At 48.7% G+C, this 117033-nt stretch overlaps 1 protein-coding gene across 1 annotated transcript; it reads left to right on the forward strand.

The window, feature by feature from the left end:
* Positions 1 to 12347: 12347 nt before the first annotated feature.
* Positions 12348 to 99812, forward strand: PPARGC1B (PPARG coactivator 1 beta). The gene is made up of 12 exons (XM_077825017.1): positions 12348 to 12431; positions 74936 to 75109; positions 81140 to 81352; positions 83407 to 83523; positions 87716 to 88898; positions 89892 to 89928; positions 90622 to 90686; positions 91740 to 92532; positions 93940 to 94015; positions 94813 to 94934; positions 95338 to 95489; positions 99709 to 99812. Exons 1-12 carry the CDS (start codon positions 12348 to 12350, stop codon positions 99810 to 99812), a joined length of 3120 nt encoding a protein of 1039 aa, XP_077681143.1.
* Positions 99813 to 117033: the final 17221 nt, after the last annotated feature.

Consider the following 117033-nt stretch of genomic DNA (forward strand, 5'->3'; position numbering starts at 1 on the left):
CAGAATTGGGCCCTTTATTAACAACTTTGCATTGTCCCCTCACATATACATATCATCACCTACAACCCCAAGATGCGTGCATGCCTTGGTATACCAGGCCAATGCTAGCAGAAAGACTCATTAAGAAAGACTAGCCTTGCTTCAGCCATTGTTTGTTTCTTCATACACACATCTGCGAGTCACTCAAATGCCATAAGTTGCCATTGAAAGAAATCAGTGGCCTCAGTGTAATCTCTCAGGCCAGATGAGTGGCTGTTAACATGAGCTGTCACATACGAGCCAACTTCACTAGCCTTCTCCCCTGAAAACTCCATCATCCTGTGAACTTCTGCCTCAGGAACTCCCCATCTATTTTAATAGCTCAATAAAACCCTCTCTTAACTTTCTTGCCTCAGATTCTCCCCATTTCTTTTCTCTGTACATATATTATTTTAATGCTATAAACAACGTGTTGAGATACATTTTTGAGAAAGTCACTATGAAAAATTAGGTGACCTGTACTGTATGGCAGTGCTGTACTGTAGCTTATTGTATTTTTGGCTGCAGGCTCTTCTGCCTTTGTTTTGGTCTTTCGAATCGATGGGTTTTGCCTCAAACCACAACCTCCAAGAGCTAAATTTCTAACATCCCACTAGATCATCCAGATGGAATCAAACACTAGGCCAGGTCTACACTAGGAGCGCTACGCAGATAGTGCTGTGCTGGTGTATTCTACTGGCAAAGCGCTCCTAGGGTGGACATGGTTTATTCTGGCAAAACTGCGCTTTTGCCAATATAATTTATCTCAGGTATACTGAAAACAAAGCTGCTTTGCCAATATGACTGCATCTATACAAGGGACTTTTACTGGCTATGTTGGTCACGGGTCATGCTTCTTCAGACCCCTGTTGGACATAAGTATGCCAGCAGAAGTTTGTGGTGTAGACCTGGCCTAACTGTTAAAGATAAAATGATAGCTTCAAAACAATTCAGCCACTCAAGAATCCCCAATGCAAACAAGTGCTTAGACACAGGGCCTGGAAACAGCTGGCACACACCTATATACCGGACTGGCACCTCTCTGAAGGGACTATCTTGTTCTCCAGATTTTTCATTTGTTTAAAAAAGCTAGTCTCTAGCTAATATGGTTGTGGAGAAAACCTCCAAAATATGAACGTAGGCGATGTCTACACTCCGGATGCTACAGCAGCACAGCTCCAAGTCCTGTCTACATGAGTCTGCAGAGAACTTGGAACAATAGCATTGAGAGGTGTGAGCTGTCCCATTCTTTTCGCTGAGAGGTTAGCTCAGATGCTCCTTGGTGAGCATTTAACTACCAGTATTTTTGACTGCAGTGTTGTTGTAGCTGTGTTGGTCCTAAGATATGAGAGAGACAGGTGGGTGAGGTAAGTAATGTCTTTTACAGGACCAACTTCTGTTGGTGAAAGAGCCAAGCTTTCAAGCTTACATAGAGTTCCTCTTCAGCTCTGAGAAAGGTCCTTAGAGTGTCACACCTAAATACAAGATGGGACAGATTGTTTAGCCTAAGGAGTTAACATGTTGTAAGAGACCATTTAAGGTGAAGTGGGTGAGTAGTTAACACCTTCTGCATTCATACGAAAAAGAGGGTTAGTGGGTTACAGATTGTTGTAATGAGCCATAAATCTAGCTTCTTTATTAAGTCCATGATTTTTAGGGCTTGTCTCCACTTGAAAACCAAAGTGGTACAGCTACACCGCTATAGCATTTCAGAGTAGGTACTCCTTACAGCAACCGAAGGGATTCTTCTGTTGGCGTAGGTAATCCACCTCCAGAGAGGCAGTAGCTAGGTCAACAGAAAAATTCTTCTGTCAATCTAGTGCTGTCTACACTGGGGATTAGGTCGGTTTAACTATGAAGCTCAGTGGTATGGATTTTTAACTCCGCTGAGCAATGTAGCTGAGTTGACCTAACTTTTTAATGTAGACCAGGCCTTAGTGTCTAACAAAGTTGTGAATTTAAGTTCCCAGGCTCATCTTTTGAAGGTGTTGTGCGGGTTTCCGTTGAGAACAAGGACCAAGAGGTCAGATATGGAGTGATTGTTTTGTGAAAAGTGTTTGCCCTGAGTGACACAGTGTTATCATTTTTCAGCATGAGTTCATTCGAGAGGGCAGTGATTGTCTTGTTTCACCCACAAAGTTGTTATTGGGGCATTTAGTGCACTGGATGAGGTACACTACATGTTGTAATAGGCATGTGTAGGACCCATGGATTTTGGAAGGTGTATTGCAAGTTGTATTAAGCATCATACAGGTCAGTGGAGATGTGTCTGCAGATTTTGAATCTATTGTGGCAGGGTCTGGTGGTGCTTTGAATTGGTGGTGTAACACTGGCAGACCAGGTTCCAGCTCAGGCTAAAGGCCCAGGGGGCCTCACTGAACACTGAGCAGGAAACCAGTCTGGCTCACGTGTGGGTTAGTATAGTTAAAATAGATATGAGTGTTGTTAGAATGTGTTTAGACTTTATGGAATGCTCGTAGGATGCTGCATGTATTAATCCTACTTATAATATCTGTATCCATTGGTTGAAAGTTATATTGAGTGTTTGCATTGTAAACCTCCATAATTATGTAACTCAGAAGTTCTCGAACTGTGGTCCGTGGATCACCAGTGGTCCGCGAGCTGCATTCAGGTGGTCCGCGGATAGTTCTCTCTAAGGTGCAGAGCCGTACATGACAGAATGAAGGGCCACCCACCTAATTAATGGAGTTGCGCAGGCATGCCTGGACCCTGGGAAGATGCACATGTAAGGTGAGGTGGTGGCCTTGGGGGAAATAGGGGGTAGGCGAGAGGGGGCAGTGGGGTGAGAAGAGAGGGTGGGGGGAATTTGGGATGTGCAGGGCTGCGGCGGCCAGAGAAAGAGGTGACTTTCCCCAGCTCCAGGACTGTGGCTGCCAGGGAGATATGGCCCTCCTTCCCAGCCTCAGCTCTGTGGCTGCTGTGGTGGGGGAGAGACGCCGCTCCTTCCCAGCCCCAGCTCGGGGGCTGCTGCAGTGGGGGAGACCCCCCCCTTCTTCCCAGCGTCAGCTCGGGGGCTTCCACAGCAGGGGAGAGAAGGAGAGACACCCCTCCTTCCCAGCCCCAGCTTGGGGACTGCTGCAGCAGGGGAGAGGGCACATCCATCGCATTAGAAAGGTAAGACTACTGATATTAAAATATGAGTTGTGTGCTTTTATTTGTAAAACAAAAAAAATTATTATTAATCTTTTTATATATATAGTGCTTTTATCCAAAGTGCTTTACAATAGTTTGCTAATGATACAAACAACATTTGGAAAGATCATTTAGTGGTCTGCTGAGACGCTCAGCAATTTTCAAGTGGTCTGTGGGGAAAAAAAAGTTTGAGAACCACTTATGTAACCCACCACACAGGAAAAGAAGTGTTAATTAAGTGCTCATCCTGCACACAAGATGGTCCATTGAAGGCAAATGAGGCATTGTGTAGCATCAAAGGACAGAGACCTTATTGGCTGCATTCCTAACTCCCTCCAGGAAGGGGAGGCCTGTGCATGAACTCATACCCTCAGCTTGCATTCTGAGGTTGAGGGGATAAAAATCCCTGACAAGGAGAAACTGGAATCTTTATGCTGTCTGGACTCTGAGGGGCAAAGTTTCCTAAACGTAAGCAAGAGGTTATATGCTGCTGGCATGGGTTAGCCATAAAGAACAATAGAGCTGCTTATTAGAGAAGCTTATATTATCTTTTTAAATCTGAAAGTGCAATTCATTTGTGTGTGTGTTTCCTGTTTTAACCTTCTAGATAACTCTCTTATCTCTTTTCCTAGTTAATACATCTTTAGTTAGTTTACTACAGAAGTTGTTACAGGAGTTGTCTTTGGTTTGAGATCTGAGTACAAATGACCTGGGGTATGTGACTGGTCCTTTGGGACTGGGAGTAACCTGAATATTGCTGTGATTTTTGGTGTAAGGTGATCATCTATCACATAGTCCAGCTTGCCTGGGTGGCAAGATAGTCTGGGATGCCCAAGAGAACTGTCTGTGACTCCATGGTAAGACTGTTCTAGTGCTTTAGGAGTTCACACTTGTTTCTGGGTTGGTCAAATCTAATTAAAGAACATACCACCAGCTTGGGGTGTCTGCCCTGCTTTTTGACAGTCTGTCCTGAGGTTGGCACTCTCGGTTGTGAGCCACTCCAGACAGCGCGGCAGGTGGGTCCTGGTCTGTGGGGAGCTTGCTTCTGATGATGAGCTTGGCAAGGCTGGGGGGTTGTTTAAAGGCCAGAAAAGGGTGCTTGGCAAAGATTTCTTTCAGGATGTGTTCCCCATCATGTATGGATTATAATTGTTTAATGCTAACCTCTAAGGGTTCCAATGTGGGGTGGTAGGTGACAACGATGGGTGTGCAGTGGGAGATTTTTTTTTCCTTTATAGAAGCAAGTCATCTCAGGGTATTGAGGGCCTGTTCCATGAAGAGATTTACTTCTCTGGTGGAATGTCTTAGGTGAAAGCGGTTTCAAGTGTGTTAAAATGTATATCCTGGACTTTCTCCTCAGAGCATAGTCTGTGGTATCTGAATGTCTGGCTGTAGATAACAGATTTCTTGGTGTGTTTGGAATGGTTACTGGATCTGTGAAGATAAGTGTGGTGATCTGTGGGTTTCTTGTAAATTGTTGTCTGTAGGGTTCCATTGTTGAAGCTGATTGTGGTACCCAGGAGGTTGATGCTGGTGTGGGAGAGAGGTTGATGAATGGGTGGTGGTTGTTGAAGTTGTAGAAATCTATGAGGGAATATAGGTCATGTGTCCAGATGATGAAAATGTCATTGATATATCTTAGGCATATCACTGGTTTCATGGTATATTTGTTTAGAAATACTTTCTCCAGGTGACTCATGAAGAGGTTGGCATATTGGGGAGACATCCTAGTATCCATGGCTGTTCCCATGGTTTGGGCAAAGTGTTTGTTGTTGAATGTAAAATTGTTTATGGGTGAGGATGAAATGGATGAGTTTGGCAATGTGTTTGGGGTGGATATCTAAGTGTTGTCCATTGTCTTGTAGATATTTGAGGCAGGCAGCTAGGCCGCCATTGTGAGGGATGTTGGTGTATAGGGAGGTGCCATGGTGCCAAGGATGGTGTTCTGAGGAAGGTTGTTAATATTGAAGATTTTCTGGAGGAAGTTGATTGTATCCTGCAGGAAACTGGCCTTTTGTGTGGTAAGTGGTTTGAGGATGGTTTCTATGAGTCCCAGTATTCTTCAGTAAGAGTTCCATGGTCAGATATGATGGTTCTGCCTGGGTTCCCTTTTTTAAGAATCTAGGAAAGTCCCTGAGTGAATTGTGATGTGGTGTCTTTGAGTTCTTTATAGTAGGTGGTGTCAGAGAATTGTCTGTTGGCCTCCTTGACCTAGTCATCAAAGTTGAAGACCACAATGGTGTCCCCTTTATCTGCTGGTTTGATCACTATCTGGTGCTTGGATTGTACAGCAGTCTTCTAAGTGGTGGCAAGATTGTGGTGGATGTGATGTTTGTTAAGGATTTTCACACTCATTTTTTTTCCTGAAGCAATCAATATAACGAGGAGGTGTGTGGTTTTGTCCACTGTGATGTGTCCAGACAGAGGATTGTTTTTTTCTTATGACTACTAGTAAGGCCATGATGGTAGTTGTAGGTGGTGTGTCTCTGTTGTGAAAGAATTCTTTTCAGTGGAGTAGGCAAGATAATTCTTCTATATCTCCACATTAGTATGGTATCAGGTTCTGTGGTGAGGCAGAAGTTCAGTCCCTGGGAGAGTACAGATAATTCAGTTCTGGTTAGTGGTGGTCTTGATAAGTTGATGATGTTGGGGTGCCATTTAGTGTCCGTGTGATGGATCCTGGTGTCATGGTTTCTTCCGGAGGTGGTATTCTGTGGGTTGCAGAGTTGTAGTTGGTTCCACTTCATATTTTTGTGTTAGATGCCTGTCATCAGTTTTTTTTAATAGTTTTTTTGGGTTTCTTGCATGATCTGCAGGTAGGTTTCCTGATTTTTTCCTTCCAGTGTGTGGGAGTACGTAATGATTTCTTGTTTACAGTGGTCCCTTATGGAGTATGTGAGGTGCAGGAGATGGTTCCTCAATTTTTCTGAAGTCCCCACAACACACCTTTCAAGATTTATGGGTCCTACTCCTGCATGTCACAACATGTGGTGTTCCTCATCCAGATCCCTAAATGCCCCAATAACCGCCATGTGCGTGAAACCTGACAATCACTATGTTCTCAAATGAACTCACACAGAAAAATTATAAAAGACAAAACCACCATATCACCCATGGTGAACACTTTTCAGAAAATGATCACTCCATATCTGACCTCTCAGTCCTCCTCCTCAACGGAAACCTGAACAATACTTCAAAAGATGAGCCTGGGAATTTAAATTCATAACTTGTTAGACTCTAAAAATCATGGGCTTCATAAAGACACTGGATTTATGGCTCATTAACAATGATCTATAACCCACTAACCCTCTTTTTTACTACGACTGCAGAGGTGCTAAATGCCCATGTCAGCTTGGATGGTCTCTTACAACATGCTAAACCCTTATGTTATGCAATTTGTTCCAACTTGTATTTAGCTGTGACACTCTGAGGGCCATTTCCAGACCAGAAGAGCTCTGCGCAGCTTGAAAGCTTGTCTCTTCTACCAACAGAAGTTGGCCCAATAAAAGATATTATCTTACCCATCTTGTCTCTATAACTTTGTTGACTGTTTCATTCTTCATCTATAGAGGAGATCGAGGATCACAGACTTGGACAATTTATTGGATCAGCGGGATGGGGAGGGGGACGACAGGAAGGTGGTGGTACTCTTGTTCACCAGTAGGTGGCATTTGAACTAGCTCCATCCCTTTGTTTTTCCGATGCAGGAAGAAAAGCCGGAGCCCAGCTCAAGATGTCTAGCAGAGCCCATGGGCATTAACCCACCAAGGGGGAGCCAAGAGAACATATAGTATTATAATATGGACATCTGCATTTGAATGTCCCTGCATTTCACTGCATGCTGACTCAATGATTACAACATTTTCTATTTTACAAGTATTAGAAGCATCTGAGATATGAAACCAAAGCCAGAGAGTTCACACAGAATTTTGGGTGTTTCCCACTCAACTGATTTCCACTGGCTCTCTTCTTTATGTCGCACATTTGGCCTTCGGTAGGGCAACAGTATATATAAACTCTGTGTCCTCTCCTGACCAGTGGCCTAATGACATTAGTTGCTCTCTGTGTCCTGCTGTTTTGAAAGGGCATTTGCAGCCTTTTCCTGTCACACTTTAGATTGGTAATATTATACCCAGCCTCTCTGGGCCAAGCATCACATTGTAGCAGCTGGCTATAAAGCTGGTTAAACTCTTGGAGATCACACTGGTTATAATCCATGATTCACACAGACACATACAACTGTGAAAGAGGAAGACGCTCTGAATATTTTTTTTACCTTAAAATTCAGTGGGCTCCTGGGTCAGTATGGCCTGCAGGACCACTTGGCATGTTCCAAGTAGAGCAAAGAATATATATATATCACTGAATCTTGAGGTATCAGAAATTCGCATGAGATGGACCCAGAGACATAACAGCTTCTTGCCCCTTTGTTTTGGATAAACTAGGAAATTTCACTGCTTTTCAGGAGAAAAAAATCTCTTTACAATACACTACTTATCCTGTTGCCTCTAGTACTTCTTCTATGTCTGCCAGGCATTCCATTATAACACTTCATTTCTCTGGGGTTTACAACTCATTCATAACAAACTGGTTTTGCCTGAAGCATGGATAAAAGGGAAAAGTTTGTTTTTAATTAACAAAACATTTTGTTTTATACATGAGTTTGGCTGTGCTTTCTTCAGTTACATAAATGCACAAACAAGAGGTCTGACCACTGTCAACTACTTTTCTTTCCTTGTATAACTCAAATGTTTTTATTTAAAAAAGAGACGTGGCAACCAATTAGCTTGTAATGTTGTTGTATAACCACTCAACATACATAATAAGTATATATAATACCACATTATATATGATTAACTCTTTTGCCTCAACATGACATGCAAATGGCAGATTCTAAACCCCAGGAGTTGAGTATTTTTAATGCAGTCATGTGGTTTATTTCTAAGGGGAGGAAAACAACAATCATAACTATAATAACTGGCTCTTCTCTACTGCTCTCCATCTGAAGATCTCAAAGCACTTTGCAAACTTTCGTTAATTAATTCTCATACTGATCCTGTGAGTAGGGAAGTATAATTATTCCCATGTTACAGGTGGAAAAAATGAGGCACAGAACAGTAAATGACTTGTCCAGAATCACAGCTTTAATCACTTGCAGAGCTGGGAATGCAGAAGCTCTGACTCCCAGTCATGTAATCTAATGCATACTTCCTCATTCAGGAATCAATCCAGCTCTCATTCAAATCAATGGAAAGACTTCACGTGGAGAGATTTAACTTAAAAAGAAATCCACTCAGCATATGCTTTATCTAGCTTTCCTTCTATGGATTCTTCTATGCATTTACACCAGAACACTAGTTATGTATTAGATGTCCTTAAGGGCTAGAAGTTTAAAAAATGTAGATATCTGTGTTATAGCTCATGTCTGATCAATCATGCTAACTGTACACTTTCATGTTTAAAAAAAAAAATCACACACACACACACACACATACACACACACACAGTGTTAAATATAAAACTATGGTCTGGCTTTAAATCAACAAATTGAGGGAAATTCAGATGCAAGGTTGAAACTATAATTAACTTATTCTTTGTGTCTAGGTATTGGAGCATACATAGAATATAAAAATCATACTTGGACTCGGTTCCCACTGTTGTGCATCAAATTCCTTCGTAAATCACATGTAACTTGTGAAGGCTTCCAGCACTGCTCTCCTCACTGGCCACGCTTGCCCTGTGCTGTCAGTCTGTATATATAGGATTTAGGGGTAGCACAGTCCAGTTCATAGAGCACAGGACTAGGAGCTGAGAGGCCTGAGTCTGTCAGCAACTCTCCATGTGACCTTGAATTTCAATTTTCCTCTGTGGGTCTCTTCCCATCTTTAAAATGAGGACATCCCTTCCTTTGTGAAACCCTTTGAGATCTATGCATGAAAAGTGCTACAGAAGTGCCAACCATTATTATGCTCTCTCAGACAGAAGTGGCTCCGTCCTGCTCCCTGCCCAGCTGCCAGGGAGAGTGGCCGAATGTGTGTGTGGGGAGGCGCAGGGAGAGAAGGACAGAGTGCTGTGGCCCCAGGCTGGGCACAGGGCGGGAGGGGTCACTGGGCAGGGGAGGCGCATGGGGTGGTCATGTGTCCTCCCCTTTAGCTTGCTTGTGCCCCCCCAGTATGGAGAGTCACCAGTCATCTATGCTACCCACCACCTCTTTATTGGTGTGTTGACATAGTTTTTTGTTTGTAGACCACTCAGACTAACTTGTACTATTTTGTAAAATGACCATTGCCAAATCCTTCTTTTTCTTGATTTTAGTACATGGAATAGTGCCTAAAGCATGTGCTCTACAGAGAGCTAAACAGTGGTGGGAAATAGTCCTTCCTTTGAAACAGCAGTGTGAAGACAAAGTTCAACAGCTACAAATTTTTATTGTTGATGGCCTCAAACAACAATAAATTTATATTAATCCATTTAGAGAAATACAACCATGATGCACTCCACCTAGATCAGTACATATCCCTTATTTGCATAATCAGCTTTATGCACATAAGTATCATATGGTCTCATCTGAGCACTTTGATAGGATTTGGGGATCTGGGCCCAATAGTTTGCATGTGCTGCTATTCTGATCAATTTCACATCGGTTAATTTAGCTGCCTGCACTGCCAGGCAGTGCTTTTCCCCCCTTGTAATCCTTGTGGCTATGTGAAGTTGGAATGTTCATGAGATTTTGGTCCAGTGATAAATTATTTCTGAAAGAGCTTTTAGTATGGGCAGCAAAATGTAAGCCAGAAAACTGTGCCTGCAACATGAAACTATTCACTGACAGAGAGAACACCACACATGCAATGCAGCACTGAGTTAGTGGCGACCTTTCAGTCCTCTTCATTCTTCACTTTGGGTCACTATGTACTCTGGTTATTGAGTGTATTCAGGGGCTAGTCACATGCCTATGAACATTGCTGAGGCCCCGTGCAAGCAATTCTAATGACGATGTGCCTTTATATGCCAACAAGGTGCAACCCTCAGGCTCCTGGCACACTGCCAATGTAGTCTGAGGTGCTGTAAAGTTTGGTCTCTCCAGTTTAAAGGACCAATCCTGCCAACATTTTTACTGTTGGGCATAATGTTTATTACCATGAATAGGCTGACTGAAGTCAGAAGGACTTCTCACAGCAGTCAGTGCTACAGCCAGTAATAAAGGATTTCAAAAGTTAGAGTATGTCATTAAAGCAGCACAATATGCCAGTATAGTTAAAGCAGCACAACCTACCAAGTGCAGATGCAATAAAATCAGTATAAATGTGGTTTATACCAGTAGAGTTTATTCCTGTACAGAAGGAAAATAACCTCTACTTACTGCTATAAGGCACCTTTATACATATAAATTTATCCACACTAGGGTTGTACCTGTATAACTTTTTTGGTAAAAAAAAAATCACATCACAAGCAACACAATTATCTCAGTACAAACACTGTGCATAGAGCAGGCCTTAGTAAATAGCTGGCCTTATCTCTTTGAATTGATTGTATTCTGTTTTCTGACCTGAAGCGGCATGTAACTAATGGACATTTTTATTCTTTTTTCTGCTTTTGTCCTGTTTCTGTCAAACATATCGATTGAGCAAAGGTGAGGGGAGTTGCTTTCTATCTGCTGGAGACCCTCAGGGCTCAGCTCAGCCCAGCCAGCTTTTGCAGTGAACTTTATGGAATAAGATAAACGTAGAAAAGTATGACTGGAGCGTCATCCGTTTGCTGTCGCACCAAAATGCAGCGGTGAGGGGACAGCATTGCCTTATGTCATTGATGTGAGATTCAAATAAGGATTCAAATAAGGGATTTGCGCATCCCTGGAGAGCTCTCTTTAACATTAGTGGGGGTTATCATCAGTGTTATTCACAACCTGGCCAGGGCCCAAAGGTGTGACACAGGCCCCAACGTTAGAGCAGCTCTAGGAAGAGTTGGAAATTACATGAGTTAGGCTGGTGTTGTGCCCAGGTGGTTTGATTTTGGGGCTGCCTTCCTCCCACCCCATGGGAAGTGTTTTGCCCCCTGCCCTGCCTCCCCAGGAAGAGCTGTTCTGGGTGTTCTCCACCTCAGAACCCCAAGGGTTCTCTCAGTGGGAGCTATCCTGCACCCCAGAGGGAAGAGCTCTGCCCCCTGCAATGAGAAATGCTCTGCTGCCTGGCTTCCACACAGGGCTTGGCTTTGGCTCTGGTGGATTGCAGGGCTGTCTCAGCAAGGGAATGGGGAGTGAGGTGAAGCAGAGCCCCTCCTAAGGAAGGTTTCAGTGTAACAGCCGTGTTAGTCTGTATTCGCAAAAAGAAAAGGAGTACTTGTGGCACCTTAGAGACTAACCAATTTATTTGAGCATAAGCTTTTGTGAGCTACAGCTCACTTCACAGTATGCATCCGATGAAGTGAGCTGTAGCTCACGAAAGCTTATGCTCAAATAAATTGGTTAGTCTCTGAGGTGCCACAAGTACTCCTTTTTTTCCTCCTAAGGAAGGGGCTGGTGGGAGGTGCTGTGGGGCTAAGTACCTGAATGGGGGATGCTCTGGGGTGGGGGCAGGACTGGCCCCTTGGGGGAGGCTCTTGAGGAAGGGATGCCCCTTTTGGGGGTGCTCTTGGGGAGGCTGTCGGGGGGGTCCTATCCCTTGGGGGTGGATCTCGAGGGGGGAGTGTCCCTTGGGTGAACAATTACCAACCCTCCAGGATTGTCCTGGAGTCTCTCGGAATTAAAAATTAATCTTTAATTAAAGATGATATCACGTGATGAAACCTCCAGGAATAAGTCCAACCAAAATTGGCACCCCTACTTGGGGGAGGTGCTCTGTGGAGGGCTGCTCCTTGCGGGGGGGGGTCCTGCCCCCCTTGGGGACGCACAGAACAGGGACAGGCCAGGAACCACAGGACCCGGCCCCTCCCCGGGCTCTGAGGCGGCGGGGGGGCCATTCCCACAGGCGGGCCGGCTAAGATCCCCTCCTCCCCGCCCTGCAGCCAGTGCCGGGTCCTCCCCGCCCTGCCGCCAGTGCCGGCTTCTGCAGCCGGCCGGGTCGTGGCTCCTCCCCGCGGTGCGGCCCGGCTCCGCCCCGCCGGCTTCCCGGCTCCGCGCTGCTCTAGGCTCGCCGCATGCTTGGTGCCGCCGCTGCCGGAGCCTGAGCCGGAGCTGGAAGATGGCGGAGCCGGCGCCAGACTGCAGCGCGCTCCTGGACGAGGAGCTCTCCTCCTTCGTGTTCAGCTATCTCACTGACAGCCAGGTACCAGGGCAGGGAGCCCGGCCCAGGCACCGGGGAGCCGCGGAGCAGGGAGCCCTGCACCCCGTGCACTGCGGGCAGGGAGCCCGGATCCCCCATGCACCGGGGAGCCCTGCATCCCATGCGCCGGGATCAGGGGAGCCGCGAGGTGCAGGGAGCCCGGATCCCCCATGCACCGCGGACAGGGAGCCCTACTTTCCATGCACCAGACAGAGGGAAATCCGGGGGTGCAGAAGCCCCGCTCCCCCTCATGGACTGAGGACCGGGGAGTCTGGGGTGCAGAAACACCGGTTTCTCCATGTACCACGGATGGGGCAGTCCTGGTTCCTCGCATACAGCAGAGAGGGCGAGGGAAGTCTGCGGGTGCAGGAAGCCCTGACTCCCACTCTACGCCAGGGAGGGGGAGGTTGGGGGTGCAGGGACTCGTGATCCTTCCGTGCACCAGGCAGGCAGAGGGGGACCCAGGCGGCTGCACGCTGCTGCTGCTGCAGTCCCAGTGGGAGAAGCAGGGAGGCTGTAGCTGGCAGCCCTGACTGACGGGGGTGCGCGTGCAAAGCCCCCCGCGCAGCAGTGGGGGACCTGGCACCGGGGAGGCTGCTACGCTGCGCTCCCGAGGAGGCTCGAGCCCTGGTTCGGGGGAAAGCTCGCGGCGCCCGAGCACTTTCAGCACCACTCACACGTGGACTCCTGGGTGCTGCTGCCAGGCACCTTCCCCATGCACAGCAGCCCGGCCGGGCTGGACACACGGGGGGAGGGGACGATCAAGGCACAAGGGCCCTACCTGGGCTCAATCAGTCCGTCTTTGCAGGGTTATTGTGTGTGACTGGGGGGGTGGGGGCAGTCTGAGGAAGTGCAGTTGTTGGGGGAGGGGGTGACAGCGCCGGGGGGATCCGGTTGTGTGGGAGGAAGTGATAGTGTGTGTGGGGGGGGAATGCTGGGAAGGAACAGTCTAGTCACAGTGGTTCTCAAACTTTTGCATTGGTGGCCCCTTTCACACAGCAAGCCTCTGAGTGCGACCCCCACGTCTTATAAATTAAAAACACAGTTTTTTATATTTGACACTATGATAAATGCTGGAGGCGAAGCGGGGTTTGGGGTGGAGGCTGACCGCCCACCACCACCGCTTAATAACCTCACAACCCCTGGAGTGGTCACGACCCCCAGTTTGAGAACCCCTGTGGGTGCAGAGTTCCTTAAAGTTGTCAGGTTAATGTATCGATTCCTGCTCACCCCCCATCTTCCCAAGTGTGTTTCCTTTCTTCTTCTTCAGACAAGTGGGTGAAAGAAGGTGGGGGAGGAAGGGGTGAGAGGGGAATTGGTTGCCTGGGTTGGCTTCTCCCATCCCAACAAACAGCCTGGCCTGAATGCTAGGGCTGGCATTTGGTAGATGGATTAAACATTGTGGTTGCCCCTGCTCAGTCCTCCAGAGATATGGTGGTGATGGGGTTGTGTGGTGTGGGGGCAGATAAGAATTGGACTGTGTGGATGAGTCATGCCGTGTGTCAGTTACATGTATGCAGGCTGAGATCTGGGGGATGCAGTGAGAGGGGTCTTACTGTTGCAAATAAGCGACTTAAAAACCTGGATCAGCTCCTTTTTGGACGGAGCTGGATATTAAAATCAGATTGAGTCTCCTTGGCAGCTTCTGCATGATCACGAGAGGGTGCGTGCTAGATATATCAGAGGCTGCATGCTTTTCCATTTTGGGGGGTGGTGGAAAGGGGCTAAACAATAAACATTGCAATAGCTGAAACTGTGACTGATCTGGAGCACAACCACGCATTTTGCAGCCAGATTTATGTGCCCAGAGCCTGTTGCAAATCTAAAGAGTTTTGTATAGTTACTTATAACCCTCCCCCCAACACACCCTCAGTCTCATAACCACAGATTACAAAACAGCTTTGATTGTGGATCTGCCACATAAATGCCAGCCCTTCTTCTCTCACTGGTTTATTTGTTTTGACTGCAGGAGATGGGGAAGAATTGCTGTTTGGATTCATAACAAATAATAGTTGAAGACTTAGTAAATCTCATTTGCCCCCGGTGCATGTGCCAGACAGAACTCGGCTGGTCTTGCCACAAGCTAGATTGATGTGGTTTCTGTGCCTCCCGAAGCATACACCAGCACTGGAGATTTCCAGTTTGGCATGGGACATGTGGCAGTGGGGATGTGTGTGTGGCAACTTTCATTATTAACTGCAAGCTGCTGACAGTTTGATTACAGATGAAGGGTCAGAAAAGGTGAGAAGTGGGGGGAGGACATTTTATAAACGGAGTTTGTATTTTCTGGTTGGAAGGATTTATTATTACCAGAGGAATTAGTGATGAGGAACCACTGGAGAATATGAGATTGTATAGATAGATGTCATTCTACAAAAACAAAGTATTTCAGAAAGGTTACAATCTGTAAAAGTCTGGTTTCTCTCTATGCAGGTGAAAGGTCTTGGGTACGAGACCCAGTAATAAAATGCATCTTTTCTGCTTGTTTAACATGAAATAAATAATTATATTATATATGCTGTGCATGCACTTTGACAGCCGAAGGAACTTAAAATGCAAAAACAATCTAAAAACGCTATTCCAATAAGAATCTTTCCCCTCTTCTTTTTTATATCCTGATGCAGACATTTTTGAGAGTTTGTATGTTTGCTGCAACACCACCATATCGTGAATATTTTCTGCAAAGTTTGGAACTGTGAAATGGCTTGTGATGAAATAAGAGTGTTTTTTCCCTGACATTTCTTGACATAATATTTGCTAAGTTTGCATCTCTCTCTCATATATAACATACACAGTAGTTTAGTAGTAGCACTATGTACATACATAGTGTTATAGCTAATCTGTCATCTGTTGTGTGTGTAATGTGAACAGCAGCAAATAGATCTTTGCAGACTGCGCAGGCTTCCTCAGAAGTGTTATGCAGTCTGTGTTGGTTATAGGGTGTGAATGGAAGGTGCTTTTGTTAATTTCATTTCGCTTCTCTCCCCCACATGTATAGAAGGGTTAAAGTCCCAGCATGTGATTTGTTTGAGAAATGATTGAAGTTGTAAGTGTGTGTCCTGCTTGTACCTTAACCTCTGATGAAACTGCAGTGAAGGCTCTGGTCACATGCTTTGCTTATAACTATAAAAGGGAGGCGGTTCCTAGGCTCGCCTCTGACGTCTCTCCCCATTACTACTGTACTAGCCTGTGCTTACAACTGGCTTACTGAGTTCTCAATGAAGCCTGAAAGCTGCTCCTGCAAAGTCCCCAGTGTTCTAGCACATGATCAGATTATCCAAAGAGGCTAAAATGTCAGGAGGCCATGAGATCATGAATATTATCCATTTCCTTCATGGAAATCCTGAAGGACTCCAGCTCTCCTCCATCATCCCCCCTTTTCCTTTCTTTTGCAGCAGTATTGCAGAAATTCACAGCAAGGTGCACAAAAACAGTAGGTGATTAGTGGCCCAGCCCAACTAAACAGACAAAATCCCTGAGAGGCACAGTGCAAGTTTAACATGGTTATTTGCATCAGTCTCTTAATTACTCAGGATTGTACTGAGGGTGCATGCTAACCTCTATTTACATATGGAAGGTAATGATTTTCTCATGATAACTGCATTGCTACGCAAAGAGAATAAAGGGTTTTCTTTTTATGTTTTACTTTTCTTACCAAAATGGGCTTATTTTGAAAGTGACCTGAAATGTATGATTGATAGGCCAATTTAATGTGTTCTGTGCTGCTCATTTAATCTTAAAAGGATAAAGACAATTGCAGCTAATTTGTCGAGGGTATCAGGTGTTGGAAGGGACCAGGCATAGTGGATAAAACCAGTCGGGTTATGGAATCTTTTCTGATTCTGTGGAATAACAAGGCTCAGTCTGACTTTTCCATTTTTGACTTGTTTAAAAATTAGCATCGGAAAAAATAACACAGGCTGCTGCTTGGAGACGTTTAAAGATCACATGAACTGAAATACCTTATTCCCTATTTAGCTTCTCTGCACCTTGTTAACAGCTTAATTCATTAATGGGTGCAAAAGCACTTTGAGGTCCTCAGTTGAAAAGCAGTATAGCAACTTAATTATTATTGTTAATCATTAAGCAGTTTGCTCTTCTCCAGCTATTTCTCATAGCTCGAACCCTTCTTGTGTGCTCCTCTTCTCAGTCTTGCTCAATAGCTGTTTATCAAAACTTTTTGTCTTGAGGCCTGGAGTAATTGGGCCAAGCCAAAGATGACCCTTCTTTGCACTTGTGTCAAGCATACCTTTTGTTGGACTGCATGCGGGTATGTTCCCTTGTAGTGTGAGTCAGTGAAAAGAGGTGGGAAGAAGGGTCTGAGAATAGTAGCCATGTACAAGTCTAGAGAGGTGTTGCGATGATTACTGAATCTCAGTTTATCGAAGAGCAGACTGATACATCCAAAGCAGAACACAGACATTTTGGGAAGGTGGCCACTGCTTGGAGTTGCAGCAACAGCTTATATCTCAGTGCTGAATGTGAAAAATCCAGAGTACAGCTTGCTACTGAATTTGTCATTTTCAATGATGAGGTACTAACTGCTAGGAGCAGAGGCAGAGAATTCCCACTGGCAGCTCGGGTGGGACTGGTCCCTTTTCAGAAGCTATGCACAGGTCAGCCCATTTTCAAGCCTTGCTTTTCTGGCAATTTGTGTTTAGTATTCATAGTAGGAATCCACTGATTGCATCCTGGTGTGGGTTTGGGGTTTTGTCTGTGTCGTACCAGCACATTCCTTTCCTTGTTTCATCCTGTGATTCAAAGGCATCTACCCCACAGGTGAATAATTAAGGTCTTAACCTGCTGTCTCTAGCAAAGGGAACTTTTATCCCACATCATAGGTGCTGGAACTAGGAGTGCTGGGGGTGCTGCCACACCCCCTTGCTTGAGGTGGTTTCCATTACATGCAGAATTTACGGTTTAGTTCAGTGGTTCTCATCAGCACCCCCACTATAAAAATTGTTCCAGCATGCCTGCCCACATTAACCTTTCCAGTGTCAAAAGCCTCTTTATAGTAAGAAATTCTACTTCCTCTAGGGTTTCGTTTGACAACCTGACGGGGTAAAAATGCACTGACATCCCCCCCCCCCCAAACTCCCCAGCTGATTTCCAAAAGAACCTCTTCTTCTTTCCCTTAAGGAGACTGGCTTTAAACCGCTGAGCCTCGAACCTGACACTGCTGTGTTGTTGAGTTGCATGATAGCACTGTATGGCATAGTCTCTGCCATGCACATATTCCCCTTTCCTTGGCCCAATAAGTGACTCCTGCTATTTTGAGCTAATTGGAGGGTTAGGCTGGAAGCGAATTGCTGTGCTTTTTATGCGACTGTTCTACTGTTTAGCAGGCATCCATCTTTTGTGTTTCTCACAGTGGAAGACACGGAGGTTTCATACATTGCCCTTTGGTTTCCTTCAGTTAAATTAGGGACTGGCCCAAGAGTATTCTGTCATGTGGCATTTCGGCATTCATGTTCCAGGCTAGCAGAGACAGAAGGCAGGGAAGGAGCATTCCATGACACTTAACAGTGACCTTCTTCTGGGCAACACACAGACTAGGATTAATGGGCTCACCAGTGGGCAGGATTCACCCCACCTTGGCTGGAGGGAGGGTGGCTCTGACATGAGGGCATTATGACTTGTGTTGGTGAAATGGGGGAATTGCAGAAGACCCTGATCTTTAGCAGGACCTCTAGAGTGTGTTGTTTTTGCTTCACTCAGTAAACCAAGATATATGCTCATTTGGCTTTCCCCTCTGCTCTGGACCAGTCTTCAATGAGTGTAAAGAACTGAAACTAACTCTGAGTCCCATGGTCCTTCGGAAGGCAGGGGGCAGAGTGCAGGAGCTCTGATGGGAGTGTCTGTGTGCAAAGTGCCACTGCAGTGAAACTTGTATTTTCACCGCGTTGCCACTTTCAGGTTGTGAATTTAGTGCCAGATTGACAGCCCGCGAGGCCAAATCCCTCTGTTCCCCACAGAGCTGGTACAGCAGCCGGGCACGTGTTCCCTGGAAGGACTGCCTTTAGGGTAGAGACCACAGCTCATGCAGTTCTTGGCTTCTCTCTGAGACTGCCAACCAAGGAGCCAGACGTGATGAGGTATGGATGCCTGTCTACAGAAATCCACCAGACTCCTTTCATATGCTCCACAGAACAGGCCTCTGTCAGTAAATGCTTTTGGTCAGAGGAATCCCGTTTTCAGCTTCCGCTTCCATGGCGTAGCTGCGCTCCATGGCAACACTGTAGAGGCTTATGTTTCTCGTGATGGTTTGGCAGAATAAAGTGATTTAACAGAGAGAGATGGCTTCTAAACCCTGTGAACTGCAGATTGCCAGGGAGCCAGCCTTGGAGCTGGCTTTTTGAACAGCACAGCTGTCTATGGCACACAGCCTTGGCAACACAACACATTTCTCTTCTCCTTGGCCACAGAGTACGCAGTGGAACATGTGATGCGTGTTCCACAGGGTTGTATTTTGGGTGGTGCGCTGCTGCATGTATTGGGGAGAAGGTCCCTAAAATGGGGTCTGGTGAACTAGGTTCTGTGGTCTCAGCAACCATATCGCAAATGGCATTATAGTCACCACACTTTTCCTTGCAAGTTTAAATGAATAGGAAGGACATTCCCCATCTCCTAGCCCAGGCTGCATGCTAGACAAATACCAGGTTGTAGAGGCTTAGAAGAGGGAGAGAGATTTTAAAAAAATCTTTGAAGTTGTAGTGATAAAGACCGCTAACAGGCTAAAGTTAATGGGCCAAATCATCAACGGGTGTAAATTGGCCTAGTTTCATTGAAGCCGTGCCCATTAGCACCAGCTGCGGGTGTGATGCCAGACATTTCCTGAGTTTGTCACTATGTACTGGTAGGCTGGTTTGCTTTTCCACATTTCTCTCAGCCTGGACTACGAAAAGACACAAATTACTGTTTGTTTATTTTGGGTGAAGTGAGCTGTAGCTCACGAAAGCTTATGCTCAAATAAATTGGTTAGTCTCTAAGGTGCCACAAGTCGTCCTTTTCTATTTGTTTATTGTTCGTGTTGCGGTAGCATCCAGGATGTGGCAGGTATTTTATGCACGCCCACCGCTATGTCTATGTCGCCTTGTCCTGCAAGTGCTTATGGTCTTGTCGGCTCCGCTCTTGCTCCTTGGCCATTTCACTTTGGGGCTCGCATGCACCAGTTTACAATGATTTAAAAACAACAGCTTATTTACCTTAGAGTTGAAAAAGGGAAATCAAACCCTGCAAACATGTCTGCGGACCTTAGTTTCTGTAGAAGCTGAACAGGGTCAGGGCTTCCTCCACACTCCCCCGTGCTTGCTTTGGAATACCAGCATGTGTGCAAGGAGCTGTGGGAGCATGAACTTGGTCATAGCCCCGGGGCCAGGTGTGCTGGGTGGACCGTCACCTTCCACTGTGGCTAGCATTTGGTTAGCATTTACTGGGTGGAAGTGCTAGGGTGCGGCTTGGCAGTGCTTTATTTATCCTCTCCCTGTTCTTTCCCCCTTGTCCCAAGATGGGGCAGAAGTTTGCCGCTAACACTTCTTTTGTGCTTTCCACTTTCAAAATGTTCAGTGTTATAACCCAAGTGGCAGATCACTGCTTTGTGTGTGTGTGTGGGGGGGGGGGGGTTGCAAGTCCACGTCTGAGGTATGGAGCAAATGAAGGAGCAGTGAGAGACAGGGACTGCTGGTGCATCTCTAGCAGCTCTTTGAATCCCTTTCTGTGTCTCCAGATTCCCCTCCCAGGCAGTCAGAGCCAGAATCTTTCCCAGCCTTGGGAAGGGAAGCTAGAATGGTTGAACATGACGCATATTTCCCTTCACACTGGAACAAGAGGCCCCTTGCTATTGTTGTGTGGAGCAGCAGAGAGGTAGAGGAGTCCCAGATGGCTGTGGCTGCTCATCTCCCATCACAATGTAAGTGGGAGAGACTCTGGGGCATTGGGAACACTGATGTGACGCTTCCCCTGTGTTCCTCCTGGGACCAAATGACATATTCTTTACACAGCTGTTTTCCTTTGCTGCTGAGGGGAGCAATAAAATGCAGCTTAGGATGAAAGCAGTGCCTCCAGCTCTTGCAATAAAATCATTGTGGGGAATTATATTTTGATTAGACGGACTTGCTAAATTCTCTCTCTGTCTTGCTCCTAAGCTGTGAACTTGCTCCCAGCAGCAGTACTGAGCATGCTGGAAGAAAAAGCCCCTTTCCGGTGAGAAAGCCTTTGCTGGTCAGGCAGCTCAGTTCTTGTTTCAGTTTGTGGAGTTCATTGCTGCTGCAGCTTCCAAATTTGTTATTCAGAAAGAGCTGCAAGTGACCTATTAATCCCAGGCAGGGTGGCCATGCATTCACCAGGCTAAGAGCCACCTTCACCTCCCCTGAGGAGCCCTAGTTTCCCTGCAGTTCAAGGGCAAGAAAATCCTGAAACTGACAGGACTCTCCAGGGGACCAGAATACCCTTGCCAAGCCACAGGATCGGAGGTCCCTGTGTGTATCAAGCTGGTGTGGTCAGAGCAGTGTGCAGAGGAACACCATTGCTGAGACACATGCACACACCAGGAAGCCTATCACCATCAAATCAGGTTTCTTTTCAATCCCTGTATGGTGGTGTTTGCAAGTTTGCAAGTTGTCTGAGCATAACCTCCTGCTGCCCTGAGTCTGGGCCTGTTTCTGCTTTCACTTCTTCTGGTGTAAATGAGGCATAACTCCACTAAAGTCAGTGGAGCTACACGGGTTAAGTGAGCTCAGGATCAGACCCTCCATGAGGTGCTGTTGGGAAGAGGAAGTGTTGCTTGCTGTCGTTGCATCTGGGCGGTTTTTTAACCTAGTTGAGTGCTTGGTGGTAGAAATTACTTGTCATGTTTGCATTATGAAAGTGAAAATGTAGCACTGAAATGTTGCAATAGGTGTTGCAGAGGCAGGATGCCATAGTGACTGCGCTTTTTGCATGCACAGGAGAGAATATCCAGGGCAGTATAATTGTCCATTACTGGACCAGCTGGATTGGTTTCAAGCAAACAGTGATTACTATTTCATCTAGCCACGTATACAATAAGGTAACAGTAATAATCAGGCTATACGGTATCCAGCTCCCATGACGCCCACTGAAGGCAAATGCTGAGGGAGCCTTGGTTTTACATCTCCTCGGGAAGATAGCGCTTCTGCTGGGATTAAGAAAGAGCATTTCAAGGTGGACCCTGTAGACTCAGTAGGCTGCCTCTTTATTGAAGACAGTACTGCAGTTTGCTTCATGTTATGCAGAGGAGATGTGGTTCTTTGGCTTTGGGCAAGTTGACAGCGCAACCCTAATTTGGGCAGTTTGATTGTCCTAAGTACATGCATTGGCAAAGCAATGGAAAATGTGCCATTTCCTTAAGGCAATGCTGTTACCCTTCAACGAGGAAACCCACTACTGAGAGCAACATCTTTAGCCCTGGTTAATCATTTCGGTCTCTGAGCCCTGCATAGCCATCCTGGTTCCCATCACCACTTCCTCAGGGGACTCTCAGGCCACATCCACAGCAGGGGAGAGGGATTGCGTAGTGACTTGTGCTCTACCAGCTGACAGAGCCCTTTCCTGCTTCATGAATGCTCTTCACCTGGCATCCAGTGAGGCTTCGGTGAACTTTGTTCCAGTCTGTTCTCCATGTTCCCTGAATTCTTGGGAATTGAACAGGCTGGATACTAACAGGCTGGGTTCTCCCTGTTTAAAGAGCTTTGTTTTTGTTAATTAAGAAAGCTTTGCTTTGTTTCTCATGGGGTGTGTGTGTGAATTTAGTGCTGGGGAAAGGTGCTGCATTGATAGACCTGTTGACTGAAGGCACGTCTTTATCGACCAGAGCAGGTATCATACAGACAGTACCGGTGAAAACTCCCTACACTGTCCCACCAATTCGACTGTAAGCTCCCCTGCCCAGAGACCTTAGTTCCCTATTTGTTTGTAAGGCACCTAGCACACAGTGGGTGTTAAATACATAATGTTAATTAAGAAATGATCAACATCACCCTCACCTAATATATGCATGTATTTACTTTTTTGGAGGATACTGTTGGCCATACGTTCAAAAGAGCCCATTTTCCCCATTGGTACCTAAGTGAGCTGGGAAGATGTTCAGAGGTACTCAGCATCCAGAATTGGAGTACTGAGCTCTTTTGAAAATAATAGAAACACAAAATCATAGAATCCTAGGACTGGAAGGGACCTTGAGAAGTCATCTAGTCCAGTCCTCTGCACTCAAGGCAGGACTAAGTATTATCAAGAACATCCCTGACAGATGTTTGTTTAACCTGCTCTTAAAAAAATATCCAATGATGGGGATTCCACAACCTCTCTAGGCAATTTATTCCAGTGCTTCACCACCCTGACAGTTAAGAAATTTTTCCTAATGCCCAACCTAAGCCACCCTTGCTGCAATTTAAGCCCATTGTTTCTTGTCCTATCCTCAGAGATTAAGGAGAATAATTTTTCTCCTACCTCCTTGTAACACATTTTACATACTTGAAAACTATTATCCTGTCCCCTCTCAGTCTTCTCTTCTCCAGACTAAACAAATCCAATTTTTTTCAATCTTTCCTCATAGGTTATGTTTTCTAGACCTTTAATCATTCTTGTTGCTCTTCTCTGGACTTTCTCCAATTTATCCACATCTTTCCTGAAATGTGGCACCCAGAGCTGGATACAATACTCCAGTTTCAGAGTAGCAGCCGTGTTAGTCTGTATTCGCAAAAAGAAAAGGAGTACTTGCGGCACCTTAGAAACTAACCAATTTATTTGAGCATAAGCTTTCGTGAGCTCAGATAAATTGGTTAGTCTCTAAGGTGCCACAAGTACTCCTTTTCTTTTTGCGAATACTCCAGTTGAGGCCTAATCAGTGCGGAGTAGAGCAGAAGAATGCCTTCTCGTGTCTTGCTTACAACACTCCTACTAATACATCCCAGAATGGTGTGTGCTTTTTTTGCAACAGTGTTACACTGTTGACTCATATTTAGCTTGTGATCTACTATGACCCCCAGATCCCTTTCTGCAGTACTCTTTCCTAACCCATTTTGTATGAGTGCAACTGATTGTTCCTTCCTAAGTGGAGTACTTTGCATTTGTCCTCATTGAATTTCATCCTGTTAACTTCAGACCATTTCTCCAGTTTGTCCAGATCATTTTGAATTATAATCCTACCCTCCAAAACACTTGCAACCCCTTGCAATCCCAGCTTGGTATCGTCTGCAAACTTTATGAGAGCACTCTCTATGCCATTATCTAAATCACTGATGAAGATATTGAACAGAACCAGACCCAGAACTGATCCCTGCGGGACCCCACTCGTCATGTCCTTCCAGCATGACTGTGAACCACTCATAACTACGCTCTGGGAACCATTTCCCAACTAGTTATGCACCTACCTTATAGTAGCTCTATTTAAGTTGTATTTCCCTGGTTTGTTTATGAGCAGATCATGCGAGACAGTATCAGAAGCCTTATTAAAGTCAAGATATACCACATCTACTGCTTTCCCCCCATCTAAAAGGCTTGTTACTCTGTCAAAGAAAGCTGTTAGGTTGGTTTGACACGATTTGTTCTTGAGAAATCCATGCTGGCTGTTACTTATCAGCTTATTAGCTTCTAGGTGTTTGCAAATTGATTGCTTAATTATTTGCTCCATTATCTTTCCGGGTACTGAAGTTAAGCTCACTGGTCTGTAATTTCTGGGCAGTTTGTTGAGCTGTGTAAAGGGGAGCGGGGCAATTTTGAAAAATCGGGTCCTGTGTTATTTCCATGCTTCGGGATTATTCTCATTGCTATTACCAGCAACATCCAGCATCCTAAGTGGGGGCAGCAGATAAAAAGCTACCTTAAAGGGGAATTGCGGATTTATTTTTCAAATATCTAAATATAATTTGAGGCAAGAGTGCAAGTTTGGCCAACTGTTTTGTTAATATTTTATAGGCCAATGGGGATGAACTAATCATATTCAGAAATACACAAGGCAAAACTGTGCTTAGGATTAAATAACTTCACTTCCCTGCACCTCTGCAAGTTCTGTGCTTCAGCGGGGCTCTAATGGGAACCGTGGCTGTGACATCTCAGGATGATGAATTCCAGGGCATCAGAGTGGAGCCAGCAGGCGTGACATTTGGGGGTGGAAAGGGAAACAATAGTGAAGGCGAATGCCCTTTGTTGCCCTGGTATTTGTGGCACTGAGCACATTAAAAATACATTTAGCTCATTTAATGAAAAAATGTGCAGTATGCCCTTTAAAACTGTGGGATGGAAAGAGTCTTGATGTGTGTGATTTCTGTTAGTCAGAGATAGCTTCATAACATCTTGTTTGTGGCCCTTGCTTTACTGCACCACTTGGCTGAATTAGTTGAGTGGCCAGTGGAAGGAACTGGAATGCACTGTCAGACATATCAGAAAAGCAGGTCTATGGGAGCATCTGGAGTTCCAGTCCCATCTGAGACACGGTCATCCAGTGGAACATGGGATCGGCCGTTCCTTGAGTCTTGGTCACTCCGTCTGGAAGGAGAGCGTAAAAGTGGACGCAGCCTGAAGAAATAGATTGAACTCTGGTCTTTTCTGCCAGCTGGGCCATTAGGGTGGCCTGCAGGCTCCATTCTTATTTCAGGTTAACAAGTCTATATGCACCCCACATGCAGCTCCTGAGACACATACTTGGGCCAAATTCTGCCCTCAGATACACATGGAGAGCTCCTGTTGTCTTCAGTGGTAGCCACAAACAAGAAAGAACCTGAGCGCAGGATTTGACTGCATGTGTAGGTCAGTGTTGTGCAGTCATCTCTCCAAATTGCACTGCAATATGGAGTTTCTCTCTTACATTATCTGGGGATTCTGCTATAGCAACATGCAGATGTAAAATCCTTTTTGAAGTGTGAACCAAATGTCAGTGGAAAGATAACTCCCCATAGCTGTGTAATGTGGTCTCTGATTTAACCTGTGATCTCTCTGATCTGATTTACAACTGGGCTGGGCATCATGATTATATGGGCTTGACCCTTCCTGTGGTGGGATCCTCCATTTGTGTATATCTGTGTTGCTGTCCTAAGAACATTGGGTATGATGAACAGTGTGTGCTGCATGATGAGTCTCTGTACCCATCTATTTATAACTGTATAGACAGAGACACCCACACGTGCCCCCTCCTTTCCAGGGCTGATATTCAAACCCAGGCATTCCTGCCATAGGCTCTGTCGCTCAGCTGAGCTGTTTGAAGTGCTAACTGATCTGACTTGTGATCCAGTCTCTGACTGGAACATGCATAGGATGTGGCTGCTGTATCTTTTCCACAGGGATGTGGAAGGTCCTTTAGCTACTTGACTTGTTATGCTCAGTGAATTTCTTATTGTTTCCTTTTCAAGGCACGCCTTACTAAAGGAAAAAATACGCCCAGAATTCTGCTGCTGGGTGGCTTGCTGACCCTCTGAGGAGCTGCAGTACATACATGGCATTGCCCACAGCACATGCTTCCCGAGCACTGGGCTTCTGCTGTTTGTATCCAGACTCGTTTTTTATCATTAGCCAATGATTTACATTAGACAGTCCCATGTTTAGTTTTTAGAGTCAGCAGTGCCAGTTAGCCCTATGTTGCTGGACCCAGGAGTGGTGCTGACAGCTGCTGTCATGCATGTGTGTGTACAGAAAGGCTGAAGGCTTAGAGTGAATACTGATCTGGAGCTCTGCCATGGGAAGGGCTGCCTCTGCTGCTTTTGCTCAATCGCCGGGCACCAACCCATTCCCAGTGGACCAGGAACGAAGACCTGCTGTGCCAGTGAGCTTCCTGCCTGTTGAATCCACTGTCCGAGGGAGAGGCCTACCCAGAGCATGAGTTTTGGAGTCAGTGTGATGCCCCACATGATCAGCTTGTGTTGTGACCTGGTCTAAAGTGTACATATGTGTGGCGGATATGCCATACGCCATATAAGAGTTCAGTGTGTTACCTTTTGTTTCAATCCACATCTTTGCTTGTGTGCGCACTCCTTTAGCAATGCAAGATACTGACTGTAATAGACATCTGCCAAGGCTCTGCTGTCTTCGCCACTACCTACCTGTCCATCTGTCTGTCTGTCTTGGCACAGAGGCAGAGAAAGCAACGACTGCAATGCATTAAATGAGGTATTATGCTGTAGTGTTGGGATCCATCATGCGTATAATGTAATAAATAGGGTCATAAGCCTTTTACGAAGTCTATTTCCACTCTTGAATCCAGGATTTAATGCATGGCTGCTTAGAGAGGCTGAGGATTTCAGAGGTCAGCAGGGCTAATTGCAATGCTGTAGTAAAAGGGAAGACTGCAGAATACTGCACATGCGAGTAAACCGCTCTGGCAAAAGAACTTAACGAAGGGTGCTAACTGGCTGCGTGATCGTCCAAACAAAGAGGCACAAGTACACAGTGTTACCAGTGTTTTGGGAAAACAGTGGAGAGGGTTGTATGGGAGAGAAGGGGCCTCTCAAAATTGCCTCTCAGCTGGGTTCAGGTGACTTTGCAGGATCTGTGGGGGCCTGTGCCAATTTCCTGAGTCATGTGCTGAGAGCAGAATGTAGTGCATTTGATTTCCCCTGTCCTCCGGCACACATGTCTCTGAATATCAATTGGATACAGCATTGCTGGGATTCTTGACCTTAGGTTTCCAGGAGAACCTGAATGCCTCCTAAGGAGCTCTTCAGTGGCTGATGATGGCAAAAATTAGGGACTCATGGAGGGACCGTCTGCTCCACTCTGCCATGTACTCTGCATCCTTTGTGTGGAAAAGGTGCTGGTTGGGCAGCCCTGGAGACCAAAGGCCTGCATTGATCTAGGGACGAGGCCCAGCCTGGGCTGTGTAGGTGCCTCATGAATGTCCCTCAGCCCAACCTAGATGGGCTTCTCTAGATCCGCCATGGCCCATCCTGTTCTTGGGCTTCCTGCCAAGCCTGTCTGCATACAGGCCAGTTAGTGCCAGGCATGAAGTGAACTCCTGTCTGAGTGCTCAGACACCATTGTGCAGAACAGGGAACTAGACAGAGAGACAGTAGGAACTGAACTGAAACCCACTGACTCATTGCTCATATATCATCATCATTGTTATTATCTAGGCAGGGTCAACAGGGTGACATGGTCCCTGCCCTGAGGAGCTCATTGTTCAAATGGACATCACACAAATGCAGGAATGAGGTGGATGAGCAGTGCAATGCACCAAGCGGCTGATTAGCTCCATGGTGTTGTCAATGGGGGCATTGCCATTGCTTTCCTGAGAGTCGGGCTGGGGACATGTGGCTTGTTGGAAGAGAAACTGGCCGGAGTTTTTACACAGAACTATGTGAAGCCCTGGAAGTGGCTTAAATCCTTGGAGGTAGGGTGTGGAGCAGTAGAGCCACGTGACTGTGCTGTGTCTACTTAGGGGCCCTTCCCAGGGGGCTGGGGGCAGGGCAGAGAGATGTACCTCCCCCAGCAGGGGCATGGTGCTCACCTTGTTCAGCAGAGAAGCAGAGCTGCCAGTGAGTGTGTTAATTTACACTAGGTGGTGCCCAAACTTCGCCACATCGCGAACTTGCCAGGAGTTGGTGGGCTGTGCCTAGTCAGCATAAATTGGAGCAAATGGTAGCCACTCTCAGACTCACTAAGGAGGTATGGTCCATGCGTGCTGCAGGTCCCAGTGTGCAGTGCAGCAAGGCTGTTTGGAGTGTTGCATGCTGGGGGATCATCTATGCAGGCTACACTTTGGCATCTCCCTTCATTAGAGAGTGATTGAGGTTGGGGGACTGGAGCTGAGGTTGGGGGACTGGAGCAGTGGGGTCCCTCACTCGCAGGGGAGTTGCCTGCCAGCAGAGCTGTCAGGGCATCCTCACCCTTTCTGAGAGTTTTATCCATCTGAGCAGTTCCCTGTGGAGGGTAACTAATGGCAGTGGATAGCTCCGTGGACCTAGCTTAGCATGTGGCCAACTGAGCACAGCCTTGGGTCAGCTCCATCACTTCCCTTCAGGATGAAGGATAATGCCAGCTCCTTTCAGTTACTTTCCTTGCCGATCCTGTCATCTCCATCCTGAGCAGGAGCAGTGATGTAGTCATGGTAACCAGCAGGGTTGCAGTCTCACTGTGCAGCTCCTGTGCATGATAGACCAGTAATCTAGAAATATTGTAATGAAGAACTGCTCGTTGGTGGGGAGCTGATCAGAACCCTCCACCAGTTACAGTGATCAGCCATTTGTAACTGGGGAAGCAGCCTTGTCTAGTGGTTCTACTGGAAATTAGGGCTCTTGGGTTCCACTCCCATCTTTGTCCGTGACTTGTTGTGTAGCCTTGGGGAAGTCATTTCACCTCCCCGTGCCTCAATTTCCCCATCTATGTCACAAGGATAATGCACAGATTCATGGACTAGATTATAATGCCAGAGGGGACCATTGTAACAATCTAACCTGACCTCCTATATAACACCAGCCATTGAACTGCCCTGAATTAATCTCTGTTTAAACTAGAACAGATCTTTTAGAAAAACGTCCAATCTGATCTAAAAATTGCCAGTGATGGAGAATCCACCACAACCCTTGGTAAGTTGTTCCAGTGGTTAATTATCGTCACTTAAAAATGTGTGCCTTATATTTCCTCATTTCCAGTCTGAATTTGTCTAGCTTCAACTTCCAATAATGACACTTACCCCTACCCACCCACAGAGAACTGCAGTGAGGCCTGATCTATTAGCATTTGCCAAGCAGTGCGAGATCCTCATAGAAAGCTGCTATAGAAATGCAAAGTATTACTATTAATAGAGTCCTTTTGCAAAGTTATCTTTAGCAACCCTGTTCCCACCTTCATTCGTAAGAGCAGTGAGACAGGCCTGATTCTTCTGTCCTACACTGGTGTAAATCAGGAGTAACTCCACTGAAGTCACTTGGATTTGCATTGGTGTGGGTGAGATCTTCCATCCCATCCCACTTGCCAGACAGGGTTCACACTTCAATATCTTGCCAGCATATTTTGGTGCTTAAATAAAAGTTCTGACAAATCTTCTTTCCCTGTAGTGGGAACAGACTGTTTTTTTTTCTGGTTGTTTTACCTACTGATGATTAACCTCTTGACTCTCTTTGAGCTCCCCTCCCCTTTCCTCCCATCCCATGCAGCCTCTGCCCTGGCTCAGACCTAGTGGGGAGAAACTACCAAGGACTTTCTCCTCTGAGTGTCTCTGAGGAAGTCCAGCATGTCATCTTGATCAAAGGAAGGAGCAGTGTCTGAACTGCTGGGAAGGATCTGGCAGATTTGATTGGCTGGGCTGGGATATGCCTTCTCCATCTTTATTTCAGTGGGTCTGTGATGTTAGGGTTCAGACCTTGGCTGGCCCTTCCCCAGACTGTCTGCCTTGAGGACCCTCACTGTAGGACAGCCAGAGCATAGGCTGTGCGTGCCTACAATGTGGCCTGGGGGTAGCCTGATGTACACTCCACAGAGAGTGTTTCCAGCCTGCCAGATCAGGACGGAGCATTGTGTGCAGCACTTAGCATCTCCACTGGCTGCACTTCCATTGCAGAAGTGCAGGTGATTGCAGTATGCTCCCTTGTATGCACATGGCCCCTGAATTACTGCTGCAGTTCTCAGCTGGGCAAAGTCTCAAGGCCCCTTCTTGCTTGACTCTGCAGTGAGATCAAAAGAACTGGTGAGGGAATGAAGCTGACCCACAGAGAACATGCCAATTCCCACTCCCACAGCTGAGTAGAACTAGTGCCCGATTTTACAAGCCCCAGCAGACTGAGAGGATGCAGCAGGAGGAGGAGAAAGGCGGGGGTCACAAGGGGAAACTTGCTGAATGGGAAGAGCTGTACGTCCCAGGAGAAGAGTGAACTCTGTGGATAGAACCTTTTTTCAGTTCATAAGCTGCTTCTCAGTCATGCAGGGTCGCAGCCTCTGCCTGGAATTCTCTTAGCAGCTTAATAATCGTTTTGATCTTGCTTTCCTTCTGTATTTTAAGCGTGATAGCATGGGTCAACCTGAGCACAGGCTGAACCTTAGTGGGTGTGTATTGGCAGAGGTGCATGCACCAGTGAGGGTGGGGGGGTGTGTGTGCATCAGTCACTGAATTCGAGTGTCAGATCAGACTGACAAGGTCTGAGCTGTGATGTCCGCTTGTGTTTCCTCCTGTTTGGAACGTCAGTCGGTCAACTGGTTTTAAGAAACAGCAGCGTGTGTTGCACTCTTGCTGTGCATAGGCGTGCACACACACACACACACACACACACACACACACACAGTGACCAGTTTTCAAACATGGAGGCCTCAGGAGAACCCCCGTGTGATGGATTTGGACACTCACACCGGCCCTCCACCCCAGATGTGGATGCTCCCCGGGCAGTGCTGATTTGTAAAGCTCTCAGGGTGAATATTGAGAAAGCCCATTTGTGTGCAGGCCAGTGTAAATTAATTGAAGGAACGCATGCGGTGCAGGCTTGTTTCCTCCTGTCCATTCCTGGCCAGGCCTCTCCCCACCCTGCCCCCACTGTACTGGCCCTTTCAGCCACATGACGGACTGGAGTGTTGCATGTGCCTGTCACAACATATACAGAACAATAGTCTGACTTGATGCCCCATCATTTTCATGATCACATGGTAGATATGGCACAGGCAGGTGGTTGGATGTTGCCCTGATTCTGGGTAGGTGGGTCTGATGTAACAGCACCTCCCGCTACAGGGAGTGGGACAAGAGGTGGTTGGAGCATGTGACATTCTCTATCCCTTTGGCCCTGTGGGCACATAGTGTGCTGCCATCCTCATCCCTTGACCCCCTTTTTCTTGGTTCTGACCTGTGGATCTAACATGGGCACGTGTTAGCAGCAGTACAAACTTTTTAAGGTGGTAGAGGAGGTTTTGGCAGCCAGGGCAGAGGGCTGAGTGCTTACCCTAGAGGGGCACCTTCTTGAAGATACCTCTTCTCCCCATTCCCCCCTTTCCTACAGAAGTCAAGTGTCTTCCAGCCTCCCCTCCGAACACCATTTCTCCTCCTTTCTCCAGCAGTATTTCCTTCCCCTAATTAAAAACTGAACTGGGGGCTCTTCTTCCCCTGTGGCTGCTGGCATTTGAAGAGAACCACCTTAACCATTAAACAGTTAACCGTCTGTGTGAGACGGAGGGTCCATCTAGCTCAGTATCCTGTCTTCCGACAGTGGCCAATGCCAGGTGCCCCAGAGGAAATGAACAGAACAGGTAATCATCAAATGATCCATCCCCTGTCACCCGTTCCCAGCTTCTGGCAAAAGAGACCCCACTGCACACAGCAGTTCAACCCCACTGGAAAGGTGGGAGTTGTGGGTCTGTGCAGTGGGAGTTGTGGGATGGTGGGTCTGTGCAATGGGTTGTGTATCCCAGACCCACTATCAGCATCCCAGACTTCCCTGCTGGGGCCACCCACCTGTAGCTTCTAACACTGAGAGTTGCATTTGCATGTGGAGGTGCTTGTACATCTGTGTGTGTGTGTGTGTGTTTGTGAGTCCCAGTAGGGGTGTGCATTAGGGATGTAAATACCATTTAAAAAGTTAACCGTTTAAATTGTTAAAATATATTTTGTTTAGTCAGTTAACTGTTTAAGTGGCTGGGGCCCATCCGGCCAGCACAGCTAGGGCTGGAGCTGCTCTGGCTGGGCCTGCTCTGGCCGGACGGTGCTGCTTTGGCTGGGCGCCGTGGCTGGGCCCGCTGGCCCAGGGGTTAATGGTTAAGGTGGTTAGCTGGTAAGACTGTGGTCACCAGTTAACCGGTTAACGTTTTACATCCTTAGTGTGCATGGAGGTGCGTATATGTTTGTGAGCGTGTTTGGAGGGGTGCATGAATGTGTTATTGCTTTGCTAGTTGTAGTTTGCAGCCTAATATATTGGACGGCTCAGGGAACTCTCTCTTCCAAGACTGAATGTGCTGCCTGCTTTTCCTCCCACAGAGCTATGCAGCTGCCCTGCCATCCTGTTAGATTTTTAGTCCAGCCTGACAAGCCCTTGATTTGGCTTCCCGATGAGGGTAGCCCAGGCAGATAGCCTGACAGGCACTGAAGCCTCCAGGGTTTTCCCTAGATCCAAGCAAGACGCATGGATTGGAGCACGGGGGTGCACCCAGGTGAGGAAGCGCCATGGAATCAGGTCTCGGCGCAAAGGGCATGCACGTGGGAAGAGCAGAGAACTTGGAGAAGATGTGAATTCTACTCCTCCAGAGCCCACCATCTACCTCTTCCCTGTTCGGCGTGCCGTTGCATGTACTGACTGTGTTGGGATACACCCTCCCCATCCCTGTGGGAGATGACAGCTCCATCAGTTACACACTCAGCTCACTCCTTACACTGAGGTGAGATGCCCCAAGCCCCCATGGTGGGAAGGGCCTTTAGCTAATGTCCCTGTAGTGGAAGGAAAGCACTGTTTGGCCTTGGTGTGGAGGCCTTAGACACAGAACCTGTGGGGTGAACCCAGGGTGTTGTTCCAAGGCAGCATGTGGGTGGGGCAGAGACCACAGTGCTACTGCTACACGAGGTTGGATGCCAGGAGAGCGTAACCATGATAAGCTGATTGCTGGAGGTTCCCTGTAAAGAGAAGCTGGAGCGCTAGGGGAGGGAGAGAGGGAACCGGAGTCTGGGTGTGGTGCAGTAAGCAGAGTCCTCCTCTGGGGATGGGAACCTCACAGAGATGATGCTGCTAGGATGGGAAGGCTCCTGGCATCCTCTCTCTAAGGCTCTGTCTGACTGACTATCTCTTACTCATAAAGCTCCCAGGTTGGTACAGAACCAGCAGCAACGTGGATTCACTTTGAGGTTCCCGGTGCATTAGCACTCAGTGTGGTCTCTCAGCTGCCTTGGGCTTAAACTATCTTCAGTCTTGCGACCTCCTCTCAAACTACCCAAGAAGGTCACTCTGGCTCCCGAGAATGGGGTCGTGAAGCTGATAGTATAGGAGGAATCCAGGCTTCAGCAAGGTAGCTGGTTACTGTGCCTGCTGCTCTTCTTTTCATATGAGAAGTGTGTGTATGCGTGTGTGTGGGGAAAGAATAGGGGGACAAGTACATTAAACTCTGTCCTGGCTGTGTGGAGACTGGCCACCTTACACACAGGTTCTATGCACTGCTGCCCTCGTCCTCCTGAACATGCTGTGACACACAGAACATCCTACCCTGCCCATTTGCAGGTGAAGGATTTTCTTAGAAGTGATGCAGCAGACACTGTCTCTGCTCTGCTGTCCATGCCTTTGTTGAATGCTGGAGCGGTTCCTCTGGTGGTTCCACAGCAGGGAGTCTTGCCCACTATTGAGGAGGTCGGATGTATTGCAGCCTCCCTGTTAATTAAGGCACCTCATTTTTCTCTACGTCACCCTCTTTCAGCCCTAGTTGTGAGTTCTCCGGCTATTGCACTCAGACCCTTGCATGCTGTGCTGCTCAGTGCAGCTCACCTCATCTGTCTCAAGGGCACAGCCCAGGGAAGAGCAGCAGCCCAGACTGGTGGCACCCCGGGTCGGATTCCCACCAGGGGGGATACATTACAAAGATGAGGACTAGCAGAGTAATTGGAGATGGAAGAGTGGCCTGTAATCTAAAAGGTGAGGTGGAGCCAATCCCTGGGGCTCATGTTTACCCTGGGTCATGGAGAGACAGAAATAAGGAAGCAAGACTACACTGATATGTGTAACCCTGTGAGCGCTAGAGACAAATCTGTCCTCTCCACCTTCTCACCCCCCAGCTGTTGCTCCCCCCCCAAGCAGAATGGACCCTTCCAGTCTCCGTCCACCTTGCTGGATCAGTCCCCCCAGGGACTGTGCTCCTTTCCCACCGGCTGCTGGCTCAGCCTCCCCAGCTCTATATCAGTAGCTTCCTGTCTCTGCCTCCCATTGGTTCCCAGCCTGAGGGGAAGGTTGGGAATCGCAGGGAGTTGTGCAGAGAAGGTGAGTCCTATCAGGAGGATAGGCCTTTGGAAACAGCCAGCCTCTTGGTGACATACACCTGGAAGTTAACTGTTTTCCTAGGGTTAAAAAAGGGTGTAAGGAATTGGCTCTGGAACTTACTGTCACAGGACATTTGAGGTTAATAGTTTAGTGAGGTTCAAAAAAAGGTTAGAAACACGTCCAGATAAGAACAGCATTGACAATGACGCTAGCTAGGCTGAAATCACAAGGACTGTCCATTCTCATGCTTCATGATGCTGGTTGCCAGCTTTGGCCCAGAAGGAATACCCCCCTGGCAGAATATTGCACATTTAGACACATAACGTGGGGAGGAGTGTGTTACACTTCCAGCTCTGTAGCATTCAGTCCTGGCCGTTATTGAACAGACATCAGATAGAAGGACCATTGGTCTGTGCTGGTGTGGACTTGATGGACCATTGTCCTGCTTCTGCATGGCAGGAGATGGGATACTGGATGGACAGGGCACTGGTTAGCTCCAATACATATTGGATGGAAAGTTGATCTGCTGTGGTTTGGCAGGAGATAGAAAGGGGGATTGGGCTTCTCCCACTTCCTATGTTCCTAACCTAGGTCACCCCACTGACATCATTGGACCCTGTTTTGATGTACGTTGACCTGCAATCGAACCAGTGACCTTCTGAGATACCGAAAGGAGACGGCCCAGGTCTGTTTGAAAGCTGGGATATTCAGGGATTTCTGGGGTTCCTCCATGCTGTTTGAGTGCTGCCTATTTTCACAGGGCTCTTTGCTGGTCTGTTCAGTGGGGATATCACAGATGTCTTTCCCAGTGCACTGGGCTGAGTACTCAGCACCCACCAGATTTTGTTGGGACAGGGCTGGGATGCCAGGGCCTGCCCTGCATGGAGCGATGGCCCTGCCGCAGCCCAGACTGGCAGTTAGCACGTGCAGTCACTCCCGGCAGTATCGGAGGGAGTGTTGCTGGCATCGTAGCAGGTGATTGCACAATCACATACTTCTTTTTTCTTCCTTTTGGCTGGAAGTGCTGGAGGGTGTGTATATGTGAAGGCAGGCTGGGACAAGGTCAGGCAGGCACTGAACTGCTAGTCATGTGAGGCCACTTGCAATCTTGTTACAACCGACTAACACTTTGGTAATGTTCATTACAACACCAAATGCCTGTACTCTCACCCAGAACTAGTTGCTCCGTTAACCCATGCCAGGACATTAAAGCATAGCAACGGTTGAAAGACAAGGGGAAGGTATGGCTTTTTGGACTATTGGATGGCCTCTTCTGCTGGGCAATAGTCCGTCACTCCACTGAATGGTAGTCCAGGTATCCTAGTCTGATCTTGAGTGGGCAGAGCTCTGCTCCTAAAGTTGTTTTCTCTGGGACTAATGTCTTGCAGTTCCTGTTGATAGTGCCATGTATATAGGGTTTGTTATGTTCAAAGCACTTCCATGGCAATACCCACTAAATGGTCTTAGCTCCCCAGAAGGCAGGTCAGTATTGCCCCAGTGTTGCCGGTGGGGCAGGTGAGTTACACAGAGGAGAAGGCATTTGGCGAAGGCGTGGAGGGTAGTTGGCTTTGATGCTGGAGTGAAGACTTGAGAGCAGAGCTGTGCAAATAATTGATTTTTTGGTTCACTGACAATTCTGAAAAATTGAAAGAAAAAAAAAGGTTTCGGATTGACCTGAAAACAAAATTTTTCAAAAATTCTTTCAGGTTGAACAAACATTTCACTTTGATTTTGAGCATTTTTAAAAAGGTTTTAAAATTATTTTAAATACAATTGAAGGAAATTTCAACATGAAAAGTCATTTTGAATAGGAATATCCAAACATTTAGGCTTTTTAAAAAAAAAAAAAAAGATGAACAATTCAGCAAAAGAAACAGGAATCCGTGAAATGTTTCGGTGTTGCTGAATCTGCATTTTTTCTAAAAAAGATTGTCAGTTGAAAATGTTTGCCCACTCTGTCTGGGAGTTCCTGAACCTCTGCGTTGTACTGAGACTCTGAATTTATCTAGCGCCCCTCATTTGAAGGAGCCAGCCATGCATTGGAGACTGGCACCTAAACAATATATGGGGTTCACCTCAGCCAGCACTGATATGCAGCCACTCCTGGGATCGAATGCAGCAGCCCTGCTGCATGGCAGTTGAGACAGAAATTGAAGAGGAGTCCTGCCTAGCAGGAGAATGTAGGTGAGCAAGATGTAGGCAGCCAGGTTAGAAGTTTGTTGAGGTGGCTCTGCCCCGGCTACACCGGTGTGACCACTGGAACAGGGTTACACATGAGAACTAGAATTATCCCAAGGATATGTGCTGACTTTCCTTTGGAAAGCAGCCCATAAATGCTGGAACTAGGAGTGCTGGGGATGTGGCCGCATCCCCTGGCTTGAAGTGGTTTCCATTATATACAGGGTTCACAGTTTGATTCAGTGGTTCCCAGCCGCCGCCCCATTATACAAATTGTTCCAGCACCCCTGAAGCAACCTGTTGTATGACTGCACTGTTACCCTTTACCCTGTTCATCCTCCTCTGCGTGCCCATCCAGCCTGCCTTTGGGAACTGTCTCTCGCTTCTGAGCGGTCAGATGTGGAGAATGCTCCTGGCTGTTCACTCAGGAAGACTCCAGATGTTGACGCTGACGGAATGAATGTTGTTGGGGGTCCTTGCCGGTATAATTTAAATGGAGCCAGGTGGCTTTTCAGGGTGTAACTGACACCGGCAGTTACAGATGGCAAAAGCCCATGTACACTCTCTCCTGGGTGACCCTGGAGCAGCGTGAACCCTGGAGGGTTAATTCCCCTGCTGCAGCTACACAGCCATCTTAGCACAGCTGGGGCCTTAGCCAGTCCGTCCCTGTTCCCACTCCTTTTACAGTATGGGCTTGCTGGCGAAGGAAGCCCCGTAATCTCCTCTGTCCTGCTTCTTTCCTTCTTTGGTCGTCCTCCCTGCTCTGTGCACCACCACCCGCTCCCTCCCTCGTTCTTTCCAGAGCCCATGTCTATGTCTGTTGCCTCACATTGAAGCAGACAGAAAACTAGCAAGAGCAGAAATGGTCCCTGACATCTGGTTGTCTACAGTGAAGCCTGGCGGGTCCGCTCATGTTGATTGTGGCCAATACGGAGGCAGTTTTGCAGAGGTTTCTCGTGTATCAATCCTCAGTCAGTCTCTGGCAGAATTCAAGATGGATGCCAACCGGCTTTCCAGGCTTATAGTGCTTAGCACTTAGAAAGCCCTTCACAGCTGCAAAGCCCTTTACAGCCATTTACTAATTCATCCTCCTGGTGGGAGGTCAGGATCATTAGCCTCATAGTATGGATAGGGAAACTGAGGCATGACAAATGAAAGTGAAGCATTCAGGGTCATAGAGTGAGTCAGTGGCTGAGCTACTCATGTGGTGTCTCCAACACTTGTGGATCAGGATCAGAACTCGGAGCATTACGGCTCCCACTCCCATTCCTTGTCCACTCTCTCATGCTGGTCTCTTGGCTGGGCATGCTCCCTGCCGGGGATCTTCCTTGAACGGAGAGGAGATATTTCTTGATTGTTAACGGTGGCAATGTCTTTCAGGCCAGCAGCCAATAATACGTGAGACTGATACAGACAGAGATACTCCACTGGAGCAGCATCAGTGAGCCTTAAGCATAGATTCATATATTCCAAGGCCAGATGGGATCACTAGGATCATGTAGTCTGACCTCCTGTATCACACAGGCCATAAAACTTCTCAAAATAATTCCTAGAGCAGATTCTTAGGAAAAAAAAAATCATATCTTGCCAGTGATGGAGAATCCACCATAACCCTTGGTAAATTGCTCCAGTGGTAATTACTCTCACTGTTAAAAATTTACACCGTATTTCCAGTCTGAATTTATCTAGCTTCAGCTTCAAGCCATTGGATCGTGTTATACCTTTGTCAGCTAGATGCAAGAGCCCATTATCAAATATATGTTCCCTATGCAAGTACTTACAGACTGAAATCAAGTCACTCCTTAACCTTTTCTTTGTTAAACTAAATAGATTGAGCTCCTTGAGTCTGTCACTGTAAGGCATGTTTTCTAATAATTAAATGCTTCTCACGACTCTTCTCTGAACCCTCTCCAATTTATCAACATCTGTCTTGAACTGTGGACACCAGAACTGGGCACAGTATTCCAGCAGCCAAATACAGAGGTGAAATATCCTCTCTGCTCCTATTTGAAAGTCCATTTATGCCTCCAAGGAACGCATTAGTCCTTTAGTGTCGCATGGGGAGGTGGAACGGAGCTGACCAGAGCTGTGTACATTGTTTGTCCTTGGACGGACATCTAGAGCCAGTTGAAACTCAGAATTTCTGGTTCATGGGAAATTTCGACATATTGAAATGTGTTTTTGAAATTTATCCAAATTAGACGCTTTATGTCAAAGTATCAAACTATTTCATTACAACACAGAAAGAGACACTTTGATCTAGAAAAGAAGATGAATGTTTCAATAAGTACCAAGTAACAACTGCCTTTAATTATTTTTAAAATAAAAATAATAGAATATTTCAACTAGTATATTGTGTTATATTATGGCAGGAGCCTCACATTATGCACCACAACTACTGGCATATTATAAAGCAATGTACAAATAATTAAAATAATATAAAAATTGAAAAACAATAAAATATTGGAATTTCCCCAAAACTAATGATTTTTATGAATTTCGAAATATTTTTTTGGGCAGGAACGTTTGTAGAAATCAAAAGACATTTTCCTAAATTTTTCAGTGTGTGTGAAAATGGCATATTGCATTAAAAAAAAATCTATTTTGATGAAACATTTCCAGCTGGCTCTGCCTGCAGCACATTGTCCAGCAGCAGGGCTGCAGCCCAGTGAGAGTCGCCCCGGAACGCCTGGCCATGGGCTGGCCCGAGCATGACACTAATGCGGAGGTGAAACCAGTATAAACACTGACGGTGAGCAAAGCCTGAGTCACTTTGCAGGGGGTCAGTCCAAGCCCAGCAGCTCCACAGAGCAGGCCTCTGGGCAGCGGTGGGGGGAGAGACGGAGGGTGTCCTTTCAGCTAGGATGAAGCAGAGCTCAGGCTTCAGCCTGCAGATGTCACTGTCTGAAATAAACAAAGGTCAAGATGAGCTCTCAACATGAAAACAGTTTCTCTGGGTGGGGTTAAGCCCCCCACAGCCCCAGCCTAGGGGAATTAGTGCCAAGGCTTAGAGGTGTCCCAGCACAGGAAGGTCCAAATCACAGACCCTTCCTGGGACTGCACCATGAGCCTGGAGCTGCGTTCTCTCCATTTGCCCCCTCTTTCCCCTTTCCCCCTTCTGCTGCCCTGCTTCTTCCCCAGCACTCCTCCATGTCTCCCCAGACATCTGGATCCCTGAGTGTCCCCAGGATGTTTACTTGCTGACCGACCGTGGGAGAGTTTCTGGAGCATGCGCTGCTGCTGCTTGAGCTGCCGAAGGAGGAGTGGAAATGCCGGACGTCCATGCAGCTGCACTCTGATTCCAGCCCTGTTCCCATCCTGGCCTCGCTGGTCCCAGTGTGCTACCCATTTCTGAGCCTTTTCCTGGACAAACCTGCATGCCCTGAGGGTCAGAAGCAGGAAGGAAGGGAGCCTACGGGTGGGTAGAGGGAGTTAGGACCCCAGGGGGTGGGTGTGGGGAAAGTGGCTGTGGGGTGAGCACAGGAATACAAGCTTATGGCTCAGACCCTGCCTGTCTCTTTTAAGGGAGCCAAATCTCCCTTTCTCATCCCCTCCTGCTCCGAGCGTCTCCCTCAGTCACTGCCAAGGCCGGCTCGGCTTCTGCCAACTCTTATTTTAGTGCATTGTTTCTCAGCTGTCCCTGGCTGGTGTCTCAGTGGACTTACCCAAATACACTGCTTCAAGGGTTTCTCTCCCCGTAAATGAGTGGAAATTGGGGCAAAGGCCTCAGGGGGAGGAGGGGAGGGAATGCTGGCCACATTCCCGGTTGCAGTGCCTGGGTCCTGTGTGCTGATCCTCCCTGTACCCTTATTGCTACCCCAGCACCATTCAGTTGTGGGACCTAGTAGCCACTTGTGAGGCCAGGTGTGTTAGTCTGTGTGTGAGGGGTGCAGGGCCCCTGGCTGCCCTGGCCATGGAGCTGGGCTCAGAGAAGGCTTTTTTGTCCTGGGTTGGCTGTGCTGTTGTGATCACGTGTCCACATGTGTGTGCCTGCTCATGTGTGATTTACTGCATGGGCCATAGATTTAAACACCTCTCTCTGTGTGACAGAGCTTTACAAGAGAAGGCTAGTGAGGGAGGCATTGTCTGGTGGTCTGAGCGTGGGATGGCGAAGGAGTAACTCTCCTGAGATACAGCCCTGTCTGTGTTAGAGATCCTTCTGAACCCATGGGCCCATCACTGCTTTGTGCCTCAGTTATCCCCCTCTAAAACCACAAAGACACTGCCATCCCAGAGCTGGCTGAGGAATGGGGGGAGGAATTTTTGTGCCCCCCCCTTTTTTTTAAATCCACTCCCTTCCTCCCCCTCATATTTTAAAAAAGCAATTTAGTATTTTGAAATGTTGTTAAAATTTGAAAAATGAAGAGCTGGGTGGTAGAAAAGCAGGGAGGAAATTCAGGAAAAAGAAATCATCCTTCAACCTTTTTTCCTTTTTTAAAAAAAGTCTAAAATTAGAAATTTCAGCTGAATTTCAAAACTGGAAAATTGTTGCCCGTCTGTGCAGTCTCTGTGCCATGCAGGGGTGTTCTGAGCATGAAATAGACGTATTGTTTGTCAGTGCTGATGGTATTTTCAGCCTTGTGCAATGCACAGAAGCACAGACAGTCTCCACCTCTAGACACTGACAGTGTAACAGGTGGATGCACAGAAGAAGGGACTTGCTGGGAAACTAGATTGTATATCACTTTGGACACATAAAGGGATCTCTTCCATCACCATTGTAATGTAGCCGCCTCGGCGGTGGAGTGTGGCACCTGTAAAACAGTGAACAGCAACACTACACAACAGTATAGGCTGGAAAGAGAAGCAGAATTCTGCATCCTGTTGACATCCAAGGGGACTGTTGGGAGGTAGAATGGAATCATGTACCTGTGCGATCCTTGGGAGGGGTGAGAGGGTGGGCCAGAGTGGGAGGGGACAGGGCAGATGATCCTTGGCTGGTACAATGGTTCCTATGGTACAACTGCAGCCATTATCCAGTGACCTGAATGTCTCCCATTTGGGCCAGGATCAGTGAAACAGAATGTAGCTTAAGCCATCTTTCCTCCCGCTCGCCTTAGCTTAGCTAGATCAATCAATGTCGCATAGGGGTGTGAAAAATTCACACCCTGGGCACTGCAGTTAAATCCACCAAACCCTGGAGTAGACATGCGGGTGGGTCAGACTTTTAGCAGGTGCAGTTACCTTCTTTTCCCATGGCCATTGTGAACAGTGCGTGGAGTGGAACGTGGCCATTGTGAACATTGTGTGGAGTGGAATGTGGCCCCGGCGTCGGGGCGTTTCAGAGAGAGAACATTCTGGATCAGGTAGCTTCTCTGTCCCACCTATGCTGCAGCACAGACATTGCTACAGACCCCTGGGATTGCGTTTATTGATACAATGCACCACTCGAGCATGCCCAAAATAAAGTTAGGAGAGAGAGACCGCTCTCCCGACATAGGCTCCCAAGCCCTGCTGTGGAGCTGTTTCTCAACACCAGTATCCTTCCACCAGGGAAAGTAATGCTTGCATGGCACTGGGCTACTTCATTAGTAGCTAACCATTACCTCTGAGAGAACAATACCGTGCCCTGACTTTCAGCTCTCAAAGGTACTGTCGTGTGCAGCACTGAGGCCGTTGTTGGCATTTTAGAAACAACAGGGACCTGCCAGCTGGTTTGCAGCTTTAGTGTAGGTGCTGGGATTCAGTGAGTCTCAACAGGGCAGGAATTGCTCTTCCATGCATGTCTCTGGACTCAGATATATTTTCTTTAACTCTTTGTTTATTTACGTAGGAAGTATTAACAGGTTCACAGATTCTTGCCATGTAAATATCAGAAACGAAACAATCACGGCAACAGTGAGCTTTTGTTTAACTAGACATTATCCAGGAATATACTCATCAGACCTTTCTGTTTTAACAGGGTGTTACCATATAGCATCATTCCAACACCTGTAATATTTCATTTCTAGTGGTTTTAATAATCTGAGTGAAATCTCTCTCTGCATGTTTTTAACAGATCTGGCATGTCTATTGAATGTTAATATTCCAAAATATTGGACAGGTGTGCTGTGTTTTTGCAGGTGAATGTGCTTGGGGACTCAGATATTTTTAGCGCAGATGATTAATTGTTTAGCACCTTCTCCTGTGTCCCTTTGGCTTTGACCATTGGTTGGATGCATTGCTTGGGGGCGTTCCTCTTGGCTGGCCCCACAGTCACAAGGCAGGAATATTCTGAGTGGAGATGTTGCCATGGCGTAGCAGCGCTGCTGGAGTCTGCCAGCCAATTGGAGCACAGGGCCACTTGGACCTCCTGTACAGCAGGTGTCCCAAAGTGAACCAACGTTCTGGAAGCACTGGCATTAGGAGGCAGGATGACTGGCGTTTCCATGCTCCTTAGCCCTGAGTCAATGAGACCGCATGCCAAGAACAATGGGATGCTTACTCTAAACATCCAGCAGAGCGTCTTCCCATCCAGGCTTCCAAAGTTGAGCGGCATTGCAGAGGCAGCAGCTAATTTCCAGTGATGTTCCCTGTTTTTACCCACCAGTTGGAATGACCAATGTGGAAAGAGTTCAGCTCACCTGGCCACAGTCCCACATAGCTCAGGAAGAATGTGAACCCAGGGTTCTTTACTTTATAAACACAAAGGCCCAGATCCTCAAAGGTATTTAGGCTCCTAACTTCCACTGATTTCAGTGGGAGTTAGGAACCTCAGTAGCTTTGAGGATCTAGATGTCTGGGCTTCCTTTCTGCGACAGATGGGTTTTCTCTGGGTGTGCTGGGTAGCAGAGAAGGGATTTAGGACATCTTTTTGGCTTCCCCATATTTCTGACCAACCATTTTGAGGACCACTTTCCTCTCTGAGGTCACATGTAGGGTGAAGGCCATTTTTATGAAGGCTCCTCCATGTTGTAGGGCATCTGGCAAAGAGTCCTTATTCAGCCTAAGGGAAACTGTGCGGGACAAACCACGTGTGAGAAGCCAGATTACAGATACTCATAGAGGGCGTGAACCTGGTTAGCGCTAACACAGGGGGCTATAGACAAGAAAGACTTGGAGAATCCAGGTAGAACCATAATGAGATTCAGTCACATTGTGACCAAAATGGAGACTGTTTCCTACCCGCTCTGCACTGTGAAGGGAACAGGCCGAGGGGAGATAGTCCGGCTGCTGAGACTCAGGATGGGGTTCAGAATGTACAGTCACTCTCCGTAGTGCCCAGCCTATGGGGTACAGGGTGCCTCCCTCAAGGTACTGAGCACTGACAACACCCTGTGAGTGGGCTCATAGGGTGCTGAGCACCTGGCATTTCTCTGCATCCTGAGGAGAGGCTGCCTTGCCCTGGTTTTCAGCTCCCTCTCTTTGTCTTGGCCAAGGGTTAGCTGCTTACCCTGGGAACTGGCTGGAAGCAGACGTGGGTGAGGGGAGTTTCATGGCTTGATCTGTAGTTAGTTGTATTTCTCTTGTATTTCTTATGGGCCAGGGGATGCCCATACCCCCATGCTTTGACAGGGCTCTAGATATACAGCTCAAGGTCTCCAATCTAGGTACCATGCCCCCCTGCTCAACAACACCACCCATCACTGCAGCCCACTGTGTTCAGATAGCTTTGGCTCTGCCTGGGCATTGGGCTCACACCGTGCAGCTGCCAGGGGTTCACTCTCTGGCCTTCCCTGTTTTAGAGGCAGGGCGGTATGCCCAGGTTGCTGAGGCCTAGCGGTGGTTGTGTAACTGACAATGGTATGTAAACTGTGCCCTCAGGCCCAGAGCCCCAGGAACCACCACAGCTATCTGAGAAAGGGCAGGGGTCTCTCCTCCCCCAGGATGAGGAAGATCAGTGGGATTTCTTGCTACATGCTGGATCAGACCGCAGGCTGAGAGTCCCAGGGAGTGAGGTGTAAGTGGCCCCAGGTTCACTTCTCCACAGCATCCTCCTTCTCACTCCGGTGACACTGGGGCTCCCTTCCAGCTCAGCCACCCCCAAAAAGACAGTGACACTGAGCTGATAAATCTAGAGGCCGTTCTCCTGTGGCTATAGGAAAGGGCAGGGTTAGAATTACACTTGTGGCTCAGACCTGCCTTTAATTTCCCCCTCAGCAAGAGGCAGAATGGACCCTTCTATTGTTAGAACAGATTTGGTCAGTGATGGCAAGAAAACTCCCTGTCTTTTCCTCCTTCCCTCCCAAACACAGAGAGCTGAGGGACCCTCTGGTAAAGGCCCCATCAGACAATCTGCTCTCACTGACAGGAAGGAATAGACAAGTACAGCTGGGCCCATGTGGGGCAGGGTCACCTGAGAGATGATCCCTAACAGAAATTCAGTGGCCACCTCCCTGTGTTCTCACTGTCCTTTGTCTCCAAAGTGCGTGGTTTCAGTTTGGTCTTCTCTAGAGTGTCAGTGAGTGATGTGTGACCACCCCCTCGTCTGTCCTCCCACAGGGGAGATGTGAACATTCACCTGCAACATGAATTTGTTGCTGCTGCGAGGAAGCCCTGCGCTAGAACCGGAGGAGAGGAGGCTGTGAGTCATGACTAAGGTGCATCAGCAGAGCCGGGGGCTAGGGATTGAACAGCAGGGCATGATGCAGGTTAGGAGTGAGCGGAGTTGGGGCATTCATCTAGGATGTGTTAGCTGGGGTGTCACAGGTCAGGAGTAAGGGGCACTGTCAGAGCTGTGTCAGGGGAGCCCTGGATTGGAATAGCCTTGGGTGCTGCAGATCCGCTCCGAGGAGCTAGCAGAGCTGGGGAGCGGGCTGTGTTTGGGCAGTTTACAGAGTGCCTGCCTCTTGAGCTCAAGCCAGTGATATGCAAATTTCCCCACCCTCCTTCCTCCACAGGCTCATCACTTCTGGAGTCAGACAAGCACATCCCTGGCTTGAGAATTCCCCCAGGTTGCTTTAGGGATCCTTTCCCTCGCAGCCTGCGTTGCTGTAAAGATGATGTTGCCCAGGTACAGAGGCTGGACCCTCCTTCAGTACATTGTGTTTCCTTCCTGGGTTGTTTCTCTGGGGAGGAGGTTGTGCATGAAACAGCCTCGCTCCCTCCCTCCCAGGGTTTGGAACTGGTTGTAGCATGGAGTGTACCTCCAGCAGAGCTGAACAGGTGCCCAGTGCAGCTGAGAAGGATGCTCTGCTGTAGGGAGGATTTGATGGGAAAGGCCTTTATGCAGCACATGTCGAGGATGATGTTTGTTTTAACCCGTTGTGCCCACTTCTGGCAACTCCATCCAGATAGGCTCTGCAGAACCACGCCTGACTTTTGTGTGTTGTTGCAAACTCCTGTAACTTGGCTTTGTGCCATCTCATTTTGTTACTTCCTGGGGAACGGCCAATCCCTGTGTACTTCCTGTTACCCCCAGGGGAGGCAGGCATCACGTCTCTGTGCCTTTGGCTCTCTTGCGGTTGGGTGTGGGACACAGCAGTAACTTGTCTCACCTGCTGCTGCTAAGTTTTAGGTGTCCTGAGTGTCATGGAACTCTGCCACTGCAGCAGGGTAGTGGTTTCTGCCGCTCAGAACTTGCCTGCAGTGAGTCTGATCAGGAATCCGGCTGTTTCCTGATTGGTGCTAGGGTTCTGCCCATTTCCAGCTTCCCCCGCCCTGTTCCCAACCTCCTCCCAGGTGAGAATGGTGTGGGTCAAAGGGTTTGGCACTTTAGGGCATATCTACACGGAAAAAAAACTTGGCTCAAAACAGCAGTGAAGACACGGCAGCTTGGCTTTAACTTGATTTGGTCAGTGATAGCAAGAAAACTCCCTGTCTTTTCCTCCCTTCCCTCCCAAACACAGATTGCTGAGGGATCCTCAGGGTTAGCAGTTTGACTTCAATCCTAGGCTGCTCTATAGGTTGACCTTGAGCTTCTGACCTGAGTTAGAAGCCGAATTACCCTGTCTCCACTGTTACTTTAACCTGAGTTAGCTAAGCCGAGGTAAGAACACACCATTATTTTGCAGCGCAGACGTACCCGTTGATGGCAGGGAGGCAGCTTTGCTCTCTTACCAGGTGCAAATGAGCCACGCGGTTTGCCTCATGGTGACTTATTGAGCCAAATGATTAGTGCAGTTACCCATGCATATTTATTTCTGATCTGTTACGTATTATCTTGGAAATCAATAGCGAAGCTCAGTCCCAACCCAGCGCAGGGGCGTCTCTTTTGTTCCCAGGCCAGGGTCTCCCATACCCTCCAGATCCAGTCTCAGATCTGCATCAAGAACCACTTTGACTTCCCTTTCCCTGCTGCAGCAACACAGATCTCGGCCTGTGGCTGACAGATCATTATGGAGGGTGTAGGATGATGCCAGCGCATCTTCTCAGTCTGTCAAATTTGAGAATTGCCCCCTTCTGCCTCCCACATCAGGACTTGCCCTGGAACTTTGAAGAGGCCTAAGACAGCCAGTGAGCAAAAATTACCCCAGTGATTGCGAGTATCATGATGGAAGAAAACCCAGGAAGGAAGTCCCCTTAAAAATGCAGTTCACATTTTCTCTCTCACTATGGGATCTGAGATGTAGAAACAAAATTATTGCGTGACTTGAGCAATCCTAGGAATTTGGCATAAATGATTCCTAGCTCCACGTCCTGGAGGGACGGCTGATTCCGTCAGATTGACCCCTGGTATCCTGGCTTTTTGGATTGTGAAATGTACCAAGGTGCCAAACCTCATCAGCAGAAAACAACATAAAATGGTTCTCTGGGGGCGCTGGCCCAGGCTGGTTAGCTAGCGTCTCCTGGTCCTTAGCTCCTCTGCTCTCACAAACGGTAAAGGGAATCCCCTTTCCCTTCTACTTCCAATGCCTCTGAGGTAGTAAATGGCCAAGTGCTGTTCTGAGATATGGAGATGGGGTTCATTCTCTTGGAAGATGCCTACAGTGCGAAGCATCAGGGTTAAATCTACAGCTCTGGGGCCTTCTTTAAAATGCTGCAAGTGCCAGGGGGAGACCCCCAAAGAGTTTACACTGTCCAAACAACTATGTTTAGTACCTGGGCTTAAGCAGGACAGTTTAGTGCACTTGTGGTCAAACTGGATCATAACTGCAGTTCTGGGCAGGGCCAAAGCAAGTTGTATCCCAGCGTGAGGTTTTAGGCTGGGCTATGTACCTGGTTCACTCCCATCTACACTGGCAAGACCAAGTTGTATTGTCACTATGTGGGGGAACACTCCTGTCCCCCAGCAGGCTGGTTTTTATAGCCTTGATCTGTGTTTATAAGTGGGACCATATGTAACATTTTGTGCTCTTTGCATCACTGTCCCTCTCTCAGAGCAGTGGGGACCCTAGATGGGGTGCTGAATGCAGAACCAGTAGACAGTGTTTTCCCCCTGTTCAGCTTTGACTAATCCCAGCGCTGCCCACTGTTTATTTTTATACTGATGAATAATGAGGTTTTTCTTGCTGCTGCTACACTTGTTCCTGGCTGTTTCCAGTTAGTTTAGATCACTTAACGATTGTCCGAGTGGCTAACAGACAGAGGGTTCTACATGCGCACAGACATGGGTGGTATTTTAAAGACAGACTAACCAGTGAATCGCAGAATGCCTTGAAGCTTTTATATGGCCTTTCCGATCATTCTGGTGTATTAAATGAAAGTGGGAGACCAATCAGAACTCTCCGTAGCTACACACAGGTTGATTTTTTCTCTTTAGGGACAGATTTTTGATGTGCCGCCAAAAATTCGTACAACTATTCTAAAGGCCCCAGCACAAGTACCTGGTTTTCACACACCAATATGTCCGGCTGATTGCATACTCTGCACCAGAGTATCTGAGCACCCTGCACCCTCCAATCTGAAGAGGTCTATCCTACAATTACATGGGTAGATGAATATTGTTGGCATGTAGTTAGTGGCTCCTTGAGACTTTGGCCTTTGATTTGTGCAGGCAGCACTGTATTGGAAGGCGTGGCCGAAGGGGGATGCTGCGGCCAGACACACACCACTACCTTCCTTCTAGCTCTCCCTTCCTCCCCTGCCCGCCCGTCTTTGGTGGCTTTTGTGTTCCTGGCATAGCAGCTCGCTCCTCAGTGAGACTGCCAGAGAGCAATGCAGCGTCTCAATGCCTGTCCCCATGCACGTGGCTGGTTGCTCCCACTGGCCAAGGGCTGACGGAGGGCAGGGAGGTGTTGTCACAGGCGCCCTGGCTCCGCTTGTACCGAATCCAGTAGGAGGCCCAGTAATAAATGAGGATGCTATATTTAGAGGCGCAGTCTGGAGGAGCATCACATTGTTGCCAGCAGATTTACTACACAACACAAGCAGGTTTCCCTGCCTGGCTGCTGCTACTTCTCTCTCACTCAATATCACCTTTCCAGAAGGATTTTATGGGAGATCCAGCACCAGCTGGAAAAAAACACACCTAGGGTTTAGTGCCCAGTCAAGGATGGTCAGAGCAGGATCCGCTCCAAGGAGCTCTGGGAGGGGTGACGTGGCCAGGAGCCCATTTGCTTTTGCAAATGCCTCATTTACTTGCACGGAAGTTTAGTAGCAAAGAAACATATTCCTGGGACAGATCCATCTTCTGTGTCACAGTCGCCTGGTGGTCATCCTGCTTTCCTGGCACGTTCAGTAACTCAGCCAGGCGGGAATCCTCCTCCCCTCCTTCCACCACGGCCCTCGCTGATTGATTTCTGTTCCTCTTACAAAGGGCCGTGCAAACGCCTGCATTACTGCTGCCCACAGCCTTGTGCAAAGCTCTCAGCATAAGTTCAGCACAGGGGAAATTCTACACTAGGCAAAAATAAAATTTTCCTCCATTGCTACTGTGGGTCCAGCAACTCTGGGAGCTTCTAGTGCAGATGGGCTGCGGGATTCCGCAGCCATTTCTGCATTGTGTCATCTAACCCAGCACAGGCTAGTCTGTAGGGGGCTTACAACGCTGGCAGCAGCCCATGTCCCCAGTGTGGCTCACAATGAACTGGGGTGAGCAACAGGGGGATGTTTTGGCAACATTTCCTTTGTGTAGCCAGGGCCATAGAGGATTCTGCTAACCAGAATGCTAAATGCCCTGCAGTCTGTGGTAACAAGCAGATAAAGCGGGTGGAGAGGAGTAATTCATAGCAGGGAGCGCTCAGCTGCTACCCCGCCCCTGTGTCTCCAACTCACATCCCGCACAGCAGATCTCCAATGAAGTCATTCTGGGGTCCAATTAGGACAATACCACCAAAGGCTTTGGTCATGCTGTAGGATGTCTCCAGAGATCCGCAATGGACGGACACCCCCTTTAATGCTCAGTTACTTGTTTGTTTCACATCCCGACAAGGATCGTTTAGAACAAACACTGTCCAGATATTAGCTTGTTTCTCTCCTCTCCTCCACCACCTTTCTCTTAAGAATCTGCATCAGTTTTTGAAGTTGAAGGTTGAGGCCGGGTGTAAACTACAGTGTTTTGCCAGCCTAGCTCTGTCTGTTAGGAGTGTGATACTATCCTGGCCAAAGAACTTCTTTGGTTGGTATACACTGCGTCTCCTGGAGGGAGCTTTGCTGGCATAGGTGTACCAGCAAAGCCTTCACAATGTAGCCTAGCTCTGAGATTTTCCAGGCACTGGAGATCCTCCAATTGGCCTATGCACTGCTTTGGAAATCTCAACACAACAGCATTGCCTTAATGCAGGCAGGCGTCCTCACCCAGCTCTGCCTGTGGAGCTTAGTCCTGACCTGCAGCATTCATAACTAATCTAGCTCTGTGCTTCCCACACACAGCTCTGGCGAGGACCTCAGTCGTGACCTACAGCACCTCTTGCTATTTGTTTTCTTCCTCACCTCTGCTCTACCAATGCACCTCTGCATCATGTTCCGTTATTCCAGTATTGAAGCTCTCCAGAGCAGCTATCCAGTGGTTCATTTCCCAACAGTTTGGTGATGTACACAAGTGTCCTCTAAGGTCTCTGATTAGATCACTGAACATGTTTTGCTAGGAGTCTAAACATAGATGTGAACCTGGGTCCTCAGCGATGCAGTCAGTGAGGTGAGAGCCCCTGCAGAGCAGGTTGCCTGGAGCTGGTGGTGCATGGACGCTGGTGTCTTGTGTTGTCATGGAGTGAACACCCCAATGCAGCCATCTCTTCTCTCTGAAGCTAAAAGGCCCCTCATGATATTCCCCATCTCTATGGCATAAGAACATAAGAATGGCCATACTGGGTCAGACCAAAGGTCCATCCAGCCCAGTATCCTGTCTACCGACAGTGGCCAGTGCCAGTTGCGCCAGAGGGAGTGAACCTAATGGATAATGATCAAGTGATCTCTCTCCTGCCATCCATCTCCACTGTCTGACAAACAGAGGCGAGAGACACCATTCCTTACCCATCCTGGCTAATAGCCATTAATGGACTTAACCTCCATGAATTTATCCAGTTCTCTTTTAAACCCTGTTATAGTCCTAACCTTCACAACGTCCTCAGGCAAGGAGTTCCACAGGTTGACTGTGTGCTGAGTGAAGAAGAACTTCCTTTTATTTGTTTTAAACCTGCTACCCATTAATTTCATTTGGTGGCCCCTAGTTCTTATATTATGGGAAAAAGTAGATAACTTTTCCTTATCCACACCACTCATGATTTTATATCCCTTTATCATATCCCCCCTTAGTCTCCTCTTTTCCAAGCTGAAAAGTCCTAGCCTCTTTAATCTCTCCTCATATGGGACCCGTTCCAAACCCCTAATCATTTTAGTTGCCCTTTTCTGAACCTTTTCTAATGCCAGTATATCTTTTTTGACATGAGGGGACCCACATCTGTATGCAGTATTCAAAATGTGGGCTTACCATGGATTTATATAAGGGCAATGAGATATTCTCCATCTTATTCTCTATCCCTTTTTTAATGATTCCTAACATCCTGTTTGCTTTTTTGTCTGCCGCTGCACACTGCGTGTATGTCTTCAGAGAACTATCCACAATGACTCCAAGATCTTTCTCCTGATTAGTTGTAGCTAAATTAGCCCCCATCATATTGAATGTATAGTTGGGATTATTTTTTCCAATGTGCATTACTTTACATTTATCCACATTAAATTTCATTTGCCATTTTGTTGCCCCATCACTTAGTTTTATGAGATCTTTTTGAAGTTCTTCACAGTCTGCTTTGGTCTTACTATCTTGATCAGTTTAGTATCATCTGCAAACTTTGCCACCTCGCTGTTTACCCCTTTCTCCAGATCATTTATGAATAAGTTGAAAAGGGTTGGTCCTAGGACTGACCCTTGGGGAACACCATTAGTTACCCCACTCCGTTCTGAAAATTTACCATTTATTCCTACCCTTTTGTTCCCGGTCTTTTAACCGGTTCTCAATCCATGAAAGGATCTTCCCTCTTATCCCGTGACAACTTAATTTACGTAAGAGCCTTTGGTGAGGGACCGTATCAAAGGCTTTCTGGAAATCTAAGTACACTATGACACAAGGATCTGTATCCCCAGCTCAGAGCGGTGGGGCCACTTCACTATCAGCCGTTCGTACACAGCAGCACGGTCTTTCCTCCAATCACCCTTGGCGGCACACTGCTCGCATCATCAATACCGTAAAGCTCGAGGACACCTCAAGGTCTGAGAAACCTGCTGACAGGGCTGGTTTCCAGCTGCCTCGCTCCGTGCCTCCTACCTTTCATAATACCGTGCAAAAAGCAGAGTGCTGCCACGGGGCACCAAGCTGCTACTGACACCGCGAAGAGTGTTGCAGAGAGAGCATCTTTATAGCAGTAGAGAGAAACTGTGGACCAGTGGTTCCCAGCCACTGCTGCATGCCACATGGCTGTGTCCAAGCACGAAGGTGTATCAGGGAAAGTAAGGAAGCCTGTGCAGTGATAATGGAAGAGGATCTGCAGTGCCCATTCAGCACAGAGGACAGCAGCATCCAGGGGTGGGGGGAGGAAGAGCCTGGTTATTCCAGTAGAGACCATTTCAGGAGAGGGGGGAAGTACCCACCTGATGGAAAGGCGGAAGCCCAACTAATTCATATGGTTACAGTTGCCTCTGTTTACTGTAAATACTGATACAATTAAACCAGCCCCTAGCGGTTATGACAGTTCAGATCCTCCAGGTGGTCCATGGTTTGAAACAGAATTTCAGAACTTTGGGGCCCAATCGTAAGCCCAGTTGCCCAGGGTAGGGGCAGCCACATCGCTGGAGAAATGTGCTGGCTTCCTACATGCTGCAGGAGGAGCTTTCGGCTGGGCAGGGACACGCATCCAAGACCAGAACCTACGGCCCCTGATTTGGCTGCAGGATCACCACTGGGCACAAGCCTGATATGTCCTGGCACTTGAATTCACAGCCTCGGAGTTCAGTCTGTTCTCCACCTGCATTGCTTGCCTGGCAGGCAGAGCGGGGGCTACAGATGATCCCACCGGTGTGTCCGTGAACGGTAGCAGGGCCTGATCAATGTTCCTGTCGCTCTTGTTTTCTCTGAGCAAAGCTGGGAGTAAAGCACAGAGCTCTCTTTATCTCCTCCCTACTCCCCCCTCCCCTTTTCTCCAAAGTTTGCATTGCAGCGTTTCTTTCCAAGGTGACATTGGAGGCGAAACTGCCCATTCAAGGGCACCCAGCTGCGTTCTGAGTCCAGCCGCCCCCTGACACAGAAAGCGGAGGCAGCGGAGAGAGACTGATGGCTTCCTTTGAGTGGGGAGATGGATCTGATAAAAGCCAGGCTGCACGATTGGGTGCCGGGTAACTGGAGCTGCTCATGTGACTCGCAAGCAGCTTTCCCTGATGCCTTTCCAAGTTCTTGAAGGTGGCATGTTGAACAGCCACCTTAACCCCTTATAGTGTTGGTCGAGGTGACCAGGCATGTCAGGAACTGGTCTCCTCCAGTGCAGACCTCATTGCCAGGCCTATACGCTGTGTTGGTGCCTTTGCTTCCAATTCACTCAAGCCAGAGATGGGCCCGCCCTGCAAAGACTGGATCTAGATTGAAACTTCTTCAGAGTACGTGGATCCAGGTTTTAGGTTTGTGCCATTATAGATAAAGGGGCCAAGGGCAGAGTTTGGATCAGGGTCCTATCTGCTCCAGTGCTTGTGGCTCTGAGGTTTGATCCATCTCTGATTTAACTGGACATGATGTCAAGACCTGCTGCTGGGGGACCTGTGCCTTTGGGTGGCTATGAAGAGGCTAGGTCAGGAGCCAGGGTTGGAGCTGGGAAGAAGGAGGGGTACCCCTGTTTGGGAGCCCATGCCTTGCTCCAGCTCAGCATGCAGCAGCTAGGGCGGGTTACGTGGGTATGGATTTGTCTCAATTCTGGGATGCGGCGTGCACTGTGCTGCCAGCTGGGTTAGCACTTGAAGCCACATGTGCTGTGTTCCGGACTTCCATCAGCTCCCACTGGATTTCTGCTTTGCAAACAATGGCAGCACCCAGGGCACGGAGACACAGCTCAGCACCATTGGGGCTGACCCCGCTGGGAGAGAGGAATGTGCTTTGCGTTCTGTGGAGGTGTTACACACTACACTAACATGTAGGGATGGATGGATCACTCGATGATGACCTGTTCTGTTCATTCCCTCTGGGGCAGTTGGCATTGGACACTGTTGGAAGACAGGATACTGGGCTAGATGGACGTTTGGTCTGACCTGGTATGGCAGTTCTTATGTTATGTAGCATCTAGCCCAGTAGTGGTTACTCACTATGTCTACCTGCCATCCCGTACCATCCCCTAGAGAGGGGGCCCCTCATCGCCCTTCAGCCCCACTCCCCAGATCCACAAGCCTCAGTCATATTTCTGGACTGTGCTGTAGCCTGTTGTCTTGTCAACAGTCAGTGGAAATCAGTATCCCTTATCTAGGCAGTTGCAGCAAGAAACCAGCTTTGGACACAACTAGCAGGTCTTCACCTTAGATTTCTTTCCTTTTAGGCTCTTAGGATTTGTGGGGAGTTGTTTGCTTTTAGGTTTATATGGATTCCTGCAGGAGGGTAATTTTGAATGGAGGGGAGCTCTGGGGACCTGTGTGTGTCTCGTTTTACATAGAATTATAATAATTAATAAATGAACATTTGACCCGGATAGTGATTTTCCATCTGTAGATCTCTAAGCACTTTCCTAAGCTGGGTCAGTGTCAGTGAGGTGGGAGCAAGGCAGGAAGATTACAGGATCCCAGAGCATTCAGAGGTGCCTGGCTCCGGCTCCCACTCCCAGGCCAGAATACACCACTGTCTAGTCCTGTAACCATACCAATATCAGGAGCAGCTGGATGAATGGCCCAAGCTGCCAATCCCTAGTTGCTGTGCAGACTCCTTCTCCCCAAGGCTTGGCCCAGAATACATGGCAGCCTAGTTCTAGCCAGTCTTTGCTTTCCCCCACCACCTTCCTATCCCTGTGCATTGTTATCCTGCCTGCAGTGCCAGTCACTCAAGTGCTGGGAATTGAAGGGCAAATAAAAGGTTTTACCACATAATGTAATCATCCAGGTAAATGGATGGAATGAGAAGGGTGTTTATGTATAAACAGACCAAAGGAATTCCCATGAAACCAGATTATTGTCTCCTTAAACCTAGACAACCGCCCATTCATTCCACCAACTCCTATGGAGTCCAGACATGGCTGCGAGTTTGGGAACCTGGCAGCAGATCAAACTATAATGTCTGGTCTCCTGCCTCCAGCATGGCCACTGGTGCTGGGCACACGGGCACACATCTGTTCTGACCCCTAAGGTGAGCAGCTGGTGCCCTGAAGCATGACTTTGGATTGGCCCCGTCTTAGCTATATTATTGCAAGTAATGGTCAGACATCCATCCTTTAAAAAAATCTAACCACAGCATTTGTCATGCCCTTTCCTCTGTAGTGTTCTAGCCATAGCTACCCAGCGTGGACAGGTGTGAGTGGGGAATCATAGAAGACAATGGCAGTGTCACACAGGTGCCATGGAGAGGGGTGCAGTCTCGGCACCTAAATGGAACAGCCTGGGGAATGGGTGCTGTCAGTCTCAGTGGCTAATTCCAGGGGGCTCCCAATCCTCGGCCAGGGCTGAGAAGAGGCTAGCCAGGCACTAGGCTGGGCGTTGTCTGTTGCGTGCAGCACTCTCGGTCATGTTTCCTGGAGATTCTGTGTCACGCTGAAGCAGAGTGGAGCAATAACCACTCCGGCTGGTCATGTGTCTGCTTGTGCCACGACATCTCCAGGGGCTTTGCAGAAGATGGACACTAATTTGATGAGAAAGACTGCAGTGCCGAGCTAATGAGGGAAACCACAGGGGGAAACAAGGGAGTCTTCAGCTTTGATTGAAAGAGGGTCTGCTGTCCAGATTCCTCTGCACTGGGAGCTGCAGAGAGAAGCGACTGTCCCACTGCTCACCCCCGGCGTGTGGTGCATTGAGACCTCATAGTGCGATAGGCAGGGGCACTGCTGCCGAGGCAGAGCCTCCCTTGCAGTGGAAAGTGACCTGAGCTGTTAGCTCAGAGAGAGGTATTTTCCCCTGGCATTATGCGGAGTAGAGTGCCGGAGCCGACAGCAGGCAGCTCCCAATATGGTGCCAGGTTTTCTCCGGAGCAGTGGAGGTGAACGTGATGTGGCACTTACAGTGTTGTCCTTGGCAATTGGTCATCCAGGGAACAGCACTTCTGTGTGCCTCATAGTCAAAAATGGGGATGGCATGAGCAGGGCTTTGTTTAGGCTTGTACCGATGAATAGGCCTCCATAGGAATACCCTGCAGGGAGAGATGGGATGTGGGGGTGGAGGGGCACAAAAAGATGCCAGTGTTTTTCCCTTGCAGCTCAGCCCTCAGTTGTAATGGTGCAACGGACTTTAATCCCGAGACGTCTTGTGACTCGGTCCCTAACAACGCCCTTTAACGTGGGAGCTCTGCACAGCTCAGGATCCTCTGGAGCAGCACACCTGGGAGTGGGGGCGGGGGCAGTGCCTTCTCAGGAGCTCTGGCACGCCGGTTCGCCTTTGTCATTTGTCTTCCAACAATACCAGCTTTTTAAGGCTTGCGAACTGTTCAGCCTTTTCTCAGGAGGCACCTGGGGAGGGGAGCAGGGAAGGGAGCGGGGTTCAGAGCATGACAGTAGAAATCATGCCAGTTCTGAGGTCATCATGCTTCTGGGCCCCGGGGGTGTGTGTTGGAGGGGCTAGCTCAGCCCTCGCCAGACAAGCGCTCTGTTCTCCTGTGGAAATGATGGACGAGCCCCCAGAGTACCTGTGCCCATGCAGTGCGTGTGGAACTGAGTGCTCCCATTGTGCGATTGGAGCCAGCTCTGAGACAGTGTGTTTTCTGCATTATACTCCGAGTGGAGCTGTCATCACGGGGCTCCTTCTCCCGGTAGCCTGCCTTGTGCAACTAGTTCTCCCCAGCTTGGGTGGCTTCCTGCTCAGAGGCCGCAGGCCCCTTGTGGAAATGGACTGGGCCAAGCAGAGCACTGAACTGGAGACTGTAAAGCTGATTGCAGCAGATACCGTTCAGTAGCCTAATAAAGGGGTCTTGCACTTACAGAGAATGGGAGAAACACTCCCCCTTCTTCCCTGTTTCCTTTCTGCCTCCTTCCATCGATGTCATAGGAGGGATCCCTTGGAGGCTGGGGGAAGACAAAAATGAAAGAGTGGACCAAAGCCTAAGGGGAGATGAGTGAGCAGGGACACTGTAATACTGCCAGGCAGGGCTGACCTGTGGGGGGAGAGAAGGGGGAAGTGGGTGGGCTCCTGTTTTGCTGCCCAGTAGGGCTGATCCGGGGAGTGGAATTTGTGGGGAGCTGTGGGGCAGCGGTGAGCTTTGCAGCTCTGGTTCATTTAGCTGTTCACAATAATTCTTCTCCCTCCTTCCTTGCTTCCAAAATTTTCCATTTCCTGCTTTTGGCATTTGTATATTTTTTCCTATGGGGGAAAATGGCCAGATTCCAGCTCCCTTCTACTCTGGGAGAAGGAGGAGGAGAGAAGACAGAAAGCTAGGAATTGGCTGGATTTAGATCTGTTGGGGCTCGTGCCTGGTGCTGCTAGCCAGGACCTGGCCAGATTGCCCAGCTACCAAAGAGGATCATGTTCTGCTGTAAACATGCCAGGTTTCTCTGTGTTCCTGGATCTCGGCCACAATCGCTGCTTTGCATTGCAGCTGCAGGGTACATCCGATGGACCTGTGGGTACTTATAGCACCAGGTGCATTGGGGTTTTCATCCCGTTGGAGGTCACACTAATGCTAGGAAGGACAGAAGATGCTAAGATATTTCTTGTGCTTTCTTAACCCGAGTGTGAACCTTCTTTGTCTCGTTGCTTGTCCTGATTAGCACTAAGGAGACAGTGCTCCATTTCCTTATCTCTCAGGCGATGACACTCAATGAATGCAGGGCTCTGTATTTTCTTCTGCACAGTGAGGGGACTTTAGAAACCTGGTACCTGACCACAGATGACACAGGCAGCCGGGAGAGATGCTCTTCCTTACCAGCCATCAAACTTCCGTGCCCAAGTGCTACCAGTGGTTCAGGAGTGAGGCAGGCTAGGGGAGAGCATGGTCTAAATGCACAGATAGATACTGGTCTGGGTTTAAGGGAATGCAAGATTTGAGAAGGCGCAGGCTGCTTTGGGAAGTTAAAGGAATCCAAGAGATTATGGACAATAGTCCTAACAAAGTGGTAGGGCAGCTTTTGTTGTACAGCTGCAGGCGGCTTATCAGATGTATGCAAAGGGCCTGGATTTGCAGCCTGGTCTCAACCTAGTCTCCCTCTCCCTGTCTGTGCTGCGGGTGTGCTGATACAGAGACGGTTCCATATGGAAAAATCCCAGAGAATTTACAGGAGAATTATAACCTTTCCCTATGGTTGTAATGGACAAAGAATTAGGGTTGTGTGCTGAACTGTTATACCCCTTTATTGGGATGTTGCCCATAAAGTCCTGTGCTAGGTTTCCCAAACTGGAGTAGAACTATATAGAAATAACGTTAGCACCTCCTGTCGTTCCTCAGTCGAAGACAGAGATGCCAGGCATCCCGCAATCTGCATTTAGACTGTAGTTCTCTGGTTCCCCCTCTTTTTCTAGGCCACCTGCGGGAGTGAGAAGCTGGGCAGGATACAGAACTGTTGGCATTGCAGGCATAACTTTTCCAGCCTCACTTTGGAATGGGATTTACAGGGAAGAAATCACATAGCATGATAAGACAAGACTGTGCTTCTGGAGGAAACACACACACACACACTGTATGCTTGGGAATCTGACTCCCAGTGACATTCACATTTTGGTATTTCCTGGCTACTCACCCAGGACCTCAGGCATTTCTTCAAACTCAGAGGAACTGCACAAGCACACCAAGAATAGGAATCTCCCCCCACGCTTCATGTGGTTATTGCCGCGTCCCTGGTGTGAGGGTGGGTATAATCCCTCGCAGAAGGGCCACACTGAAAATTGGTAAGTGTGATAAGTGGTGTCTTCTAACCACACTCCCTGGGGAAACATCACCCGTTTCCCACAAACACGTGCTCTGGCAGCTCCCCCAGTGGTAGTGTTGTTAGGCACCGTAGCGTTGCGCTCCTGCTGCCTTCTGGCACCGTTTTACACACCGTTGATTTGGCCATCTGAGAGCAAGGTTAGAAACCCAGGGTTACAGTGTCAGAGACCTGTCTATTCCAGGGCTCTCAACACTGCCGCTGAACTGGTGTGAGCTGGGGGAGAGGGGAAAAGAGATTTTTGCTAAACACTGTAGACAGGGCCCTGGATGACAGTACAGCTCCCATGACCTCCACGGTCATGGAGGGGCCTGCAGTCCAGTGCATTTGCACTGTGCCGGCAGGGTAGTGAGCCTCACAGAGCACGGCTCCTCAGCGGCTCCCTGTACCACGTGGCAGAAGGGTCATGGACAGCAGGTATAATAGGCCGGGGAGGCTAAGCCCCCCCAAACAGCCGCAGACCCGCCACCTTTGAGAGTGCAGATGCCTGGGCTGTGGCCCCACCTGCAGTCTGCCTCGAGGCCCCGCTCCCACTCTTCCCCTGTGGCCCTGCCCGCGCTGCTCCGGCCTCCCCAAATGCTGGAGCCATGTGCCACTCATGAGGGGTAGTTTGGAAGCAGTGACCCAATGACCAAACCCCACCATGGAAGGCAGGAGAGGGCTAGTATGGTGCCTGCAATAACATGAGCAGGGCCAGCAATTTCCCCATGCCCTGCTGGTTGGCTAGCCCCTCTCCGCCTACAGCTATCATGTGGCCATTTGCTCCAAGACGGTCAGATGAGGAAGGTCTTAAAATATTTCTCCAGTCATTTGTTCCTTTCAAAACAAGGGAGATGCTTGGGTGGGGGAATTTCTGTGACAGATGAGCCTGGCTAATAGCTCCTGAATGAGTCAGACATTTGCCCCCTCATCCGCGGGGCTAGTCAGGCTCAGTTCCCTGCCTCTGGCAGAGCTGCGGAGATGCCGTGAAAGCTCTCCCAGCTCTGGCTGGGCCCTGGGGCTGGCTGGGGACTCAGATGCTCCGTTATCTTGTTTGGTTTTATTCCCCTCCAATCTGCTGCTGCTCCAGCTGGAGCTTTCTCTGGAGCTTTACAGATGTGCGGGCTGGATCTGTGAATAGGGCTGGCGTCGTCCATCACTCACGCAGGTGCAAGAGAGAACCCGGTCTGCTGCCTGGGAAGGAGTTGTCCTGATAAAACAGGCCCAGCTTCCTCTCATCTTTGGAGCGGCTGGAGTGGCCCACGGAAGGGTGCTGGGCAGCCACGGCTATCAGCCCCGGCATGGGGATGGTGACATCTCTCTGACTTATTCCTCGCTCAGCACCGATTGTGTGCGTGGTGCTGTGTTAGCCAAAAGAATCAGGTGGACAGTTCCTGCTCAGGGAGCTGCAGGAAGGGCCTTGGAGGAGGAGCTGGCTTTAAAACAGGGGTAGCGTGAGGCATGGCATCCTCCTGTCTACCTCAAGAACACAGAGCACTGTCCCCTGGCCCAGCAAGGGCAGGCCAATTGTGAAAGGTTCAGGCAAGGGATGGGCAGAAGCTTTGGCTGATTGGTTTTAACCTGGCTCCCTATCATGGGATTCCTGGCTTCCAGCCTCTGGGGTGGTCTCAAGGGGGATCTGCCTACCCAGCAGCCTCAGCCTTGGAGCCAGGAAGCTCTGCTCTTGAGTCACCGTGGGAAAGCCTAAGGGTGGAGAGCCCTGCTAGGCTGAGCACAGGTCACCAGCTGGGCTTGGGAGTCACTAATCACGTCAGACGTGTCTTCAGTTTAAAGATTCAGTCCAAAATAAGCTGGATCCCGGGGGCCTTCTTCTGTGTTTATACAGACTTCTGTTAGCTAGATACTGGCTGGCATTAATGGGGTTTTGCCTGAGTCCAGGTCCTCATTCAGGACTCATCTCTACAGAAATCATGCATTCAGAGCTTCTGTCTTTCAAAAAACAAAGCCTGATCTGTTTGCGTCACTTCCTCCATCCCTCCCTTCTCCCCGGGGTGTCTCAGCCGTGGACAGTCTATGCATCCTTACTGGAGAAAGGCCACACAAAGGGCTGAGTCTTGCACTGGAACAGAAGAGTTGGATCTCCATCTCTGCTCTGTTTCCAGGGCTAGTGTATTCTGCAGCTGTGGGCTCTCGGCTGAGAGATCTTTGTCCCTGGCTCTTGAAAGTTTACCCTGGAGACAATCAAGCCTAATGGGTAGGAAAGAGATCCCTTGTTGGACAGATTCCCCTGACCACATCTGGTTATTTCCCAGATCTACCGGTGTCTTCTCTCGTTACCCGCTCATACCCAAAACCTGTTGCTGCTGCAGGGCTTGGCTGCCTGAGCCAATTTGCTCCTGTTTGAGGTTCCAGTTTGCACTTGCGTTTTTGTGCCTTACCCAGCACATACTTACTGTTATTGCTCTTTATTTATCCTGCTTTCTTTTGTGTGGCCGATAGCAAGGGATTTATTAGAAAATACCATTAGGGCTCAGAGGCACGTCTGGGAATCTCAGCAATTCGATCTCAGGACTGGCCCCCTTTGCAGTGCATTTTTGTCAGTATGGGTGAAATGGACTCTGACCAATGGAGCTGTGCCAGTCACACTTGGATTGCGATCACAAGTTGCCTCCTGCCTGAGGGATAGAACTGGCATGTCACATTAGCACAGCAAGGTTTGTGTCTGAGTGCATGCAGTGCTCCCCTTGCTGGGGGAGATCAGGCCTGCACGAGTGTCTGAAGGCATTGAGAGAGAGGGGATGCTGCTCTCCAGCACGCTGAGGAGCAGCTGTCGTTATTAGCCTGCAGTTACACCTAGGGCTGAGTGTGTTGCTGGTTTTCTGCGGTGCTAGGCTACTGTTGTATTTTTCCCCCATGCAGGCTGGATAAAAAGTCATCCTGTGTAGCCAACGTAAGCCAAACTCACTCCTAGTGGAAGCCTCCAGACCTCAGGGGGAAGCATTTGGCCTTTTGTCTTCCTGGTGCGCTTGCCCCATCTTTGTCAGTGTATTGTATTTCTTTGAATGCACTCGTTCTGCCTGGATGGCCTGTTCCCTCAGTGCTGCATATCCTGTTGAAATCAGGGCAGAGCCAGCAGCAAGCTTCCCCCCGCAAAAGCAATAGGTCTAATTTCCATATGCTGCTGTTCAGACTCCAGCTTTGGGAATGTCCTTTTCACAGTTACATTCTACCTGACTCACTCCTGCGGTCTCCTCGCTCTCTGTCCGAATGTGCTGTGCAGCATTGCCGCATGCCGTTAAGCAACTGCCACATTCCACTGCAGAAGTGGCTGCGTCTCAGTGCTGGGTGAATTGAGCCCCGAGCGTAGTCTGATCTGTATATCGGTTTGGGTTTGTAAAGCAGGTTGGGATCCTCTGGGATGAAAGGTGCTAAACAAACATAACTGTATTATTACTTCTCTGTGTTAGTCAGGTCTTTGCTGGGGGGAAGTCTGGAGGGGCTGTGGGTTTTGTCACCAGTAACCTTGGGTATACCTCATCTCTTTAACTGTGGGTGTCATTGTTCGCACAGCGAAACAGAGAGGACAGTGTGATGTGGAAAAATATGAATAAATGGAAGTTTAAATCCCTGTAGTAATAAAATGGGGCTGTTTAATCTGTGACAAAATATACTTTCCTTCAACCCTTCCCAAATTCAACACACCTTTGTTTAGAAATGGTCTTCTTCACCTTTGCTTATTCAGCATATTTTACCAGTATTTTAAGCCCTGTTTTTTTACTTTCTGAGATACATGGTATGACTCAGGGATGCTCTAGTGCAATTACTTCCATTTTTCCTCCATGTCAAAGATAAAACTATAAAAAAAATACTTTACCAGGTAAAGTTAATGTTTAATATTTTCTATTGCTCATACCTTGTGGTACTTTTCAGTGCTGTCTTTTTCTATATAAGGCAAAAGCCAGTACACAAGGACACTGTATGTGTTTGTGTGAGTTGTACTATGGGCGAAAGCACAGGGATGAGAGTCAGATTTGGGGTCTGTTTCCAGCTTTGCCACTGATCCATTATGGGACCGTAGGCAAGTCACATAATCTCACTCTATGCCTCAGTTTCCCTGTCTATAAAACACAGCTAACCTGACAATGTGTTGTGAGGCTTAGTGTTCAGTTAGGCAGTTTGTGTGTTAAGACCACGGGCCATCATACTGAAGACCATCGGTTCCTTGTGCTCCCCATCTGTCTGTCTTTCTCAATCTCTCTCTTGTTTTATATTTAGGTTTTGAGTTTGTTGGGGCAGGGACTGTTTTTGTGTTCTGTGTTTGTACAAAGGGGCCTGGTCCATGTCTAGGGCTTCTGGCTGCTATGATCATATAAATGATAGCAATAATAAGAAATGATATTTGAGATCCTCAGAAGGAAAGCACTAAGAGGGGTAAAGGATTATCATGTATTTGCATAGGCCCTACATAATGTGGTAGTATTTTTCCTGGTAAGCAATTTGAATCTTTGAAATAAATTATTATTTAATTAAAAACAGTGAAAATGCACAGGCCCAACCTTCCCAGATTCTAACAGGGAAGTCTGATGCTGGAAATCCCTGTATGTAAATATAGGAAGCTGGGAATTCTGGCTGCTCCTTCCACATTAGCCTAAGGGCGAGAAGATCCATGTGTGCGTGGGAGTTAACGAAAGCTCATGCTCAAATAAATTGGTTAGTCTCTAAGGTGCCACAAGTACTCCTTTTCTTTTTGCGAATACAGACTAACACGGCTGTTACTCTGAATCCTCTCACACTGTGCTTCCTGCACCACCACTTTCCTTGCTTTGAGCCTCTCCTTTCATGTCCCCTCTTGGCTGGAGGGTGGGAACTTAGTGCAGGGCTAATGAGAGAGCTCCCTGCTCACCGGCCTCTCGCATTTACAGATCAAAACCCCATGGGGGCTCCTGGCCCAGTCTCCAGTTGGCAGGTTTGCATTCTGCCAGGAGAGGGGCACAGCGGAAGCCCTCAGCGGTGGGCTCGCTCCACACCAAGGGAACCCGTCTCTTCTTTCCGGAGCCCAGCAGGGCAGCATTCCTGCTGCCTCCTCCCCCCCACCCCCCGCGTCAAATATTTATGTTTGCGAGTGGTGCAGGCTGGGTCTCCGGCTCCTATCGCTGCCTCTCCAGGAGGAATGACTGCCCTTGGTGTTTGAGACTTCAGCTATAAATATCCCACCGTCAAGAGGGGCAGCCTGACAAAAGACACAATCCGACACCACAGCTACCCATTCGGAGTGACATTTTGTCAAATGCCATCGCGGGGCTTTACTTATCTGCGGGCACATGCCGCGATGACCTTCATGGCTCCGGCCGGGTGCCTTCTCCCCCTATTTACATGTATTTATAACTTACTTTTCCATCTCCAGGGCTACCCTGCACCAGTCACTCCTCTCCTCCATCCCCCACTTCCCAACACCATATTCTGACTCAAGCAGAGAAGGGTGCAGGGGTGGGACAGCTGTGTCCTTGCCAAACGATGGCCCCTTTTCTGGAGCCAGGGAGGAGGAGGAGGCCTGGGCCTGAATCCCACTTGGGGTGGCTGATGATAACAAGGCTCATAGCCCAGGAACCCTGAAGATGGCAGCAGTCCATGGAAGCCTGGCAGAATTCTGCTGAAAGCAGCTTTTCCCTGGACTGGCTGATGGGGGCTGGCAAGTGTGGGGCTCTGGACATGTGAGAGAGGCTTTCAGTTAGGTAGGGCTGAAATCACTTCTCTCTAATGCAGGGGTCAGCAACCTGTCAGAAGTGGTGTGCCGAGTCTTTATTTATTCACTTTTAATTTAAGGTTTTGCGTGCCAGTAATACATTTTAACGTTTTTTAGAAGGTCTCTCTCTGTAAGTTTATATATTATATAACTAAACTATTGTTGTATGTAAAGTAAACAAGGTTTTCAAAATGTTTAAGAAGCTTCATTTAAAATTAAATTAAAATGCTGATCATATGCCGCCGGCCCGCTCAGCCCGCTGCCAGCCTGGGGTTCCTTTCACCTAGGCCAGCAGTGGGCTGAGCGGGGCCTGCGGCCGGGACCCCGGCTGGCAACGAGCTGGCAGCCAGAACCCCAGACCCGCTGCCGGTCTGGGGTTCAGTCCGCTGGCACCTGCCAGCCAGGATCCCGGCTGCCGGCCTCGCTCAGCCCACTGCTCGTCTGGGATCCTGGCCCTGCCCACATAGAGTGGGTACCTGCCTTCTCCCTGGTTCTAGCCCATTCTCTTCCTCTCTCTCTGCACTGAGCTGAGGGTGGGAGTGCACGGAGCACAGGGCTGGGGGTGAAGGAGCAGGCTAGGGCTTGGGGGGAAGGGTCTGGCCAGGAGCTAGAAGGAGGGAGGGGACTCAGGGTTGGGGTAGGAGGTTTGGGTGTGGAGTGCTTACTAGGGCAGCTCCCATTTGGTACGAGGGGTGCGAGTGGGAATGTGGGGGGGGGGTTCAGGAGCTCCTGTTTGGTGCTCAGGTTGGGGGTGGGAATGTGGGGGGTGCAAGAGTCAGGACATGGGGTGGGGTGGGGGGGCTGGGCATAGGGTGTGGGGGGTGCAGGAGTCACAGCGGGGGGGCTTGGGGGTGGCGGGGTGCAGGGATCAGGGCAGAGGGCTGGGTCATGGAGGGGCAGGGCAGGAGGCTGGGCGGTGCAGGGGTGAGGGCAGAGGGCTGGGTGTGTGTGAGGGCGGTGCAGGAGACAGGGCAGAGGGCTGGGGGGGGTGGGCTAGGGTCGTGGGGGTGCTCCCAACCCCCGGTCCAGAGCGGCTCATGGCAGGGGGCTGTAGGGGATATGCCCTGATTCCACCCCCTTCCCCAAGGCCCCGTCCCCACCTCTTCTCCACCTCCTCCCCGCCGGCTCTGCTTCTCCCCCTCCCTTGCTTCTCCCCCTCCCTCTTAAGGGCCATTAGCTGATCGGGGGTGGGGGGAGGGAGGGAGAGGAGGAGGAGGGGCAGGAACCCAGCAGGCTGGAGGAAGAGGCGGGGGAGGGGGAGCTTGCCTGCCCTGTAGCAGCGCCCGGCAGGACCAAGCTTCTTCACCCTGCCCCCGTAGCTGGGGGGGGGGAGGAGCGGCAGGCAGGATTTTTAATGGCATGCTGCTGCCTGCCAGGGTCCGGCCGCCGGCCCTGTTTAGCCAGCTGCCGGCCTGGGTTTGGCAGCGGGCTGAGCGGGGCCGGCGGCTGGGACCCGGCAGGCAGCAGCGTGCCATTAAAAATGGGTTTGTGAGCCATCTTTGGCACACGTGCCATACGTTGCCAACCCCTGCTCTAACAGATTAGGAGGGTTTTGCAAGCTCTTTCTCTCCTAGCAAAGGTGCAAGTCGTCAAGGGTGGGAAAGCCTTGGACAGAGGGAAAGGAGGACAGTAAGGTTTCTCTCCTGTCTATATGGCTGTGGCCCAGTACAAGCTCCTCTCTTTTATAACGCAGCTTCAGTGAGGCTGGGCGTATTCAATTCCCAGCTTGGGACACCTTGCACATTCTAGATGTGCAAAAGCCACAGACTCCTACAGTGCCTCTTGGTTGTGCTCTAACATAGCCGGGGCTGTTTTGGCTGCCCTTAGCTTTTCCCCAACACTCCTGGGCTCTTCACTGCAGTGGATGAGGAGAGGACAGACCCAGCTCTGACATTAGTCTGCGAACGCTGCTCTGAGCCCCAGGAAGAGGTGGCCACTCAGGGGTGACACAAGGTGCTCCCCCGCACCGGGCTACGCTGGCTAGCTCTGTGGAGCTCCCAGTCCCTGCTGCCCCAGGGATCGTGGGCCTCAGATATAACCCTTCAGGAGGGGTACAGACTAATCAGGCCAAGTTCAGTGCTGGTCTGAGCGTGGGCTCACTTTGACTGTAGTGACTGGGTACACTTACTCCGGAGCTAAGATTGGCCCAGTGTGTCCATTGAAGGGCCCCGTTTCCAGACTCATCACACTCCTTGTGTGCACAAACCCCTGCAGCCGCATGCACATGTCAGATCCCCAAGTGTACTAGCCACACACTTACTCCGGTCACTTCCCGCCCCCTTCCTCCCCACCTTCACCAGGGCTAAACATCTACTTCTCGAAAGCAAACCCATTCAGCAGAGCAGCCCTAGGAAGGTATGGAGGCCCCGCGGCTCCCATCTCAGCCAGTGGGGCACTCAGCACATCTTGGGGTCAGATATGTGGGCTGGAAGCATCACACGAGAGCTCATCCCGACAGCTGGGTCAGAAGTTCATCAGAGTGAAACAATCTCTGTGTCTGTCTCCCTGGATGTCCGTAATCCGCATTTTAAACTGTCGGTAATTACGGATTTCCCTGGTAAGCCCAGACGGCTCTCGCCAAAACCCCTGCACAAGGATTTTCTGTCCTTTTTAAAAACAATCCAGAGTGGGGCCAAAGCTAACCTGCCTTTCAGACACACAGACATTACCCTGCACCCGTGTGTGCAACCCTTCCGGTGCTGTTTCCAGCCCTTGGGCTCTGAGTGCGTCACTGAAGGAGCCCTGCGCGGTCCGTGTATTTGGTCACCTTGTGTCAGTTTGTGACCCAACTAAAACACTACTGGCTAATTTGGGGCTCTCTCCTGAGTGCTAATGTATATTTGTCTCTTAATGCTTCAAGTAGGCACTTAGTCATGAGAGGACGGCTCTGTACGGGGTGGGATGAGTCACCGCAGAAGCCGCAGCTCTTTGTGAGTAGATGGCTGCTTGTTTCTGGCTGGGGTTATTGCTTCCTACAGCCTCTCCAGGGTATGGTCACTTTTCTTCCTTTTTCTTGCCTAGAGAGCCGCAAAGCGGCGTTTGAATGACAAGCCTATTGCAAAGCATCCTGGGGACATTTATGCAAATGACAATGTAAATCTGGCCTTCGAGGCTTAAACTGGATTAAGTTATTGAGAAGCTGTTGCAGTCAGTCCAGCAGCATTTTAGCAGCGGCAGACTTAGAAGCTTAAACTTTTGCAGCCTCGTTAAACCTGAGCGCAATTTGCATGTGATTACCCAGGGCACTTTGAGCTGTACTGCAAAGTACTTTGCCGTGATTTAAAGTGCTAGAATTAGGGGTTTCCTGGACTAGGGAAATTTGCACCAGTGTAACTATAATGATATTGAGATTAACAGACCCACTGCACACTAGTGCAGTGGGATTTGTGCAGCATATCAACACGGGGTAGCTACATGGGAGCAGGAAATCCCAGTGTAGGCAAGACTTACATGCACCTTGTTCCGCTAGATCCCTCAGTGCAGTGAAGACAATAATACACTATAGATTCAGCTGTCCTCATGGTTGTTTTGTACACCTCGCTCTGAGAGGCAAGGCTTTTTTCCTGGTAGTAAGCATTTTCAGAGGCTAAAAGCTCAGGTAAGCATTAACATGGGGAGAAATTCAACACTGATTGCCCAGTGGGTTCCAGCAGCAGGCAGAGCAGCTGGCTCGATGTTCCTGAAATGCTGGCCTGCACTATTTTAGCTGCCCACGTGGTAGCAGAGTTACAATTCTTCAGAGATCATGTAGAAATAGTATGGGAATTGTGTTTCTTTCCAAGAAAGTGCACAGATTACAGACCGGGGCCTGCGTGCAGATACCGTCTTGGAGAGGCGCTTGGTTAAAGCTTGCCTTCTGCAGTCTGCCTTCGGTAAAATGAAAAAGTGCTTGTCTTGAAGGCTGCAGGATGGGTGATTTGCTTCCAGATGGCTGGACTCCCTGCTTCCCCTCCACCTCCATTCAACTCTAAGCCTTGCAGGCAAAGGCCAAGTTATATCCTCTGAGCATGTGCCATCAACTGTTCTGGAGCTGGCTGATGGGGTAGAAATGAGCTAGGCTTCCTGCCTCTGATAGAGGTCCCTCCTGAGCTGTAGCAAGGAGGCTACAGGCCCAGTTTTTCTTACTGATCCCAGCCTGGTTTGAAGGAGCCAGCACATTCAAAGCCCCTGGATATAGGCCCGAAGCCTAGCACACTCCAAATAAGAGGGAGGCCTTTGTAGAGCTGCCTAATCTGAAGAGCCCAAGTTCACATTTAGTTTTGAAAGAAGGGAAAACACTGTTAATCCAATCCCTTGTTAATCCAATATTTGAATTGCAGTTGGTCTCAGGGAGACACTTCACTTAGCTTTTGAGAAAAGGCCTCCCACATGCTAACACGTGGGTTAAACAGCTCCAGAAGGAGAACATTCAGAGACTTCGGGCTTTCCAGATAAATGTCCTGTTCCAGCCCTGTGTCCAGGATTGCGAAGAGAACTGCGACCTACTCTTCCCGTTGTAACCAGAGTAGAGTTTGAGTCAAAGCTCTGCTGAATCAGGGACTTCTTGGGGCATAGCCCTGATCAAAGGGGCATGTCTGCCACAAGCCAGAGAATTCAGCAATCAAGTAACTTGGCCTGTCAGAGCAGCGCAGGCTGCATTTCCCAGCCCTGTTCTCTCTGTTGTAACAGCCCACAGCAATTATGTCAAATATTGTTTTTCTCTTTAACAACATTCAAAATTGCTGCTGGCGGGCTGTGCTGATGAGTGCTGCCAGGCGGGGAACTAACCTCGCCACTGGCTTCTCCTCCTGCCCTGGTTCTAGGAAGCCAATAGGATAGTTGGCACTAGCTAGTTTCTTAGACAGTTCAGCACCAGAGTGCACATGGGGGCGGGGGGTGGAGAGGGAAGGGGTCAGAGGGAATCACCGGCTAGAGAGAGATATTACCCAAATAATTAAAAGTGAGGGCCAGATCTTCCTTTGGCGTCAGCGGAGCTGTGTCAGTTTACATCAGCTGGGCATCCAGCCCACACTCTTTATTTGGCTCCCCTAAGAAATGGAAAGAAACGTCTACCTCTCTAGTTCTAGAACCGGCTCTGTCCTGGCCTTGGACGCATGAGCCTCTCTTCATTCATCTCTCTTTAAAGATAATACCGGCTAAGCCCCGGGCAGTTCATATGTCACAGCCTCAAAGGAGGCATGGGCACGCTCTCTGGGTCATGCACATAAGGGGCACTCGTGCAGCAGAACTCTGGTTTGAAATCCTTCCCTGGAGCCCACCTCAGTCTGTGGAGCCCAAGTCCACGTATAAGTCCACATTCAATTCTGAAAGAAGGGAAAACACTTCCTTCATTGTGAATCCACTATTTGAATTGTTTGTCTGTGTGTGGCATTAGCTGTTCCCTGGAGCAGGCTGGTGGGGTAAAAGAAGAGCTTGGCTCTCTGCTGCAGATAGAGGGGGCCCTCGTGGGCTGTTACCCACTGGTAAAAATTAAAAAAACAAACACAAAATGCCCTAGGACAGAGGCTGCCTCTGTGTCTGCCAGGGCATTCTGTGTCGTCTATTTAAGTTATAAGCTCCTCACAGCAGGGAGCCTGCTCTTGGTGCTTAACAGTAAATTAATAATAGTTTCAGTGCTCTATCCATCCGGTAACCAGAGTCTCTGTTGAAGTAAAGCTCTTTGCAATGCGTATCCGACTGTCAGCAGCTTCTCTGTCCTACTTTAGTCAATAACAGATCTTTTCTCCCTGAAAGGAGCATGCAGGAAACTCATGATTTCAGGAAAGCCATGGAAGCCATCTTAAAGTCACTGTCATGTAAGCCACCGAAATTGCATGTCTGGTATTCTTGACAGGCTGCTGCGTGCTCTGCGGTAGCCTTGATCCTCACGTGCCAGTCAATCATGGCTAGGGTCATCCTATATGATCTTGAATTTGACAAGCACAAAGCCAACCCTCCCCCCTCAAAACCCCTCTATTAGGTGAGAAATGGAAACACCAACGTATATATTTCTGAGTTACCTTTGAAGTTTTGCTTCTGCCTTCACCTCTCCACCTTTGTGGTCATGTGGTTACTGCCCTCTTGATACCTACACAGTGCTGAAAATGGCAGCCTTGTGAGCACTCCCACTGGCTGTTACCCCCATTCCCAGAGGGTTGTAAGAATCTGGAGTAATTTCCAAAATGAAGTGAATCCCACTGTGCATGGGTTCCCAGTCCCACTGAAGTCAGGTGGGTTTTCCCCATGGATCTGGAGTGGTGATAGGTTGATTCTCAAATCCCCTGGGCAAGTCTCTGAACTTTGCTGAGCTCCAGTGCACACGAATCAGTTGTCTTGAGTGACAGATGGCTCAGAATTTTCATATCTCTCTCCATGGGTGTTTGCTGGCCACACACCAAGAACCAACGGGCTGTTTTACCTATAAACTCCTGAGTGAAATTAGAACAAAGTTTGTTCCTCCCCAAGCCAGCAGGAAAGGCACAGAGTGGGAAAAGGGAAAGCTGGACCAGCCCAGATCCAGTCTCCATGGTCAGCAGACCCAGCATAGCCAAGTCCTGCCTACCATTCCCCTACCCCTGACTAGGGTAGGGGGAGGGGAAGAATTGAAAATACTATCACCTGCCCTCCTGCCAAGTGACTTTATTCTATTTCTCCATGGCAGGCAGCCAACATGGGATTCTTTCCTCATTGCTGAAGTGAACTTTGTGCTGGGCAAAAGTGCTGGGATTGATAAATCCCCTGGAGACAAGTTCTTCCTTGACAGAGCTGATACCACACTGGCAGCGCTATCTTCTTTCTACCCCACCTCAAGTGTGGCCTGGATAATAGGGTGTCACAGCTGGGAGCTCATTCAGTCCTTGGCTTCCATGTGGCAATTGCCAGCCAAGGCGCTAGCTGTGGTGGTGGTTTGTGCCGTCCATCTGCTAGGAACTGAACTAAGGCTCTCCCCACTTTTCACATATGGGGTCCCTCCATCCAGCAGTCAGACGGGGATGACTTTTGGCCACTACCAACCTGAGCTGGATGCGAAGTTATTGTGGTTCCTATTAGCCTGAGCTGGCCAGTCCCTCAAGCAGCAGCATGGCAGTACCAAGACACTGATTTCATTCTCTCCCCCTGCCCCCTCCGAGTGCCAGCTGGGCAGCTCAGCATTCCAAGGAGGCATTAGGTTGCAGGAGTTTATTTTTACACCGCTCTGTTAGGAATGGGTACGTGTCGCATCGGTAGAGACGATCAAAAGATGTCCCAAGTGCAGGTGTCAGCTGCTCCTTGTGATCTCAACACCAGGATCTTTTTCCTTGTGGCATATCAAAGGGAACAGGAGAATCAGACTGTTGCTTTTTTAATTGAAAATATATCTAAAACGGGGGTTTCTAAAAATAAAAAACGTTGCCTCTGTTCCCATGGGAAGAATTGGGGGACAGAGGGAGCCAGAGCAATTGCTGGAAATAGACATTTTTGGGGATAGACACAAGAAACACGGAAGGAAATCAGGACCACACTGTAACAGGTGATGGGGGAATCTGAAGGCCCAAAGGGCACCAGTGCCCCAGAGCTAACCCATATCCATTCGAGAGCAGATGCAGAAAGGGGAGGATAAAGGCAGGAAACTGTATCCCTGAATGTCTACAAGGGGTTGGCTTAGGGGAAATCCGAAGCTTCTGGTTTGAAATCCTCCGATTCCCTGGACCCACAGGTTTGACTTGACTCTTCGTCCTTCTAAATGAATTTGGGCCATTTACAGCATGGGACGCCGGCCGGGTGAGGAGTTAAAAGCCAAAGCCCCGGCAGGCCTGGGTAAACTTGAAAGATCCTGCAGCCCTTCATGGGTTTGCCCTGGTGTCCTTGTCAGCATTTCTCCTTCCCATTCTCTTATGCAGTTTGCTTCTGGCACTTGGCTGTCCCTCTTGATGCAATGGTGCATTCCAGAGATCTAGCAATGGGCCCAATCCTGTTTGCCTTACTTGCTTGAATCAGACTTATTGGCGCCACTGGGGTGGCAAGGCAAGTAGATGTTGGCCCTGTAACTGTAAAAAGCTTCTGGGATCCTTTGACATGAGCGTGCTTCCTACATACAGAAACACACATTGTAATAAGAAAAGGAATGCAGCCTTGCCAGTGGGAAAGACGATGGAGAACATGCTTTCAGAGCCATTGCTTGTTTGAAACCAGGTTCTCTGCTGCTTGTTGGAATTTTGCCCTGTGTTGAGCAGGATGAGTGCAGCTGTATGAAAGTACTTAGAGCCTTGTTATAGTGCTCGGTGAGGGTCTGTCTCTCTGTAAGGCTCTGGTGCCTCAGCTCCCAGACACGTGAAACCCACTCAGAACGCTCCTCGTGGTTGCCTCGCCTTGCAAGTACCCTCCAGACAAGTTGCCCTTCCTTTCGCCTTCCCCGAGGGTGGTGTTGATAAAGAAAGAAGGAAGCTGGGGGGCTTAATGTTCACTGCTTGTGGAACAGTGTCCTAAACCAGCCTGGAAAATAGGGACAGGACACACAGTCCCATTCCCTGAGTCTCAGGAAACTAGACCAGTTATCCCAGATAATCCCAATTAAAAAAAACAAAACAAAAAAAAAACGAGTGAACTGTCTATTCCATTCCTGTAACTTCTTGTGAAGTCTATTTTACTTCCACTTGTTGAATCCTGAAAAGATTATTTAGGGCACTTTAATGCAGCTCCTGGGATGTTTTTTCTCTCTTCACAGCCTCTCGGATGCTCTGTTTTAGCCAGCCAGGCTTTTGTGCAACCTCAGTGGGAACAGGACCCTGTCTGGGGCTCTGTGTGTGTGTATGTGTTGCAGCTGGAACAGAAGAGGGTCAGGAATGAAGAGACTCCTCTCTGTACTCAATAATTAGAGCACATTGACTCAGACACCCAAACTGTTCGACACACTTTCAAATTAGCATTTGCCTGGGGATCACTTTTTGCTTTAAACAAATCCCCCCCTTCACATTCATTCCTGGCCCCCACAGCCAGTACCTTTCACATACCCATGCTCTCTGGTTGGCAGGGCATTGGCATAATGTCAGTGGGGGCCTTGCCCTTGGCCACTTTTGCGTCCATGGTGCCAGTGTGTAACGCAGTCATATGTTCTGCCCCTCAGAGAGCCGTGTGGCTTTGCAGCAAGGCAGCTATCGGGAAGGAGGTGGAAACGGGGCAGGTCTCAGCTGCTTTTCGTGATTACATGGATATTTTTAGCTCTGTTCCTAGAGCTTAAATTGGCCTGGGTGCGCCAGGAATTGATTCCTCTCTACACTAGGTTTTTTGAGAGTATTTGTGTGTGTGTGTGTGTGTGTGTGTGCTGCGTTGGACACAATGGAAAGAGAGATGGGGAATTAAGAGTCTGTGTTGCCTTCCTCAGTGATTCAGCTGCAGGGGGAATGTGAAACTGACTCGACAGGATTGTCACTGGAGGTTGGATAATTTGGAGGTGATACAGTGATGGCTGGGGTTACAGAGTTTAAATCACATGACAGGTGGGAGGATGTGGAAGAGCAGAGGGGCCAGAAGATGGGTTTGGGAGACGGAAGGGCTGGCTTGTCTAGCTGTGAAACCACCCACTCAGAAGTCTTGCCCAGAGCAGGGCTGTCTTATGTGCCCTGTAAGCCTCTTGCTCTCCTCTCTAGTTGCTGACTTATCAGGGCAGTGGGATTAGCCCTGGCTGTCTGCAGGATGTCACCAAAGGCTGGAGTGGCTTAAGTTTCCCTGAAGAGCGTAGACTGCTGCTTTGCCAGCATCTGGCCTGTATGGTTTTGAGCTTGTGCTCGCTAGAGGAGACCAAGGTATTCCCTTGCAAAAGCACCCCGTTGTGACACTGGCAGAACCTGTGCTGGAGCTTCTGACACACGGATACTGGAACACAGTTTTGTGGCAGTTTTTGAATTGCAGCCTTGTAGGGCAGCTTTCCAAAGTTTCTGATGTGAACTTGAAATGATGTGGGCACTCCCAGTTGAGTGGCAAAGTTCACAATGAAGAGAATCCCCTGTGCTACCTCACTGCCATGGAATTGTTCCAAACTTGGCCATATGCCAATAAGCTGCTCCTGGGGTAAATATGACCCATAATACTCAGTAATACTTCCCTCTGCTGCTCTCAACTTTAATATTGGGGGTAGCGCATCAATACTACAGCTCCCAGCGTGCAATGCTCTGTGATTATATCAGGCCCTTGACTAGAGATGGAGCAGTGCATGCTGGGAGCTGAAGTCTGCAGGCCACATCTCTACATTCAAGTTGAAGTCTGTTGAAATCTGCTCATTTTAAGCAGATGTGGTTTGGTTTTTGGGCTCCTGGTAAGTTGCCAATGCGGCCCGTGGTTGGGCAACGTTTCGGTACCCTGAGTCAGGTGCAACTCAACCTGCATGTAACAGACAGGCATTTTATGAGACCCTGGGCTTTGGCTGCTGTATCAGGCTTTTCTGGCGCTGGCAGGTGGAGGAGAGGATGGCTGGGCTCACCCCCTCTTGTCTCTTCACAGTATGAGGTGTCTGGCGAGGAGCACCTTTACTCTGATTTCCCTGAGATTGACCTGTCCCCGTTGGACGCCAGTGACTTTGACTCTGCCAGCTGCTTCAGCGAGCTGCAGTGGTGTGCCGAGCACTCAGAGACCGAGTCCAGCCAGTACAGCACAGATGACTCCGAGCTCCTTCAGGTACCATGTGACATGCAGCTCCCTGGCCCAAGGCAGAGGACACCAAGCGGCGCTTTCACTCTGGGGCGAATCTTTCCTCCTGGTCTCCCTCTCCTCCCCTGCCCCCCACCTACAAGTACAGGGCACTGATATTGTCCCTTCAGCCCACTGAAAGGAGGAATCCGCCTCTGGGAAGGGGGAGGGAATGCTGTGTTGTCCCCTAGCCTGGCCATTGAAGAGCAGTAAAGACTGAGCGATCTGGGGTTAGTCTGTCCTGGCCATTCACTATGGACCCTATCCAGGTCCCACTGTCAGTGGAAAGCCTCCCATTTATTCCAGGGGGCTTTGGAGCAGGTTCTCTCTGAGGAGCGCAGTCACCGAGAACAGATTTCCCACTCCCCGAACTGCCCGTCCAGCCCCTGCCAGTCAAGAACAATGCAAACCGTGTTGAACTGCAGGGAGGCGGCTGTGCTGGACTGCAGCACACCCCCCCTCCCCCTTCCCCCCCCCCCAAACACACATTCCCCTGCAGCACGGGGAGCCAGCACAGGGCACCCAGCCCATGTGCACACACCTCACTACACGGATGCACAAAGTCACTGCCCAGTGCTGCATATCCAGCCCATTGAAGCCAAGGCAGCTGAGCTTCAGGACGGGGCCTCCTGTGGGCTTCTCCCCAGGTAACATCGCCTCATCTCCTTCCTTCTCCTAGATCAGCATGGGGAAGCAGAGGACAGGTGGCGGGATGAGGAGGGGAGGGGGTCCGGGCTATTAGTCTCTCTTCCCCAGCTGATTAGCCCTGCATTAATTGGCACTCCGTTTCTAAATGGGGCAAGCGGAGTAAGGCTATAATGAGGCGGTGGAAGAATAGAAGAGGGCTGCTGAACCAACTCTCCTGTGATGTATTATTAAAAGGAAATTACAGCGTAGTGCCTGGTGCGTCCTGTTTGATTTTAGGGCTGACAGGTTGTGCTGGGGTGGGTGGCAGCTGTGGTTCCTAAGAGGCTCAGCAGCAGCACGGAGCGGGGTGGCACAGGAATGTGAATTTCCAGCATGCAGAAGACAGCTTCCCTTTTATCTGACTCTCCAGCTTCAGCATCACCTCTGCATTCTGCGCACACGTTTATTTATAGCAGAGACTCCCTCTCAACGAATTGCGCTCTGAACAGACATGCGAGCATCATGTTCATCGCTGATCTGTATTTGGGGGGAGACGCTCTGGATTGTCTAATGAACAAGTAGGAAGTGGCCCCCTCAGGCCACTCATGGGTCACACACAGGATGTTAGTTCACCCTCTCTCCCCCACAGCACTGTCACTCCAGACTCCGCTCCACTATTGTGCAATCAGGAGGCAGCGTGGCAGTGGATGGGTGGGACACAGGGCTGGGAGTCAGGAGATGTGGTTGTGCAGCCCAGCTGTGCCACTGGCTTCCTATGTGACCTTAGGCCAGCAGCTTTTCCCTGCCTCAGTCTCTCCATTTGAAACGTGGGGAAGATGAAGGGTGTTCCCCATCCAGAAGGCTTTGAGGTCTATTGTTGGGCAATGCAGTATTAGTGCTAAGCTTTATCTTCGTCCCTGTGTGTGTCTGTGCCTGTGGGTATATAAACGGGGGTTAGGTGGGTAGGCGCACCAGACTGATGGTTGTAAACAAACACCTTGCTTACAAAGTAGAGCTGGACCCAAGTCACCAAGTTTGGATCCAGAATCAGATCCAAATCCAGACTTCACTGACATTTGAGGTGCTTCTTACAGACGCACAAATTCATCTCTGGATCTGATCTTCCAGTGCAAGGGGCATGCTGGTCCAGCGTCCTGCTTCTGGTCTCTCTAGTGCATATACACTAGTTTGCAATAGAAAAAACAGAGTTGGTGCTTTTAAAACAAGTCAGTGGGGTGGCCCCTTTAAGAGGCAGGGAATTTGCATGTGAGAGTCACAGAAAGCCATAGAGTCAATTGCTGGATTTAAAAAAAAAAGAATGGATTGCTTTTGTCATCAGCACTGACATTTGCAGTGACGTGCTAAGAAAAGGTACTCAAACCTCATTCGGCAGGGCGTCTAGTAATCGACACAAGAGGTGGGAAGGAATCACAGGACTGCATGGAGTAAGGGCACTTTTTCCTGAAGCATCAGAGATAGCCACTGCTGGAGGTGGGACAAGAGACCAGCTGGCCCATTGGTTGGATCTGGTGTGTAGCTAGAGGGGGATTGCGAGCTCTTTGGACACACTGGCTGTGTCTCCCACGGGAGCATCTGGCACCGCCGCAGGCAGCACCTCTAGGCACTTCAGGACCCCTCCCTTCTGTAAATACCTGTCTGTCTATCTAGATAGCTAAGGTACTTATATGGTCCCCATTACCAAAGTATCTGAGCGCCTCCCCAAACCCCTGAGACTTAGGGCAGGGCTATTATCTCCATTGTACAGACGGGGAACTGAGGCACAGAGAGACTAAGGGACTTGCCCAAGGTCACCCAGGGAGTCTGTGGTTGAGCAGGGAATTAAACTTGGGGCTTCCAAGTCCTAGGCTAATGCTCTAACTGCTGGACCATCCTTCATAGAATCATAGAATATCAGGGTTGGAAGGGACCTCAGGACGTCATCTAGTCCAACCCCCTGCTCAAAGCAGGACCAATCCCCAATTAAATCATCCCAGCCAGGGCTTTGTCAAGGCTGACCTTAAAAACTTCTAAGGAAGAAGATTCCACCACCTCCCTAGGTAACGCATTCCAGTGTTTCACCACCCTCGTCGTGAAAAAGTTTTTCCTAATATCCAACCTAAACCTCCCCCACTGCAACTTGAGACCATTACTACTTGTTCTGTCATCAGCTACCACTGAGAACAGTCTAGAGCCATCCTCTTTGGAACCCCCTTTCTGGTAGTTGAAAGCAGCTATCAAATCCCCCCTCATTCTTCTCTTCCATAGACTAAACATCCCCAGTTCCCTCAGCCTCTCCTCATAACTCATGTGTTCCAGTCCCCTAATCATTTTTGTTGCCCTCCGCTGCACTCTTTCCAATTTTTCTACATCCTTCTTGTAGTGTGGGGCCCAAAACTGGACACAGTACTCCAGATGAGGCCTCACCAATGTCGAATAGAGGGGAACGATCACGTCCCTTGATCTGCTGGCAACGCCCCTACTTATACATCCCAAAATGCCATTGGCCTTCTTGGCAACAAGGGCACACTGTTGACTCATATCCAGCTTCTCGTCCACTGTAACCCCTAGGTCCTTTTCTGCAGAACTGCTGCCGAGCCATTTGGTCCCTAGTCTGTAGCTGTGCATTGGATTCTTCCGTCCTAAGTGCAGGACTCTGCACTTGTCCTTGTTGAACCTCATCAGATTTCTTTTGGCCCAATCCTCCAATTTGTCTAGGTCCCTCTGTATCCTATCGCTACCCTCCAGTGTATCTACTTCTCCTCCCAGTTTAGTGTCATCTGCAAACTTGCTGAGAGTGCAATCCACACCATCCTCCAGATTATTTATGAAGATATTGAACAAAACCGGCCCCAGGACTGACCCTTGGGGCACTCCACTTGATACCGGCTGCCAACTAGACATGGAGCCATTGATCACTACCCATTGAGCCCGACAATCTAGCCAGCTTTCTATCCACCTTATAGTCCATTCATCCAGCCCATACTTCTTTAACTTGTTGGCAAGAATACTGAATACATGTCAAGGCCACAGCTTCCTCTTGTAGCTGTGGCCTTGACATGCCCCATCGCCTCTGGACTGGCAAGGAAATGTCCCCTTTCCCCTAGGTGATGGTCGCACACAGAGAGAAGCCTTGACTCTTCTTCTGCCACTTAGCGACGGGCCTATATTGGAGTCCAGCTCATTGGTGCCTGTAAGCAGCCAGTTGTGGATCTTGACACTGGTTACATTTTTTGGAGACTTTTAAAAAGCCCCAATATTTCTGAACTGAACCAGAACAATGCTAACGTTCTGGCCTTTAAACTGCGCTTCTGCTGTGCTTGAAAAGGCTCCAGTGCAGCTGACAGACCTTCATCACGAGATGCATATTTTCCGCTGAACTTCCTGGGGAAAAGATAAACAGAACAGAAATATAAGAGACAGGCCCGTTAGCAGTGAGCAGGACACAGTGAAATGTATCCCACTGAACTTCTATGCACAGCAGCCCAAAATGGAGCATCCTGGTGCCTTTTTCCTGGGTCTTGGTGTAGAAACTTCTAACTGGGTTAGCGGGTTGAAGAAAGGAGTGTTTTAATTCTCGTTAGCAGGTGCTAATGTACATTTGGGCCTCATTGTAGACCCAGATTTATCCCTGTGCTACATGCAGAGCTGCAGTTATTCTACTTATTACTGCCAGTTATTTATATCAGGAATGCTACAGTAAATAATCCCATGGAAATGAATCCTCCTGAAGAAGTAAATCCGGGTCACTGCACTTATTCCTTTTCTTATGTCCAGCATTCTAAGGTTTTGCCCCAATTTTGGCCTTTGGCAATATGGTTGAAATGATGGTAGTTACAACAGGGCAGGGGCCTCAGCAGAGCTGTGTGGGGAGTCCAGACTGGAATAGTTGGGGGTCAAGGCTGTAGGTTGGGATTGAGGTGCATCAGCGGAGTGGAGTGTGGGAGTTCAGGTCTGGAATAGCAGGTCAGGACTAAGGTGTCTCAGCAGAGCTGTGGTGGAAAAGTCTGTGGCCCTATCAGGTCTCTTGTGCAGATCAGGTCAGAGTTTAATAGGCTTGCCCTCTTCGTTTCCCTAGAGCCAATGACAGCATCTTTCTCTTCAAAATATCTGCATGCAGCGTGACACAGTGTCATGACATGTGACAGTACAGCCTCAAGTCAATCCCGGTATTACCACCCCCAGGCATTCAGAAATCATGAGGCAGGAGCCAAAAGCATGAGAGTGGCTTAAAAATCTTGAGTTTACAAAATAATAATACACATTGGGTTCTTTCTCCTTGCTTTCTGATTTCTGAGCCTTTAGCATTCATGCCAGTCTCATTTTCAACCTTTTCCTGCAACCGCAAAGGCTAGAAACTGCCTTAGTTTTCATTAAAAGCTGAGAGACTGATTCCACTCATCGGGGCTTTAAGAATTAAACAGCGCTTACCAAAAAGGCCAGCAGTGGCAATGCTGCCATCATGCAAGTGCCATTCCTGCGCTCCCCTGGATCCGAGGGGAGGGAGTCACAGACTCCCTTCCATTGCACAGCCCTGAGCCTAAGCCCTCCCCATACCCTTCCCGCATTTTGCTGTGTGCTCCTCCTCCCCACCCCTCTTAGCTCCGGTGCTGGTCGGAAGCAAGAGAGCGAGTCAGGTGGAAATTGTGGTCACAGTTTCATGCCAGCTGCCCACAAATTGAGGAAAGAACAAATCACTGTGTGTCCTTCTCTGTTTTCAGAGTGTCTAAAATACACCCAAAACGGGAAGGGTGGAAGTTAGTTGGAGAGGAAGCTGCTCAGCAGCTGCTGATTTAAAGGGGGGATTGAGTTGGGCGGTGGGTTTTTTTGTAAAGACACTTGTGCAAGTTTGATTCGGAAGGATACACCCAAGCTCTTGCAACTTAAACCACACCCCCCCACCCCCAGTAGAGAAATAATATGCCTGTTCAGAGATGTGCATCAGTCTGTTCAAGGAGTGAGCTTTCCGTGCACCAAGCCCAAGTAAATTAATCTAACAGCATTCACTTGGAAGTGAGTGTTCACTGATGGTTGAGTAGGCCAGGGTCTCTCAAACTGGCTACTGTAGGGCACCTACACTTGGAGCTGCTGAGGCCAGCCGTGGCAACTTGCTAGGAATCGGAAGGGCACCATAAATTGGCATAAAATGGACCAGATTCCAGCCGCTCTTGGGCCTGATTCTGCTTGCACCCTGGGGTAAATCGGGAGCAGTCTTGCTGAAGTCAGTGGAGTAGGACAGATGCAAACCTGGCATCAGCGCAGGAAGAATGAGACCCCTTTAAATAATACGGTGGGGCAGCTTGTGGGAGCTGTAGTTACGCCCCCTCGAGGTAGCCTGTAATGGAAATGTCTGCTGGCTCTCACTGCTGTGTGCAAATCTCTCTTGCTTTTCAGATAATAGACAGTGAGAATGAAGCACTGCTGGCGGCCCTCACCGAAACACTGGATGAAATACAGGAAGATGACATTGGCCTGGCTGCCTTCCGCACTATGGAAGAAAGGGATGTGCCCAACCACACCTGTGCCTCGCCAGCCCCTTCCCCCAAACCAGTCGCCCCCACCCCGGGGGGGCCACCTTTGGCCCCTGAGGTTGATGAGCTGTCTCTAGTAAGAACCCACTTCCTACTGTTTAAGGTGGATTTGGATGAGCCTCTGATAAGCCGGCTGCATGGGTATGATAGGAAGCAAAGGTCTGAATCTTTTCATTATAGGCTTAAAACTCTTAACCGTCGATACAAAGCATATACCTGTATTGTATACGTATACATGTGCCGTGCCATCACCGTCACCTCCATCACCATCCTCATGGGAACAAGCTGATTGCTGCTGTGTGCAAAGGGCAGTGGGTGTTAGCAGATGGGCATAATCCATTTTCCAGCTCCCCAAACCAGGGGGGATTTGGACTGGGGCCTCACTTCATGTGAACCCCACCACGGTTGGGCTAACGGGATCTCATTGTGGCTCATTCCTACCTCCACTCCATCCCAGAGCTCCCCATCATTCCACTGCATCCCAGTAGAGCACCTGGGAGCAGTACCCAGCCATTTCCCCTGATTCCCAAACCTCTATCCGTAGCCTGATATTTCTCCCTCCCTTTCAGGGTGTGGGCTGAAGACGCCTGCCCTAAAGGAGGCCTCTCTGTGGCTTTGTGAGGTTTCTGGCTTCCAATCCCACCTCCGAGTCTTTTCCATGAATCCTGTGCTTTGTGCTTCCACTCCTTGGAACCCAGCTTCACTCACAGCTTGAGCAGGAGAGCCCTGGCATTGCTGTCAGGTGGTACAAGGCTTGCTGGGCCATATATAAGAGCATCCCTGCTGGTCTGATATAACTGAGCTGTGTCTGTATTTCACTCACCAGCCAGAGCACTCAGTCCATGGGGGGGACCCCTTACCTCTCTGCTGTGTAATGACGGAAAGGCATGGTTTATATAAAAGTGCATTGCGGCATCTAGTGGTGAAAGCGTGCATTTCCACTTCACACTAAAGTGCGTGTGTGGGGGTGTATATATCACACACAATGTGTATGTGTATATATAGGATGTATACGTTGCAGGGGGAGAGCACTTATACTTATTATAAATGGGAAGTGCACAATTAAGCCACTGGGCAACCCCTGTTGAAATTTCACTGCAGAACCCAACCAAGATAGCAGAAATGCTGTTGTGTGAACCTCCCACTTCAATAACCATTGTCATGGGCCTGGTCTTAAAGGGGCCCCTAAATTTGCAGGCCATCTTTGAAGACCAAGCCCTAGATATTGCACTTCTGTATGTTCCCACAGAGCCTAAGCAGTCGCCTTGCTATTGATCTAAGCTTCAGGACTAGTGCTACGCGTGTGGAACATGGAATGTTTTTTAAAAAATGTTTTGGACAGAAGAATATGCTAACCCTGTGATCCGAAATGCGTATGCCATGATGCTGTGTAACCTAAGGAAATTCCAGCTCAGCTGTTGTCACCAGACCCTCTTGATGGGATTACAGTGGAATTCACATCAGAGTCACCTTGGGGGAGATCCCCAATAAATACTTGACACTTACACAGAGCTTTACACAGTTTCAAAACGCTTTGCAAGCTGATTGATTAATTCAAGCCCCTTTGGATCATTACTGCCAAATAATCCTTGCATGAGGACTCATGTGAGCTGCCCAAATCAGACGCATACATAGAACTAAAATCACCATCTGAAAAGGACAAAATTGTTTTGGTGGGTTATTTAAATGCCCCAGCAGTTTGAGTGACCGTAATAGGAGGTGGCATGGTGTACAATGCAGTGTGGTTTTGGACAAGCAAATTCACCTCTTTGGGCAGCCTTTCCCCATCTTGCATAGCTACAGGGGTGTTATGAGCAGCAATGTGTCAATGCTTGTAAAGTGTTCTGAAGACATAAAGCACTTTCACAGGCTATAACATTCTTTACCTGCAGCCAAGTTGCATGCAGAGAGGCGTGAAATTCTTTCTTTCTTGGTTCTATGATCCTTACAGCTGACATCCCCAGCCTGAGCCAAGAGCTGATGCAGGCACACCAATGGTTTGTGGCTCTTGGCTTCAGTGATTGGATATCACTGAACCCACCTCACATGTGTGCAGTAGAGGTTAGCACGCGATCGATCGCTGTTCGCGCTGAAATTCCCATTCTTTTTCTCAACACTTCTCTTTTTTAGCTGAAGAAGTTGCTTCTTTCTCCATCCCACATGCCTCCAAGCTGTGAGGCTCAGAGAGAAGGGAGAGCACGACGCCAGGGGCCCCCAAAATCCAGACCCCAGCGACCCTGCATAAAGGTATTTCCCATCCCAGCTGCCATGGCCCCGTCCCAGCAGGGAATGCTAGGGATGCCCCCGCCTGCCCATCTCCTCATCACCCAATCTCAAGACTGGCATTCAGAAAACAAGCCAGCCAAATGATGGTTCCTTGGAGGGATAAATAACCTCTGAGTGAAGCTACTGGGGGATAATGAGCCCTGGGGATGAAGCTGGTGGAAAACACACTTGGTCTAAGAGTGTCACGATCTGAAGGGGAAGGGAAAGTGCTGTGCATGGGGAAATAGTCTGTCTCAGTGTGGTCTGTCTATCCCCGAAAGGGTTCTGGAGAGACCCTAACTACCCTTTCTGTGCATTTGGGGCAGCTTGTTTGCAGCGGGGCTGAGGGTGAAAGCCTCTCACAGTTTCCCTGAGGTCAGTTCTTTGGAGTTCTGATTTATAAAATCCCCCCTCCTTCCCAATAAATTATAGTAGAATTTGCTCTTGGTTGAGTTGACTTATCCTGGGGAGAGCTGCAATCAAAATTGCAGAGCCCAAACCAATCATTCAAGCTAATCCCCTGAAATTCAACACGAGCCACCATCAAAGATTTTCCATTTGGATAATGGAAATTGTGTAGTGCATTAGATAGGTGGACTTAGATTGCCTGGGAAAGGTAGAAAAATTTCTGCCAGTGAATTGTTCCATATCAGCTGCAATGTGGGAAGGACTGTTGTAAAAAGAAAGAGCTGGTGTTGTCACGGACCCCAGCTACAGCGATCAGCTGTGTCTGACGGAATCCATGTAACCTGCCTATCTAGCGGATCTCTCTAATAGGTTTCCATCATACCTGCACTATTTTCTGCCACATAAACTGAAGGGTGAGAACTGACTCTGCTCAGAGGCCCAAGAAGAGCAACCACAGCATTTGAATGTGTTACCGGGGCTCAGAGAGACGAGGTGCGCGAGGTAATCTCTTTTATCAGTCTAACTTCTGTTGGTGAGAGAGACGAGCTTTCGAGCTATGCAGAGCTCTTCCTCCCTGTAGCTTGAAAGCTCGTTTCTCTCACCAAGAGAAGTTGATCCAATAAAAGATATTACCTCACCCACCGTGTCTGTCTAATATCCTGGGGCTGACACAGCTACACCACCACGGCAGACACAGTTGGGCTGGTTGGATTGAGTCGGTGACGAGAGATGCTAGTCACTCCTCTGGAGTCAAGTGACTGCTTTAGGGCTTCAGCTGCCATGCTAGCCCTGCTGCAGGGTGAAGGAGATGCAGAGAGCCTGAATGGTGCAGGAAGGAGGCTCTGTATCCCAGGGCCTTTCTCCTCTAGGTAGCTGGTGCAAACTCAGCCCAGGTCAGTTGTAACTAAAAGCCAGTTCCATCTGCCGGCTCTTGGACAGCTTGAATGAAACAAATTTTGGAGCGGGATGCTCAGTCTGTTCAGACCAGAGAGACCACCATGTCAGTGATGGGCAGCTCGACAACAAAGTCAAGCATGGAAGGGCTATGAAGATGGAGCTCCCTCATTCAGAGAGGCGCTCTTAGAAGGCTGAGGTTTGCCCTGCGTCTGACTAGATATGACATTCCAGGGTGCAGTCCAGACCAGAGAGGGGCTGTGCTAAACTGCAGATTTGCCTGGTCTCCTGGCTGTCTCAAGACTTTATATGTAAATTGAGATAGGCACACATTCCTTTGTTTAAGATAGGCCTGCTTGACAAGTTTTGCCTAATCAGGACTACGTGAGTTTGAACATGTGCCACTGTCAGCATTCAGGGGGAACTCATAACTTTGCATATAAGTGCTACACACATTTCACCATGATATTACTGACCAGCAAGTTACTAGTTTTCAAATGATACCTTACAAGGCATATTTTGTACAAAGACTATTACAGTAGTAAGAAAAGGAGTACTTATGGCACCTTAGAGACTAACCAATTTATTTGAGCATAAGCTTTCGTGAGCTACAGCTCACTTCATCGGATGCATACTGTGGAAAGTACAGAAGATCTTTTTATACACACAAACCATGAAAAAATGGGTGTTTACCACTACAAAAGATTTTCTCTCCCCCCACCCCACTCTCCTGCTGGTAATAGCTTATCTAAAGTGATCACTCTCCTTACAATGTGTATGATAATCGAGTTGGGCCATTTCCAGCACAAATCCACGTTTTCTCCTCTCTCCCCCCCCCCCCACAAACCCACTCTCCTGTTGGTAATAGCTTACCTAAAGTGATCACTCTCCTTACAATGTGTATGATAATCAAGGTGGGCCATTTCCAGCACAAATCCAGGGTTTAACAAGAACGTCTTGGGGGAAAGAGGGGGAGGAAAAAACAAGGAGAAATAGGTTACCTTGCATAATGACTTAGCCACTCCCAGTTTCTATTCAAGCCTAAGTTAATTATATCCAATTTGCAAATGAATTCCAATTCAGCAGTCTCTTGCTGGAGTCTGGTTTTGAAGTTTTTCTGTTGTAATATTGCAACTTTCATGTCTGTAATCGAGTGACCAGAGAGATTGAAGTGTTCTCTGACTGGTTTATGAATGTTATAATTCTTGCCATCTGATTTGTGTCCATTTATTCTTTTACGTAGAGACTGTCCGGTTTGACCAATATAGTGTGCAGGGTGTAAATACAGGGATGCATTCCATCACATTAAGCCACCCCAGTTCTCTGGCTAACGAAAAGCCTGTGGTTTACAAGATGGGAAGGCTAGCACCATTGACCATGATGAATTGGGATCAAGGCCCTATGGGCGTGTCGGCACTGCAGCTGGGAGGTGTGATTCCCAGCATGGGCAGACAGACTTGCACTAGCTCAACTTGAGCTAGCATGGTAAAAAATTGTGGCCTGTGCCCGAGCTCAGAATCAGGGCGTTGGGTGGGCCTGGATTCAAGCAACCAGTCCAAGCTGCCACTGGTGCCGCAACGCTGCTATTTTTAGTGCACTAGTTCGAGCAGAGCTAGTGCAAGTCTGTCTGCCTGGGCTGGAAATCACACCTCTCAGCTGTAGTGTAGACATACTCTCTTAGGCCAAGTCCATTCCCTCATCCGTTCGCAGCCAGTTCTCATAATCCTCCCAGAGGCATCACTCAGAGGCTGTTCATCATCCCTGTCTGTTCCAAAGAAGGAACGCAACCTTCATCCACTCTCCCCAAAGAGCAAAGGCTCCTTGGCGCACTGCCTTGCCCGACCCATGGTCTCAGCTCAGCAGCAGGGGCCCAGGCAGCAGATGAAGGAACCGTTGTTATGAAACGTTCACGTGTCTCCAGTGAGATATAATGAGATGTGATTCGGCCCACTCAGCCGGCTGTGATGAAGTAGACATACCTAGGGCAGAGATCTCCATAACCACCTTGAGGACACATCCCAGTAGACTGCTGAGGCCGGATGCGCCTTCTTTCATTGCTAACAAACAACCCCTGAAACACTGCATTGTTTGCCAATTCTTTGCAGGGATGACTGAGCCTGCCTTAGTAAAGGTGCACTTACCATGTTCGGAAGGGCCTGGGGCTGGAGAGCTGGTCTCACTAAAAATTACTCAGCCCTGGTTTAAAAGTGACCTTGTGAACCCAGGCAGAGTGGAGCCTGCCTAACGGCAGACCATGACTGGGTGTGTATGGGGCAGAGGGGACGGGAAGCCACTGCAAATGACTGCATTTAGAGCAAGGATAATACACGGAGCGCCAAGTATCCTCAGCCCTTTCATTATCACAGGGACAGCGCAGGTTAATTGTTTACAGTTGTTCAGCATGTCCTAATAAATGTTGTATCCTGTCTAAATCTGGGAACATGGGAACTCGCTGCAGCCTCTGCAGTGGAGACTTTGCTGAGAGCCAAGGCTGGCAGCCTGTGCCATTAGGGAGGTCCTGCTGTCACTCCATGCTAGCCTGGTTCTAAAGACGTTCAGTGAAGCAACTGCTCTGTCCATGTAACCAGGCAGTGCAAACAGCGGCTCCTCACACCCAGGGCTCAGAAACAGGCCCTGCGCCCCAGAGATGGCCCACTTCCTTACGCCGCTGGGTGAGAAAATGGGCCCAGGGTCTATTTCCCCCGTAGCATTGTTCAGTGAAATAACTGGACCTGGCACGTGTCCCTAGTGGCTCCCACAGAGTGTATTTCTGCAGGTGGGGAGTCTTGTGATGCACTAGTTAAACAGCCTCATTTTAGGGCTTGGGGGCTGAGTTTGTTCTCATTGGGGCATCTCTCTTCTGTCTCTGAAGGTGGAGGGTCCCCGGGACAGAAAGTTGAGCTCTCTCCAGGCTCAAAGTCGGAGCTGCACAGAGCTGCACAAGCACCTCACCTCCACCACACGCTGCCCACAGACCAAAGCCACCTGGCCGCCAGACGAGCACCAAGGCAGCAGCAGCCGCTCCCCTCTGAGTCACTCTGCAAACAGTGGAGACGACAGCGACTCGAGTGAAGACTCACTGAGCTCCAGTGAGGTCCCGGTAATGCCTCGCTCCTCCAAGGATGGCACCAGCGATCAGTTGGCCAGCGAGAAGGCCATGCACACAGTGGTGAAGCTTATCCGCTACATGCATACCTACTGCCTTCCTCCGAGGAAGCTGCCTCTCAGAGACCCTGCAGATGTGAAGCACCAGCCCTGTAACAGCCCCTACAAGAGAGCAAAGCCAGACTGCCCTTTGCAGATACCTCCCCTTTGCAGCCAGGAGAGCCGGACAACCTGCACCTTGCAAACAACAGCCGGCTGCAAGAAGCCTAGAGCCACATGGCCTGAGTTCTCCATCCTGAAGGAGCTACTGGCCCGGGACCTGCTGTGTGACGTGAGCAAGCCATACAGATTGGCCAAACCCGTGTATGCTTCCTTAGTCAGGCCTCATGGCTCCAGGTCTCCTGGAGCATCTGCTCAGGAGGCTGAGGGCTCTCCTGGGAGATATCAGTCCAGAGCCAAAATGCCTCTGGAGAAAACAGAGCTAAGGCAAAGCCCCAAGGCTGAGTCCGAAGCCAAGAGAGAGACCAGCAGCCCAGAGGATGCCACTGGGAACCATGTGGCTCACCCAGCCCAGCAAACCTCAGGGAAAGTGGGACGGAAGCAGGAGAGCACTATTTATGCTGTCCGGCGCTCCAAGAGACTCAACCCTGAGCTCGGCCACTGGCTGTCATTTCTTGATGAGCCTCCCCCAGAGCCACCTGTCCCCAGAGAGGCAGCAGAGAGCCGGGCGAAGGATGCTCTTGCCTCTCGGGAGCCCGCATTGTGCCCAGCCCTGGAGAACTTCAATACAGAAGAGCCAGTGGCAGAGGTGGAGGTGGGCGGTACAGACGAGGGGGACAGCAGGTGTCAGAACCACCCAGAGACCCGGACCCCCCCACTGGGGAGCCCAGTTGAGGGGGAAGGATGTGACGTGGATGAGAGCCAGCACTGCACCCCGTTGCATGAAACAGGTAAGGAATAGAGAGAGTACAGGGGCCTAGAAGTGAATTAACCCCAGCATTGACCTGGCATTGCCAGAACTAATGCTCAAAGGTACTCCTGCTGACTCTGTTCTTCCCAGGCCGTCAGCACATGAGGGGCTTAGCACAGGCTGAGCTGGTCTGTGGTGTTCTAAGCACTAGCCCTGCATGTCAGATCCTGTGCGCTCGCTGGGCGGTGCTGCTGCCTGGCTGACGCAGGAAGCATTTGTGCATGTGCCCATGAATGGCCATGCACTGCAGACCCCAGAGCCAATGGGGCAAACACCAAACTTCTCCAGTGCTGTTGGGTTTTCTCTGTGCAACTTGTGGGGTGCATAGTCCAGTGGGCAGGGCGTGGGCTGAGAGACCAGCTCTGCTATTGGATCACTGTGCCCTTGGGCAAGCTGTTTCCCCTCTCTGTGCCTCAGTTTCTCCATCTTTAAAATGGGGTAGGGACACAGATCATCCTTTGTGAAGGACGTTGAGATCTATGGCTGAGATCTGTGGCAAAATAAGTGTCAAGTAGTATGTGTTCATCAAAAGACACTGTCTACTGGGTGAATCACTGCAAAACCACCCGTGAAGGATCTCCCCATTTTCTCATCCTATAGAATACTTCCCCTCCAGCTGAGGAGCGGGCCGGAGCTCCCCCTGGAGCCCCTTGTAATACTATTAATTATTAGCAGCACCTTAGCATGTGCATGTTGAAAGCGCTGTACAAATGTTACGTGATTAACCCTCACAACGCAGGCAGGTATTATCCTGTTTGGTAGATGGGGAAACCAAATCACAGAGAGGCAAAGTCACTTGCCTAGTCACAGCAAGCCGTGGCCAAACTAGGTCCAGAATTCAGAGCTTCTGGCGCCCAAGCCCTCACCTAATCTGCTAGCCCACGCTGCCTCCTCTTTCTGGGTGTGATGCAATCAATCAGTCTGAAGGAAATGCAGCCTGTTCGGTAATTCTGCTTCTCTCCGTGTCTTTCAGAAACACCCACGTGTCTCACGCTGTCCTTGGCACAAACGTAAGTGTAAAATAAAATACTAGCAATTTAAACTGAACCCGGTGGCAGTCTGGGCCAGCATGACTGCCAGGTGGCCTGTAGTTTTGCCTGGATGGACACTCATTTTAAATTTCAAAGTTAAAACAGCCAGCCAGGCAAAACTTCAGGACTTTTACCAATCAGACGAAGACGAGGTGCAGCAGGGAGGAGACATTTGACTAGCTGTGGCTTGTGTTTGAAGCACAGTGTCTTGGACTGGGATCCTAAATGCAAGTGATAGCATAGCTCCAGGCCCTCAAATTCAGGGCAGGTTATGCTTATGGATTTCTCTGCTGAAGTGCCATATGCTGGAGAGAAGATAGTGGGGTACTTCTCTGACTCCTTTCCCTGAAAATAAGGACTTGGAGCTCTGGCTGTGAGGGGTACATTTCTGCTGGAGTGTCTCTCTAGCTGTTTGTTCCTCTGTCTCAGCTGGGAGGGAAAATGGAAAAGCTTCAGAGGCTTGGATTTTGGGGCCCCCTCCCCCCATCATGTACTATCCGTGGTGCCACAGAGAGTCGGAGAGGGACACAGTAGGCATCCTGTATAGGTGACATCTCCTCTTCCTGTTCCCCCTTTGGTCGTGGTCTCTGTGCTGCTCTTTCAGCAATACTCTCAGTCTCTGATGTTCATATAAACACCACCCAGATCCTCTAATGTTCTTCTCCTCTCCAGTGATCCTACGTTTGGGAAGAGGAACTTTGAGCAGGTGCTGACTGTAGAGCTGTGTGGGACTGCCGGTAAGCCACTCATGTAAAGTGCTCCCTTCCTCTGTTGTTGGGATTCTCTCTGTGTACATTGGAAGATGAGGGGAAACAATACCAAAAATTCAGTGTGAAGTAGTCTAGCGCTAACCGCTTCTAGATATGGTGGGGTGGTGGTAATCTGAAGAGTTATTTAAATAGTGTAAAGATAATGGATTTTAGTAATAAAACCTACATTTCTGTAGTGCCTTTCATCTGAAAGGACACCTCAGCACTTTAAAGCTACTTATTTAAGCAATTCAGATACCACTGAAATGCAACCACCTCTGGGGTGGAACATAGCAGCTGTTCAATGGTGCATAGCAACACTGCACAACAGATCCATCCAGGAAGTGAGAAGGAATCCTGTATTGAACTGAAACTATACAAGGAGCCAGATTGTACATTCTCCTCTTGAATTTGGTCAGAAACCCAAGGATAAAGTTAACTGTTAATGGGAGCATTTCCATTGACTTTAGTAGGGGTTGGATTAGGCCTCAAATCCTTGCTTTTCCAAAAATTGTTATAGGATTGACAAAGACTATGGGAACTGGGCTCACGACTGGTCTGCTGTTGAGGGCATTTGCCAGGGAAGTCTCCCTTCTAAGCACTACCCAGGTCCAAATCTGCTTGGCAATCTAGATGTAATGATACGCAACAACTACAGGCTAAATGTATGATGTAACAAGCGCATGGGCTAATTTTCAGAGGTGCAGAGTGCCTGCTGACCTCCACTGTTTCATGGGTGCCCAGGTCCTCTGACAATCCAGTCAAAGGCCTTTCTCACCAATGTGTTTTGAGGAGGAGGCAGGAAGGGGATCCTGTGGGCCTCTCTATCTGCAAACCACTGTGGTGTTGCAATGACCCTCTTCTGAAGACAGGAAGCTAGTAGTAACTATCAGGGAGCCCCTCGCTACAGAGTAGAAGGTTGGTGACTCTCCGTAGAGTTACCCAGACCTAGCTCCTTTTGCCATGACCAGTCGTGGTAAGAGTGGGAAAACTCTGCTCAAAGAGTTTCACTCTTGTGGTTTGTTGTGTGGGGGGGTCTAGGTCTCACACCGCCTACCACTCCTCCGTACAAGCCTGCTGAGGAGGACCTGTATAAGCCGGACATTCCCCATGGGTCAGCAAAGGAGGAAGCCACCATCACCTCCTCCATCCCGGGGCCAAGAACCTCAGCAGTGGCAGTCGACGTGTCAGCCTCCAGGAAACTCATGAAGAAGCACCCAGAGCGAACAGAGCTTTACGCACACCTGAGCCGAGCTGCCGTGCGCCCTTCCTCCTCGGAGCAGCAGGGGGTGCTGAAGCGGCCATTTTCTCGCTCTTTCGGGGACCACGACTACTGCCAGGTGCTGAAACCCGAGGCTACGCTGCAGAGGAAAGTGCTGAAATCCTGGGAGCCCCGGAGCCACACGGAGGGTGAGCACAAGCGAAGAGTGCCAGATGCACACTATCAGGGGTCGGGCCAGGGAAGCAAGGAGGGGAAGGGTGAGGTCCTGTGGAAGGAGTGCAGCAAACAGCTCAGAGACCAGGAGATCAGAGCCAGCTTAACCAAGCACTTCGGCTTCCTGGACAGTGCCCTTGAAGATGAGGACACGGCCTTCTGCAAGACCCCCGAGTATGACACTGTCTTCGAAGATAGCTGCAGTGAGAGCAGCTCCCCCGTGGAGGAGGAGGAGGAGGAGGAAGACGAAGAACATTGCGAGCGTCCATTGGAATCCAAGCTTTGTTTGCGCAGGAACCCACTTGCCAGGTCCAGTTTGCACCACTGTTCCCGGAGCAGATCCAGTTCTGGGTCTTCGTGCTGCAGGTCCAGGTCTCCAGCAAACAGACGGACATTCAGGTATAGTTGGGCAGCTGGCAGGAGGGGAAGCGTGGGACTGATGAGTCCCAGCCTGCAACCACATCTCAAGCAAAATAAGTTCTTGGGGGTTTACACTGAGGGTATAAGAGAGGCAGGTGAACAGAGCACTGGCCTGGGCTCTGCCACCAAATCCTTGTGTAACCTTGAGCAAGTCACTTCTCCATCTCCCTGGGCCTCATTTTCCCAGTCTGTCAAATGAGGATACATTTGTTTTCCCCTGTGAAGCACTGAGATGCCAGGACAAAAAGCCGGTGCTAGAGACGTGCCAAGTGATGTTCTCGTGTCAGTGTGACAAACACAAGGACCCCAAAGTGAAGCTGAGGTGGTCCCCCCGACTCCTAGGGAAACATCCAAGCATTCAATCCCAAAGATCACTTCAGGCGTCAGCCCTGACACACCGTACAGTGCAGAGTTAACACTGAACTCCTCCACAGAGCATAGGTGCCGACTCCATGGGTGCTCCAGGGCTGGAGTACCCAGGGAACAAAAATAGTGGGTGCTCAGCACCCACCAGCAGCCCTGCGGATCAGCTTCTCCCCCACAGTGCCTCCTGCCTGCCGGCGGGCTCTGGTGATCAGCTCCTCTCCCTCCCTCACAGCGCCTCCCACCCGCCACGATCAGCTGTGCAGCGATGTGCAGTGGGGAGGAGCAGGGCTGGGGTGCGCTCAGTGGAGGGGGCAGAACGGGGATGGAGTGGGCACGGGAAGAGGCAGAGCAGGGGCAGGAAGACACAGGGCAGAGCTGGGGTCTTGGGGAAAGGGGTGGAGTGGTGGTCAAGCACCAGCTGGCAAATCGCAAAGCCAGCGCCTCTGCCACAGAGCATGGGTGTGCAGAGCACCTAGTCTGCGCATGGCATACACTGCATATCAATCCCAGGCCCTTCCAACCATCCAGCCCAGCAGGGGAGAGTTCTGATGAAATCGTCTCCAGTCATTTATTTTAGTTCATTAAAAGTAAGTGATAATACACCAGTGGCTGCTTGGCACTGGTCAGTCAGGCAATGCTTGACCTGTCGGAGGGTGGGTTTCTCTGGTGGTACAAGGAGGAGAATTGGGGAGGAGCCAGGAGCTCCTTGAGAAGGGGAGAGCTACAAGGAGATAGGGAGCCACATCAAGTATCTGTAAAGAATGATTTCCCTTGCGGCTTAAGTCCCGGAACCAGGCCTAAAGCGGTTTGGTTTGGGAAGCCAGGCTCTTCTCTGGAGGATCCACACCTGGCATCAGGGGAGCCTACTCACCAGGAGTCTCTTGGGTTAGAGATTTTTTAAAAGCTTGTGCCAGACACGGCAACTTGATTGTGCCTCCGCTTTCTTTTGACTGCCAAAGCTCCCCCTGCAGGATCCCTTGCTCTGCACTGAACTCCTCTCTCGTGCTTGCTTACAAACAGATGTGAATACAGCGAGCAATGTCAAGGGGGAAACGCGAGCTGGGACCAGATTGAGAAGAGACGCGACAAGGCCATTGTAAGTGACCTGCAGGCTCCACAGGGGTGCTGTGCTGAACGAGGTGGGAGCAGATGGTTTCATCCTGCTGAAGCCCGTTTAAATCTTGGGACAAAGCAATTTGCAGCCCCTCAATTCATCTCCCACTCCAGAAAGGAGATGGTGGAGTGTATTGGCCCTGGCTGTGGCTTTCCTGGGGGTGGGGCCAATTTTAAACAAGGGCATGGGGAAAAGATAAAGAGCAAGCTATTGACGCTGGCAATATTCAGAATCCCTGGCACTGGAGGAATTCAGAGCACCCTACATCCACTGCACTCGGAATTAGCAATTAGGGCTGGGAATTCGGGGAATACTTGGAATTGCTAAGAGATTATTGAGCTGAGCCTCACTGCATATAAAAAGCAACAGATATACATAGAAAGCCTGTGTGTGTGTAGTGGTAGTACTTTATTGGTCTTTTGTGTTGCCTTGTACACCCCCATACATCTCTGGCATTTTTAGCTCAGCACAAGCTGAGTTCCACAGACAGGAATTCTCAGTAACGTTCTCACAGTTACACTTCCACAAGGAGAACGCTGCAAAAGCTGAAAGGATGCAGTAGAAGGATAAAGGAAAGAAAATGTGCATGAAAAGAACTCAGCTGTTTGAGGTTGCTCAGAGAGCTGTTTGCGCAGGGGGGCTGGATCTTTGTTTTGCTTGTGCTCAGAGACTTGGGGGCATCGCCCAGCAGTGGGATTCCCCAATGGGTAATGCCAGGGGAGCAGCAGGGAGGCCTGGTAAGAGGGCAGGCCTGAGCTGCATTGGTTGTGCTTGTACAGGGTGAAGGCCGGGTGGTGTACATCAGAAACCTCTCCAGCAGCATGAGCTCCAGTGAACTGAAGAAACGCTTCGAAGTGTTTGGGGAGATCGTCGAGTGTCGGGTTCTGACCAGGAATAACAGGTGTGTTGAGCGCGAGCTCAGGCCCACACCTGGCAAAGCAATGGGAATTCTCATAGGGCTTTTCGGACATAGGACACGTGCTGGCTAACTCATCCTCATCTTTTAATGGGATGAATGGGGATGGCCTTAAAACAGCACAGTGCCCTGGTGTACATCGCATCCCAGGGCTCACAAGGTTCAGAGGAGCTGTCTGTAAATTCCCCCTTGGGCCAAGGTGGGTGTGGGAGGCCTGTAGAACTGTTAAGATACCACAGGTGCAAGCGAGATGCACTGTACAATTCCTGCATGTGCCCTCCGTAAACCAAGCTACACGGTATGTGGCTCTCAGTCTCTTAGGAGATAAGGCTCATCAGATCCCTCTCCCTGGTCAGTCACCTCTTGATTCCTCTCTTTGGCTGCTCAGGGGGGATAAATACGGCTTCATCACCTACCGGTGTTCGGAACACGCCGCCTTATCGCTGAAGAACGGCGCCTCGCTGAGGAAGAGGAACGAGCCCTCATTCCAGCTGAGCTATGGTGGCCTTGGCAACTTGTGGACCAGATACACTGACTTGGGTGAGAAAGCAGGCAGGCCCCACTGGTGGCCAGGCTCTCATTTCCTTACGGCAGAGGGAGTTTTATGGCCCTCTGTGAACGCTGAGGCCCAAACCTCTCAATGGGGCGCTGCAGCTCTTCTGCTCAGTGTCCCCTGGTGAAGTCACGTGGGAGGCACCTGCCTTGTCCATTAAACCCTCATGGGTCTGGATTCTTCTTGACTGGGAGTTTCCTTTAGTAATGTGCCACGGGGGGTCATTTAATCGCCACAGCTTGGAGGTGCAGCAGCGCTGGGAAATCTCTGAACATCAGGGAGCACAAGGGGAAGTGTAGCAGCAGAGCTGCAAGGCAAGCCTTTCCCAGGCTAGCTGGGGGGAAGCATTTAGTCTTCAGAGTGGAGGAAAAAACAAGGTTCCCCATAGCCCACACTCCAGCTGCTCCTGCTGAGTGCTGCAGAACTGCAGGCCAGTCCATGGCAGCCAGCAGGGCAAATGTCAGGAATAGATAGACACATACGCCTGTGGAAAGGGCTTTCCCTGGGAGCTGCTTTGTGAAGAGTGGCCACATTATCCTGGCATAACTGTAATAGCACATTGCGCTTTCCAACTCATTTCATCCCGGGACCGCAAACCACTTTACAGATATTAATTAAAGCCTCACAACTCCCATGTGACATGAACAGTTATTAGCCCACTTTCACATACTGGGAAACTGAGGCACAGAGAGGCAAAATGACCTGCCCAAGGACACAGAGTTAGTCCATAATAGAGTCAGGATCAGAAACAGGAACTACTGAGCCTTCTTCCCAGGAACTAACCAGTCGATCACATATCTTTCATCAAAGTTATATGTAGCAACTGGAAACCCCCCCCCGTCCCATGATTGCGTGATGCATCTGGCAGTGTCTGATTCAGAGGTGTTTCAGGCCAAGCATTTGTGCAGTCATATTCCACACACTTTATGTGTATGTTTAATCCAAAAAAAAAAGTTGTTAAAAGACCATAAAGGTCGCAAAGCCAGTCACTCAAAAATTAGCTCAGTCCCTTGGTGTCTCTGAATTATGATACAATCTTTAATTACCTGATCACAGACTATTTTCACGACAGGATCCCTGCCTCATTCAGTGAATGAATAGTTCTTCAATATTTCTTTTTATCCTCTTCATTCAGTCTATGGGCCCCAGTCTTATTTAGTACACACCATTTGAACTCCGCATGAACACAGAATTATTAATATCCCCCTGGGCATTTCTGTGGTCCTTATCACTATAGTGGTGGAGTGCATCACAAATTTTAATGCATTCTTTTCACAGCCCCCCTGTGAGGGGAGAGGCCAGGGAGCATTGCTGCGCAGGGAACTGAGGCACAGAGATTAAAGCCAAAACTATCAAAGTGGCAATGAATTAGGGCTTGAGGTGCCCAGAGCCCGATTTTTCAGAGCACGATAGAGGTCCAGAGGAGAGCTCCCCTCGACCTGAGTTGCTGCTGTGAGTGCTCAGGACTTCTGTAAATCAGATCCCAGGGTATCAAGTCCAGCCCCCAGAAAATGAGGAGCACACGGTGGCCATTGGTGAAAATACTGGTGTACGTGACTTGCTCACATCACACAGGAACTCTGTGGCAGAGGCAGGGATAGAACCCCATTCTCTAGGCCAGCATTCAGCTGCTTTAATCGTGAGACCATCCTGTCTCTTCCTTCAGTCCCCTGCCTCATCCACTGAACACATTCCAACTTCTGTACCGAGTGACGCAGGGGCCCTGTAGGCCAGAGGCTCTCAACCAACTGGGGCTCAGGAGTCATTTGTAAATGTTGATAGCCTGTTGTGACTTAGTAAAAAAGGCCGGGGGAGAGGGCTGGGTACTGCCGCTGCAGCAGGCGGGAGGCCCTGGGGGGCATTGCAAAGCCCGCCCTGCATTCACTCCACAAATTTGGCCTTGCTGGCCCACCATCATCATGACGGAGAGGCAGCTGCGCCAAACCTGAGTGGCACTATGACCTGGGAGGTTGCAATGTCCAGAGCAGGTAATTGAGCCCAGCCAGCCCTACGGGACCAGAGCCTCTGGAGCGGCCACACAGCCCTTTAAAACATACTGGTGACCCAATTTTGAGTCGCGACTCATGGGTTGAGAAACCCTGCTGTAAACAACAGCCTCATTGACCCGTGACCACTGTCCGTCCTGTGAACTGAATGATGCAGGGCTCTTGTGCAAAAAATAGTATGTAATCGAATACTATATCATAATGCATACACAGGAGTGGACTGAATTAAGGGGGCAGGGGCAACTTTAATTCTGGCATTTCCTAACTTTTGGAAGCTTGGCTTTGCAACCTCAATGTTCTTTTAATGTAGGGTGTTTGGGTTTTTTAAAGTAATCTCCTACATTGATTAAAAACTTAAAAAATTTGAAAAACAAACTTCATCCTGTGGACATATTGAACCCCATATGGGTCATCAGCACAGTCCTCCATCACTAAGGCTAGCTGTAGAAGGCTATTAATGTCCCTCAGGGCCTGCCACTACCAGGGATGGAGACGTACTTTGCCAGTGAGTTTCACAGCTATTTGCTAGCAGCAAAGGAATGTTGAGACACAGGAATCCTGGGCTGTCCAGGTTTTATAGGAGAGTGTGTTCTAGTGGTTACAGACCCTCTGTCCTGCCCCAGCCTCTCCCGGTCCCCTCTTCTCTTATTCCACCATTTTCCCCTCTCCCATTCAAGTCAGGTGGCTTCTTCCTTCTCCTTCATGCTGCACAGGAGAGAGAGTTTCCCTTCTCTTAGTTTCAGTCGCCTGGCGCCACAGAGGAGCAATTGCTTTCTGTAGCAGCCAGGATGAGCAGTTATCGGGAAAGCCCTGTTCAGCCCTTCCATCGCTGAGCTGGAGCATGCTCGGTCAGGCCGGTTGGCACAGAGGAGCCATGACGGGACAGAGATATTCAGTGCAGATGGAATCTTCAGAGAACTTAGCTGCCAAACTCTAACCAAACTGTACTGATCATGTCTGAACTGAATTTTTTCAGAGGCTCAGACCTTGCCCAAATTTGGGCACATTTCCATAGAGATGGGGAAGGGTATGGCCCTGACACCAGGGTAACTCCCCTGTTCAAGCCCTCGCTCCAAAGCATGGAGCTGTGAGCGCTTCTTAATGAATCAGCCATAAGAATTTTTTTAACCTGGGCAAAACAGTGTATTTTTTCCTTAGTCTCATTCTCAGAAATGGCTGGACTGTTTTAGCTGAAACTTTTCAAAAAAATTTAGCTTGAGTCAGACACCCGGCATGGGAAGTTTCAGACTCAAGTTTGGCAAAGTTAGAATCAAATGGAAACAGTTTCTTATAATGGGAAGCATTGAGCAATCTTAGCTATAGGGTCTGCTACGAGTTCTGCCTACAACAGAAAACAAGTAATTGCCCAGGATTTTGATGGAGAAATCCCTCTCTTCTCTATTGAAAAGAGAGGGCTTTTCTCTGAGATGGAGGGGAAAAACACTGCACACTCCACTGCATTAGAGCTAAGAGAAAGTGAGCTCATCTACTGCCGGGTTTGTTCGGGTGCTCAGTCAGGTGGGGAGTGGCTGGTCAGATTGCTGTTGGGAGTGAGAGTCACGGTATAATTTACATCTAATTAAACAGAAAACCCAAACCCACTTTTTTGAGGAGGCAGCATGGACTGATTATTTGACTAGAACCCTGGAATTCCTGAGTTCTAATCCCAGCTGCTACTACTAATTCATTGGGAGCCAGTTTGATCTAGCGGGTGGGGCAGTGGCTGGGCCTCAGAAGAGCTTGGTTCTGTTCTTGACTATGCCACTGACTTGCTGTGTGAACTTGATCAAATCACTTCACCTGTTTTCCCTCTCAACCTTTGTCTGTCCTATCTAAACTGTAAGCTTTTTGCTGCAGGAACGGTCTCTCACTATGTGTTTGTACAAATACTTAGCACAAAAGGCCCCAGTGGCTGAGGCCTAAAGGTTCTACTCTAACACATCATCATAATAATGTGAGAAAGAGCAAGTCAGAATACCACTCTGTGCCTCAGTTTCCCCATTTGTTAAATGGGGACAATTCTTGCCTTATGAGGGAGAGTGCAGATTAATTAGTCCACCCATGTGAAGTGCTTTATAAGTCTTAAGTATAATTAAGTAGCTATACTGATCTTCAAAGAGAAGCAGGATGTCAGTGTTTTGTGACCCCAGCAGATGTCCTGCACCCTGACTATCTCATACTCTGTCCTTGCCTTTACCAGATTCCAATGTGGAGGAGTCATCCCCGGCTCCAGTGAAAAGCAAGTACGAGACCATGGATTTTGACAGCTTGCTGCAGGAGGCCCAGCGAAGCCTGCATCGATAACAGCCTTAACCTTGGAGGAACACCTCAATACCTCAGTCAAGGCACTTCCAATATGTTTACGTTTTCAAAGAAATTATTAAGTATATGAAAAAAGAGAGAGAGATTGAGAGAGACTGCTGTCCCTTTAAATTGATGTTTACATTGAACAAAGCTGCTTCTGTCTGTGAGTCCCCATGGTGTTGATGTTCCACTGCCACACATTAGTATCCTTGCTTCTGACTGGTTGTTTTGGAGTGAGCCTTCTCTTCCCCCTGCCTTCCCTGGGTCCCCCAACATCCACCCACGCTCCCGGAGTGGAGTTGCAGCTGTGTTCACCATAACATTTTTTGTCCGTAGTGTGTGATGATGAAACCGTTAATTGTGAATAGAATCAGGACTATAAACTAATTTTTAATAGAAGAAAAAAGTATATACTTAAAAATGTATTTATGGCTCAGATGTACTGTAATTCAGATTTATTGTATCGCTTCCTTGATTTTTAACTATGCACTGTAATGAGGCACTAGCCACTGAGCAGATGGGGGTCAGTCCGGGAGGGCATCCTGGATTAATCACTGAACCAGAGTTTGCCCCTTCAGCTGTGGAGTGAGCCATCCCGGGCCCCAGCCCCTGGTGAACTGGAACAGAATAGGGTTGGAGTTTGGCACTCCAGTGTGTTGGAAAAGCCATTTTTCCTGCTTGCATGGCTGAAAGTCCTGGGTCTCCAGCTGTCAGTCTCGGGCTGCCTGAGACCGAACATGCTGGAAAGCGATGAGTTTGGTGGTTGGGCACCGGCTGGTCCGGAGCTGGCGCGTTGTACAGCGGTGCAGCTTTGTGGGACCGGGGGAAGGGGAGTTATAAGGATGTAGTGTTAGGACACTATCAAACTGGGCACCATGGGAGTTAATCGCTGCTGGCCACTTTGGTGATGGAATCAGACACCATCCAGTGAAGCTGCTGTCCTGCCTTTAGAGCCTGGGAGAAAGTGAATTCTAAAAGCCCCCAAAGGGCCATCCCTGTTCATCCCCCCCCCGCCCCCCCCCCCCCAGTACACAGGCAGGTGCATTGGTTTTGCATTAGGTGAGGATCACAGCTCCACTTAGATGATCAGCTAAAGCCTCTGTGAGATGCTGCTGGGCCCTCCTCAGCTCCATCCGTTGGCTGGCTCAGCTGGAGCAAAGCGACAGGCTGGGTGCGTCGCGCACAGCTACTTCCACACCACGCAGGGAAATTGGGTGAGAAAGGTCTCCTTTCACTCAGACTGGCAGCTAGATGGCATGGCAGCTAAGCGGAACATCCCTGCCGCATGCAGCATGCCGCCCTTCCTTTGAGTGGTGTCTGATAAGCTATAGACCTACCCAGTCCCACTAGGAAGTTAGCAAATCCCATCTCCCTCTTGGGCTATCACAGTCTCTCCAGTGGTCCACATCTCTCCAGGCTGCTGACTAGCAGAACGCCAGTCATGGAGGCACTGCAGCCCTGGTGGGTGTTTGCCTGCTGCTGTCACCTCATTGCCTGCTGGGTAGCACTAACCCTGGCCTGCCTCTCGCTGGTTCCCAGAGATCCCCAATCACGGGGGGGTCCTTGCAAAGCCCATCAGCAGGGCTTGGTTTAAGGCACACAGTAGCAGTATGGTCAGCAGCTTCACTGGAGAGTTGACCTAAAAACTTTAAAGCCATTCCACATCTGAGCCGGGGAGAGACCGGGCAGTCAGAGAAAAAACAAGCCAGAAACAGTGTTTAACAGTGGGGACTAAATAACCTTGCTGACGCCACAACCTGCCCCCACGTTTTCAGTTTGTTTTTCACACACAGGTGAGACCGCTGGGATTGAGCCATCCCTTGTAGATAGAATAATAGCCTTAAATTCTGCCAATAGATAGATTAGATTCCCTTAAGGTCTCCCCTAGTACATGGCACTGACATATTGTGATGGTATTACTTCACCATATGGGGCACACATGACCAGAAACTAATTCCACGGGACTAGGTTCTAAGACTCTAATTCCTGCTGAATTGTACTGTGCTCCATCAACGCCAAAGGCATCGCTTGTGATATAAGATACTATTCAAAGAGGAAGGGTGCTGGCTCTGTGTGACCCTAGGACACTTATCTGATTAGTTGTCTTATAACATGGAGCTCAGGGTTCTAAAAATATCCAGTTACATGGTAATTACCTATGAGCTACCTGGGGTGACTTAAACGACACTTCCCAAAACCTTCATTAATGGGTTTATTATTGAGCACTTACATGGCATATTCCTCATGCTACTTCAGTCTTGTTCCAGAGTAGTTACCCGATTGCGTCCCTACTGTAAAACAGAATCATGGGCTCTTCCTCTCCCAAGCTAAATTACACAAGTAATTCTGACCTAGACTGAGCATCTGCTATTGGCAGTCGCCTCATTGTAGCTTTGCCTTTTTCTGTCCTAGTATTTCCTCACAACAATGATGTTTACATGTGATTGCTATAGAGCTTACTGTAGAATGTATATAGCGACACATTTAGGGTGAGTAGTACTGTCCTGTGCTGTGCTGATGTTTTTCAGAAAACGATCAATCAAAACCGATACGTGTAATTCTTCCATCTCCTTGCTCAAGACAAGGATGGATCAAAGCTCACAACGCTGGCTTTGGTCAGAGATGGAAAATGCATCAAATGTTAAGAATGTGAAAGGGTTGAATGCAGTATAGGGAGAACTTCCTGGCATCTGGAAGGAGCCTCCTTCAGTGTGAATCACTCACTCGCTTCACAAACATTGATTTCAGTACACCCAGTTTTAAATCTCGTATTGCTTTCATGAGGCTGGACTTCCTGTGTTGGCCATTGGCCAATGACAGTTGCAGAACGTCAGCGCATCAAGTGAGATACTCTTGAAGAGGAAGGAAGATCCCGTGATGCACAGGGTCAATCAGTACTGCAATCCTAGGATAGGAAGAGATGCAATAAGTGGTCTTCGTGTTGCCTGAAGCCTATAAATTATTTTTGCAAGAAGTGTCTCCAGGACTTATGCAATATGCACTCAGGTGCACAAACGCACACACCTCTGGTTATGGCCTGGGCTGGGCAATGAGCTCCTGTTCGTGCTGCTGGTGACCACATACGCAGTGAAGCCAGTATTGCTGAATGTAAAGCCGGGGGGGGGGCTATGGTTTGGAATATACGCACAGTTTACGCAGGTTAGCTCAGACCAGTACCTCTTGGTGGCTGCCGAGGGTTGGATGTTCAACCTGAGAAGCATAGCCATGAATATTCGCTTTGTTTATGTCAGTCACACTAGGTCTAGTGTAAAAATTGTACCCTCTGGACTGAGGCTTTTTTTAAGCTCCCCTTGGCTTGCAGTGCTACACTCTGCAGCAGGAGATTCTAGGGGAGGGAGGAGTTATATAGTACGGTGTTCTGGATGGGAATGCTCTTTGCCAATGGAGTGTGGATCCTTTCCTGGCTTTGATAGGGGAATGATTGCTCAGAGGCCAGCCACAATCAAAGAATGCAGTTTGATTCCTAGTATGCTACTGATCAAGGCTCAATCCAGGGAGGTGCTGAAGTCACCCAGAGTTGGGGGCACTCCCCATCTTTGAAGGATTGTGTCCTAAATTTGGAGCCACATATTTTCCCTGGGATGGGAGAGGGTTATTCTGAGAACGTGTCTTCAACTCGAGGAGAAGAAAATAGCAGTCTGAAAGGAATAGCTTTAAGTCCCACGGAGCCGGCACTCGACAGAGAGGGAGAGAGTCTCTGTGGGCGTTACACCATTCAGCTGAGCAGAGGCTATGGCACATTCACCGACGCTTCCCATACAGAGTGGCACAGTGCATACCAGCCAAGGAAGGGACTCCTCCCCTGCGACACCCCTCCTTGTCTTCTCCGCCCTTCTCTGCGCACAGTCCCACATTCTACAGGGACACTCTCCCACTTTTCCCCACATTTGCTTTTCAGGGTCCATATATCTCTCCCTCCCCCGCCCCCAGTAATAACTACAGTGCAGCAATAACACCAACGTGCGGAAGAAGCCATGCATCTATGAGGGAAGCAGAGACTTATATAAGGAAAGAATTTAGTTTCTGCATGAGGGTGGGAGTAAAAATGGTGTGTTAAAATAGGCAATCAGGAAGGGGCATTTAGTTTTTTAATTAATTATGTGTGTGCACAGAAAATCCCTTGATGGTTTCTATTTGCTATCAGGTACAAAACCTGACATGCAGAGTAAATGATAAAGCCCCAGTCCCCTTTTCTCATCCACTGACCCATTAAATCTCATTGTTTTGCATGAGATACAGTTCTTTGTGGCAGAATCTAGTGCATTCCTATGACTTCTCAAGATGAGGATTGTTTCTGAATGTCTGGACTGGGGAGGGACAGCTGGGGAATGCAGGGTTTTAGAGCTGATGTTGCCCATTGAAAATATCTATCCCCAGTTCCTACTCAGTGCAACTTTGAGCTGCATTATCTGCACAAAGTGTAAGCAGCCGCTCAAGTCCCTATGTTGCAGTGTTTGCATTAGATCTCTGTACTGGTCCATGTAAAGAAGATTTACAGAACCAGCTTTATTTTTTTGTACTAATATTCTTTTGGGAACTCTCTTGAATTCTTAATATATCATTATCTGTAGCTGAGCCTTTAAAACCTTTTGTTCTTGACGTGATAGTCCATCCTTGACAATTCTGAGCAATACAGAACCAAGTAAAGCTTGCAGGTTTCCATTGCTCTTCCTATATAGATTCTGTAATCAGGTAGTGGCTTAGAAAGTCGGGTTGCAATATACCAGGTGGCACTGCAAGGGGCATTATTTATCAGAGAGCTGAACAAGGTTAATCTAATAATCAGGTGTGTGTATGTGAATGAGCGAGAAGAATTAAATTGATGCATTTCTTGAGGAAGGTGTAAGAATTTCACCTAAAAAGGGGCACATCTGCTTTGTTATTTATAATAAAAGCTAAATTCTACTTTTTGTTTAAAAAAGGACACTGCTAATAACTCTTAAGGGCTCAATTTTGCCACCCTGCTCATGGTGAGTAAGTAGCACCTTACTCCTGGAGTAAGTAAAAGTAGCAGAATTGATCCCTTTGTGATTAAGAATCAAGGTTTTAGTTGACTGCATTTTTTGTTTTAAATTGGTAGAGGTTTTTTATATTTCACTTAATTTCTTTCCCAGTTGTGTTCCGTTGTGTCCTTATTTATGTAATATACTTTAACCTTAAAAATGGCATGGATTCTTATGCCTTTTCTTTATTCTTATTTTTAAAAAGAGATTTATTTCTAGTGTGATTTAACTGTCTAAACGAGAGAACGTTTTCTTGTATTTTTACATTGTCAGATTCTATAGTTTCATAGATAATTTAACCAAATCGCTCAATGTATTATCTATATCTATCCGGTGGGTATAAAAGTTCTATTTTAAATTGTGTAAATACTTCAGAACTGGCTTCTTTTTCCAGACTCCCCTTGCTGTGGAGTTACTTGTTTACATCACAAAGACTGTAGAATCTCTACGCTCATGTACTGTAAATAGTGAAGTGATCTGCCTATAAATAAACTATAACAAATACACTATAACGTAAAAAAATCCAACTCTGTCCTGATAATGCTTCAGTTTATTAGTGCAAACCATTTATACATGTTCAGGGAGAAGGTGACTTTTGTTGCAAAGAAATGCTTTCCTCCATCTTTCAGACTTTGAAGAATGATTAATTACAGAGCAAAATATATGCCCCTCCACAAACACGTGTTTCCTATGGCCACCCACTCATTTTAGGACTTGAGTATTGCAGTAAAAGCAATAGAGGGTAATTCCTTCACTTGGTGTTGCTAATGGAAGGAATTCTACATTCTGCCAAGAGTGGTTCTTTATGGAATTGATTGATTTTTGTTGCTTTTTGCCTTTTGTTACACAGAAGTTGCACTTCTTTAAATTGGGAGTTTAAATTGATTTAGTTATAAACCAGTGCAAACCCCTGTGTAAGAGTTGCTTATTTCAGTTTAGGTGAATCCATTTTATTTGCTGTATTAAGCTACATCGAAATAAGCCACTCTTACTGCAGAATAAGAAGGTCTGTATGCCGTCTTTTACTGGTTTAAGGCACATTGGCTGAACGCACAGGACAGTTGCCCTGCTGCTACCTGTTTCGTGGGCTTTGATTGGTAGGGATGTCAGATGGACACATTTCACCAGCACTAAATTATCTACGATTTGGTAAGAAACAGTTGAACTTGCCCATGCTAGGATAGAGAACAACTCCTCTCTCCCCCCTCAAAAGCCTCCTACACTCCAGCTGATGTATGTTTTTACACTAGCAGAAGGGAAAGGGAAACATCACGATAAAAATGGGAAATATCTGGAGTTTATCCAATATGTAATATTCACATTGACCTACATTTTCTGTCCACACTCACAGCAGTGTGAACCAGGAGTAGCCCGACAAAGTCAATGCAGCTGGAACCAGTGTGAGGTCAGGCTCAGGTCCTTTACAACTAAGTACCTGGCCTGCACATATGTTTTGGAGTCTTCTCATGTCAGCAGTCCTGCTGACTCCAATGAGACTACATAGGTGAGAAAAAATTGCTCGGTGAGTAAACTGTTTGCAGGATCGGTCCCTTCTTTGGAGTATTCCTTTCTAAAACAAACAAACCGCATCCATCCTGATAAGCAAATGGAAACATTTACAAATAATTTGTGACATCTCACTGATGGGAGAAAAAGATTTGTGTCAAGTACATTTTTTGTTGACTGTCTGGCCATCAACTGAGTTGATTAAAGAATGAGAAGAAATGTGAAGGGTTCATGTTTAGTTATTCCACCTGGAAACAGTCAGGGCACACCCTGACTGTTTTGTAGAAGCAATGCACACATTGCTCTATCCAAGGACAAGGACTAGATATGAACCATGAGAAGTTGATTAAAAGACAGTGACCGTGGGAAGCTTTCTTAGCCTGGGCTCAAGGCCTGAGAACCAGGATTGTAGTAGATAAAAGTTGATAAACAAGTATCTTAATCAACGTCATACATTCCTTTGTGTGTCTTTTTGCGGTAGAAGTATGTAATGCATAGGGGGAAGAAATATAATAAAAGGGGAAGGTGGAAAGCTGGGGGAAGCAGCCCAATTCAGCTGACCCAGCCTGCTTGCTTGCATAAAGCAAGCAGCCCAATTCAGCTGACCAGCCTGCTTGCTTGCATAAAGCAAGCAGCCCAATTCAGCTGACCAGCCTGCTTGCTTGCATAAAGCTGTGTTCTGTCTCATCATGGAACTGCCACAGAAATGGTTTGTGAATAATGTATTTAACAACATCAATCGGTGAGATAAATCATTTGCAACAAATATCTCCATCAGTTTCATTTGTTCCCATTGAAATTAAAATAATGGAGTTTCCCTATGCTGGTTGCAGTTTCTATTTAGTAAAATATCAATTTATTGCACACCTAGAGGCCTTTTCTGTTAGTTCATATATTTTTCACCTCCTGCATTAGTCAGTGCTCTCTCTGTTCCCTTCAGCATAGAGATAGATTGACACATTTCTGTTGGGTAATGGGAAGAAAAGGCAGGAGTTTGTTTTTCTGACTGGGGACAGTTTTTACAGCTGACCTGGACTTGTGCCACACTGCCTCCATGTCTTTGCCTACAGCAGGGACAAGTGAGGTCTTGGTTGAAAATAACCAACTGCTCCCTGGTACTTTTCGTAGTGGCGAGCGTGTGTGCTGTACTGCTGTCTGTGCACTTTAGCTGAGCAGGTAGTGCAGTTTTACAGAGCTACAATGCCCCCACTTTTTGGATGACTGTGCTCGTTTATCAGGCCAACACCTCGGCAGCACCAGCTGCCTCCCATTCAGTTGTACAGGATCTAGTCTGCCATAGTCAGTGCCAGATTTACAATGGCTCCAGTGGCTCCATAGAGCTGGGTCCATGCTCAGAAGGGGCCCTGGCCTGCTCCGCTTGCACTGCACCCCGAGACCCCGTTGGCTCCCCCAACCCACCACTTGCTCCTCTTGGTCTGCCTGCCGGCTGGCCGAGATTTCCTCTCTGCCCCCTGGCCCCACTCCAGGCTGCTCCTCTCAGCCCTCTCGCTGGACCCCAGTGCAGCTCCAGCTCCGGGCAGTCTCTGCTTCCCACCACCTGTGGGGCCCCGCCTGTCTCTCCGGAGCTGAGCCACCTGGGACTGGTGCAGAAGCCTGGCCAGTCTCAGCCAGGTATGTGTGGGGGGAACCGTGTGGAGGGCTTGGCTGGGCCCCTCCAGGCAAGTGCATCTAGAGGGACCCCGGCTGGGGCAGGTCCTGTCTTGGCACTAGGGAGTGGGGGTTCTGTGTGGGGGGTGCTGGGCATAGGGAGACGGGAGGTGTTGGTTGTGGGAGGCTATGTGGTGTGACATGGGCCTACCCCTGAGGGGAAGGGGCATGCTGGCAGCACAGGGACAGGCAGGCCACTGTGCGCCTGGCAACTGGCAGTCTGTAAATAGTGCCCTCGCGTTAGCCCCTGCCATGCCATGCCATGCCCCATTGCCTCTAGCTGGCCCCTTGCTCTGGGGACTGACCTCCCCGCGCCATGCTCCATTGCCTCCATAGGAGCCCACAAATATGTTTGGTGCCAGGCCCACAAAAGGTTAATCCGGCCCTGGCCATATTGCTTGGGTGGCTTCTGCTTTCATGACTCTGAACTTTGGAGCAGTCCCAGGCACGTTAAAATCTATAGGACTGTACAGGAGATGAGGGGTTGTAGTGCAAAGGGAACCTGGCCTGGAGACTTCTCATTAAGGCCTTGCTTAGAGTTCCTGCCCAGAAAACGTGAAGTACAATGGAAGGAGGAGGCAAATGGGGTTCACATGCAGAAGAAGTTGAAGTTCTTACCAGGAGCCTCTCCACCTCCTAATTGAACGTCTCCTGCAGAAATTGAAGGCCTTGTGTGTATAGGCTGGGGCCAGACTGGACATGGGAAAGCTGAAGTTTGCCATTTCGGGGCCAACAAATGGAGGATAATGTCAGAGAATGGTGAGAGAGAGAGAAACATAAATGGCTCATTAACCCTCCCTGCAAGAGAGAGACACTTAAACTGCGCCTTTAAAGTGGAAGCAGGATGAGGGTGCTGCCACTGGGAAGGGTGCACATGTCCTGAAAAGCAAGGTTCCCCAGTAGAATACACTTATCCTAAGTTTAGTACCATGACGTTTCACTGAAAGGTGTGCTGCAAAGAGCTACCCCCTCAGAACATGCCTCTGCAAAGCTCCAGCCCTCAGATCTAACTCAGAGCCTGGCAAGGATTTGTCCAGTAAACTCTTGTGATTTAACCTGTAGCAGAGCATGATCCTCTCCTGCCTTCTTGCCACAGAAACTTGCTCAGACTCCACTGGCTAGATCTCCACAACATGCTGTTCATTCATGTTCCCTCCACCAACACCTTTACAGTTTTGTGTAGCAATGCAGTGTCCCTTGTATCTTCAGCCCTTTTCCAAGGGTCCAGGAGGAGGAGAAGCCTCCCTTGCTGGAGATCCCTCTGACTCTGGGCTCAGCCAACCCTGCTCCACTCCCTTCCTGTGCTTTTCTTAACAATCCTGAGCTCACCCAGCTGCCTAACCCACCATACCTGATTAGATAATTAACTGCAATACTCAGGTTAGTTTTCGGGGGGGCGGAGGGGCATGGACAGAATTGGACTATATGGTGGCAGAGTGATCAGGGTGCAGGTTCACCTGTTAACTTCCTGCACTGTCACACGATCCATTTGCATTTTGAAAATGTGGCCGCTTCGCAGCACGGTTTGCATGGGGTATGTTGTGAGCTGCACACAAAAGATAATCTTACATGCTCACTTTACAGCAATGCAGGGAACAGGAGGACAAGAAGAGGTATGGTTTTAACCCTTGCCTCCACAGATCCACTTTTCTTTGGAACTTTAAACCCCTTTTAATTCTGAGAATGTTCCATTAAAACAACTCCGTGAAAAAGGGTCTGATCCTCCAAAGGGAGTGGATCTTCTGTTAAAAACTACTGACCTGGCATGTCTCAGAGCTCAGATGTGGACATCCCTATCTTCTAAAGATCAGGAGGAATTGCACAGTGTTTTCACTCACAAGTATCTCCTGTTGCTGCAGTTTCACTCACCAACAGACTGTACAATCTTTTTTTCATTATTTGGGAATAAGGCAGAGGCCAGCTAGTTTCCTGCACAGACATTCTTTATGAGTCTCTGCTGCATATGAAGTGGGAATTCCTGTTGATCCCAGAATTGTTGAACACATTCAGTCTACGACTCTGGTAAATACCGATTTTTTTGGCTGAGTTTTTATTTCAGCTTCTTTCTCTCAGAATTCCTCCATGTCTGGCCTCTTAGCTTAAAGTTATATCAAGTGTCTTAGGCCAAGATGTCCTAAGTCTAATTCCCACCTGAAGTTTTGCCAGGCATAGTTCTGAGGCTCTGCTCACCAAAATGCCCTGACTGCTTTATAGGTTTACTCCTGCTCTCCATTGCTCAGGGAATGATATGGGTACTAGTGCAGTATTTAAAATCATAGAATCATAGAATATCAGGGTTGGAAGGGACCTCAGGAGGTCATCCAGTTCAACCCCCTGCTCAAAAGCAGGACCAATCCCCAATTAAATCATCCCAGCCAGGGCTTTGTCAAGCCTGACCTTAAAAACTTCTAAGGAAAGAGATTCCACCACCTCCCTAGGCAGATCAAAACCTTGATGCTTTAAATTGAGGTCAGAAGAACTTCAGGTCTCCACGTCTTGGAAATACTGATTTTAGCTTCTGCTTGACATAAATTCCAGTTGATGAGGTCTCTGAAAGCTTTGCCAACTCAAGGCATGTAGAAGTCTGGAGAGAAATCAATTACGACAATGTGTGCGCGTCCCCATTCCAGTATAAATCAATCCTTGCTGGCTGCCAGGAGCAGACAGGTAACTGCAGGGAGCAAGGCATGTTGGTTTCTTCCTTTTGTGAGGGCTCTCTACCCGGCCTTCAATTTGCCTGTCCAATCTGAGCCACCATGCTGATTTCTGTGCCCTTGTCACACCCAGAAGGTGCTGTTCCTTCAGGGCCCCACTATTTTTTAAGGAAAACGAACCAATTTGCTCCTGTGGTCTCAGTAGGAAACCTCTTTGTGCTGCAATAACACCTAGCTCTTATGACAATATTATTAGGAAACCTTTGTACGTAGCACCATAGGTGTGCCAGGCACTTCAAAGAGAGTGTTTACAATCTAACTTCTGTGCCGCATAGAACTATGAGGAGAAATGATCGCAGGCAAAGGGGAAGAAGCGAAAGAGGGAGTAACACAAAGGATTGCAGACAAAGGCAGGGGTGATGTTCCCTGGACTTATAACTAAAACTAAACCAAAACAGTGTAACAAGAAAAGCCAATGTAGTTGTCAGATCGATAATAGAGCTGGGTGGAAAATTAAAACCAAAAATGTTGGGGTTTGACTTTTTTGCCAAAAAGCCCAAAATTTCCATTGGAAGCAGAAACTTCTCATGAAAAATACCATTTAATGGAAAAAACTCAAATCAGCTCTACTCCATAAGCCAAGGCATCACGTCTCTGTCCAGAGCAGTGTTAGTCCCATCTCTGTGTAGCTCTGGTAAGAACATAGCTACAACACTGCTTTCAGTTTGGGGAGCCAGAAACAAATTGAGATACTGGAAGTTATTCAGAGAGGAATAACTTCAGTGATGAAGGAGCTGCAGAACCTGAGTTATGACACTAGCACTGGGTCAGACCTAGCTGGTTACCTAGTGCACCTTCCTGCCTATGTAAGAGTTTTACTGTAGTGCAGGGCTTCTCAGACTCCATTGCACAGCAACCCTCTTCTGACAACAAAATTTACTTCACGATCCCAGGAGGGGGGACCGAAGCCTGAGCCTGCCCAAGCCCCACTGCCCTGGGTGGGTGGGAGGGAGGTGGGGGCCAAAGCCTGAGTCCCACCACTCTGGGCAAGGAGGCCAAAGCTGAAACTCAAGGGCTTTAGGCCCAGGCAGGGGGCCTGCAACCTGAGTCCTGCCGCCCAGGGCTGAAGCCCTCGGGCTTTGGCTTCGGGCCTTGGTAGTGGGGCTCAGGCCCCAGCAAGTGTAAGCCAGCCCTAGTGACCCCATTCAAAGGGGGTCATGACCCACTTTGGGGTCCCGACCCAGAGTCTGAGAACCGCTGCCTTAGCGTATGATTTCTAGTTCTTTGCCTGGCCAATCTTTAAATGTCTCACACACTGAGACTGTTCCAAAGCCTATATCCTGATATTCACCTACATTTTTTCATCTCTTTTTAAATTTAATGCCATTTTTCCTAGTTTTCTGCTCCTGCATTGCCCTAAATCAATCATCTCCTGCTGGGGCTTTCCACCTTTCAAATGTTCAGCTGCTATTATGTTTCCTTCCACACGCATACACTAATTGCTAAGCCAAGCTACATGTGTTTGGATCTTCTCTTAAACCCACCAGCTTGTGTTGCTCTTCTCTGGACTCCCTTCACTTGGTTTATGTCTTTCAAATGCTGAGTGCTCAGGACTGCAAGCAAAAGACTCTGACTATACCATGATAAGGCACCTCTGTAGACATATCCCAAAACTGCATTGACCCTGTGTTTATGGATAGTTTGTTGATCGCCATCAGCCATACAGCTCCTTTGGCATCGCTGCTTGTTTTCCCCCCCCATTCCACAGCTGTGGTTTGGATTACGTTCCTCCAGATAAATTAGTTCACAATTTTTCTAAAATGAATCCTATTCTCACCTATCTGTGTTTCTAATCTCTCTAGTCTTTCCCGTCTTCACTAGTATTTGCAAATCCCTGCAGTTGAATATCATCTGCTCATTTCTTTAGCACATCAGTAGAGACTAGAAAAAGACTGAGTATACCTAAGCTTAGGGAGACCAGTCAGAGAGCCCCACCGAGAAGGGAACCTCTACAATTTGGGCTTCCTGAACTCCACCTGAATGCAAAGGCCAAGGACAAAAGTACAGCTATAAAAATAAAACTCAGCAGGAGCCTGTCCCTGAAACAGTTTTTAAAAAAGTCAAACCAAGGAAAAGGGGAACCACTGTTTCCTATAGTGTCAGGAGAATCTAGCCACTAAACCTGGCAAAAGCTCAGTACCCTAAAGCACTCACCTCTTTTAGTTCCCTGGAGGAAATAACTCATAACCCCCAGCTGGGCTGGTTCTCCAGCAATCCCTGCTGAGGGCAGGCAGCTGTGGCATCTTGCCCTGCTCAGGAGGAGAATATTAACCCTTTCCCTGCTTCCATCAGAGCCCCATACAGAGGCCCATTATATCTGTTCAAAGGGGAGCATCTATTATTGTATGTAATTATTTTGAATTATGTCTCTGTGTTAAAGAGCCCTAGAAACCCTGACACAATTTCTAAAAACAATATAAATAAATAGCATTTAGCCTCACCACAGGCAGCAAAATTCAGCCGTCTGCAGAACTCCTCCAAAACTCTGCACCCTCAGAGGCCTCCCTCTGCAGCAGCCTGAGCAAGCAGCTGGACCTTCCAGCAAGCCCCTGTTCTTTTGGACCAAGAGGGCCAGAGTCATAAGTGCCGACTCTGTGGGTGCTCTGGGACTCAAGCACCCACCGAAAAGAAAAATAGGGGCTGCCCAGCGACACTGGCTCCAAGCCCCAGAGGCTGGCCGCCAATTAGCTGTTCGGTGGGGCCCTCAGGCTGGCCCCCGATCAGTACTAAAAACAAAGCTTTTCCATATCTGGGTAGTTTCTCAGATCTTTTCTGGGTTTCTTCTTAAAGGTGGGTGAAACAGCTTCACTCAGATGTTTAGGTACATTTTCAGTTTCCAAAGATCTCCTGCACTTTAGAGCTCATGTTGCATTTGACCACCCTATCACTCTACATATTTAAACAACTACCATACCCCTGTGAGGTAGCTAAGTATTGTCTTAATTTAATAGTTGGGAAACTGAGGCACAGAAAAGTTAGGTGACTTGCCCCAGGCCACATGGGAGTCAAATCCTATACTCCTGAGTCCTGGTCCAGTGCTTTAACCATAAAACCAGTCCTCCAGACAAGGAAAGCTGGCTGTAACCTCCCCTGTTGACCATCAGTGCCCCTCTTAAATTTGCCCTGGGGCTCACTGGAGAAGCAATCGGAGTCATACCCACCCTTCCCCAGGTGAAGAGGCAGAGTGTAGAATTTTTAGTTTCCCAGCAGCCATATTTCATATGAGAACTATCCAGCTAGCGTTCAGTGTCATGCATCTGATGCACACATTCCTGGATATAATCTGTATCTAACTGCAGTGGAGATGCTGGTGATCATTAAATGTGCATTGGCAGGCCTACCATGAGAGATGATAGGGATCCTAGTCCTTAAGATGTACACCAAAGTATTAGTCCTATTCCCCACTCCCTCACCAACCAGGAGTTGCAACCAGCCCTAAAAGTGGTCAGGGTGGGGCTAGATTGTGAAAGAAACTTGGTGTCATTTTATGACGTCTGACCAGAAGAAGTTCCCTGCAAAGAATCCTATACTTATAAAAACTTCAAGTGTTTGAAACACCCTGTCCATGCGTTAGTCTTTCTAATGGCTCTCACTCTTGTAGTGATATTAGTGAGGCCATTACATATGTTGTTGGATCTTAGTCATATATGAGTAGGGCCCTACCAAATTCACGGCCAGGAAAAACGCGTCGTGAAATCTGGTCTCCCACCGTGAAATATGGCCTTTTGTGTGCTTTTAGCCTATACTGTACAGATTTCATGGGGGAGATCAAACTGGGGGTTCTGATCCAAAAGGAGTTACAGGGGGATCACAAGGTTATTTTATGGGGGTCGTGGTATTCCCACCCTTATTTCTGTGCTGCCTTTGGAGCTGAGTGGCTGTAGGCCAGGTGCCCAGCTCTGAAGGCAGCGCCCCACCAGCAGCAGAGCAGAAGTAAGGGTGGCAACACCATACCATGCCACTCTTACTTCTGCGCTGCGGCTGGCAGCGGCTCTGCCTTCAGGAGTGGGATCCTGGCCAGCAGCCGCTGCTCTCCAGCTGCCCAGCTCTGAAGGCAGCGCCCCACCAGCAGCAGCGCAGAAGTAAGGGTCGCTGTACTGTAACCCCCCAACACACACACACACACTAACCTTGCGACCCCCTCACTGCTCCTTTTTGGGTCAGGACCCTTACACTTACAACACCATAAAATTTCAGATTTAAATAGCTGAAATCATGAAATTTATGATTTCTTAAATCCTGTGACTGTGAAATTGACCAAAATGGGTTGTGAATTTGGTAGGGGGCCCTATATATGAGCAAATCCACTGCTATGCAAATGCTCTAAGCTGACCTGAAGTATTTGAAATAGAAGCTTGGGGTCAGAGTGGATTGCAGCCTGCTAAGGCCCTGATATAACCCTGTGTCAGATATCTAGCTGGGAGCTATAGGGAGGCACCTGATGTTGCAAGTGTATCAGACTGAAATGGAGGACAAAAATGTGTGTGTGGGGGAGAAGATGGGAGAAGTGTATTGTGGAAATAGACCGCCAATCATTTTAATGTGCCTTTCTTTTGGTGCACAGCAAAGAATGCACAGGAACTTTAACAGCAATATCTGTTACATATACTACACAAACGTTCACAGTTTTCTATGACTGTAGATCTATGTGAAAGTTAAATGGTCATGGACTATTTTATAACACTACACAACTCGCTAAAAGCATCCCCATTTATTTAATGTGCCAGTCTGTAAGGAAATATTTTTACTGTCTGATGTATTTGCTTGGTGGCATAAACTGCTGTGTTGGGTGTACATTTTGAAATTATTTAGTTTACAGTTCAAAAAGATGTTTGCAGGTGCCATGAGTTTACAAATGTACAGCCACGGTCTGCTCAGATTAACCACTACGGGAGGAGCAAAGCTGATTTTAAACCTCCAGCCTCTCACTCCTGGACGGTGCCTCTTGTGAGCATCAGCACAGAACCCTGGCGTCCAGCTAGCCTAGTGGCGAAAGCAGGAGCCAGACACTGAGCCAGGACACCTGGGTTTCTTTCCTCACTCTGACACTAGTTGTCTGCGGGAGGCCTTGGGCATGTCACTTCACCTCCCTTTTTCCTCAGTTTTCATCTCAGGCGTAAAAACAAGGCCGATGATGATCTCATCCAGCCTTATCAAGTGCTCTGAGAGCCTCTGTTGTAGAAACAGGAAGTGTCATGGCTCTGTTTTGTACACCTTATGGTGCTTTTGTCTTTGGCCCCACTCTACAATTTTCTACACGACAGCCAGATAAGGCACCGTGTTGTCTGTAGGAATTGTTTAGTTATTTTTGGCATTTGTTTTAATTCTTTATTTAATTGCTTTTCCTGTTCAAAGCAAAGTTTACACAAAGCATTTAATGCACACTGCAAAAGTGAAGGAGTTCAGATGGCGCCAGGTCCCCAGACTGACTCAGTTTCACACAAGAATATATAGCAATAACCCCTGCAAAGGGAAGGAAAGGAATGCTAATATCTAAGCAACTTCCCTTTGGATAGCTCCCTTCAGCACTACACCTGTGGGGAAGGGCTTAGAAGGAAGAAATCTCTGCGAGGATTCCCTTGCAGAGTTCCTCCTCGCTGATTATTCCATTCGGGGGGCAGGGTTTGCTGCACTGCAGATTGGTCACTGGGACCTATCCCCAATCCCTTTAGGTCCTGAGGAATCAGAAGGAGGCCAGGGTCATCTGTGCAGAGGCCCTGTTGCTTTACACCAGCTTTGTGCTGGTCAGGCTTGCCCTCTCCTGGCAGCTCTGATGGAGCAGCACACTCCTATGGACTGTTCCTTGGCCCCAGGATTTCCCCTTAAAGGGAGACCTCTGTGAAGCTAGAGACTCCACCACAGTCCTCTTTCTTGGCTGAGCTCCATGGTGCCAGAAAGGAGAGATTACATCAGGGATCAGCAACCTTTGACCCGTGGCCCGCCAGGGTAAGCCCCCCGGAGGGCCGGGCTGGTTTGTTTACCTGCCGTGTCCGCAGGTTCGGCCGATCGCAGCTCCCACTGGCCACGGTTCACCGCTCCAGGCCAATGGGGTTGCAGGAAGCGGCGCGGGCTGAAGGACGTACTGGCTGCTGCTTCCCACAGCCCCCATTGGCCTGGAGCGGCGAACCACAGCCACTGGGAGCTGCGATCAGCTGAACCTGCGGAAGCAGCAGGTAAACAAACCGGCCCGGCCCTCCAGGGGGCTTACCCTGGCGGGCCACGTGCCAAAGATTGCCGATCCCTGGATTACATATATGCCCCCGACCCTTATCTGTGAGGATACGTGCACTGTCCCTTTAAAACGGAAGC

This window comes from Eretmochelys imbricata, chromosome 8 (genome assembly GCF_965152235.1).
Source record: "Eretmochelys imbricata isolate rEreImb1 chromosome 8, rEreImb1.hap1, whole genome shotgun sequence".
NCBI classification, from domain to species: domain Eukaryota; kingdom Metazoa; phylum Chordata; order Testudines; family Cheloniidae; genus Eretmochelys; species Eretmochelys imbricata.

Excerpts from the sequence above, each read along its gene's own strand:
- PPARGC1B (XM_077825017.1), top strand. The coding sequence starts at position 12,348 with ATGGCGGAGCCGGCGCCAGACTGCAGCGCGCTCCTGGACGAGGAGCTC. Across the intron at positions 83,524-87,715 it reads CCCAGCGACCCTGCATAAAG|GTGGAGGGTCCCCGGGACAG; the intron begins GTATTTCCCATC and ends CTGTCTCTGAAG. Across the intron at positions 88,899-89,891 it reads CACCCCGTTGCATGAAACAG|AAACACCCACGTGTCTCACG; the intron begins GTAAGGAATAGA and ends CGTGTCTTTCAG.